General features: G+C 41.4%; 1 protein-coding gene across 4 annotated transcripts; it reads right to left on the minus strand.

Annotated features, from left to right (window-relative positions):
- Positions 1–5,806: 5,806 nt before the first annotated feature.
- UBE2H (ubiquitin conjugating enzyme E2 H) lies at positions 5,807–104,078 on the minus strand. 4 transcript variants are annotated; one of them, XM_060020877.1, is made up of 7 exons: positions 103,586–104,078; positions 48,993–49,069; positions 48,333–48,407; positions 31,324–31,363; positions 29,964–30,016; positions 14,968–15,096; positions 5,807–10,081 (listed from the first exon to the last, which is right to left on the minus strand). In XM_060020877.1, the coding sequence occupies exons 1-7, from the start codon at positions 103,636–103,638 to the stop codon at positions 9,957–9,959; spliced, it is 552 nt and encodes a 183-aa protein (XP_059876860.1). In that variant the 5' UTR covers positions 103,639–104,078; the 3' UTR covers positions 5,807–9,956. The 4 variants fall into 4 exon arrangements, with proteins under 4 accessions (XP_059876860.1, XP_059876862.1, XP_059876861.1 ...); XM_060020879.1 differs by lacking the exon at positions 103,586–104,078 and adding an exon at positions 79,909–81,891; XM_060020878.1 differs by lacking the exon at positions 103,586–104,078 and adding an exon at positions 58,212–61,980.
- Positions 104,079–144,179: the final 40,101 nt, after the last annotated feature.

Consider the following 144,179-nt stretch of genomic DNA (forward strand, 5'->3'; position numbering starts at 1 on the left):
AGTCATGTGGGTCTCTCCAAAGGGCAGCTCAAAACCCATCAGCTGACTCCCACCCTCTATAGCGAGAGGCCCAAGACAGAAAGAAGGAGCAAGACAGAGGGCGCTCAAGGTGGAGGCTGTGGTCTTCCACTGGGTCTCAGAAGCAATACCCCCTAAGCCTCTCTTATCCTTCCTGCCCCTTTCTCCTGCCCTTGTGCTCCAGACCCCCATTGCTCCTGCCCTGCTGCCCTGTCCCACCTGCCCCTGCAGCCTGTGCCATTGTCCCTCCTTGCCCAACCCTCTCACTGCTACAGAACACTTTGGGCCCCTGTCCACTACTGTCTCTCTCTCTCCTTTTCTGTATTTTTGTTTTGTGCCTCTGATGCCTGACTTGGCCCCAAGCCACCATTCAATCTCCTTTCCCTGCCTACCTCCAGGCCAGCTAGAACCCTGAGACTGCCCACCCCCTTCATCTTCCCCCCAGACCCACTCACACCTCCTTGCACATCCCTGGCCACTCCCTTACCTGGGCTGCCCTGTGCCTTTCTCTCTCTATACAACCCCTTCCCATCCAGCCAGGCCGTGATCAAACCCCTTCTTCCAGGAAGCCCCCTCGTTGTGGTTTGTGGTTCTTTTGAGAACTTTATTCCTCCCTGCCCAAAAGGTCAGTTGGGGAGGCCAGGTCAGGCGGGGTAAGTTGCCTCTCCCCTTCCGGGAGTAACAGAGGGTTTGTAGAGTGGCGGGCACAGTGGTAGTACGCACATCAACTTTGGTGCCTATATGCTGAATTCCCTTTCTGCTCTGGGGGCTCTTTCCCTAGAGGGAAACCTCACGTTGAAGAGGTCTACATCCCTCGCCTCCGGGTCCCCACCCACTAGCACAGCGTCCTGGCTTCTGCCGGGACTTTTCTGTCTTCAGCACTTGAAGCAGAGAGGAGGGATGGTTAGATTCAGTGGGTGGCCGGGCAGTCTGAGGGGTGGACTTGTTCTGGCCAGGTTGCTCCCGAGGCCGTTCTCCGAAGTTCCTCAGCTCCTTTCATTTTCCAAGTTTGGTCTTAGAGCCTTCCAGGAATTCTGGGGCCCCGCCTTGACCTTCCAACAAGCCGCTGCTTACTTAAGCACTCTCATCTGTCGCTGGCCACCAGGAGCCACGGCCAAGGGGGCACACAGGCTGGGAGGCTCTGGATCCTACTGAGACGGGCAAGGAGGGTCAAGGCCAGGGGAAGGGGGGGCGGGGGGCGGCCTCTGCGGCACTAATGGGGGACCCCGGGTGGGGCCCATGTCTCAGGCTTGTGTTTGCGTGACCTCGTTGGTTTTCCTTCTGGCAACTGCAGGGCACCTCGGCAGGTCCAAGTGGTGTCTCCCGCGTGCGAGACGCCCGGAGGCCTCCGGGTCCCAACCGGGTCGGCTGGGCGGGCGCAGGGGCTGAAGGGCGGGGCCTCCCGGGAGCCAGCGCCGCAGCGCGAGACCCGCGCGCCCCCTGGTGGCGGAGGGGGGGGGGGCGCGCTAAGATGGCCGGGGCTGGGCCGCGCCCCTCCGCGCCCGCCCCGGGCCCTTCGCCGCAGCCGGCTCGAGGAAGAGTCCCCAGACTCGTGGAGGAGCCACTTCCGTCCCCACAGGGGACACCTGCGAGCACCCCGGAGGGACTGTAGCGTGAGCTCGCGGGCTCTAGCCAGCAGCGCGCGGCGGGGCGCACGGTCGGGGCCGCCCTCGCGTCCTGGAAGCCACGCCCCCGGGCCGGGGGGGCTGCGGCGGCCGGACCCAGAGGGTGCCCCCCCCACCAACCCCGGCCCCGATTCGCCCGCGGCCTGTGGGCTCTGCACGACCCCAGAACATTCCCTGCGGAGGGTGAGGTTATGGGTTCTGCGCCAGATCCCCCATAGAAGTCGCTTTTGTGGTTTATTTGCGTGTCCTAAAAATTCCTGCTCTACCTGGAGGCTTCCAGGGCTGCACCGTCCAGTAGGTGGCCACGACGAGCCACTTGTGGCTCTTGACCCGTGCCAGGTGGTGACTGAGGGACTGAATTTTTCATCTTATTTAATTATAATTAACTTAAATTTTAAAACAAGCAGTGTACATTTTTCTGTAACCCAACTTTATTTTGGTAGGACTACGTGTTACCTTTAACGTTGAAAATGTAAGCGTCCAAATTGAGATGTGCTGTGTAAAATACACACTGGATTTCAAAGTTAGTACAAAATTGAGAATGCAAAATATCTCATTCATTTTTAAATAGTAATTACACACTGAAATAATATTTTGGATGGATTGAGTTAAACAAAACATTAATTTTGTTTTAAAAGAAACGTAGCTATTAGAAAGTTTAAATTATTTATGTAGATGGCATTCTATTTTTATATTTCTGCTCTAGGGTTCAGTCTGAGTTTTATTTTCTGACTCCACTGCAGGGCCCAGAGGGTGGGGTCACTGCTATCAGTGGAAATGGGGATGTGTGTAGGGAAAGGCCCTGACCCTCAAGGACCAAGCCCACAGGGCCTCTGGGCAGGTCAGCCAGGCTCACCCGGTCTACCAGGAGGCATCTCGTAGGAGCCCCAGGTGGCAGGATGAGGCTCACACAGACACAGGTGCCCACAGCCCCAGTCGAGCATGGAAAGAACACTCATCTGTGGCCTGAAGATGTGGGTCCAGCATTGGCTGTGCCACGAATTCTGTGTGCCCAGGTGTATTGGCACCTCACAAGGAGTTAATGTGAAGGGGCCAAGTCCTGGTCCACTTCCAGAGGGGCTCGCAGGGCCAGTGTGAGGATCACAAGGGGAAGGCCTCTCCGGCCACCGCTGATGCTGGTTGTCTGCGGAGGAGGGCACTGTGGAAGACTTGTGATCACAAGTTTCTGGAATGCTGATTTGTTACCAGCACATACGTTTTTGAAATCTGTAGAAGAGCACCTTTTTTTTTTTTTTTTTTTGCGGTATGCGGGCCTCTTCCGTTGCGGAGCACAGGCTCCGGACGCGCAGGCTCAGCGGCCATGGCTCACGGGCCCAGCCGCTCCGCGGCATGTGGGATCTTCCCGGACCGGGGCACGAACCCGTGTCCCCTGCATCGGCAGGCGGACTCTCAACCACTGCGCCACCAGGGAAGCCCGAAGAGCATCTTTTAAACGCTTTGTTCCACACTTTTACATGCACAGTTAGTAGACTGTGGCAGGCACCTGATCCACCGTTTATAGAGCTGGAGAGAACAGAACTTAGGCTGAAGCTTCTCAAAGGGAGCTGCTAGCTCTGTGCTGGCTGATTTAGGTGGTAGGAGCCAAGGGAAGGGGAGCTGAGAGAGACCTGAAGGCCAAACCCTACCGGCTGTCCAGCAGCCCCTTCCCAGGTTAATTGTTAATGATGGGGCAGCCAGAAGGGCCAAGTTTGTCTTTTAGGGAGCCCAGGTCTGTTCCTGCCACCCCCGTCATTTGACACCAGAAGCCAAGTTTGAGCCCCAAATAGCTCTGAGGAGCCCTGGCCCTTTTTCAAAATTAAACATCCTTCATTATAGACATATATGCGTCTACCCCGCCCCCCCCCCAACACACACACACACAAAGTGAGAGGGGAAACGCCCCTGTGTCTTTTACCTTCAAACATTAAATCCCTAGTAAGGGTAACTCTGCAGTTCTAAGAAGTTCTGGGTGCACAAACCCTACCATGTGAGGCACTGGAGAGCAGGGTTGGCCCGAGGCAGACTGTCCCAGGCTCACTCGGGCATCTGAGTCCCTGAGAAGCCTGTGGGCTCCGCATAAGCAAAGCTGCTCAGTCTGCCAGGTGGCCCCCAGGCCTCCGCAGGTCCAAGGATTGTGGGAGCCAAACAAATCCTCTTTGCCCTCGTTCTAGGTAGGGAGCAGAAAACACCAGGGCCCAGTGTCATAGAAATTTATTCCCTGGGGTAGAGAGCAGCCTTCAGAGATAAGAAGAGCTTAAAGTAAGTAAAAGTTCTGGGGCTCTGAGCCCATAACTTTCTGTTCCAGGACAATATGTTTCAGAAACCCTGCATTCTCCTTCTCAGGAAAGGGGCAGTGCCTCGGGCAGGCAGTGGAGAGCCACCTGCTGCTTGGGAAGCAGCTGGACTGAGGCTGAGAGGTAAGAGTGATGCTGGGAGAAATTACTGGTGGGGGAGGGACCCAAGCCCCACTGGATGCACTGAGATTCCTCATGGAATGTTTTTTTTTTTAAATGAATTTATTTATTTATTTATGGCTTTGTTGGGTGTTCGTTGCTGCGCGCAGGCTTTCTCCAGTTGCGGCGAGCAGGGGCTACTCTTCGTTGCGGTGCGCGGGCGTCTCATTGCTGTGGCTCCTCTTGTTGCAGAGCACGGACTCGAGGCGCACAGGCTTCAGTAGTTGTGGTGCTCAGGCTCAGTAGTTGTGGTGCACGGGCTTAGTTGCTCCGCAGCATGTGGGATCTTCTCGGAACAGGGCTCGAATCCGTGTCCTCTGCATTGGCAGGTGGATTCCCAACCACTGCGCCACCAGGGAAGTCCCCCTCATGGGGTTTTTAAAAGCAGCTGCCTGCGTGAGATCAATAGGATGACTGTTCATGTGACCCATAGATCTAATTCTTTCAGCTGGAAAATGGGTGCTCTAAATCCCCAAAGCTCTTTGGGTCCTAAAACTCTAACCTCTGGTCTTGAAACCTTGGTGTTTTTCAGGTTGATATAATATCCTCTCTCAGGATACTGAGTCCTATGGTATGGTTTCATTTCAGAGCCTGTATGGAGTTCTGAGTCACAAAGTGTCAGTCAGAACCTACTAGTTTAGGGACCACATGTTAGAGATGAACCTGAGGCCCACAGAGCTCAAGGCCGCACAGCTGGTTATCAGAAGAGATGGCACCAGGACTCACAGCACTGGTTCCGTCCTTTGGTCCACTGTGACCATGGCTGAGGAGTTAGTGAGGACCAACAGCAAAGCCTTCTGTTGACTGTTTCGTTTCTGAGCACTGGAGGCAGCCAGGGGCGCTTGAGATGTCTGTTGGCAGGGTTCCTGGGTGGCCTTATTACCCTCCTGCTCTCTGGTAGATACAAAGCTGTGCCTACAGTCAACTACATCGGGATGCAGTGAGGAAAAAAAGGGAGTGTGGGAGAAATGAATAAGGAGAAGAAAACAGTGGAAGAGAGTTGGGGGAATGAGGACATGTGACCCAAGGACAACTTTTCCCTTTGTCTAAAGGGTCTCTTCTAACTAAATCCAGCAAAAGTAAATAGACTAATGAGGCAACATCGCCACCTGGTGGCAGATGAGGACATATGCTTTTAGAAAGGAACTGAAATGTTGGGCTAATGCAGTGATCAGCTTCAGAAGCAACACCCACGGCTTTCCCCCTTCCTTGTTGAGGCAGACCAGCCCCAGCAGGAAGCTGTACTGTCTGTGAACTCCAGACCAAGTGGGTACCCTTTGCTCAGCATTAGTTAACAGGGTCTAGAGGTTTGGGCTGAACAGCAACACAGGAGCCATACCTGTTGATCCACATGGGGGTAGGCGGGGTCCTCCAGGCTACAGGACTTCACAGAACAGATGGCTTTTCAAGGCTCTGGTAGAGAAGCCTCAGAGCCAGCCCTGTTTATAGCCAGCAGTCACCTGCCACTCCAGGTATAGGGGTAGGGCTCTTGTAGGCAGGGCCTCTCAGTTACTACTGCCTACATATGACAATCCCTTCCCAAACTAACCCAGTCACCTGCCTCGTAGGAGAGTCTCAGTTAAAAAAAAAAAAAAAAAAAAGCAAGCCATCGTCTGCTGCTCAGAGGAGCCGGATGAGTAGGGAGGGTGTTCTAAAATATCAGGCTTAGTAATCATGGGGGCTATTATCTTATTGATCAAGGTCCAGCCATTTGCCAAGGTATATACACATTTTATTTAAAAAAGTTTACAGTTTTCATTATACACAACTATTAAGAGGTTATAGTCAGAGGAGGCATTTGTCCTGTTGACAGAAGTGCCCACTAGATCATCACAATGCAAGGTAAAAGGTGGAAGGGAGGAGAGGGGGCAAGGAAAAAATAAGTGATAAAAAGCTTAGATTTCAATTAAGGGCTGGTAAGTCCCTTTTATCTCTTCAAGTATCACACAATATGTACCAAATACAATCAGTAAATAATGGCCATTTCTTCCCAAGCCCACGGCCAAGATGAATATTTGCTGAATTAAGAGTCCTGGCCCTTCCTCAGGTGAGTGGAGAAACTGCATACCTGAGGGTTTACTCTCCCTTCCCCCCAAGGGGCCTCCACTCCATTCAGTCCCTAATGGAATCACCAAGGTGTTCAGTGGCCAGAGAAAATATGAACATGGATTCAGAAGTCCAAAGAAATGCAGGTCTTTGAGCTCAATCAGAAATGATTTCAGTCAACAAGGCTGTGAACCCAGTCAGGAAGTTGGTGAGATGAATAAAACTCTAACTTTTGTTAATGGCTTTCACTTTTCTAATTGAGTCCCTAGAACACAGAAGGGTCACATGCCATTTAAAGTCAAACACTAGTTCCCAGAAAGTTGGTATCTAACAACTTCACCACGGGGGCTAGCAGAGGATCTGTCTTTCATGATTCTCAGCCATCCCAATAGGAGGCCTAATAAAAAGCAAGTGTCAGGCCAAGGCCAACTAGGGCTTCAGGGAGCCTTGTGAGGGAAAAAATTCCTTCGAGGGGAGACACTCTTCTGGAGCTTAGATCAGCCAGTTGGCAATTAGAACAGCTTTTGGAGTGGAAGAAAAACGTTAGGTACTGGAGAGAGATATGGCAACTTCTGATAATTATCTCACTAGTATAAAACGCTGGTTGAAACTGCACAGCAACCTCAAGTAGCGCGATACAACTGAAGACAAAAGAGCAAATACGCCAGTGTCTAGGTTGGCTACCTTAAAACGCAACCCACGAGGCCCCGGTGCTGGGGTGGCTGGAGGGTAGCGGATTGCAGGCTGCTGTGGTGCAGCCATCTTGCTTGTTGGTGTTTGGCGAGAGCTGGAGCTCAGTCATTTGAACAGGGGCAAAGAATGGCTTGCGCTGGTAAACCACAAGGCAGGACTTCAAAAATGTTGGGTACTAAAGAAGGGAAGGGAAGGGAAGGGAAACTGCCAGAAGCAGCTCTGACCTACCACCACCACCTTTAAAAGCAATAATGTGCAGCCTTTCTGAGGGGCTCTGAATGCTTCTCTGAGTGTTATGATGGGACAACGTGGAAAAGCTTTTGGTGTCATACCACCCCCTGCTCCAGACTCACTCTACCATCTACTACTGGGGGCCCAGAGTCCTCAGAATCACAGCCAGGCCCTCTTCCAGCTTCCTCTCCTACTCCTACCTCTCGCAGGCACAGGGAAGGGACGAAAAGTTAGTGTAAGAAGGGATTCTGTTCAACATATCAAAAGTCAATTTCCAAGTGGAGAGGAAAAGCTCCACACAGAGCCAAAAACATGCATGGGATCAAGGTTAGTGCCCAAAAAGGATAGACTTGCACAGAATGAGAGGGTACAGTGTGATCTGAGCAGCAATTTCCAGGAGCTTCCAGTGCTAGCAGAGAAGCCTAGTTACACCTTTATCACACAGACTTGGATGGGCGCGCACACACGTGCATACACACTGTAGCCATACTCAGATCTGCTTCTTAACCCCTGCAACCTCCAACAAATCTTCATTTGGAAATTCTGCACCAACAGATTCCTAGTGCTGGAGTTCTCGATCACAGGCAAGCTGATGTCTTTTGGTTAGAGAAACATGGATTTAGTCAGGGAGCAGAGCTGTGGCACTGCTCACATACCATCCCTAAACTTGGTTCTACTAGTTTTTGTTTTTGTTTTTTGACAAGATTAAAAGCAATTATTATCTGGACATTATTTTCTTTGAAAGGTAATTAGAACACTATTGTTTATACAATATTGAAAAAATACAGTTTTTTATTGTTTGAACTCAAATCACCACCCAGCACTTTAAGCCTACCCTAAGTCGCACCTACAAATAACGGTTATAGCACAAGCAAACTGCTAATTCAGCAGGTAAGCAAGTTAGACAGTGCCAGCAGAGACCCTCCCTCCCCCAAAGTAATGAGAAGACAACGTGCTAGATAAGAGTTAAAGTACTCCATTACATGTTAAATAGTTAATACTACCCTTCCAACAAGCCACAAATGCTAGATAGATAACTCAGTACGGTTAACTAACCACAGCCCTACATAACTGCACTTTTAATTTTTTTTTTAAAAAAGAAAACCTTTTGCTTCATGCCCGTAATTAACATAAAATAAGTAAATTCTTTGTTTTTATTTAGGAAAATAATCATGCTAAAAACAAGTTGTACTTTATATAGATTTTCAAAGAAAAGATTGTGCTTTTTGAATAAAAAAGATAGGGTATCTTCAATCTCATTGACTCAAATTTTGCGGAATATAGCACTTATAAACTAAAAACACACAGAGAGAAGGATTAAATTATCCCAGTAGGACATTCAAAAATCATCTCGAGAAGATTTCAGGATTGGCTAATTTTGCTATTGTCCTACTGGTTGTGTCAACCACCCCCCCACCCCCCCCACCAGCTAATGTCTGAAGTTCTCCAAATTCAGCAGGCAACACTCAGATCTGAAAGAAACTCTGCCAGCAACCTGGACATATGGTTAGCTGAGTAAACATTTGATTAGCAGGCATTTAAACTGATTTCCTCTTAACACATACAGGAGAGAAAATTCTCTTCCTTCAAAACCTGTTCTACATCATATTTCTGAATCCTTTCCTCCTATTCAGTCTCACTCTGAAAAAAAAAAAGCTGTTTGTTTTTCCCATGTAGAGTCACTTTGGGTACAAGAACCTTTATTTGTTCCAATTATTACTCATTTTAAATTTAGAATGTGAGTTGGGTCTAAAATACCTATTTCCCACTCCCACGAGCAGACGATGATCAGGCTGCTGCCAAGAGCAGCAGCAGAAGGGAAAACAAAATCAAAACCTGAATGAGAGTACCCAGGAGTCACAGCCACCAGAAGGGTCTTCTTCCCAAGTCTAATGGTCCACTGAGTGGCTGTCCAAGGAGGAGGCCATCTCTTGGTAGGTGAAGATTAAATTTGCAACCTAAGCACAATGCACACACACCAAAAAGAAAAAAAAAAAAAAAACCAAACCCCACAACCATCCTCAAATATAAAGCTCTGAGTCCAGGGTAGCAGTCTCACAGTGGCCAACAATAGGATGAGGATGTGACTCTGCACGTGTTGGATGAGAGGAAACATCTTCCCAGTCACTTTTCTCTTCCTGTCCTGTCCTCTCAAAAAACAGGTCTGGATTACAAATTCTACCCCCAAGAAAAAGAATCAGATTCAGAAAACATTTCCAAAAGGTTCTCCAAAGCAAAACACTTGTGGCTGCAGGGCCTGGTAGCGAGAAGGGCAGGAATCTACATATAAAAATGTACTTAAAATCCAAGTCAAAAAAATTATTAGCTCCCTGTTTTATACTGTTACTCCACAGAAATGGGGCCACCTAGGATGCACAGGAAGAAGCAGCTCTGATTCTGACATGGCTGGCTCTAAATGCTCCCAAGCAGGGCTTTTCCTCCCCAATTTCTTCCTTTCCAGTTTGAAAAAGTACTATTCTATCTTCACATCCAAGAGCTGGTTGGTTTGGTTTGTTTCTTTGGAACCGTCAATAAAAGAAGCAACTTTTTCCTGTTATTTTTACTCATGTCTATCTATCAGAGCGGCTGTTTCTTTTGACAGTTCAGTAGCACACAGGCTGACTTGGCTAAATGGACTTATGAATGCATGCATTCGGACCGCATATTGCTACCAAAATGGAATGTGGGAATATGCTATGCACCTCAGGTTGAGAAATGACCAAGAAATCAAGATCTAAAGGGTGATATATAATATATATATATCAATGCTATTATTCATAAAAACCTTGTTTAGTAATAAAAAAAATTGCTTTGTTTAAATATGAATATTATAGTCTGCTTCTCATGGTTAGGAAATAATAGTCTTTCTGAAAAGCAGGTGCTTTTTTTACTACAACTCCATATCCTGGGCCTCATCTTCCGAAAAGTCAGACATAGAACTCTCCGATGAGCTGTCTCCGGTGCCCTCTTCCTGTTCTTTCAGTGCCTCCTCTGTTGCATATTTCTGGATGTACTCTGCACAGGGGGTTGGGATTAAAAAAACACAAGGATAGTGAGCAGGCAGGCATGTGCTTCAGCGACCCCAAAGCTGGCAAGTCCCAGGGAGGTTCAAGCTTTCCCTATTCGGTTTGGGAAGTAGGGAACAGACAATGACAAAGATGACAGTTATTATAGTCACTAAAGCTAAGGGGAAAATTGTGCAGGGAGGTGTCTTTGGAGTTTATGCATTTCACCCTCTTAGTAAGAGAGGCAAATTTGAACACTTGATTTGCAGGGGAACAGATACACTGCACCACCATGCTAGATCTTCTTTGGGCCATTACCTCCCACGTGGATGTGTAGAAGACAGCAGAGCACCCTGGGCCTCGCCTGCAAGGCTCAGGAAGGTCGGCAGACGTCCAGGACAGTGTCTGGGGTTAACCAGGCCCCAGTTTTCCAGCCAGGGCGCTCCCACTCTCTCCTTGTTGCCTACTGATATGGCTGCACTCCTCCAAACTTGATGGACGGGGGAAATGTAAACCTCACATTTTCTTTTACTTTCTATGTTAATAAAACTATTCACCCCCCAGATAGAACAGGACTAGTTATGATTCCATAGTAACTTATAAGGAAATCCCGCATCATTTTTAGATTTGCAGTTATATAATTACAGTCAGCCCAAATCTATTATTTTAGAAATAGATTTTAGTCTAAACAGATCCTGCCTGTCAGGTTTTTGAAGCAGCTGGTGAAGACAGTCTCTCAATCTGCTCAGGAATGAGCTGCTGCCTGGGGACACAGCTAGCCTGAGTGACTTTACCACCTATTAATTTATTTACCTGAAGATTTATGATGCTATAGCCTAGGCTGTATCTGCTAGCTGAAAAAAATGTTAAGAACTGCTGAATACACAATTAAACGTTTTCCTAGAACTCTAGGTGCAGATGGTTTTTCAAGTAAGTAGCCTACACACAATATGAAAAGACAGGACAGAATCCTATCCAGAAAAACACATCCTCACGTCTGAATGCTTTGTTTTTCCTCCTATGGAGTTGCAGGGACTAGAAGAGAAGGTATATGGGCCAAGTCTGAATGATGCAGTGCAGGGCCAGCTAAGATTATTTTCTATATTTTCAAAGGGCTGTTAAAAAGGAAGAAAGAAAGAAAGAATGAGTATGTGACAGAGACCATATGTGGCCAAATCTGGGCCTTTACAGAAAAAGTTTGCAGGCTTCTGACTTACACCCCTACAGATTCATTGGAGCAAAATTTTATGCTGAGATAATGAGATTTCAAAAGCCCCTGGCTAGGTAGGAACTTGCCTTCATTTTTTTGAGAGTGAGAGAAATGTTTACTGAAGTCTTAGAAATTGTATTTTTATTCTCTATTGGGTTGGCTACTTTTTCTTCCTTTGTAGAAAGAAGTTGCTGCACTTTGGCACTGCTCTTGGACACTGTAAGTCGACACTATCAGCCTTCTTCAGTATATTCAAGGAGACCAATGTGTATTAAGTGCTTACTGGGATAAGGCCTTTCAGGAGATAGAAAAATGAAGAGCAAGGTCACTAATGAGCAGGAAACACAGACAAAGATAAAAGCAGTTAGGGGGTTAAGTGCCATCAGTGGGAAGCAGGAGGAAGGGACTGTGGCTCCTGAGAGCCAGGAAGGCAGTATCTGCACTGACCCTTGAAGCAGCTCTGGCAGCTGCAGCATAGGAGACGCCACTCCAGGGGAAAGGCATAGACAGCCTCGCCGAAGCACAGGGGAGAAGGAAGTGGCTGGGATATTAAAACACATTAAGAGAGAACTATATTTGTTTTCTTTCTTTTAAAAAATCTGAAGCAAGTAAGGCAAAATGTACAGGTTTTGCTACAGTTGGATAGTGGGTACGTAGTTAAGTCACTCTGTTTTTCTGTATGGTTGAAAACTTTCCCTGAAGAACTAAGGAAGCAGATACAGTTGGGTATCTAAAATTCATCCAATTTGTGCGTTACATATTGATATATTTAGAGGAGTAAAGGCAAAGATGTAGATCACACACAGTAACAAGAGAGCCCTGAATGGCAGGCTAAGATGCCACTCAGGGAAGGTTTTTGAGAAGTGACATATCTTTAGACAGCTCCAACGGTGCCCCATCCTACAGACAGTCCAATATTTCTTTTTTCTTTTTTTTTTGCGGTACACGGGCCTCTCACTGTTGTGGCCTCTCCCATTGCGGAGCATAGGATCCGGACACGCAGGCTCAGCGGCCATGGCTCACGGGCCCAGCCACTCCGCGGCATGTGGGATCTTCCCAGACCAGGGCACGAACCCGTGTCCCCTGCATCGGCAGGCGGACTCTCAACCACTGTGCCACCAGGGAAGCCCAATAATTTACAAGATAAAATAGCACCAACTAAATATGAATCATGTTCACGGTAAGAAAGGTTACATACACTGACCTCAGATGTCAGGTGTGGAAACTGACTACCTGGAGGGGATTATCTAAAGCGGTAAGGGGTGAATTAGCTCCCTAACGGGTGGAGGAAGGAGAGAGGGGCCGAAGGACCCAAATCTTATGAGAATGATCACGTTTAGGAATGGAACGAGAAAAGTTTTCAGAAAGGTAAGGGGTAAAATACCAAAGCTGCAGAGAGGAAAATGGGTCATGAGAAAAATCCAAATGATTAAGAAGACAGGAGGACTTTCCTGGTGGTGCAGTCGTTAAGAATCCTCCTGCCAATGCAGGGGACACAGGTTCGAGCCCTGGTCCGGGAAGATCCCACATGCTGCGGAGCAACTAAGCCCCTGCGCCACAACTACTGAGCCTGTGCTCTAGAGCCTGTGAGCCACAACTACTGAGCCCGCACGCCTAGAGCCCGTGGTCCACAACAGGAGAAGCCCCTGATCGCCGCAACTAGAGAAAGCCTGCATATAGCAGTGAGACCCAATGCAGCCACAAAAAAAAAAAAAAAAAAAAGAGGAGAGAGGAGGGGAAACAAACAGCAGGACTCCTAAAGGAGTCCACAGAAACAGATAAAGGCTTCCGACATGGGGATACCTTTGAGTATGGGGGTGGTGGGTAACCAGGAAGAGAAGGAAGACCAACAGTGCTAGGAGGAAGGATAAATGGAGAACAAGATCATGTTGGTGGGGGGACTGGGTCCGAGAAATAAGATCTCTTATTTCCTGTAGGAAGAAACAAAGAAAAGATTGGCGGGGGCGGGGGGGGGCCCCGATATATATAAAGGTAGGAAGCTGGGGTGAGCTCAGGTCTGATAGTCATGATCTTCTCAGATTACTAAGGAAGTGATAGCCAACACTAATGTTTCAGAAATCTAGAGCCCCCTAAGCTAGAGCTTGCTGTTCAAAGATAAAAACGTAGGTTAGGTTCCTTTTGTAACTGGGACTATAACAGATATGTACTAAAACAGGAATAGTGTTAAATAGAGGCATAATGAATACAAGAACTATAGAAATATGCTCTGCACAGAGATATCTGTGGGTTGCAGACACTGTTAAGTGATTCTTATGTCAAAGTAAGACAGTCTCATAACAGAATTTTATCTGCTTAAAAATGAAATACATGTTTTCTTGAATTATGTTTCTTTGGCTATGTCTGGTTACATAAATTAGATATTAATTTGCAAAGCACCTGAGACCTAAGTAAGTTAATTAGAGTAGATTTATTTTTACTTTATCTCAACAAAAAGTACCAAACAATACCCTACGAGACCAGGGAAGAAGGAGAAGACGAAGAAAAGGAAAAACTACTGTTTAACAAATAGGCCCAGATGCTCACATCCTGTCTCATACTTTCATATTTAAGAGTGAAGACCTATGCATTCTGGGCTCTCATAAATTATTTCTACTGCCATCTCCTGCAAATGTACTCAGAGGGGCTATACACTTTGCAGAAGCTCATGTTCTGAGCTGCTGTGCAGATGAACGAGTCAAGCTAAAAATTGGGTAAATACCAATGCCTGCCATTTGTTAAGAAGAGTAGGCCTATTTTCATGGACTTTGAACTCCTCTCCTTTCTGGTGGAACTTTATGTATCTAGACTTTTCACTATGAAAGTTCTCAAACATACACAGAGGTAAAAGGACAACGTGGTGAATGCTGGTAACCCTGTGTGTAGCTTTAGCTGTTCTTTCACAACCACATTTTCATTTTAATGAAATTCCCATTAGCCTGTAAACTGAGAATGGGAAAACAGGATCCTAAATCTTAAAGGATGAGCTAACTAGTGCTACCACCATTTGCACATTTCTAAACTTTAATAGCACATTTTAAGTTTTAATAGAAAAATCCATAGCACCAGGGCACTGGGGCCAGGTATCTGCAGTAGAAATGTGCCTTCGATGTAAACTTCCCAAAATGTAAAAGCAAATCAGTATGGGACCAAGAAAAGAAGCCAGTTGGGTAATTTTTATTCAACAGGTAAAATGATATAATAAAACGAAGTCTAAAGATGAATTTGGTAATTATTTCCCAACTCCCAAAGTTAACTGCTGTCCTGAAGGGCCAGGATGATTCCATTTATAAACCAATGTGAGACTATGCCTTTCAATTAATACTTTACTCTCCAGTCCAATTTTCTAATTTTCTAAGACAAGAGGAAGCAAATGAAAGCAAAGGTTCTTTCATATAGGGGGTCACAGGGATTTCTGGCAGGGTTATGTCTACTTACCACCCAACTAATAAGTCACCCATTTCCTCATCTTTCCTTTTTTGCTTTCTCTCTCCTTTCTTGCTGAAACCTCCAGCTTTCTAAAGGTGTCTCTGACCCTTGAACCTACAGAGGCTAGTGAGCTCTGCTCTGGCCCACAGCTGTCTCTTTTTAGGCCTGAGAAAAATTACGAGTAACTAAGAAGGGCTTTTAATGATCAAAACCTAACAGACTTAAGTTCTTCTGTCTCAAGGCTAAGCTATTTGCCTTACCTTTAATTTTCTGCTTGTATTCTTCTGGTCGATGGAGGTACATAGCTGCAGCGTCACCATTGAGAGGATCTATGGGGTTGGGATAGGCCAACAACTGGGGCAGGAAGGACTCAAATATATTGGTAAGATCTGAAAAACAAGCAAGAAATATATCATGCATGGAACAAGCAAGTTCACCTAAAATTCACTTGAATTCAGTAGTCAACATATTTAACTACACTGATATTTTTTCATAAAATAGTGGTCCATTACATGTGACTTATATATTCCTTTCAATACCAATTTTTAATTTTAATTTGAAGAACCAGGTACACTTGGTATTCTCTTTGAAAGGCAACTGTCCCAATTCGAATTCACTCCACTCTGTAAACTGAGATTTTAGAAATACTACATGGTTTATTAAAACTTGTACCCCAATACTGTACAGCACTCTACATTCTTACAAAGCAAGCAGTTAATTTCTTAACATTGCCATTTTCTACAGCTTTGAAAATCCCCACTCTGAAAGTATTCAAGCACCAGATCTTAAAAGAACTGAATACAATTATATAAGCCTTGACATTTAATTCAATTCTCCTAACTTCTAATGGAGGTAAATATAACCAGTTTTTCAATTATTCTAGGTAATGAGGGTAGGAACCTATATGAATCACTTAAAATCATAATCATAAGACAGATAAGTACCAATTTACTGCTTTTATTAATAATCATTTTAATAAACATTAACAACTCCCTTCTTACTAGATTCAGCACAAGGTGCTGGGTGCACATCTACATACACAGCAAAAACAACAAAAACCCTGCAGTTACCTAGTGTTTTATAAAGGAAGTAGGGCTTGAAAACCTGTAAAATAAACCACATATCCACATAACTTCAGAGATGCTCTAACTTCCATTCTATTCGCTGCTCAGTTAGCAGACAGTGAACTGTGGAACCTTAGCGCTTCCATCTCTCTGCCCACTCTAGTTACTCATCATGTTTTATAAAAAACATTTCTGTTTCAAGAGGGAATGCTAAAGTATAGTAGCATAGAAACTACTCTTCAATTTATTCTGCTTTTCTAATGGATTTTGTTTTAGAGTGAGTGCTCTCATGCAGTATTGTAAGTGAATGTTTTGTCAAGCCATGTCACTTTAGATTAATGATTCTCAGCCAGGGGTGATGTTGCTTCCCAGCGGCCACTTGGCAATGTGTAGAGAAATTTCTGGTTGTCACAACCGGGTGGGGGAAGGTGCAGGGGTGCCACTAGCGTCTACTGGACAGAGGCCAGGGATGCTGCTAAACATCCTACAACACAATGCACAGGATAGCCCTTCACAACAAATAATTATCTGGGACCAAAATGTCAATAGTGCTGAGGTTGAGAAACCCTGGTCTAGATAAAAGGGGTCAGCAAACTTTTTCGTAAAGGGCCAGAGTAAATACTAATTTAGGCTTGGTGGGCCACATTTGGTCTGTCACAGCTACTCAACATTCAGCCCTGCCACTAGCACAGAAGCAGCCATAGATAATAGATAAACAGATGGGTGTGGCTGTGTTCCAATAAAACTATATACAAAATCAGGCAGCCAACGTTTGCTGACCTCTGCTCTAGAAAATCCTATGAGAAGCAGATCATCCTTGTCACTATAAGGTAAAAAAACTGAGCAGTCAAAAAAAACCTAGAGCTGCACTATTCAATAGAACTTTCTGCAATGATGATAATGATCTGCATCTGCTACCAATATGGTAGCCATGTGGCTACTGAGCACATGAAATATAGCTGGTTTGACTGTGAGGACTAAATCTTTCATCTTTAATTCTAATTAATTTAAATTTAAATAACTACATGTGGCTAGTAGATCCCATATTGGACCACTCAGGTCTACAGAGTGATATATGGACTGTGCTAGCTGTACTTCATGACAGCCAGCACAGTCCTATCCTCATGCACCAGATACTAACACAGAGCAGGTTTACCTTCAACCCCAACTTAGGGACTTGGTATTACTGATAAGGCCAACTTTCCAAAGAACCACATTAAAGTAAAATTCCCACGTACCAGGAAACAAATGCAGAGATCCTTAATCAAAAAAGCAAAACAAAAATGATCTTCCAACATAACCCCAACCATCCGTGGCAGGATTTTCACTGCTGTTTTACATATATATATTTTAAAGGAAGCAACATATTTAACAAACCAATAACTATTCATGGTACAAAATCATTGAAACTATTTGTAAATGCTAAGGGACAGAGAAAAATGCTTATGTTCTAATGCTGAATAGAGAAAGTCTGTAAAATATTATGTTCTCTAGAATTACAATGATGTACACAGTATGATGCATAAAAATATTTTAAAAGTTATGCATAAGAATATTTTAAAAGTTATGTTGGACTTCCCTGGTGCTCCAGTGGTAAAGAATCTGCCTTCCAATGCAGGGAACACAGGTTCAATCCCTGGTCAGGGAACTAAGATCCCACATGCCGTGGGGCAACTAAGCCCGTGCACTGCAACTATCGAGCTTGAATGTCTCAACGAGAGAGCCCGTGTGCTGCAAACTACAAAGCCCATGCGCTCTGGAGCCCGCAGGCCACAACTAGAGAGAAGCTCGAGTGCCACAACGAAGAGACCACGCACTGTAATGAAGGATCTCACAGGCCTCAATGAAGATCCTGTGTGCCCCAGCTAAGACCTGACATAGCCAAAAAAAAAAAAAGGAAAAATTAAAAGTAAATAAAAATTTTAAAAAAGTTATGTCAAAGCAAAAGGCTTGTATTTTCACACTTCAAATGACACTTTACTTTTTTTGCCTTTAAAAATAGTATTTGCATATAAATGTGTCCTTTCTACTTTTGCATATGTTTGAAACATTTAATAAAACATGGAAAGTCTGAAAAAAATTTTCCTCTCTTTACCCTTAAGTGGGTGGGTTATCAAGACAATGGTAGAAAATGCTAAAAGGTAAGCAAATTAAGAAGAAAAGGGGTGTGAACCCCAAGTTTTACAAACTGAACATGATCCCAAAGCAGAGTTACAGTAACACTAATAATAGTAACAGTAATAGTAATGGCAGCAAGAGTTTACACTTACACAGCCCTTACTACAAGCCAGGCCCTGTAAACACTTTACATATACACTCCTTTTTTTTTTTTTTCCGGTACGCGGGCCTCTCCCGTTGCGGAGCACAGGCTCCAGACGCGCAGGCCCAGCGGCCATGGCTCACGGGCCCAGCCGCTCTGCAGCACATGGGATCCTCCTGGACCAGGGCACGAACCCGCGCCCCCTGCATCGGCAGGCGGACTCCCAACCACTGCGCCACCAGGGAAGCCCCTATATACACTCTTAATTTCACTACAGCCAATGAGGTAGGTACCATTACTATCTCCATTTTGCATATGGGGAAAATGAGGCACAGAGAGGTTAGGTAACTTGTCCAAGGGGCTGGGTTTCAAACCTGGGCTTATGCACTACACTGCTTCTGTTAGTGGATGAAAGGAACACTGTCTCAACCATGATGGCAAAAGCTCCCCACATCTCTGCATCAAACTGTATACCCTCAGAAATGGCCACCCTCCTCCCCAAAGTTTCTCTTTCTCACATGTTCAAGGCCAACAGGATGGTCTCTAAGCAGAGAATGTTCAGGAGTAAACTGGGGGCCTCTCCTGCCACATCAGCATTATTGGTGCTGCCCCCAAAAGATTAACAGCTGAATGTTCCTATCAAACAACAAAAAACTTGAAAAAAAATAAAGTGCAGGTTTTAAGTTCAGAAGCACTTCAGGACTTGAGAAATACTGCAGACAACATGTCTCATAACTAGGTGTTTCATGTGTTCCAGGAAAAGATTTTATACCCCTCACCATTACTTTTAAGTTTTTCAAGCTACCAATAAGTGGCTTTGCCTATGTATTTGTTCCAAACAAATAAAAGAACCCTCAATTAAAAAAAAAAAAAAGAACCTTCAATTATTGGTTTCTCCTTTCCTGTGTCTACTGTCTTCCGACATCAACATACTTTTGATCCACTTTACAGATGTGCTGAGTCACACCTCTAAAACAGAAGAGCAGGAAAGGAAAAGTACGCAGCCCAGTTTTGGGTAAAGATGACAGCTTTTGAAGGCCAGGATGTTGTTGCCATGGCCATTTTATTTATTTATTTATTTATTTTTTTTTTTTATTAACATCTTTATTGGGGTATAATTACTTTACAATGGTGTGTTAGTTTCTGCTTTATAACAAAGTGAATCAGTTATACATATACATATGTTCCCATATCTCTTCCCTCTTGCGTCTCCCTCCCTCCCACCCTCCCTATCCCACCCCTCCAGGCTGTCACAGAGCACCGAGCCAATATCCCCGTGCCATGCGGCTGCTTCCCTCTAGCTATCTACCTTACTACGTTTGTTAGTGTGTATATGTCCATGACTCTCTCTCGCCCCGCCATGGCCATTTTAAAGCAGTAAAGTATTCCTGAAAGTGGCTAACAGAATGACTACCATTGAGAGGTTCCTCCCCAAAGAAACATCTCTCAAACATGCAGATGTGCACAAAATCTTCTTTCAAGATAAATATTCTAGCAGAAGAGACATAAACCATAAGCCAAGAATGAAATAAAGATACTCATCTTTGGAAAAATCCATCATAATAAAAATTTTTCCCCCTAGAATTGTTAATAATATAAAACATCTATCAGTTCCAAAGTCTTTTAAAAAACACTGACCTTCCACTTTTTGGAAGGGAGAGAACCAGACATGGATCGCACAATCTACAGATTACAGTCAGTGCCCCCATTACTGGATACCTTAATTTTTTTTTTTTTTGCGGTACGCGGGCCTCTCACTGTGGTGGCCTCTCCCATTGCAGAGCACAGGCTCCGGACGCGCAGGCTCAGCGGCCATGGCTCACGGGCCCAGCCGCTCCGCGGCATGTGGGATCTTCCCGGACCGGGGCACGAACCCGTGGTCCCCTGCACTGGCAGGCGGACTCTCAACCACTGCACCACCAGGGAAGCCCTGGATACCTTAATTTTTAAAGAAAGTCCCAAGAACCCTGATAAGTATGGTCTACCATGAGCAAACAGCTCTTACTTTTGCCTTGGACTAAATCAGCACTTACCAAAATGCAGTTCATTAGGACTGATTCTTCAACCTGATCTTACAGTATTAATGTTAACAATATTACAACACTCATAGTTCAGCTTAGGCACATAAACTAATGATTTATATCCATATTTAATTTTTAAAAACACTCAAATTATACTTATCTCTCATCAAAAGCAGCATTTACCCCACTCAGTCTACAGCAATGGTTCTTGGGCAAGTCTAGGTCCTGGTTGTTCGTCCATTAAAATTACCCACAGGGTTTTTCAAAATATGCATACCTACCCCAGGGCTTCTGATTTAGGATTGGTTAGCATCTGCATGTTTGTGATACGTGTGCAGAAATGCACTGCCTACTCTACACACTCCTAACCCCAGAGATCAAATGGGAAGAGCTATGTGCTTGTGGGTTCTCTAGCTCAAGAAAATGTTTAGGTCTTGACAGCTAAGCTGCTGAAGAGGCTCTAATTTAGTAGCCCTCCCTGACCCTTTCATTGTCCTTTTTCTGCACACTGCTGTCACCATCATTCACTCCAGGTGGAGGTATTCCAAACTATAGGTAGGAAAGCAGGTCTCTTCCTCTCTGCATCTCAATTTCTTCATCTGCAAAAAGAGAATACTGCAGCTCCTTACAAGAAGAAATACACATTTCTAAAAATGACTATAAAATAGGCTTCAAACTACATCAAAGGACTAAAATATTAATACAAATATGCCATCTTCTCAGAAGAAATTACAGCTACCTGTATCCCTCAAGGAATACTTATTAATAATTAAAATGAGTCACTCACACAAAAATGCACCAATTCTTTTTTTTTTTGTCTGTGTCGGGTCATCGTTGCTGTGTGCGGGCTTTCTCTAGTTGTGGCAAGCGGGGGGCTACTCTTCATTGCAGTGCGCGGGCTTCTCATTGCAGTGGCTTCTCTCATTGTGGAGCATGGGCTCTAGGCACGTGGGCTTCAGTAGTTGCGGCACTCGGGCTCAGTAGTTGTGGCTCGTGGGCTCTAGAACGCAGGCTCAGTAGCTGTGGCGCACGGGCTTAGTTGCTCCGTGGCATGTGGGATCTTCCCGGACCAGGGGTCGAACCCGTGTCCCCTGCATTGGCAGGCGGATTCTCAACCACTGTGCCATCAAGGACACCCTGCACCAATTCCTAAAGTAAAGCCACCCTACTCCAGGTGACTCACAAAAAGATGGGTACATGGCTTAAAAGAGAAGACACTCAGGAGGGGATGAATCACATATCTCATGTTTTATTCTTGGCTGTTTATGAACCAGTGACCATAAGTTATTTCTTCTTCCTCTATTTCCTTTGAACATTAAAATGGAAACCTTTGTAAAGCATACTGCTATCTTCAGGTTAAAACCCTGTGGATGCCAAAGCTTGATTTGGTCAGCCCCATCAGGAACCACAATTACCAAGCCAGCAGTCCTCTCAGAGACTTGAACTTGCATTATCTTTGTTTGTTTTTCAGATTTAACACCCCAAATGCTGTGACTCAGGAAACACCACCATGGTACAGCACAGTCACGGCCAGGTACCACCAGCCATCATAGCCCTTCTCCCTTCTCCAATGCCACCTATCCTTCCCCCCTTTTCTCACCCCACTCCTTGTTCCCCAGATGTCCGAGGCCCTGGGTTCCTTCTTTTTAAAGCCAAACAAACAAAAAACATACAAAAAAACTTGTTTGGAAAGACATCAGCCACTTGCTCAGCAATGTGAATTCTGTGGTCTTTGTAATACAGAGTGTATTTTATACTCTTACTCCAGGAAGCTCATCATCTCACAATTTTAAAGAAATAAGTCTATGCTGATAACTAGCAAATCCTTCTAATTGGTCCTTTACATTTCTGGTCTTAAACATGCCTAAAATTATTTCCCTGAACACCTATTCCTTTCTCCTAAAACCTAGATCGACGGCTCCAAACCTCCGGAAGGACCTTGGTTAGGCCTTCCTCCTTTATTCCATGTACTCAGTCAATTTCCCAGACTCACTATTAATCCTAGTGAAATGCCTCTAGTTCCTCTTCTGTTTCCACTGGCATGTAACTACATCAAGCCCAATGTATCTTTCTAGACCTGGATTAGGACAACCATCTCTGGATGGCCTTCCAGCCTCCAAACTCTTACCTTTGGAAGCAGAGAACACTTCCTTAAAACACTCAGGTCATTGCCCATCAAGAGCAAGTTCCTTTTCTTTTCCTACAAAACTTCGTACTCCAGAAGCATGCTATCCAAACAAACTTACATTTTTCTGACCTTCTCCCTCCTGGAGGACTCCTGGCTTCCAAAGCTCAGAATCACTGAGTTAGCCATGACTCCTTAAGGTATTTAACTGTTTTGTAATTCAATAGGGAGCAGGGCTAAAAGGAGAGGAAGAAAGGAAAAGTCCTGCTCACAATCAGAGAGGTAAAAAGCTGGGTAAAAACCCACAAGAAGTAGATTCTAGTGAACCAGAACCAATGACTGCGACCTCCTCTTTCCATGGCTTTTGGCCATTATAGTTGAAGCTGATGGCTAAATAAGTTGAGATCACCTGGGAATTAAAACCATGTTATCCGGGGCTTCCCTGGTGGCACAGTGGTTGAGAATCCGCCTGCCAATGCAGGGGACACAGGTTCGATCCCTGGTCCAGGAAGATCCCACATGCCGCGGAGCAACTCAGCTTGTGCGCCACAACTACTGAGCCTGTGCTCTAGAGCCCGTGAACCACAACTACTGAGCCCACGTGACACAACTACTGAAGCCTGTGCACCTAGAGCCCGTGCTCCATAACAAGAGAAGCCACCGCAATGAGAAGCCCGCGCACCGCAACAAAGAGTAGCCCCTGCTCTCCGCAACTAGAGAAAGCCCGCGCGCAGCAACCAAGACTCAACTCAGCCAAAAATACAATAATTTTAAAAAACCAAACAAACCCATGCTATCCTTGATTTGCTAGAGAAAATCATCAGCTGACCTTTCAAAATCCCATTGATTGACTTTGCTCATCTTATAAAGAACTGTAATTAATTCATCATATTGCTAAGCAAGCCATGAATTTATAGTTACATGTTCAAAATAAAAACAATCATAGAATTCCATTTCATTTGCTCAAGGTTTTTTTTTTTTTGTCCTTTTTTTTGGGGGGGGTGGTATCTAACAATATGTATGAAAATACACTGACATATATGTGGTCAAAGTTTACAAGACTGAAAGAGGACAAATAAAATTTCCAGATTTCTTCAGGTTATCTAAGAATTTTGGGTTAATTAATAGATCTTTACTTTTCTACTCTTGTCAGCTCTTAAGAAGTTGCACTATTAATGATGAATTTGAGTCTTTTACTTTAATTTTCTTCTGCTTGTAGTCTGTGAATACTAAAAACAGTGAAATTCTACCCCCTAAAAGGAGGAGGAGCCAGAAACCTATACCTCTCTTCAGCTGGAGGATCAGCATTGCATATAGTCAAGCAGTTGTTATGTATGAAAGACTGAGTAAGCAGTGGGCCCTAAAAGGTGACAGACATCCCCTAGAGGAAAACCTCAATAAAGCCAATTAGGAGGAATGCCTTCAGATAGGCAGGTAGATTTGAAAAAAGAAATGGCCTTGAGATTAAATATTCTCTTACTAGCTGTTTGAGGGCACACATGTGGCAAGCTGAAGCAGACCACCACAAAGACTTGTGTGGTGCTGTGACACAGAACCAGCTGGCCACTGAATGCTAACATGCTTTAATGGAATAATACATACAGCAAACCAGTATCCCAGGTGATATATTCAAGAATGTGTCCAATCACTTAACTGAGAGGGTCTTCTGTGTGGATAAAATATACAAAGGGTGTGAAACTCATTAGATGTACACGTGATCTCGTGTTAGTCCATGCGGATCTTTTAAAGATAGAATAAAGTCTCATGAAGAGGGTCATGCATGCAAAAAACAAAACTCTTCTCTCCTCACACCTCTTAAAAAAGAGAGAGAGCAATCAGCAGGAATTAATAAGAATCAGCAAACACTTGAAGAATTTTTGCAATATTCCTGAGAGATATACTTAATCTCACTACACTACCATTACACTTTTTTAAGTATTCCAAGCTAAAAATAGGTATTCCTGTTATATGTGGGAAAGAGCAATGTCAAAGACATAGGGTACTAATTAAAACTTGGTGGAATACCAGATATATCCTAACTGCCAGATCACCAGGTCACCAACCAGAGGTGTGTAGTTTTATAACACGGAACGTTTTAAAGCATTCCACTGTCTTAGAAAATCATCTTCCATCCATTGCCTAATTGCAACTCCCTCTCCACAATGTATTTAAACCGTAGAGATCTGCAGAAGGAAATGAATGCTACTACATAGATCAGAATGAAGAAAACAGACTTTTGTTCACCAAAAAACATTCCCCTTGTTGCCATGTCGATCTCAAAACACTTCCCACCTTACTTAGGTGTTCTTGAGAGGTCAATTCATCCTCGTTTAAACCTGGTATGACCCTGCTTACCTTAAAAGATTGCAAGCTAAAACACGGTAGTAGGATTTGTTATTACCCTTCTAGAAATGAGGGCAGTTAATGTATAATTAGCTAGTTGGGTATTCTTACAGTCATACTAAAATTCATTATTAAAGTTTTAAATTACTAGGCAATAATTTAGTTTGTCTTTAATGTCAGAAAAGAACAAGATAACTTCATGCAATTATAAGATAAATGACCATGCATGGGGAAAGACTTTACCTAGACACAGTGATCACAAGCAAATGAAGACAAAACAAATCCATAAAATCACAATGGAGCCCTGAAGCTACAGCCCCAAAGAAAGAAAAACATGGCTGTGGCTGTCTTTCAGGACCATAGCCTGGCTCATATCCCACGATCCACAAAGCCTGGACCACTCCATGGTTCTAATGCTGACTGTCAGTGAATGTGGTGTTTTTAACGAATTTCTGCTAGGTTGTTCAACCCAAGAAAGCCCCATTTTTCTATGTATAGCTAATTAAACTCCTGGGGCACATGCCAACACCAAATCTAAATATTTACAAGCAGACAAAGGAGGTGGATCATGGAGCTAGCATTGTGGAAACCATCAAATCCCAAACTCAGCATATTTCTTCTTTATCTACTACAGCTGACCTTTCTCCATAGTACTAGAAAGAAACTGCTCTACCTGGGTCTGTCTAGGAGACTCATAATGACATCCAGCTGTTCCAAAAGCAGGATGATGTTTGTGATTCCAGCATGGATGGATCAATACTGAGTTCTCAAGCCTGTTGAAACAGTGGTTGCTGGCCACTCAATCATCCATGCAGATAGATAAATGTATCTCTTATCTCTGCAACTATACTAAAATGTCTAGAAACATAGCTAGCAAACACTCATGCAGCATAAAGCATTATTTTAAGATAAAGTTACCCTCAGCCAAAATTTGAGTTGTTTGGAAAGATTCACAGGCTACCTGACTGAAAAGAGGTATGTAATAACAATGTACTTCCAACATGAAAAGGCTTAAATTCATTTAGCCGCTTAAAATCATTAGGTTACAGCATAGTACTATTAAGTAAATTTATGATTTAAAATTTTTCTAAATGCCTAGTAAAAAGAAGCACTGTTTCTCCTAATTCTAATCCCAAAGTTCCTGAAGCATTCCTTTTGTTGTAGTCAAACTCATTTGTCTGTTACTGACTGCCCCCCCAAATGACTCTAGGGGAAATAATTTCCCAAATGTTGATTTTTCTCACCAGCAAAATAAGAGGACTATCCAGTCCATTGGCTAGCAACCCTAAAGGTGAGAATAAAATTATAAACTGCCCAATTTTATATGAAAATTGTCTTCTACATTACTTGTCCACAACTTAGTCCACAAATAAGTAATTTACCAAGTCAGTCGAGAAATGAGTAAAACGAAAGTCGGAGAGAGAAACACAATTTACGAGGGTCAAGTATGCATGGCTCAGAATGGCGGGAGGGAAACTGAAGCTGTACTGCAGTGAAGGTACCTGAGCTTCCAGGAGTGTGGGGTGAAAACACAACTATGGATAAAATATATTTGAGTAAAAAGGAAAACAGAAAACAAGCTACCTATGGCTTAATGAACTTTCCTTTCATCAGTCTTTAAAATTAGTTGTTTTTGAAATTGAAATCCAGATCCCCTTGGCTGAATTTTAAGTTTTCCAGAGCTTTTATCATTCCTGTCTGGAAGAGCACGAAGGGATGTAAAAAAAAAAAAAAAAAAAGATGCCATCATACAGGAAGCCAAAATGAATCAATTCTGTGATGGCATCTGCTACTTTCCTTTTAATGTCACAAAGAGTAACAATAGTAACTTCAAACTCAATAGATAGCTTCATATTGATGACAAGCTTCTTTACAAAATTAACCACTATAATATGCTCTCTTTCAAGATTAAATATAAAATTTTAAATTACTGGGTGATTAAACTACAATTATACCAATTTTGAGCTTCTGAATGAACAAACTGCACGTACACTTGGCAAAGGAAAACAGGAGGAGAACAGAGGCAAGGAGTCAAATGGGCTGCCAGAAATCAATTTTCTTTTGTGGAGTTGGTGAGGGGTGGTGGAGGAATAAACATAAACATTGTTTATTATCAGGTTATGATGAGTATAAATCTGAATTTCATCTGGGAATTGCTGTTATAATAAAAATATGTATATCTATTGCACAGTACATGCATGCCCTGGGGCAAAGGTAATTGCAGGAAATTTCACAAGTAACTCCCTGCTCCTTACCATATTATATAGTAGAGTTGAAACAAGTTTTGGTTACCAAGCTAAGCCTTTTGCTTTTCAGTTGAATATCTGTGTTAACTTGCCAACTTTCTCCTATTAGTTGTTTCGTATTAAGTTAGATTTGTTTTTGTCCTTTGAACTAAAATTCAAGAATCACAGCAGGAAATTGAGTGATTCAAAATTCACCAATGACGAAACTAACCTTCAATGCCGGAGGGTTTAGCAGCTTGTAATAAAAATTCAGTTTAGATCTCAAGATCAGATAAGTCTAAAAGAAACTTCAAGGTCATCTAAACCAACCCTTTCTACCAGTACTTTCATATAGATTGTATTTACCTGCTCCTAAATCTTTCCATGAAAGAAATGTTGAATTTTCTTGAGGAATAGTTTGGACTTGAGAAAAATGTCAAAACAGTTTTCCCATGCTGAGTATAATTTTGACTATACTATAAAAATATTTTCTTCCTGCTTTCCTACACTTACCTGTTAGTGTGTTCATGTTCTTGTATTATGGAACACTTAGTGGTAACTTGTACACATGTAATACAGAAATCAAAATTCACTTTCATCAATGTGGTTTAATTCTTGTTACTTACTAAATGCTTTGCAAGGTAATACAAGAACATATTCTAACATTTTATAGATGTGATGAAACCTTAGTCACGTTGGCCTGTTGCTTGAAAGTCTATTCTGAACCTCATACACCTGCTGGCAGGAATGTTAACATGGTACAACCTGGGAAAATAGTTCCTCAAATGGTTAAACAAAGTCACCATATCTCCGAGCAATTCTACCCCCAGGTACATACCCAAGAGAAATGAAAACATATGTCCACAGAGAAACCTGTGCACAAATATTTATAGAGGCATTATTCATAATAGCTAAAAGGTGTAAACAACCCAAATGTCTATCATCTGACAAATAAAAATGGTATCTGTAGACCAGAGTATTATTTGGCCATAAAAAGGAATGAAGTACTGATACATGCTACAACATAGATGAATCTTGAAAACATTATATGAAGTAAAAAAGTTAGTTACAAAACACCACATATCGTATAATTCCATTTACAAGAAATGTCCAGAATAGGCAAATCTATACAAACAACAAGAAGGTTGGTTATTGCCTAGGGCTGGGGGATGGGGCTGGGAAATGAGGGGATGATAGCTAAAGGGTACAGGGTTTCCTTTTGAGGTGATAAAAATATTCTATGATAAAAATGTGGGAATGGTTGTAAATAACTGTGAATATACTAAAAACTATCATCAAATTACACTCTTTAAATGGGTGTATTTTATGTATGTGAGTTATAATTCAATAAAACTGTTATTTAAAAAAAATCTGTTCTGAGATGTGAGGTACTTGACAATCAGCAAACCTCTTCCACAAAGCTCTTCTGGTCAGTAGTAAAAGAATTAGTTAAACTAAAGTCCAATTTACTTTATTGTCATTGGAACCAGCTTGCAGCATTTAGTTATGTATATTTCTACAATGTGAATGCAGTTTAAGAAAATACATTATTACATCAGATATTCCAGGCAACCTGCCACAAGACATTTTTACCGAAAAACCATCTTAAAAGGAATCCCTTTAACCAACCTCAGTGTATATGTCCTTTCTTGTTGCCTCATCTCCTTATAAGCTGCTGTTTCCCTAAAACGCTCATGTTAAACAGTACTGGGCATGATTAATTCACTTATTAATTCAACAAATATGTGAACCCTCATTGTACATGGGCTACTGCTTTAGGCACTTGTACATATGTACACGCACACATGCACGCATGCGCACACATGAGACAAAGTCCCTGATCTTGTGGAGCTTACAATCTGACAGGACAAGATAAACAATAAATAAATTTTAAGGTTTTTAAAGAGGGTGCTGTGCTATGGAGGGGCGTTATTTCAGATCAAGTGGTCAGGAAATGAGGCTTCTCTAAGGAAGCATGTTTGAGATGATAAAAGAAGGTGCCAGCTACACAAAGATCAGGGAGGATAACTCCAGGCAGAGGAAATAACTCTTGAAGGAATTAGGAGGAGGAAAAAAAAAAAAAAGGATTAACTGTGTGCTGCTGGTGACCAACCTCTGTGATTCTTATCACCATCCTAGTACAAACAAGGTGACTTGCAGATGGTGGCTGGAATAAGGGGTCTTATGTACCTTAAGACCGCTAAAAGGTCTCACAACTCTCCAACAAGGGGAGGCCGTCTCTAGGTAACCCCAGCCTGAAGTGATCTTTCCCGCTCTGCACCTCTCAGCAAGTGTTTGTTGTCTGTACCACTCATTCTTACAAACACATTGGTGCGAGGCACCGTGCTAGGAGTGCCAGGACTTAAACACAAATCAGACCAGCACCCTGACAGCCCTTAGGGCAGGAAATAATCCAGTAGCACAGAAAATGTAGGCACAGACAACAAACACAAGGTAGAAAGTAAAAGCAGGCCACAAAAAAAGAGCTATAAAATTTAGGCATGTCCAGAGATTACTTCCAGCTGGAGCATCAGGGGAAGCTTCACGAGGTGGGTGCACGAGAAGAGGGAGAGTCTGTGAAGCCTGAGAACTTGGACATGTGGGGAGAACAGATTGATTTGTTGTATCCCTAATAAACTTTAAATATATTTAAAAATACTTTTAGCTCCCCAAGCAAGTTACAAGGCCTGATAAGGCTTCTCTCTCTCTGTGATCTCAATTTACATGCTGATTCACTGTAAGAGATCATATGTCAATTTCAGCACTGAAGGTAAGGCTAAATTATTCTTTGCTTCATAACAAAGTTTTCACCTTTGAAACAGATGATGATCCCCCAAACCTCTTAATATACCATCTCATTTCAAAGGGACATTCCTAAGAGTTTTTCCAAAACTAAAAGGCATTACAGATAAACATGTATACAATGTGCTTCAGAATAACACATATATAAAATGTCCGCGTATGTATTTGTGTGTCTGCATATGTGTAACACTGTACATTAATTTCAGAATCTTACAAGATAATTTCAAACTTCCACTGCTAAACCAAAGTCTGTACTCATGAGAAAACGTTTTTTTCACTGATTAAACTTTCCCACCGGCTTTCAAAATCCTTTCCCATTCCCAACAAAACATTTTAAACCAGAGAAGAAAATCCAAACAACATTTTTTTAGGCAGTGTCTCAACATCTCTAAAAAATATTCCATGGCCAAACTCACCATACAGAGCTGTCCAAGTTTGATTAATTACATCTAGACACACAGTTCCTGACCTGAAACAGATGGAAAGAATGGCATTTTTAAAAAAATTACAAAGTTAGCTGCATGTATTTGGCAACTAGTTTAATCATCAGGAAAAATATTTTTAATAGATTAAAAAAAAAAACCAAAGAATCCCAATTGGGGAAAACATGATGAGGAGCAGAATATACACAAAGTCTTGTGTCTACTTACAGATTGAAAGGGAAAACCAGTAACTATACAATGGAGAAACCAGACAACACCTTAACCATGTGATGAGAATTACCATTGGTTATCAGGGCAGACAAACTTGTGTGCCTCCAAAAAGGATACCCTGAGGAGGACACAATCTCACTTTTTGGTTTTCTGGCCTTAAGAGCATACTCTGAACCTAATTATAAGGAAAAATCAGACAAACCCAAACTAAGGGACAGTATGAAATAACTGGTCTTTATTCCTTAAAAATGTCAATTTTATAAAAAGCTGAGGAATGGTTTCAGATTGAAGTAGTTTAAAGAAACATGACAACTAAATGCAGTAGATGATACTGGACTGGATCCTTTAATGAATGAAAAAAAAAAGTGCTAAAAAGTCCATTACCAGAATATGGCAGTAGATGAAAAAGTACTGCATTAATATGTAATTCCTGAATCTGACAACTATACTGCAGTTACATAAGAGAACATCCTTGTTAAGATGACTGATACATGAAAGTATTAAAGGACCATGGGGCATGATGTATATATGTACATACAACCTCTCAGAGTTCAGAATACTTCATATGTATGCACGTGTGTGCGTGTGTGTAATATCAAAATTTAGTGCCATGACAAGGAAAAACTGCAGGACAAATAGTATTCTAAATAGCACTGGAAGTATAAAATAGGAGGCACTGATATCACATTTTAAAATATCACTAATAAAATATTATAAGGAAAGAAAGGGATAATTAAGATTCATTAACTGTTTGCTTTACTCTCAAGGACTGAGAAATACTTTAAGGGCTGAAAATAATATAATCTGTACACTGAAGACAGATCTCTGGACAGTGTCTATACAAAGAGAACAGAGATATGGAATATTACAAATGTTAGCTGGATATCAAGGGAAATGAAAGACCCATTCATGACAGTGGAAAAAACCAAGCAGTCCAATAGTGGATCCTGAACTAAGGTGGAATATCGTAGTCCTGGATTCTATAATGGAAGTGACCATTCTTACAGTCCTATCTGTTGTTAAAATCCCAAAAGATAATTGAGGTTTTTTTAATAACAGAGAGATGAACTCTAACCAAGAGCAGCTGCTGCTAAGATTTAAACATTTTTAAACAGTTACTTACGCTTCATCAATGTTGGGATGGAAAATTTTATTCATGAATCCTGTAAAAAGAGATGTTAATTAGCAGCAAAAAGTATCCAGAGAACAATTAGTTTAAAAGTATTTCAGTACGGAAACAATTTCAGTATTAGGATAACTCGTTACTTTCAATCTTAGATCTTTGGTTACCGGTAAGACTATATTCTCCTGAATGTGCCAATTACTTAAAATACATCAGAATTCTACTAATCAAATGAGCAAACTCTGAGAGCAATGCAGCTTCTAATACAAAATAATCATTACAAGAAATTATTTTCTGAGCTATGAAGGTACTTGCCAAGAAAATTTATAGTACTAAATGGTTTATAACTAGTGCCATGATAAAAGTTAAGAAAGCTACTCTGACTTTCCTCCCCAAAGTTTTATTGTTCAATCACTAAATGTGGAGGTTCTGCATTTGAACTTCTCCTTCCGAAGCTCAGTTACTCGTATCATTGTGCTACACCGTGTGCGGAACATGAATGAAGCTGCTGAAATGCTAAAGGAGTACTGCTTCCAAACCGCAAAGGATTTCATAAGAACAGTGACCAAAGTATTTCCTTTAACTTTAGTCTACTCATTCCAGGAAACCCAGTTTTGATTAAAATTGGGGCAACCAAGAAATTAGGCAAGGTGTTTAAAAAAATTCTGTAAGATGGCTGTTATCTGTCAGGGATTCAAATTTTTTGATTTATTCCTAGAAAAACAAGTATGTATAGACTTTTAAACAAATATATTGATATTTAAATTCCAAAAAGAAATTATTTTCTAACTCAAAACCAGTGAGTTAATCAGTTTGTATACAAGCAAATGACAGTATTCTAAAGCAGAGATCCACTGTCAAAGCCCTCATTTTGTCATCCTTATCGCCTTACTTCCTTTTTTAAATTTAATTTTATTTATTTATTTTTTGGCCGTGCCACACGGCATGTGGGATCTTAGTTCCCTGACTAGGGACTGAACCCGTGCCCCCTGTGATGCAAGCACGGAGTCTTAAGCACTGGACCGCCAGGGAAGTCCCCTTACTTCCTTTTTAGACTTCCTTATTCCGTACCCTCCTTTCAATAAATTGAAGTTCCTTATTAAGTGGCTATCACCACGTCCCAATCCCACCCTCCCTCACCCCACCCCCACCTTACATGTTCTCTTTCATTCATTCAAAATATATCTGGTCAACATCTATGTGTCAGGCACTGTGCTTATTTAGGGTACAAAACCAAATAAAGACAGTACTCTATTCTCGAGGAGGTCACTGGAGCAATGGACAAGACACACAAAGAAATAATGCAGTGTGCAAAAAGAGGCAACAGGGGGCTTCCCTGGTGGCGCAGTGGTTGAGAATCTGCCTGCTAATGCAGGGGACAAGGGTTTGAGCCCTGGTCTGGGAAGATCCCACATGCTGCGGAGCAACTAGGCCCGTGAGCCACAACTACTGAGCCTGCGCGTCTGGAACGTCTGCTCCACAAGAAGAGAGGCCGCAATAGTGAGAGGTCTGCGCATCACGATGAAGAGTGGCCACCGCTTGCCACAACGAGAGAAAGCCCTCGCACAGAAATGAAGACCCAACACAGCCAAAAAAAAAAAAAAAAAAAAAAAAGCCAAGCATTTGAAGCCCTTTAAAAAAAAAAGAGGTGACAGGGGAAGCATGTATGAGGAGAGGAAGATGTCAGGAAAGATGCAGACAAGTGGCATCAAAGGAAGATCCTCAAGGATGAGGTGTGACAGAGGTCATCTCCAAAAAGCTAAGAAACTTCTCTAGACTTAGAAAACGTGATGAGACTATATGAAATCCCAGACATTCCAATCCTCACGTGCTCTAGCCACTCCAAGTACTAATCATGCTTCCAATTTTTGTTTTTTAATCTTTTGTGTTGAAATAGCTTAATGTTTTATTTACTACTATCAAGAGAGCCCATGCAATGTTTAAATGACTCTGATGCAAAAAGATTTGTGTCCAATTACCATTTCACATTCATTTTTCATTCAAGATGTTTCAAAGTCTAGATGTACAAGGTATGTGTTTATGAGGCGATTATACTAAGCCAATTGAAATGTTCATGCCTTAATGTTGAGAAAAAAAAGAAGAATAAAAATTCTATCGAACCTCAGAAAAACACTAACACATGTGTCCAAGAAGGCCTACGAGGATATCTGTTGCAGCAGTGTTTATAAAAGCCAAGAACCAAGTTCAACCCCATCAACAAGGGATGGGAGAGACTGTAGTACATCCTTATACTGGGAGTCCTATACAGCCAAGGTAGTGAACTAGGTCAGTATGTATAGAGCCAAAGCTGAGGGGAAACAAAAAAGTTGCAGGATGATATATTTACAGCATGATACCATTTACATAAACTAAAACAAAGCAACACTACATATTCTCTATGGTAACGAGTACAGAAAACTGTATTGGACCAACATATACCAAATTTATAAGAGTATTTTAGTGAGGGTGCAGGGTCAAGGTCATGGTGGGAATAGGTAACAGAATGAGGAATGGTGATTAAAGATGAATTTATCTGTAAAACTATATTCCTTTAAAAAAGAGCTAGCTCTTGCTTCGGCAGCTCACATACTAAAAAGATATATGTGCTTGTATATTATTTGCCCTGGTATTTTAAAAAGTGTGCACATAGATAAAAAACTGGTAACAAATATGTACAAATATCAACAGTGCTTAGTTCTTAGTGGTGGGGATATTTTCTCCGTTATCCTTTTTAAACCAGCCCCACCCCATACCAGAAGTAGGATCGCAGCAATGGAAATGGGTTAGAAGGAATGAAGCTTCAGAAAACTAAAAAGAGAATCATCATATGATCCAGCAATCCCACTCCTGAGCATACACCCAGACAAAACTATAATTCAAAAAGATACATGCACCCTTATGTTCACAGCAGCACTATTCACAAGACATGGCAACAACCTAAATGTCCACCGACAGATGAATGAATAAAGATGTAGTACATATATACAATAGACTACTACTCAGCCATAAAAAAGAACAAAATAATGCCATTTGCATCAATGTGAATGCAACTAGAGATTATCATACTAAGTGAAGTAAGTCTGAAAGAAAGAATACAATACAAATGAACCCATCTACGAAGCAGAAACAGAATCATGGATGTAGAGAACAAGCTGGTGGCTGCCGAGGGGGTTGGGGGAGGGATGGAGTGGGAGGTTGGGGTGAGCAGATGTAAGCTATTACATACAGGATGGATAAACAACAAGGTCCTACTGTATAGCACAGGGAACTATAGTCAATATCCTATGATAAACCATAATGGAAAAGAATATGAAAAAAGAATGTATATACGTATAACTCAATCACTTTGCTGTAGAGCAGAAATTAACACAACACTGTAAATCAACTATACTTCAACAAAAAATTAAAAAAATAAAAGAATGAAGCTTCAATAATTTGATGTCACAGGGAACCTCAAAGGTATAAGTCAAGGAAATAGCTATGGTGAAAAAAGCTTTAAATGTTTATCAAAACTGTCTCTGAAAGATTAAGGTTCCTGCCTCCCTCCTTGTACAAGGTCTGGAGATTACATTTGGAATCAATATAGTTTCCACACTGTTTTCAATTTAATCTAGATTTTGGCTTGGTTGAGTCCAAGACTATATAAGAAAGAGGGCCAAAAAGGGCTTAGTAAACATATTCTTTAGTAATAAATGGGTTGGAGCCCAGTCCCCAGTGCCCCTGATAAATATAAAACCCCATCTGAGCTCTGAGGTGGAGAGCAGAATCGGACTGGAAAGAGAAAAGTACTAATAGGGATTTGGCTTCTAGTCCCAACTCTGCTATTAACTGCAGGCCTTGATCAGGTCACTATACTTCTGTGGGTCTGCTTCTTTACCTGCAAAGAGAAACAGCTGGGCTACATGACCTCCAAAACCTCCACTCTTATTCTGTCTGTAAAAGGACCATCAGCTCTAAAATCTGGGATTTAATAACAATGGCCAGACCTCTGAGAACAGAGGACTTAAGGGGAAATGGCCAATGGTTAAGTCCATAAAGGAAATTAATTCTGTGAGGCACATTTTTAGGTACATAAGTATTCTGGAGAATATAATACAAAGTTACTAACATGCTAAAATACCACAAAGAGACACAAAATCCACTGACTATTCCAAAGTAGGCAGAAATGGAGTTTATAAACTTGCCATTGAGCAACAAGCACAACCAGACCATTTCTACTAAAAAACAATTTCCACACTACAATCATCTCTTCCTATACCAGGCTTTTTCTATTGTTAGAAAAATACCCAACGCAAATAAATGGAAAGGGGTAGATTTATCTATATCTGTGTGTGTGTGTGTGTGTATATATATATATATATATATATATATATATATATATCTATCTCCTTTAAATTTGTCCTTGGACAAGCTGTGGGCAGCATTTCTGGCAAAGCTATTTACATTCTGGATAATGATGGCAACAATGGAACTTCTGCACAAGGAGGGGAGGAGAGAAAGAACAGGCTAGGAATTCAGGGAAGGAACATTCTCAGGACTGAGTGTGTTTGCCCTGGCATGTTTTCCTTCCTTTTGGCAATGCTATCACCACATTAATGAATTTGTCTGCAACAAGAGAATTTTCCCAACACTTGTTTCCATTTGACCAGGAACTATTTTGAAGATATTTTAAGAGAACATATTTTGAAAACTGCTTTTATGGAAACATGATAAGTGGAAGCAGCAAGTCACATTTAATCCATATGATTTAAGATTTTATTCACTACCAGACATTTTCTAATGATAACATTTCAGTGATTTGATCAGATAAAATTCAGAACTCCTTTGTTTAAATTTTTTGGACAATTATTCTCTGGCATGGATCAAGCATTTATAAAAAAGGGGGACAACAGGTACAAAGGTTTAGCTAAAAATCTTACCACCTCTGTCCTCTGTCTTATCAGAAGGGAATCAGGAGATTTATAATTCTGGAGGAGGAATCCAAACCATGCTTAGTTGATGAAAAACTACATATCTTAGAAAACAAAAGCACAGATTATTAAAATAGAAAAATATGCCATGCTTTTGCTTGTTCCACTCCAATACTCAATTGCTCTAGAATAACAAATCTCTTGACCCATAGGCTAATAAAGAGAGAAAGTAAATAACGCTGTGCCGAGTCATGCTGAAAACTGTTTTTTATTTCAGACTGTTTCTGTGTCCAATCCCAGGAGGGGATCTATACAAAGTTGTACACTTTCGAATAACTGATATTGGGGTCAATATGTACATGAAAGAGGCAAAAAATAATTATACTTCTGTCTTTGTTCCATTTACAAGTGGGGATATTTTTAGTGATCAAATTTGTGGATACAATGAAATACCTAAGGGCCAGTCATCTATCCAGAAATTTCATCCAGAATAATCTTGAAGAAATGAGGTCAAACAAGGTGACACATGAAACAAGGTAAATCCACCCTAAGGTAATAGGGTGAAAAGCACAAAAGGCAAAAATGAAAACTTTATCCCAGAGATAAAATGAACCTGGACTGCAGATGGTTGAGGCAGCTGTGGCTGATATGATTTAATTATAAGCTTATGAATTCCTGTGAGAAAACAGTAAATAAATATATTTAATTACTCTGATATTCTATCTTCAGGACAAATACCCACATAAAGTAGACCATTCAGAATGAAACTGATTAATTCTCTATTTTTAAAGTAGATATAATTATTTAAAATATATTTATTAAAGATTAAATCCTATCTCTCCTAGAAGTATCTCAGACTATAAATTTTTTAAGGGCAATAACTTGGATCTCGATTCCAAGCATGCAGGAGGTGATCAGAGTTAGGGTGTTCCAGATAAAAAAGGGGTGGGGATGCTGCCAGCTTCACTGGTGACAGCTATACTGCCAGCTTTGTGCATTAGTGCACTCTCAGATAGATTTTCATCTTACCTCAGACAGCCAGGCCCAGCCCGTGGCAGCCTGCACCCAGGCAGAAGTCTCTTCCGAGAGCTGAGCCTTTCCTACTCAGGAGAGATGGACCTGGGCCGGTCTCTTCTTGGGTGAGGAACCAAGCAAGGAGCTCACTCTCATTGCCCTGTGTCATGGGAACTTCTGAACTGATCCTGTGTGTGTTCAGGAGATCTAAACTCAACAAGGGGTCCTCTTTTCTGTTTCTTCCTTTCTCTCTGATAATATGGAGTCTGAGGAATGGGCTGGATGGATAAGAAAAGTTCATTTATTCATTTATAACTAAGAAAAGGTGAAGTGTTATCCTTCAACAGTGTAACTCTTCTACCAACCTAGCAGATTACCAAAGCCTGCAGCCTTAAATCTACTCTCCTGCACATCCAATTTTGGAAGACTGTAATCTCTCTCCTATCTCCATAGTTTATCTTTCTCTCTCCTGGTCATTCATATAACCACACTGTCTGAATCAGGCAGGATTTATTTTCATGGTCAGAGGCAGCAGAGTATGGACAGAACACACTGGACTTGAAATTTCGAGACCTAATTTCAAGTCTCTGCCACTGTTACTACACAAAGTCGTGGTTAAAAGATCAGGCTCCAGTCAGACTGCCTAAGTTCCACTTAGACCTACTGTATCTCTTTGCCTTTCTGTCTCCTTATTCATAAAGCTGGGTTAAATAATGGTATCCACATATCACAGGACTGTCACCAAGATTTAAGGAATATATATGCACAGCATGTGACCAGTAACTCATGAGCTCAGGCAAGTAATTTCATCTCACTTTTCTCATCCTAAAAATGAAAATATCTGCCCCTACATATCCATCTCTTAATCCTTTAGCAATTGTCAAGAGCATTAGAAGGTATTTTGATTATGGGATATTAGTTTTTTTTTTAATAACCCTATCACACTGGAAATGGCAAATACAGTTACTCTAATATTTACTATTAAAAAGATTGTTCTGATTGTATTTGGCATATGGAAAAAACACTGGACTGGAAGCTAGAAGGCAGACTCTGCAACTAATTAGTAATAATATATCTCCGCCTTCCTGAGTCTCATTTTTACAATCCTTCAAATAACGGAACAGGATGATATAATCTCCAAAGTTCCTTCTAGCAATATGGTTTTCACCAACACCAAGAATATGAACAAATCTTGAACTGTGTGAACAAGCTTTTCCAAGGGAACTAAGATATTACTCTTATTTGTTTTTAAAAGAATTTCAGTTTAACTAAAGAAAAATGAAGCTAAGAATATGTTTTCATTATAACACCAATCCTAAAGGGAAAATGAATTTTATGCCCAGAAGATGTCAGAATAACCAACCAGCTCAAAAGCTAGAGGAACTAAAGTTCAAGTAGGAACTAACCTAAACAGCAAGTTAGGTGGAACTTTTATACAGCAAATGGGAAGATTATATAATAATGAATTGCCAAAGGCAGAATTAAAACTGACATAAGCCAGCTTCAAGAAGGAAATGCACAAACCTTCTCACAGAAGCAAGCATGTGCAAAAGCGAGGTTACCCCTTAGAGGTGGCCTGGGGAAGGGAAATCAAAGCCGACTATTATTTTTACTCTGGCTATACAGCAAGATGAAGCTGAATAAATTTAGATATTACAAACTGCTAACAACAGGTTTTTCATTGACAGGGCCAATGTGACTACTGACTTCTTCCATCATTGAGAACTTCAGCACCTAAGCCAAGTCTCTCCCCCACCAACTCCTGTCATTTTTAGTGACATTATTACCTACATAGACCACCCTCCTCACACCCTGGGGCCTCTCAGTTCTCTAAGCTTCTTCTTAATGATCTTTCCTCAGTTCTATCTCATTCACACTCCCAGGACATGCCTTGAAGTCTGGCATCCCTACAAATAGCTTCACTTCCAAAATCACAAATTCAGACATACCCTCTCCCACTACAGTCTCCTATCCTTGTCAAAGAGCTTCCCACCCCATGAACAATTCTTTCACCTGTGAACTCTAATCCACTCACCCTCCCTCTTTATTCCTACCTACCACCCTCTTATTTTCATGTCTTCCCCTAACTAGGTTTAAGAGTTATCACCATCATCACTCTCTGGCAATTCTCTGCAAATCCCCTGCCCTCTCCCCTCCAAAATACCCATCTACAACTGGAGAAAACCAATCATTCACAATTCTTGGACTTGAGGATGTCTCTAAATAGGCATTCACTCATTATTCACTAACTCACTCAACAGATATTCTTCTGCAGAACAGGCAATGTATAAAGCCTGGAGGTGGGGAGACGGATTTTTAGTAAAACAGACCCAGGAACTGCCTTCATGGAGTTTATATCTATTGGGTTGGCAGGGAGGAGAGATGTAAGTAAACAAATGTATCAATTTTAAAAAGTATGCTCTATAACAACTTTTGTGGATTCAACATCCCCTATAATTTTCCTCTCTTCTTTCTCTAGTAGCTTGCTCCCCCATTCTCCAATGACTTGGACATTTTACCATTATTCTGCAAATCTCCCATTCCCTTTGCCCCTCCATTTCTCACTTTGACTTAATAGCCCTGCCCATTTTTTTTGGAAAATGGGTGCCAATTGGCAGGATCCCTCATCATCCCCAACAAAATCCAGCTGCCCACATGCTAATTTTTCCTGCCTCAACAGCTTGCTCAAATGTTCATGTTCATGGTCTTCTCAAGCACCAGTCTTCTATTTGTGTTCTGATCTTGTCCCTTGCTACAGTGTCAAAGGCATTGCTCCTTTAATTCTCCTCCTGACGTCCAACATCACCAAGCTTTCCCTCTCTTCTAGACAACTCCCTGCAAGGAGCAAAATCTCCTATTCAAGAAATAAAAAGTAAAGCCTTCCTTTTATCTTCCTCTAGGTAACAGCCTCATTTGTATGCTTTCCTCTATATAGATAGGTTTCTTCAAGTAATGTGTATCTATTGGGTTGGCCAAAAAGTTCATTCGGTTAGTGAATAATTGTTCAATAAAAGTATTGGTGAAAATAAAAAATGTGTCTTTTATTTTTACTTAAAACCGAACAAATTTTTTGGCCAACCCAATACACCAGAGTTTTCAACCTTGGCACCTTGATCCAAACCACCAGTATCTCTACTCTTTCCCCACAACAGCAGAGTGATCACTGAACCTGTTTAAAACGTTGCAATGATTTTTTTTCCATTACATTAAGAATATAACTCAACCATTTAACCTGGCCAGCGAAGCTCTTCAGGACCTCGCCCTGCCTACCACCTGGACCGCTTCTCATATCTCACACTCTCGACCCAGCCTCCCAGCCTCATCTCTCTTCCCTGAGCATGCAAAGCTCCTGCCTCGGGGTCTTTGTCTTCACAATTTCTTCTGCCTAAAATGCTCTCAATCCCTGACCTTGGAGGATCAGGGCTGGCTTTTTTCCCCTTTTCATTTAAACCTCAGCTTAAATTTACTTTGTCAGAGAAGCCCTTCCTGAATACCTAATCTAAGATAGCTATCATGTCAATTCTATCACATCAGTTCTCTGCATAAAGCTATCAGACATTTAAAATTTTGTTTTATCTCCCCCTCCCATCATCACAAAAGGATTTAAGGGTGAAGGGAGCAATTTGTTCACTTTTGTATCCCTAGCACCTAGAATAATGCCCTGCACACAGCTGGTATCTGATAAATTTGTGGAGCTGATTAGAAGACATGATGCAAGATGTATCCATTTTATGAGAAAGCAGGTTGTGCCTCAGCTGCTAGACATAATCTTTTCAAAAATCTATCCTGAAAAATCTCGTTTTCAGAACTCCAGTAAAAGGAGAGCTTTTAACAATGGCTTACATTCTCATAGCATTATCTAAAAAAATTTTTTTAGGAAACTTTTCTACTAGAATGTAACTGAAACAGGAACTAAATTCAAACCCAAGGTTGCAAAAGTAGAGAAGTATATAGGTGATCTTAATGGAATTTGCTTCCTCAGTCTAAGAATTCATTCTATTTGTGGAAATATAGTGGTTCAAGTAGTCTTTGTTAAATGACTGACCCCAAACCTCTCATGCATGACACACTCCTCTCTACTCCCAATCCTGGTCTACTCCTGACTAAGCAGGGCTCAGTTAAGTTACTCACAATAGTTCCTGAGGGAGTAATTGTACAATGTTTCCAGCTAGGAAGACACAAAGTAAATGGTAAATATTCTAAACTCTACAGTTAGTCATACCATATGTTATAAAACTCCATTCCAAAAATACTGTGAGGTAATTTCTGGCCACAGTGAAATAAAAAATGTATTATGCCAGAAGAGTCTGTGAATCTGCCAATGAAAAAGGTGAAAACATTTCCTTTAATCACTGGCACAAGTAAAAAGAATATGGTGCACTGAATATCAGAATATCTTTTAATTAAAAACTGGTGGCAGATTGGGAAATTTAGAAGGAACTCAGACAGGTTATCTAGTCTAGTTTCCTTTGGAAAAGAATGACCTAAAACCATTCTATTTAGATGACAGTCTGACCTAATTGTAAAGGCCACTGGTATAGCTCAAAATACCATTCTAATTTTTGTTATTGTCCATGACTCTTTCATTTTGTTTCTATTTACTCAAATGGACTTGGCTAGCTCTTGCCATATGCTATTGACATCAATTACACTGAAGAATGAGCTTGGGTTTTTCCCTGGCCATTCTATCAACATTCGGCAAACACATTAAGTGGTCTCTCCAGAATCTTGTTCTCAACCATTCCTCTTACACAGTCAGCTTTGGTATCATCAAATTACAGTCCAGACACACATAGCATATAGCCTGCTCCTGAGAGGGTCCTCCTCACTGTTAATATGGAGATACACACAGGCAGTATTTCAAAAGTGAGTTTCTAGACTTGTTAGCTGGCTCTTACAAAAGAGTTTTCTATTTTAAAAAAGTATAAATGGTGACAGAGTTCCCAGGCTGGTCTTAAGGCTATCTACAAAAGATTCTAAAATACTCTATAGTTCTATCTGAAATTAGTAGAATACATGTCTATTAATATACTAGTCAGTAGACATTTAAAAATAAGATTAAATGACAACTTTAAAATTTTCTGTTGAATGCTAGTGTTTAAGTAAAATAAGTAGATCTGATGGAGACTACTGTAGATCTTGAAGGGAACTTTTCAAGGTACTTTCAAGACCTTTAGAGCAGGGGTCCCCAACACCCCCGCCATGGACTGCTAGCGGCCTGTTAGGAACTGGGCCATACAGCAAGAGGTGAGCGGCGGGCGGGTGAGCGGAGCTTCAGCTGCCACTCCCCATCGCCTGCGTTACCGCCTGAACCACCCAAGCCCCCACGCCCCCCGCGGAAAAATTGTCTTCCACAGATCCAGTCCCTGGTGCCAAAAAGGTTGGGGACCGCTGCTTTAGAGGCTGAAAAGCTTAAATTTAATATTGTATGTTGTATTTTATCAGAAGACATAATTTTGCCCTCTTGGGTGAGGTTTTTCCAAAGTATTACTGTTACTGGATTTCCCTGGTGGCGCAGTGGTTAAGGATCCACCTGCCAATGCAGGGGACACAGGTTCGATCCCTGGTCCGGGAAGATCCCACATGCCACGGAGCAACTAAGCCTGTGCGCCACAACTACTGAGCCTGCGCTCTAGAGCCCGCGAGCCACAACTACTGGAGCCCACGAGCCACAATTACTGAAGCCCGTGTGCCTAGAGCCCGTGCTCCGCAACAAGAGAAGCCACTGCAATGAGAAGCTCACGCAACGCAACGAAGAGTAGTCCCTGAGTGACTCAATGAAGACGCAACGCAGCCAAAAAATAAATAAAATTTAAAAAATAAAAATAAATAAAAATAAAAATTCTGCCTGTTGAAAATAAGAGAACAGATTCTCCCCTCCCCTTCTGTTAAAAAAAAAAAGTATTACTGTTATTATTAGCTGTAAACGGGAGCCTTCTTGGTTCATATGAAGAGAAAAATGGAACAAAGGGAAACACAAGTGGAGGAGTCAGACTGAAAAAAGAAGCAGATAAGAATTGCTCAAGTAACAAGGGAAGGGAAAAGGGAAAGGAAGAAAAGGAGTGTAGAATAGCTATACTTAAAGGTTTATTCCAAGATGGAGTAAACTAAACTGTAAGCAGAGAAACAAAGGAAATAGTAGGTACACTTACACGCACAAATAATTAAAACTGAAGGTAAAAAAGAAAGGAGGGTGGTGGGAAACATGGGGGCCAACAGGCCCTTAGCAAGCTACCAGGTAAGAATTCTGGCCAAGGATTGCTTGGTGGCTTTCTAGAACAAAACACAGGAAAAGCATAGACTCAGACAAAGATGTAGACAGGACACTCAAAAGACATGCACTTGCCATATGTTTTTAAATATTTACTTTTATAATAAAAGGGAACTTACTGCAGAATATTTGGGAATTACAGAAAAATGGTTTTAATTCCCTTAACAGCCATGGATAACTATAGCCAGTATTTGGCATTCATACTTGGAATTTGCGTGGAAAAAATTATTGTTACACTATATAATGTTATACATTTTCCTGTGTGTTCCATTATTTATTTATTTATTCATTCATTTATTTTTTGGCCACACTGCACGTGTGACTTACAAAATCTTAGTTCCCTGACCAGGGATTGAACCCAGGTCCCTGGAAGTGACAGTGCCAAGTCCTAACCACTGGTTGGCCAGGGAATTCCCTCCTATGTGTTCCTTTAAAGATGGTGTTAAAATATGAGTAATGGTTGTGAAACATTTTGTCCATTAAAATGTACCACAATTTAACTACTTTATTATCAACTGGGTGATTTAGGTTGCTTCCAACTTTTAAGTTTTAAAAATAACACTGCAATTTACATACTCTTGTATATAAATCTTAGTGTACACCTCTGGGTATTTCCTTATTTTAAGTAAAATCACTCAAAGGATACAAAATTTTATCAATATATACTGTTAGGTTGGCTACATCATAATAACTTTGCCAACAATGTTTAACCTGCCAATTTGATAAGTCATATATTCTCTTATTTTTTTAATCTGCATTCTTTGGATTAGACACAAAACCATTTGTATCCTATGCTTATCGATTATTTTTAATTTTTATAAAAAATTGCTCCATGTGACCTCTGTATATATGAGATCACTCATTTTTATTTCCCCACACAGCAACTGCAAGTCTTATCTTTGACGGATAAAAGCTCTTCCTTAGTAGATGAGCACACGCGTAACGACTGAAAACTGTGAATCTGGAGAAGTATGGAATATGGCAGTCTCTGTAGAAACTCCTCTGCATATAACATAATCTTCATGGGCTGGGCATTACTTCGGTTTTGAAAGAGTATTTGTAAAGTCCTTACGTTCACCTTCACATCTCTGAAGCTTTGTAAAGACTATTCTCAATATGTGAAATACAATTCTTGTAAAAGCCTATCTCCTCCATATACTCTTTCTTCCTCAACTGAGCTGCTAATTCACACTTCTCCTAAAAAGCAAGGAAATGCTGTCACTAAAGCAAATGCAGTATTTTGTATGTGTTGACTTTTTCCTCCCAACTAGTGAAAGCCTTACACAGCCTTCCTAACTATTGGGTAGAATGCCATATATCATGTATTCTGAGTATTTAATACATTGGTCAATATCAAACATACAGAGTTCATTTAATTCCATTATCTCATTTTCTAGAAGAGGAAACAACAGTTCTGATAAGTATCATTCTCACAGTCAAGGAGAATCAGGGCCAGAACCATTCTTTCCCACTCTTTCCTGAACCAGTCCACTGACCAATCACATTCGCCTAACTACACAGTGACACACCCAGCAGCACTGCTAGCATTCTAGGAATGTTTCTGAATGAAAAAGATAAAAGTCTGTACTTTCAAATAAATCAGAACTTAAAGATTCAAATATAATTTACATCAAAGCAGTCTCTCTGGAAAACAATGCAAATATTTCAATGACATTACAATTGATTAAAGGAGTTTTATAATTTCCTTTTGACAGAGCCCATAGGGCCAGTTTAAAAGAAAACATAATCCTTAAACTTAAGTCACTTTCACAACCATATTTCATTTTAGATTTCAACTGATGTTACTTTGTTTTCAATTCATCTTATTCTCTAGAATTAAATGACCTTTAGCCATTTCAAAAATTTATATCCAGCTTCAAAGCATCAAGATTTGCCATCACTCATGATATTCAAAGAGAACGTAAAATTCCAAAAGATGAGCTTAAGATGTTTGGAACAATGATGGCATTGTAAGAGTAAGCTCATAACTTCCCCAGGAGTCTGTTTATATTCCTTCTCTTTCCACAGAGGAGTTGAGGGAGTTTATTGCTATTTGGGGGTAAAAACTTACTTAAAGACGTAAACTGTTTCTGAAAGGACTTTTGTAGTTATACCTCATGCAATCATGTAACTACTGAAAACTCTCTAAAACTGTATTTGGAGTATATACCAAAGATGAGCCTGTCAAATTACATTGCATATACACTTATATATGCATAGAAAAATGTTTTAAAGTACATTTTTATGCACTTTATGCAAATAATGATATCTATTGAGGGATAGGACTATAAGACATTTTAATTTTTCTTTACTTTTGCTCACCTGGACCTTCTCACATTCCTACTGTGGATATGGAGCATTTATACAATTTAAAAAATACGTAGTAATATTAAACAAAAAAGTATATACATATACATTTTAAAATTCCAAGAGCTAAACATTAAAATACTTAATCTAAATTTGCACATCTCAAAATTTGGCTCAGAAAGAAGGGTATGCCTGCCTAGATACTATAGAGGCAGGGTTTAAAAAGAGCAGTGAAGTTGGATTTATCTTATCTCCTTGCCCTTCTGTATAATTCTGCAACTATCTATACAATTCAAAAAGGAATCTTTGCCTATTCTACATGAGCCACCACCTCTCAAAATGTTTAACGCACATTCTAACAGTAATTACATTGTTGACGACCTGAAAATGGGTCACCCCACACAACTGATTAAAACTCTCTTATGCAATCTTCCTTTGGAGGAAACAAGGACAGCTTGTACAAATATTTCAACTAGATCTACTTCCCTAAGAGAATATGGTACACATTTGCAGGTATTACCAAGTTCTAAAAGCACACAGAAAGGCAAAGGAAAAATTATAAAGAAGTTAAATTTGCCTAGTCATTTGTCCTAACCAATTTCATGTTACATCATTAATTTAAGAAAGTACAGAGGCTTCTGTTGTGTCATTAGTTAATAAACAATGTCTGAAGTTTAGATATTTACACTTTGAAAGTTATGATGAAATAATTATATTACCTGGAAATATATGTTAAGACAAGACTTGAGAAAAAACTACATTTCTACAGGATATGTAATTGCATTTCTATAGGTTCATTGTTAGTTTCAACAAGCTATACTGTTTCCTTTCTGACTAGGAATCTAGGGTAACAAAACTAGATTTACCAAGCCAATTTTTAGTCTTTAAGTAAATAGGTATGTATGAAATATATTTGAATGAATTTACATGGTTTGGACATTCTGTTTGTAAAGGTTTAAAGATCATACCACTCAACTACATAAAAGTTTTAAATGCCTATATAGAAAGAAACACCCTAAAGTTAAAAGACAAATGGGGGATAGGGAACCAATGTGACACAAAAGCCCTCCCGAACTGAGTGAAACCTACATTCCACCACACTGGAATGGAACTGAGAAAGGGCTGGTGTCCCAAGTATGCTAAGGTATTAAGTCAGATACATTCAGGGATTGTCTCAAAGATTCAGCACCTCACAGCACTCTTCCTACATCACCAGCTGATAACTCTAAAACTTGGAGGCCCTTATAGTAATTCAATTATCCATAAAGTATCTTCTCAATTACTGAGTTTAAAAACTCAACTTTAGGGCCCTTAAGAGGAAATCACCAGTTTATTCTTAAAATGAGCACTAAGAATCCCAGTCTAAGAAGCGATTATAGATACTCTGTAGTATTTTTATAGCATGAAATTCTAAAACATATAAAGTAGCTAGATGTCAGGGGGCTAGGCCGTTGCATCTGACTGGGAATTAGCCTGTGACTATTCTAACGTTCCTGCATTATTTATCCGAGACAGAAATGTGGGGGCCTAGAATCAAAACATATAGCTCAGAATGTCTTTGGTCCACCTCTTTTAAAAAACCCTTTTGGGGTGGTGGGGCAGTCTAAATTCCAAGAGTTCTGGCATTAGCTCTGAAGACAAGCCCACAGCAGTAGCAAGATATCTGAAACTAACAATTCTGAACATGCGGTTCAGTGTGACAGAGAATGCTCTAATATATTCCAATTTTATCTTCTTCTTCCTTCTTAAAATTGGTCAATATTTTATAGCATTTTAAAATCATCTACAGAATGAAATTTTTAAAAGTGGGCTTAAGTTAGCTAAGTTACTACCATTCTACAGTCTCAAATTATTTAAAGGTTATCAATCTTCAATCAAATATACCTCTATAGCATCTGATGCTAAAATACCTAAATTGTCACTAAATGCCTTAATAGGGGTAATAGGTTAATATCAACAATTAGGGCAGAAGATGAAGGTGAGGAAAAAAATACCCTTTATACAACCCCACTGAGGTTTCTTCTCTACTTTCTTTAGCTGTTTAGAGGGCTAAAAAGATTAGGAATGCAGAGAATGGCAAAGGGTACCCAGAGTTGGAGTGAACAAAAGTAAAGTAGGATATACACAGGATTTTTAAATGGCAGAATTAGAATAGGCACTGTAAAATATTAATTCCAACAATCTGACATTTAAAATGAGATTTAAGATGTTTATTATTTTACTGCTAATAGCCTGAATGGACAGTGGGTCTTAAAATTGTTTAATCTGACCCTGACAGAAAAATCTAGAGTTATAGTCATTACAAGCATGCAAAGGGTATATTTAAACATTTTCTATCACACTATGGAAGTACCCTCCCCACCAAATTACTAATTAACCTAAGCCAAAAAAGGAAAAAATTCAGTTAAGTTAATATTTCTGGAATTAATGATCTCCCATAAAACGTAGGATTTTTTTTTTTTTCCATTTCAAAACTCTCTAAGGAGAGAAACTGGGTAGTTACATACCTATAGATGGAGATTTGAAAGGGTATTTATCAGGAAGATCCACTCTAACTTTCCATACTCCACCTTCATATGGTGCTGAAATAAAAGCAAAAAAGTTAAACATTAGGATTGTGCCTCCAAATCAGAAGATAAATCTGAACGTAAGTTAAACATTAAATCCTAACCTGTTTTGAGAACCTTGCAAATTAATTCCTTCAAGAGTCAGGGAACTCTTATAACTAACTAACTACTATAACTAGTAGGTACTCTATGTTCAATTATAATACTTTTCTTTAAAAAATCTAGAGTTAGCAAAGGTTCATTTTCTCCCCCAAATTTACCTGATTCTTTAAAGTATCAAACACTGTTCAGTTATTTGGTAAGTAATAGCCTACTGTCTCAATCTATACCATGCTCACCTCACCCCCAAAAAACAACAAAAAACATTTCCACAAAACCCAGAATTCACAATTCATGTTTAATACTGTCACACAGAGATAAAAGAGAAAAGCATATAAAGTAATTATGATAAGAGCAAGATTTCCTCACTGCTTCTAGAATTAAATTAAATTTACTTTTCAAAAACTACACATATCACCATCTCCCTTGATATTCTCACTGTCTATTAAGGAATAGAGTAAAAGATTGTAATAAAAAACACATACCAACACATATACTTACTTCCTTGTGGTCCATAAAACTTCACTACAAATTCATTGAGTCCTCCTAGGATCGTAACCTCATGCTTACTCTCGATGCTAAGGTGGAAGGTAAAGGAAATTACACAGGCTTTATATTACCCAGAAGAACTAAAGATGGCTTCCTCAAGATATGCCATTTAAAGTGTTACCAACATTTTATAATGAAAGCAATAAAATATAAAACATGAATAATAATTCTTGTAATTTAAAAGGCAATATACGCTCTTGTGAAAAGAATATGAATGAGCTTTAGATTCAGAGAAGCTCGGGTTCAAATCCTAGAACTGCCATATACTGAATTTGAGCCTAGACAAAATAATGTAAACTCACTCCCTGAGCCTTTTGTTCTCCTTTGCAAATCAGGAAAACACCACTTTACAGACCTCTGTGAAGATTAAATGGGTTAAGTATGTAAAATGTGTAAGACCACATTGTATATATAAGTATGAAAAATAGGCACTTAATTTTAGTTTTTCTCCCCTCTGTACTGTCCCCACCCCATCCTATCCCCAATGACCCTTTAACATAAATCCAGCATTCCCTTTAGTCAAATTCAAGCACTCAGCAAAACACCGATTCTCCTGAACTGGAAATGCTGTGCTCCTAAAATTACACATTTACTCAGGAAGTCCCCATAATTTTCTCCCTGGCTTAGAGAATAATCAAAATAACTAGTGATATAACCTTGCTATAAGTAGCATTGCCAAATGCAAAAGACAAGCAAAAAAAAAAATTTTTTTTTTTAAATCTTATCTGTAGTATTTATTTTCACCTACTCTTTTCCTCCCTCTTTTCCATCCCCTTGAGACTGGCCTCTAGGTTCTTATGTGCTCGGGGTTGGAATCACAGAGCACTAACACTTCTGTGTGCCCTTCCTCAAAAATTTACTTGTCCCGAGACCCACCCCTTTAAGGTACTAAGATTTGATTATAGAAACCAAACCAACCCACATCAGCAGAAGAGAGGGCTACTGGCTTAATATCTGTTTTGTCTCTGCTTTGTAGTCTAACCCAATAATGACTCTACTAGAAAAATTTTAGATGGTGGGGGCTTTCGGGAGCTCTCAAATCCCACTGTAACCTTAAAAAAAACCACCAACAACAACCAGATATGACAGACTGGTCTCATCTTTCTCAACCACCAGTGCAAATTACATTTTAATTATGTGTACTATTATACAAAAGAAAAAAAGCCAAAGGAATTTTAAGTGATCTCTTAAATAGAGAAAAATGTTAGTTTTAAAGGCTTGAAATTAAGTATTTGGCTCTCCAATCCTTTGTCCTGTAGGCCACAGAACAGAGGCCAGGTGTATTTTTGGCAAAGTCCTTGCTCAAGAGCAATGAACAGTATCCACTAGAGATATTAAATAATAAGATAATTCAGCCTATTTGATCTCATTCTTTTTGAAAACTATTTTAATAACATGCACACTGAAAGGATTCAAATAGTATCCACATTGGAAAATTGGCTTCATTTCTCATGGTCAAACGAAACATGCATGCATGCTTTGGTGTACTAAATTCTTCCTGGCACCTCCTTACAAAATATTCCAAAGCTAATGCTAATGTAATAAATTAAAGTACATGTTTAAATTGTTTTAAAACAAAAACAACCAAAAAAGCTCCCTTGTGTTAGTAAAAGTCAAATCTAGTTACAATAAACAAAGTTAATTACAAATAACTAAGTTCTCAAAAAAAACAAACAAAAAAAACCTTGGGGATAAAAGGCTTTCTTAAGAATGACACCAAAGCCAGAAACCACAGAGGGAAAAATCAGCAGATGCAAGCACAGACACACATTTAAAACTTCTATATTATAAAAAATAAAGTCAGGACAAAGGACAAACTAAAAAGAAAAGACCAGAAGAGCCAAGTTGAGAAAATTGAAATTAAGCCATAAAAAGTCCAACTCATTAGTTTAAAAATGAGATATTTTCCACTATTAATTCATAAAGATGAAAGAGCTAGATAAAACCCAGTGTTCAGTGGAGTATAAATTGGTATTCCTGAGGACAAATTTAGCACTATACTACTTAAAATGAATTTACTCTTTTACTCAAATTTCACTTCTTTCAAGTTATTTTTAAAAAAACAAAAAACAGACACTGCTGGTGGGAGTGTGATACGGTTTCAACCACTTTGGAAAACTGTTGGCACGGTAAAGCTGCACACATGCATGTCCCACACTCATCAGCACTATTCCCAGTAGACAGGAATAGCTATGTTCACCAAAACACGTTTAAGAATGTTCGTATAGCACTACTTGTAATATCCAAAAATTAGGTTACAACCCAAAAGTTCATCAACAGTAAAAAGGATAAATTATGGTACAGTCACCCAACAGAATATTACACAGCAATAAAAAATTAACTGTACATGTAAATGGATGAGTCTCAAAGATATTACAGTAAGTGAAACAAAGCAGATACCAAAGAGCACATACAATATGATTCCATCTACACACATTTCAAACAGGCTAAATGAATCAAGGTGTTAGAAATTAGGATAGTGGTCACCCTCTAGTGGGGCCTGGTCATTGGAAAGGGGTTTGAGAGGGACTTCTAGAGTGCCGATTACACTTTTATTTACAGTTCCATTTATCAATGAGCTACAAAAATGATTTGTGCACTTTTTATACATATGTTACTATTTAATAAAAGAAGTTTACTAAATATAAGACTATCTGATACATGTACAGATATTTTTTATTTAAATTTTTAAAATGAAAATAATTTAAGTATTTATCAATAGGAAAAAGAATTATAAGCCATTTATGCAACAGGCTGCTACTAGTGTCTATTACTGTTTACTAGTGTCTTCTCCCCAACCAGAGCTCCTCTAATGTATGTTTCTGTTTAACTTGGGGTATCCAGAAGTAGTCAAAATGAATACACTGTAGTACCGCATATAAAGATATCTCAGACATTAAACTAAATAAATTTGCAAGGATAATAATGAAGTAAGGTAGAGGATTAAATGAGTTTAACAAAAGAAGTCAAACTAATTTTACAATATAAGAATCTGTAAAAGCAGCATTCCCTATCAATCAGACCTAACTTGCTATGAATGACACTAATCTACAGCAATTACTCTTAATTAATCATTTAAAATTATAAGTTATCCACATGAATGTCCCCTCTTGAAAACTGAAGATATCTTTTCTATCTTTTACGTAGATGCAGTTAAGTCTGGGTTTCTTCCATTTTGTGATCCGTTTGGGATTTAGTCCATGCTGTTACCTACTTTTCAAAGAAGATTCTCCTTTTGAAAAGGTCATGTGAAAATGAGATTAGAAATTAATGCTCCAAACCTCCTCTTTCCCATGATCCCTGGTATAACCCACATTCCAGATACACTGGGTCTGTCTTAAATTACACATTATACTGTAAATTAAAGTGTTATTATAGTCCATTTCACATGAAAAGCTAAAAGTAAACTGAATGAAACCTTTAAAAACTTCTACCAAGTTGGTAAAATGAAGAAGCTGTACTAAATTTATGCTGCCTTGGAGTGGTACAGACACTAAATCAGATGGAAAAAAAGAATTTAAGTTTAGTTGAAAGAAAAACACTGCATTAAAAATAAGCCATTCCATCACCATGAATGAATGACTTACCCACAAAAAATATAAAATTACTTGACTACTGTTACCATGTATATTTATGGTAGAGGCCACGAGTTTCTTTCTGCTCCCTGCTGCAAAGTCAAGGGCAAGGAAGGCAAATGAGAAGGCAGGTTACAATGACAGGTTACAATGATCTATTTCTGAGATGTGCTGGTCAGGCTAGTAGCCTGGTGGGAACTCACTAGAAGGTTCCTTCATTACTTTCTCACTTTCAAAGCTTGAAAATATAAAATATCCTTCAGATACTGTTCTGGTAAAAATATGTTAAATAAACCCATAAAAATCACATTTTACTCACGTCTAAGTTATTTGTAAAATACTGCTTTTTACTTACTTAGCATTTCACTATTAAGAAATGTCAGCATTTTCAGTAGAATAATGATTAACATTCCCAGGAACCCAAGTTCATTTCACTTTTAAAATGCCAGCCACCCACCAACTTATTTTCCCTGAATGGCATTATGATTACACAATGTAATATTTAAAGGTTAATGCCAAGCCGTCAAGAGATAACTGACATTCTTGGCAAAACGTGTCTGTCGGGATTTTAGAAATGATTTTTATATACTTCTGGGATTTTCCAGAAAGGGAGCCAAGGGCTAAGCCTGTTAACAGGTCAAGGATTCAGACAGCATTGCTTCCTAAATTTGCTGATAGTGAGTCTGTAAGATAAAGGAAGGTGGCCTCCCTGAGCTGTGCCCATGGCAGTAAGGGACTAGGATAAAGAACGGGTTGCTTCTGTGCAGAAGGTAAAAGCAATTTGCGTGGGCTTTCTATCCACATGTTCAGACCAGTCTGCTTAAACTCTCCTTGAGATTAATCACATCACGAAAGTTGAAGAAACTGGGCAACCTTCACTACCTAGTTTTCTTGATAAAAATATGGTATGTCTACTAATCCACTAACGAACAAAATATCACAAAAATAATACTGTGAGGGTTATGTTTATAAAGAAACCTTCTCCTTTAGAGATATAAATTGAAATATTTACTAATTAAAATGTAGGTCCAGGATTTGCTTCAAAATAATCCAGTGTGGGAAGAGTTAGGAGAGAGAGGTACAGAAGATAGGACATTGGTCCTGAGTCAACAATTACTGAATCTGAGTGATGGGTACATGGGGTTTTCATTATATTTTTCTCTCTAGTTTGAATTTTTTCGTTATAAAAGTTCTGAAAAATTAATGTAGTCAGTTATCAGAACTTTAGCATTTAACAAGCATGACAATTTAGAAGAACTTAGCTACGGCAGCTCTCTTAAGAGCTTATGAGGGACCTTCTCTGGTGGCACAGTGGTTAAGAATCCACCTGCCAATGTAGGGCACACAGGTTTCAGCCCTGGTCCGGGAAGATCCCACATGCAGCATGCAACTAAGCCCATGCACCACAACTACTGAGCCTGTGTTCTAGAGCCGGCGAGCCACAACTACTGAAGCCCGCGCGCCAATAGGATTGTCTATTTTGTTCACTGCCATTTCCTAGCGCCTAGAAGAGTACCTGGCACACAGTAGGTACCCAATCAGTATGTATAAAATGAACACATGAATGAAGCTGTAAGGCAGGCATAGACTGAGGCTGCCAGTCTGAGATCTAAGGATAGATTTAGGTTTGTCAGAGAGATGAGGTGATACTATTAAGGGCAAAGTGGAACAAAGATGCTAAGTTCAGTTCTGAACATGCTAAATCTGAAGTATAAATGGACGAACCAAGAGGCAATATACTGTAAGCAGCTTGGGAAACTTGCGATTTAAAAGGAGTTACCTTGTAAACTGCTTAACTTGGAGTTTGTTTCTTAATCTCTAAAAAAAAAGGGGGGGGGGCTTTACTTTGGGGAGGGGTTACTACCTCACAAACAGAATTGTTGAAGATGAAATGATCTATCTACAAAGGTATCTACCTGGCTCAGCGTCAGACAGAACCAGGAATTCAATTTTTTTAACATAAAATAAATACACAAGCTGACTAATTTCCATGTGACTAAAATTTACTTAAGCAACACTTTTTTTTTTTTTTTACAATATCTAAAAAAATTAAGTTTCCTTCTATATCCTTAAGCCTTTCTTTTTTTTTTTTTTTTTGTGGTACACGGGCCTCTCACTGCTGTAGCCTCTCCCGTTGAGGAGCACAGGCTCCGGATGCGCAGGCTCAGCGGCCATGGCTCATGGGCCCAGCCACTCCGCGGCATGTGGGATCTTCCCGGACCAGGGCACGAACCCGTGTCCCCTGCATCGGCAGGCGGACTCTCAACCACTGCGCCACCAGGGAAGCCCCTTAAGCCTTTCTTCATGTTAAGTCATCATTATGAATAATAGTTGCTATACAGTACTACAAAATACAATGATGCCCTTAGGAACCGTAAGGGATATACTTATTTCCTGAAGTAGAAATTTCCCATACTCTTAGGCTGAAGGGATTGGCAGGTTCTTTTCCTAGTTTCTCTTCCTTCTTTAGCTGCGTTTGAGAGCCGTCACTGGGCTACCATTCCTTCAAATGTATCTATGGTAGGATGCAAAAATCAGATAACCAAAGTTCACGGAATTTTTTTTTTTTAAAAGGGTAAATAATTCTAAGCAAGACATTCTCCAGTAAATAAAATACATAATTTTTAGCTGTATGTTTTCAGGTTTACAACTAAACTAAACAACTTCAGAGTGAGGAAGTTATCACTTATTTAAAAATAGCCTCTTCAAAATAAATATGTATTGTCCAGAAGTAAGTAAAGCAAACAATTTGACAACTTACTATGATATACTGAACACTTAAGACTCACTAAGGGGTAAAAAGTAGCATGCATGTATTTCTTAAATTTTACAAAGATAGTGCAAAAATTAAGTTAAACAGCAAGCATGTTCATTACCACCCAGCAGACTGTAAATCATACTAGCCTTTGGAGTTTTGGGGCTTTTTTTTTTTTCTCTTCTCAAGTTTATGCTTTCATTTAAAGCTTCCATGTCAGAAACCAAAGTAAACACTGGCATGATATAAGTAAATGTTAAATGGGAAAATCATTATAACTTAGCTCTTCCCTAGATGCATTATTCTGCTACCAGATTCCCAAATAATAAAGTAAAAAACTCAAAAGAAAAATTAAGAGTCATAAGTTATGGAAAATAATTTTTTCAAATAGGTTTTAGAAAAAAGAAGTGTATCAGAGAGATACATAAGAAATCTAAGCGCCATTCGACCCCAACAAAATGTTTTATACAGCAGATTTACAAAGTCAGATAGTCAGAAATGACCCAGTTGCAGAAGAAGTGAGAGAGAGAAAAGCAAAGGGAAATATGGAAAAACAATGAGGCCATCTTGAGACCAAGAAAATACTCAAAACAGAAATAAGATTTACATTTTCTAAAAAGTTCAAATTCCTATTAAACACCTCAAAATATTTAGAAGGCTATTGATAAAATAGAAACAGCTCTTTAACATACAAACTTTTCTTTTTTTTTGATCTTTATTTCAAGTTGGACAACTGCAGCCCAGGACTTTCTTTTTTCATTTTAGTTATTTATTTTTGGCTGCATTGGGTCTTTTTTGCTGCATGTGGGCTTTCTCTAGTTGCAGCAAGAGAAGGCTACTCTTTGTTGCGGTGCGCGGGCTTCTTACTGCAGTGGCTTCTCTTGTTGCGGAGCACGGGCTCTAGACGCGCGGGCTTCAGTAGTTGTGGCTCACGGGCTCTAGAGCACAGGCTCAGTAGTTGTGGTGCACGGGCTTAGTTGCTCCGCAGCATGTGGGATTTTCCCGGACCAGGGCTCGAACCCGTGTCCCCTGCATTGGCAGGCGATTCCTAACCACTGCGCCACCAGGGATGTCCCTAATATACTTTGATGCTTTGCTATTTTATGGCAACAAAGCATTGCTTATTTTTAACTAAAAATATACAAATCCATGTACATAAATTAACAGTGTATTACTTAAATAGTATTATTACTCTTAAATAACTCATAAAAGGTTAATGAAAAGGTTACTTTTCAGAATTTGGTTTGTTACAGCTTGATTCACAGTACGTTAAAAATAAATCACCTTCCCCCAAAACTGCTTATTTTCTTAAGTGTGATAATGTCATTATGCTTATTTAAGAAAACGTTCACATTTTTAAGAGGGGCCTACTGATATATGTAGGTGTTAAATGACAACAATGTCTGGGATTTACCCTAAAATATTTCATAAAGAAGAGAAACAGATGTGAGAGAAAATACTGATAACTGTAAAATTTTAATTTGGATAATGGGGATTCATTAATTTTTTTTTTTTTTTGCGGTACACGGGCCTCTCACTGTTGTGTCCTCTCCCGTTGCGGAGCACAGGCTCCGGACACGCAGACTCAACGGCCATGGCTCACGGGCCTAGCCGCTCCGCGGCATGTGGGATCTTCCCGGACCGGGGCACGAACCCGTGTCCCCTGCATTGGCAGGTGGACTCTCAACCACTGCGCCACCAGGGAAGCCCTAAAGTAATCTTTAATCTTGTGTACACTTGAAAATTTTAATGACATTATTTCTTTTTATTTAATTTCCAATACTTATCATTTCTTTTTTTTAAAATCAGAAGACTGTATATATTTAACTACACTCTACTTATGTAGATAGGGGACACTCACTGCTAAAGAACTATCAGCTGGTCAAACACCCAGTTTAAATGTGTAAACTTGGAATACAACTTTGAACTGCTGAGAAAAAATAAAGACTTGCAAAATTCTCAAGATGCAGGATACCCCAGAGACATCAAGTTGACAATGAAAATCCAAACCAATGATCTAGAAAATCTGTTAAAAATTTTTTTAGAAGATAGGACATATTAAAAGAAAGAACGCTGTCATTCCAAAGGCAGACTACCTAATCACAGAAGGCTGGAGAAGAAAAACACATGAATCACAACCTTATAGATGACAATAGCACCTGAAAATTTCAAAGTCCCAGGCAACGTATAATTTCCCCAGAGATGAATTCCCCACAGTCAGGTGGCCATCTGCAAAATCCTAACGGAAACGTCTATTTAAAACACATTCTACCTCCCCTTCTGGGCCACTTCACCAAGCCATCCACAGTGCAGAGCAAAGTGCATCATGAAGCAGCTTCTCAGTAAGAAGCTAATACTGCTTTATGGAATATCTATGCAGTGTATTTGTAATCATGTTTCCAGTGTTCTTCTCTTCTCAGAAAATCCTTGAGAATTTTACTTCTTTTATTCATTTTAAATATAGCAGACCAGGTTTTACCCTAACACCTGACATGCAGACTACAATGCCACTCAATGAAAATAGAATTAAGCTAAGTGTTTGATAATCCCTATCCACAGATATTCTAATCAAGGCATATGTGAGTCTTTCACAGTAAGCAGTGACATTTTAAAGGAAATATTTTCTTTGCCAGTCTCCAAGTTAAATACAGTACATTACAAATGCAAGGTGATGTATGAAAATTAATAAATACCATGAAAATTAACAAATACCAAGCAGTGGTACCCATTTAGTAGATGAAGATTATGGAAGAGTGAAAAACAGTGGATCACAGAAATGAGAAGGAGATCTTAGATATATGGTCATAGTCTTAAAAAAAAAAAAAAGAACAATCAACACACCTTGAAGTCATGGAACTACTGATGGAAAGACCCAGGTCCGCGACCCAGGCCATGGCTCTTCTTCCTTTCCTTCTCTGCACTGGCTAATTACGAGTTTGTGTCTCTAGAGACCAATGATTCCTCATCCTAATTTTATGACTTCAATAATCTCAAGGAAAATTTCTTACAGCAAGCTCTTTAAAATTCAAATATAAATGCCTGTAAACCCAGAACAAAGGGGGAAAGATAACAATTGGCTTGCCCTTATAAATCACTGCTCTGTAAGCCCTGGTCTCAGTGCCTCCTCACTCCCTAGTTCTTTCCCAGAACATGAATGACCAATGCCTGCCATTCCCTTTACTACTCCATGTTCATTAGGCAGAGTAGATGTCAAATGTTAATAACAACCCTGATTTCATAAAAAGTATAAGGGGGAAGTGAGCAGCACAGACTCAGGCTTTTTTAAAGCAATACATGTACAAAGGAATAAGTGGCAGGTTCAAGATCACTGTCAAGATTTTATACTGAAAAAAGCACAACTACAGATGAATACACTGGATAGGATGCTAAATTAAAGCACAATCCACCATGTAGAGAACTCTGCATTCCACAACAAACGAATATGCTTTTATTCAATTGGGCCCAGTTTCTATTACCCATTTGGAAGACTTATGAGAGGTAACATAGCAAGTATCTGTTGGAAATTTAATAAAGGCTTGGCTAAACAGTATAAAAAAGGATTAAAAAGTAATCTACAGTGATACAGAAAATAGCAGTGTCTTCTTGATTGAAATTCTGCTTAAAAACTATATCCAAGGGTAGTTGGTAGGCAAATACTCTATCTGATATGTTCAAGTAGCCATTATAAGCTGCCTTCATTTATTACCTTTATAAATAATTAGGATAAAAAAATGGGATAAAAAATTACCAGAAACTTTAAATGTTGCTTTAAAAAAAAAAAGTCCATAAGGAAAATAAGCGAAAGAAATAATATTTTAAAATAGAAAAAAAAAGTTTCTTTTAAAGAAACATCCTACCCTAAGAAAAAGAATCCCAATGTGACTGAGTTAAGTAGAAAACCCTGGAAAGTCAAGAGATGTGGGGTGAAAGTGGACTGTAAACTAGGTGTGCAATGTGATACAACAAGGGAGGTTGCAGCTATTTTAAGCATCATACAAGTAACAGGTGACAGAGCTGAGAAAGGAAGCTTTCTTCCTATGTTAGTAAACTTGCTAGCTCAAGACCAACAGAAATGATTAATACATACTAAGAAATGGGTTGTCAGGTACAATTAAGAGACATGGGAGTGATAAATATGTGATAAGCTAGCCTAATAATTTAAAGTAAACAGAAGTTTGAGATTTAAATATACACACACAATAAAGTGAATAAAGGCTGTATTGTTATGAGTTATGGTTAAGAAGTTAAAAAATCAAGGTTCTCACTAGGAGTGTTTCCTGAATAATTAAACAATGAGGGGGAAAAAATTGGTTATTTAGCAAAACAAGAGAATATAAACCTAGACATACACAACAGTGGGTATATATATAGTAAGAAAATTTGGCATTGAAAAGGTGACAAAACTATTAGGTTTCCCTCTCCCATGTCTGTACCATGGGGAGAAGTAGGATTGATAGGCTCAGGTGCCACTAAGTGAGACAAACAGTTTGCTGACGGCACAGTCACAGGGCAAGAGTGCAGTTCTGAGAACGCTTTACAGTACAGCTAAATAACCTCATCTGGTGAAGCACTGAGTTCTAGGTTTTTAAAAAATTGTCTTTTAAAATGTGTGTGGGGCATAAAGCAGCCTCCCCATTCCCTTAACGCTCTAATCCCACTGCCCAGATATTATTATTGTCTATATTAATGTTTATATATACACACATTAACATCATCATGTACACCCAGACAGACAGGTGTAAACTCTTCTGTAAACACCTTTCTTCAGGTTATATATGGAGGACCTCTTTATTAGTACACATAGATCTAAGCTCCCGTAAAAAAAATGCCTGTGCAATGTCCATGTACCATAAGTTAAATAACTAAGCATCCATTAGTGAGCAGGTAGGTTGCTGTTAGTGTTTTGCTATTACACGGTTACAATGAACATCTCAGTATGCGTATCTTGCTGTACTTTTTTTTTTTTTTTTTTTGCGCGGTACGCGGGCCTCTCACTGTTGTGGCCTCTCCCGTTGCGGAGCACAGGCTCCGGACGCACAGGCTCAGCGGCCATGGCTCACGGGCCCAGCCGCTCCGCGGCATGTGGGATCCTCCCAGACCGGGGCACGAACCCGTGTCCCCTGCATTGGCAGGCGGACTCTCTACCACTGCGCCACCAGGGAAGCCCCTTGCTGTACTTTTGATAGTGCCTAAATGTCTTTCAAAAAGGGTGCATACAGTCACTTTCTAACCACTGTCATATGAGCCAACCTGTTTTCCTCATACTCTCAACAATATTGGCATTAAAGCTTTTCCCACTCTGCTGACCTTCCTTCTTGCCTCTCCAACACAACACCTGATTGTGAAGGTGGCCCTCCAAGATTCATGAACAAAAACACACTAGGATATGAAGCCCTTTTCACTAACTATCTCAAAGACAAAGCTAGCCAATTAAATCTCACTTAACTCATCGAATAGGTTAACTCCAGAACCTGGACAGAAAAAGCTGAAAACAAGGAAAGTTTAGTCTGACATGGCATCACTCAATTAAATGACAGGAGTAGTATCTTACCTACTTCTCTAAATGCTTAAATCTTTTATACGTCTAAACTTATGCCCCAACTAGGATGTGAAGTTAATTTCTTATTTCTTGGGTGAATCTGATATTTTAAATAGTTCTCTTTAGACCAAACCTGGGTTTCAGGCCCAGCTCCACCACTTTCTAGGTAAGTAGCCTAGGGTCTAACTACTCAAGGTGGCAAACTTGTTAGAAATGCAGAAACTGGGTCCCATTCCAGACTAACTGAACCGGTATCTGCACTTTAAAAATATTTGCCATTAATTTGTGTGCACATAAAATTTTGAGAAGCACCAGCCTAGAGCAAGTGAATGTTCTCTAAGGCTTGCTTTTCCCGCCTGTACAAAAGTGGAGATAATCATATTTATGCACAGGGTAGTTGAAGGTTAATAGGTGCCAAATACTTACCAAGCCTCTACAAAGAGATGTTAGTGTCATACATATATTACTTCATTTAATCCTCTCAATGCCTATCATGCAGGTACTTCTTCCACTATAAAGATGAAGGTATGTCCAGTCTGTGACGCCTTCCAAGGTAAGTGGTAGAGCTGCTACTCATTGTCTACCTACTCAGGATTCTGCTCCCCATTAAGCCCAATAGTGCTTAAGCAACCTGGGCAGAGAAAGGCACAAAATGGATGAGAAGGGAAGGAAAGTAGTCTTGCACCTACCAAAAATCCAAACAATAGTTTTTAAAAATATATAGTTTTTAAAAATATAGATTTATTTATTTGTTTATGGCTGCACTGGGTCTTTGTTGCTGTGTGTGGGCTTTCTCTAGCTGCAGCGAGCCGGGGCTACTCTTCGTCACGGTGCGCAGGCTTCTCATTGTGGTGGCTTCTCTTGTTGCAGAGCATGGGCTCTAGACATGCGGGCTTCAGTAGTTGTGGCACGTGGGCTCAGTAGTTGTGGCACGTGGGCTCAGGAGCGCAGGCTCAGCAGTTGTGACGCACGGGCTTAGTTCTTCCGTGGCATGTGGGATCTTCCCGGACCAGGGCTCAAACCCATGTCCCCTGCATTGGCAGGCAGATTCTTAACCACTGCGCCACCAGGGAAGCCCCCAAAATATAGTTTCTTTGTTTGTTTTTTAATTAATTAATTTATTTATTTTATTTTTGGCTGTGTTGGGTCTTCGTTTCTGTGCGAGGGCTTTCCCTAGTTGCGGCGAGCGGGGGCCACTCTTCATCGCGGTGCGCTGGCCTCTCACTGTCGCGGCCTCTCTTGTTGCAGAGCACAGGCTCCAGACGTGCAGGCTCAGTAGTTGTGGCTCATGGGCCCAGTTGCTCCGCGGCATGTGGGATCTTCCCAGACCAGGGCTTGAACCCGTGTCCCCTGCATTGGCAGGCAGATTCTCAACCACTGTGCCACCAGGGAAGCCCCAAAATATAGTTTTTTAAATAGTATTTTAAAGTTACCTCAATCATTATAATTCAAAATTCATGAGTACAAAACAAAATGTACTCATACAAGTTTAAATCAGCTATGCTTATCCTGAATTGGTTTTCAGATGAGGATATCATATTAAATTAATAATATTTATCTCAAGAGTTGTGCTGAAATAGTAGATCAACCAGCAGAAAATAATGACAGTCAGTAAGACTAAGTGAAAATGCTCAGTATGATATAGAAGGCTTATCTGGCTGTACTATAGGCTCCCTAGGGATAGAAACTTAGGCATAAAAAGGAACTTCCTATGAGTGTTTGGCCAATTGTAGGCTATGTTTCACAGAAGACTGAAATTCTCAGTTCTCTTTCAATCATTATTTGTGAAAATTCACTTTCCAGAAAGGAATATGCAAAAAGAAAACTTAGAATCACAAGTTCTAACAAATAACCAAGTTCTAGTTCCAAACAAATCTTAACCTATGTGAATCACTGTATCAACAGTTGTCTTATTTCACTCATCCGAGCCCATAATATGACCGACACAGTACATTCATGGCCCATTCTTCCTTTGTTTCTAGCTACACTGGTCTTTCATTTCCTGAAACACAAGCTCTTGCCCTCCTCAGGGCCTTTGCAATGGCTACTTCTGGCTAGCCCTGACTTCTTTACTTCTACAGATAGCTTGCTTCTTCTTATCCTTTATGGTGTGTCTTAAATGCCACTTCCTCAGCAATCTTTCTTATCACCTGAAGTACATACCCCAACAGACCCCCAACTATTCTCTACTTCAGCCCACTGTCTGTTTCCTTGTATGTCTTACCACAGTACTATTTTGTCTGTTTACATCCTCCCTCACCTCCAGAAAATCTAAGTTCCAAGATGGCAGGGAACCTTATCTCACTTATTCTTTGTCTGGCTTATGGTCGGTGCTCAACAAACACTGGTTAAAGTGAATTATGTAAATGGGTGCCAGGCACCATGCTAGACAGTGGGATCAGCCCTCAGCTCAAGTTCTTATGGGGAAACAGACAGGCAACCAACTACCAAACGGTGAAATAAATGAGTGTTATGATAAGGGTTACCCAGAGGTGCGAAGGAGGTATACAGAGGATGCTCCAAACCCAGGAGGGTGGGGAAGGGAGAGGGTGTTTTCAGGAGGTAACGTTGCCAGCTGAACCCAAGGGGAGATTAGCCTTTTGCTCTCAGCAGCTACAATGAAGTTTTCTCCAAACACAAGAAATAAGAAGGCCCTCAAACTTCAACTCAAGATCAACACATAATGACTAGTAAGAGAGGGGTGCAAGCCATCTAAAAGAGAAAGCCTGGTTTGCCACAAAACAAGATTCAAGCAGAGCCAGAAAGAATGCATTCATACATGTAAAGAAACAAGGTATTCAACAGCAATGGTCTCCCCTGCAAGCACTGAAGAAGAATTAAAAAAGAGAAAGGCTGGCAGGGGCCAGTGAAGCAACTAGGCAGGAGAGGAGGAGCCTTTGCTCATAGATGAGTTTTTTGGTCACAAGGGATCTCCCTGTTATGAGACAGTGGTATCGTATCATCTGATCGTGACAAGCCATTATACATTTGATTTAGCTTTTGTTCTGATTCCTTCTCAGATAACCTTCTCTAATTATGGTATGGGCTCCTGGCTATGCCTAGGAGAGAACACACTGAAAATTATATACTAGCTTTCCAATTTCAGACTCATGAGCTCGGTTAATCTGAAGCCAGGGAAGTGGATCTGCTCTTAGTTCACCAATTAAAGACTTGGGGGGTGGGGAAGTCACCCTCCCAACAAAGCATGAGGTTAGCCTGACTTCAAACAGAGTTAAGGAAAAGGATTTAAGGGAAATGTTTGAGGTGAATCTGACTGATATGGAAGGTGAGGGAAGAGGGACATGCCAAGGATGATTCCAAGGTTTTAGGCTTCAGTTATTTGGGGATGGTGATACCATTCAGCAAGACAGCATCAGCAGTAAGAGAGGGCATTAGACTTGTAGAAGATGTCCCATTTAGGACATGTTGAATCTGTGGTCTCTGAAGGCCAGGTAATTGGAGATATCCAGTAAGCATTTGCCTATCCAAGACTGGAACTCAAGAGATATGGAATTTTTAAAATTTGGAGACACTTGTATTTGGGCACCAATAGATGAAATCACCCAAGAAAGGCATGGCAGCTACCAAAAGATGAGGAACCTGAGTAAATGCATTATTTAAAGGATGGAAGAAAAGAAACCGGCAAGGTAGGCTGTGAAATAGAGAAAGGCACCTATAATTGTCCTAAATATTTGTTAGGTTATCTTTCAACGTCAGATTTCTACAAAGCATATCTGCACAGAGAAAGTAAAAGAAAAAGAAAAACAATCTTACAGTAAAGTTACTGAGAAAGACACAAAAGTTCTTTCAGAATACCATAATATGGCTTCCTGGAACAGGAAGGAAATCAATGAGATACACCCTACTGACTTCTTACTAGGACTCCAAAAAGTGAAATAAAGCTGGTTGAAAGGAACAAAGAATTTTCTTTTGGGACCTACTTTAAATGTTTAAATCTTGCCAAAAGTTCAAAGTCCATGATGCTAACCACCTTTGGATGAATGTTCAAGGCAGATATAAAAGCTCCACTGTGCATTTTAATGACTAACACTGGTTTTGAGAGACTTTACTGGCCATTTATAAATTTATACTCCGTGACAAACCAAACTTTCATCCCCTAAGAGATCTATGATATAGCACAGTACTATTCTCCCCAACAGTGTCACTGAGTTGGTAGCTGATTTGGAAGAGCCACTGAAAAGGTTACGGTCATCAAGAACCATTTATTGGGCTTCCCTGGCGGCACAGTGGTTAAGAATCCACCCTGCCAAAGCAGGGAACGCAGGTTCGAGCCCTGGTCCGGGAAGATCCCACATGCTGCGGAGCAACTAAGCCCGTGCACCACAACTACTGGGCCTGCACTCTAGAGCCCGCGTGCCACAACAATTGAAGCCGGCGCGCCTAGAGCCCATGCTCTGCAACAAAGAGAAGCCACCACAATGAGAAGCCTGCACACCACAACACAGCCACAACTAGAGAAAGCCTGCATGCAGTAACGAAGACCCAACACAGCCAAAACTAAATAAATTAAAAAAAAAAGAAGAACCGCTTAAGTCTTTTTTTTTTTTAAACAAAGCCACGTGCTAAAAATTGAGCTGTACGACATTTTCTACCCTATCATAGTTTACAACTTTGCTAGGGAAGACCAAATTACTCCATAAAAAATCTGGAACTTCAATATAAGTTGCAAACTTAAGTGCCGAACAGTGGTACAATAGGTCAGATGAGGGAGTAATCACTAAAGACTTGATTGTATAAGAAGAAAATGGGATGTGAGCCAGATTTGCGGAAAGGCAGGACAGTCAAGAGAAGAGCAATGTGAGGTTACAGTAGTGTTGCAAGCAGGGTACAGACACGAGCAGAGGGACAGATACAGGAACTGTGTTAGAAACCAGCTGAACAGTTTTTGTTTTGTTTTTTAATAAGAGATTCACGTAGCCAAGCCATAGTAAACAAGGCCAGAGAAGCCAACAAGAGGCAAGATGGTTGAGCGCCAGGCTACGGAATTCTGCACGTTATCGTATGAACAGTATATGGCACAGGTGAGCAGTGGATGCAAAGCAAGATCTGGGGAAATCCATCTGGCGACTGCACGCAGAAGAGGCAATAGGTGTCAAGACTGTGGCGGGGCACACATTCGTCAAAACTCATCAAGCTGTACATCTGAAACTGCTACATTTTGTTGTGCGTAAGTTATACATCCATAAGGCTAGTTTTTAGAAAATAAAGGACAAAAGTACAGTCAAGAATGAGACAAGTATTAAAAGTACCGGCTGTAAGATTTTAAACATTTAGTGGCTGAGGTGAATTTGGCAGTGTGCTGAAGCCAACTGATTATATGCATCTCTTCCCAACTTCAAGTTCAGTGACCTCACCATCTGTAGTCTGAAATCAGGCATGGTGGAGTATATTTATACCTCAAAAATCAGTAAATGCTACAAATCAGGGCTTTATCCCCCCATAGGTGGTTGTTCAGCATTCACCAGCACACCACTGTGTCATTTCTACACAAGGTCTCGTATGAATATGGCACTAAATGAAGTGACAACATTTTCTTCTAATTCAAAATAATGACATAGTTCTGAAGCACCAATTCTTAATCTTAACCATCGACAGATGGTTACTAAAAAAGTATAAGATTTAAGAGCCTAACATTTATTTAGTTTCAAGAACTAAAGCACGCCTATGAATAAGAAACCTTTGTCTGCATCTCTCAATCAAGGTTTTCTAGCTATTATGCGGTTCCCCTGGGACTAACATCAATTGATGATAATAATACACAAAAAAATTCCAGCATCCACTCCATTATAGTAAAGGCTAATTGCATGGGCCTATTATTGGAATATGCTTTCCTAGTTCAAACTAGCTGCATTTCAATAGAGTAAAGAGGGTTTTCTGGAGAAACCCTACTGTGAAAAGATGAACTTTGTCTTAACAACTTTAGTTTCAAAAACTATTCACTTATAGATGCCTATTTCACATCTCTGAAGCAAAATGGCTCATTTGTTATGTAGATTACTAAGCAGTCATTTAAGAATAAAGAGCTTTCTTCTTTAGAGGCTCCAGCTAACTATCTGCATAAACTCAATCTCAAAACCAGCCAAGTGTACTCTAAATATGACAGCAAATAATTGTTTGAACCTTTCTGATTTGACTGCAGAGAAATACAAATGTGCACCTCCTCCCCATTTTCCAACCCACCTTCCAGAGGGGCCAACTTGGAGTTCCTCCCAAGAAATGGTGCCTTTATAGAACTTTTAGGTCACTATCTGCAAAGCTAAGAAATCGGGGTACTAAAGGAGGGGGGGGTACAGCAAAGGGTACAGCATGATGGTAACTTCACCACAGCAGGTAAGCCCTTAACTAACAGACTTAAGTTTTGTTTCAAAATTTCTTAAAACTCAGAATGTAATTTCTCACAAATAAAAGCCAATTTAACTCATATCTGAAGTACACTATTTTATTTGGATTGTTAATCCTCATCTATATCAATATTTCTATTAGAAAGTACCAATGCATCCAGAGTTGTACACTGAGATGCTAACATCATCATCATTTGAACTTCGCTGCATCTAGAGCCCCTCTCTCAGAAGAAGGGAAATAAGACATTAGAAGAATCATCATGAAGAACTCTGAAATGGAAGGAACAGGGAGAAAATGTCAGGTGGGAGAAATGACTGGAAATGCAAAGAAGAAATATACATGTAGAAGAATCAACAGGACATGAACATCCGCTGCCCCTACTGCTAACTGGGTGGGGATAGTGGGCAGTAGGTATTCATCAGACATGCATACATTCTTTGAAGCACCACTGCTCTAGGGAGTGAGCTGCCAGGCCATGAAGAACATGTAAGGGGACAGTTCTAAGCCCCAGGCCTGTCCACTGTGCATTCTTCGTACCACAGACCCTAGCCCAAGGATCTTTTCCTTTTGCCACTTTCCTTAGGCTTTTAATTCCCCTGGAAGAGCAGAAATAAGAACCCCCCCACTCAAAGGAAAGAAAAATGTACATGTGTCCCCACCTCTTTATTAATGAATATTTACCACTCTTCAAAATGTCCAAACCCAGATGTACAAGAAGCTAGGGGCAAAGGTATAAAAGATTCAGGATATATCCTCCAAGGGGCAGCTTGAAAGAGGTGGGAGTTGGAGCCACAAGCACAGCTGATAATAAAGTGGTAACGGCTCATCTGAGGGGAAAATAAAGGGTGCTATTAAAATAGGTAGAAGGCAGGAAAAGCATCTAAGGCAAATATGGAGATGGGGTGTTTGAGAAAGATGCAAAGCCTAAGGTGAAAACTAAAGAATAAACCAAAGTTAGCCAGAAGAAGAGAAAGGAACTATGTAGAACAGTTAGGAACTGTCTTCTGAGAAGGCTGGCGTACTGCAGGGTGGGTGCAGCACCACATCTCAGACTGTCAAGTAAGGAGGCAATACCTCTCTATTGAATTGACTTTTATACTAAGGTTAGGCTTTAAACCACAGAGACTAAAGAACAACTGAGGGGTTTTAAGCAGGAAGTGGCATGATCAAATGTACTAAAAACAGGATCACTCTAGCAGCAAAACGAGAGGCAGACTGGAAGGAGACAGAGGCTAGACATAGGGAGCTCTGAAGTTGAGAGATGATTTGCAACAGTCCACGTATATGATGAGTGCCTGAATAAAGAAGTGGTGGTAGGGATGGAGAGAAGGGGAGAGAGTAGAGATTTCAAAGGGGCAGAATAAAGAGGATGAGGGAGGAGTTAAGGGAATATCTATGTTTCCCACTTGGGTAACAGATGAGTGAACACATAAAAAGACTACAGTCTGATTTTGAAGGCTACAGTACTAAAATCAGTATCAGACATGTTAAGGGGCTTGTTGGGATATTCTTGGAGAGAAGTTGGAAGGCAGGCAGCTACACTAATTTAGAGATTGGGAAACAATTCAACTGAAGATGTGTATATATGAATCATTTTATGGTAAAGGAAGTGTTATGTGAAAAGAAGAATGAGGATAAAGCCCATGGGAAAACCAACCTTTAATAAATCTACATTAGCCTATAGAGAGAGATGTAGGACCAAGGTAGGGCTTTACAATGAGATAGAACTGAATATGTTTCTTTAGTCCAGGGGTGCACAAACTATGGCCCATCGTCTGTTATTATAAATACAATTTTATTGTACCAGGCCAAGCCCATCCATTTGTGAATTGTTGATGGTGGCTTCTGTGCTGCAATAGCAGAGGTGAGCAGAGCTGCAAAAAAGACTGTGTGGCCCACAAAGCCTAAAATATTTACTTTTTGGCCCTTGGACAAAAGTCCATCCCTACTTCCTACCTCAGTTTCTCCACTTGAAAAACAAAAAGTCCATTATATTTATATTTAAATGCAACAAAAACTTAAAAGGCTCATGAAAGTTGTTAGTATCAAAGCCTTTCATCAACCAATGTATTTCCAATTAAAATCAAGGTTTTAAAGTATACAAAAATTTACAACATATAATTTGAGAATACTGTAGTATTTAAATTCCGAGGCAATTTACTGATTTACATGACTACAAAATAAAGGGAATCCCAAACTTTACCTTATACCCAATTCAGAATGTTACACCACAGTCTACTCCAGAAAATATTCACCACTACAAAAACCTTTGGTAACAGAAGAGATGGCCCACGAAGGAGAATAAATCATCACCGTCTCCATCACCACTGCCATCATTTCCAGAACACCTTCCATGTCCAGATACTATGCTGAGCACCTAATGCTTTGTCTCATTCTAACCCTACAATGACAGTACCCTTCCATTTTACAGATGAGGAAACTCAGCCTTAGAAAGGTTAAGGCTCATCTCAGGTCACCTAGTAGAGAGTGGGTGGGAGAACCAGTAACTAGTGCAGTCACAATCAGAACCAGGTCTGACCTCAGAGGCTCCACACTTATCCTCAACCCCATACTTTATAGTTTGTTACCTACACCAAGGGAGATAACATCTGTAAAGGGACAAACGGAACCTGGAAACAACTAGGAACACATATCTGCTTCTCTTACTCCCTTGGAACTCAAAGCAGGTCTTAGAACCCAGGTTGGTATCACAGCGTAAAGAAGGTGAAGCATATCGATTGTCCCAAGGGGCTCTGGCCTTGGAACCATAACCAGGTACAACACTTGTTGCCAGCAGACAATGTATTCTGAGTTCCAAACCACCACCTCACAAATGAACTTTTTAAACAACTCCCTCTCTAAACTGAGGGCAGCCAACACAAGAAATAAAAAGATCTTAGTAAATCAGATATTACAGTAATGTACTCTAAGAGGTAATACAATACACTTAGTGGAAAGAACACGGGTGTTCACTTCAAACCGACCCAGGTTTGAATTCTGGTTTCAACACCAGCCTTATGACAGTAAATTACGTATCTTCTCTGAGTCCACTCCCTCCAGGAAATAAGACCACCCCCTCCTTGCCACGTGGTCTGGGGAAATACCAGTACTACAGTGTGAGTTTAGTGGCTCAGAGTCAGAGAGCCTGAGTTTATCACCCAGCTCTGCAACTTAGTTGGCATGAGACTGGAGCCTAAACCTCAGGTTTCTCATCTGTGAAACAGGAAAAATGACAATAGGATCTACTTATTGGGGTTTTTTGAGGATTAAGCAAGATATCCAAAGTGCTAAAGCACAAGGCCTGGCACACAGTAAACACTCAAAAAACCTTTTTATCAGTTTAAGTTACAGACCAAATGACAAGTCAACTTCCAACCCTCCTAGAACAGATCTTTAAGGGAAGCAACATCTTTCCCTGAGGATATGAAATTAACTTTTACAGCTTTATAGGAGTAGTAGTAGAAAAACATTCCCTCCACCCGAAAAAAAAAAAAACGGTGGCTTGGCTCCATTTTGTTAATGTCGGGAAGTTTTCTTCATCTCTTGCCTCAAACCTTAAAATAAATATTAAATAATACTATTGGTGCTTTCAGGCAGGCAACGCCCTTAACCTTTAAACAGAACAAGACTCTTTCCCCCCACATATGGTTTTCAGAAAGCCAGGAAGAAACACTGGAAAGGCATCTGTTTAGAAGCAGAACTTTAACTCTTTGTAAAACAGCCTGCCTGCACCTGTGGCCAAAGCAGAAGCAAACAGGCTAAGTGGCCCACGACCCCAGTCTGCCTGTCTTTCAAAAGGACTCCCCCTGTCCCCAACACGCAGTCACCTTTAAGTCCCACCCCCAACTCAAAAGCCATAATAGTACTGAGTTCCACAGATTTTTCTTTCAATCATTAGCTCAAGATACAGAAATAGATCACAGGCAATGCAAAGACATTCTATAATAAAAAAAATTCCTTGTCCTTTACAAGCCTTGTAAGTCCATGCAACTAAAATGTGTCTTTCACACCAAGTTCAATTATTAATGACAAGAAATCCATAAAACACTCTGACTCTCAGAAAGCTTTCTCAAATGCACTTTACATTTTCAAATGGCTTATATTCCTGCACCTGTTCATTTTTCTTCAAATGACTTTAGCGATTTTTTTATAGGCAGATAATCACATTTATTTAGTCCAGAACTCTCATACTCTAAACACAAAGTTTCGATGGGCACTATAACTGGCTTAACGTAGAAATCCTCTGCCATTAAATATATCCAGTTCCAAAGGGATCTAAAAAAAATAGGAAAACAGTCTTCAGATATGACACTGGCTTTATCTACTACAGAAATCAACATGCTTAGCTTGGGCTTCCCTGGTGGCGCAGTGGTTGAGAATCCACCTGCCAATGCAGGGGACACGGGTTCGAGCCCTGGTCCGGGAAGATCCCATATGCCGCAGAGCAACTAAGCCCACGCGCCACAACTACTGAGCCTCTGCTCTAGAGCTCGCAAGCCACAACTACTGAGCCTGCATGCCACAACTACTGAGTCTGCATGCCACAACTACTGAAGCCTGCGTGCCTAGAGCCTGCGCACCGCAACAAGAGAAGCCACTGCAACGAGAAGTCCGCGCACCACAACAAAGAGTAGCCCCCGCTCACCGCAACTAGAGAAAGCCCGTGTGCAGCAATGAAGACCAAATGCAGCCATAAATAAATAAATAAATAAATTTATTAAAAAAAGAAAATGCTCAGCTTATACAGACCTCAACAGATTTGGTTAAATTTCTCAGCCATTTGCTATAGAATATGCACAGTGATCAATGTCCTGGGCTTTCCTCTCATTTTTTCAAAACCATTTATCTATGTTCAACTTCTAACAGAATTTTTTAAAAAGGGAAATCCTCACCAAAAATCAAACCCGGGAACAGAGCCATCCTCTCCAGCACTATGCAACAGTCTAGTTCAGATTATAAACTTCACTTTTGTTTTGAAAGCTAAGAAGTAGCTTTTCTGTTTTAGATTTCATTCCTGGGGAAATGGAAATAGAGGCAAGTCTTCAAGGTTATACAGTACACACAGAGAACATCCTATCCACTTGCCTAACATACTCCTAGCATGCTCACAGTTAATGGCCAAACCACCTGCAAAAGTCTCATTTGCTCAGTCTCACATGTTGCCCACGAATTCAAGATTATGCTGTTTCATTTTGTTTATTTTAGAACAGTCACCTTGTATCCAAATGACCCAGCCTACTTCTGCTGCCAAGATGTTAACATGTATTACATTTGCTAGAGGCGGTAAGTAAATACAACAGACCTAGCTCCTACCCCGAGGACAGACCCTCATATCCCTACTCCTTCCCCACCTGTAACTGTGTGTGTATGTGTGTTGGAGGCTGGGTGGGTGATTAAGAGATGATGAGGCTGAGAGAATCAACACTGTGGGAGGTTCTGAGAGGAAAGGACACAGGCAGGATGACTGGGCAACACAAACTTCTAGTTCTTTTAATCCCAGGCATGGTCCTCTCCATTAGAGCTCTCCCTGGATTAAGTCCTATACTAATAAAAAGCCCTTTTAGAGATCTCATGGAGGGAACCGGGTATTTTTAGGGTATCAAGCAGCTAGGAAAGACAACTAAGACTTTGAACTGTAAGGTTTAGAAAAGTTCGTTTAAGAATCTACTTGCAAATGATTTTCCTAAATTAAAAATAATATCTATGCAGTACTCAGTGTTGCCCCAGCAACTCAATGAACATACCTCTGAACACTCTCCTTAAAACTAACACAAGTGTGAGATCTGTTACAAGTGCTGACTGTTCTGTGCTAGATGTTTAACATTCATTCTTTTAAGGCAGGGAGTTTTTCAAAATACTGTAACTCTCTCCAACCTGGTCTCTAAAATCGCTTCCATTTAAATTAGGTGCTGGGAGGCCTCAACTTCCATGCCTTAAAGCAAGACAAATACTCCCATGAAAAAGAACTGGCAGCCGAGGAATGCCAAAAGTGACAAGGACCCCCAAAAGACCTCTCAGATCACCTATACACACACACATACACACAGAGCTGGCTGACAAAAAGCACTCAAGCTTCCTAAAGAAGTTCTTTCAACTATACAATATTTGCTATGATGTAGCGAAAGACATGAAGACTGAAAATTCCTTACAAAAGGCATTGTCCAAAACCACAAATTCTTAAAATTACCATCTCTGTGCAAACCTATACCTATTTGATAACAGAAATAAAATACTGTGAAGACCATCTGCTGTCCCACTTAAAACCAAGGAGCATGGATGAGAGCAAATGCATCATGTGCTACGCTATAATTATTTCTATTTTGGAAAGCAAGTGACCAACTCCAGTTCGAAGGAAAAAATATCAATTTCTATCATCTTTCTGTTTCAAATGGGCAATAATAAATAAGAGACAAGCTAGAGCATGAGGGGGTGGAGCCTCAGGCACTCCAGGATCATGACGAGTTGCAGCAGGGACAGGGGAGGATGGGGGCGTCAGCTGCTTCTTCTAGACACTAGGGAATGCAGCTGGACCTGGATCCAAAGCAGGCTCTCCATTATCGACTAGGGCTGGAGGACAACACCTGGCTGGAAGACCGAGCAGAGTGCAGAAGGCTGGCCACCCTGTGTCGTTGGATTGGAGAATTTAACCCATTTACACGTAAGCCGTGTGGCTGACAGGGTCTTGGTGCTCCAGTCGGGTGTGAGGCCTGAGCCTCTGAGGTGGGAGAGCCAAGTTAAGGACACTGGACCACCAGAGACCTCCTGGCCCCATGTAATATCAAGCGATGGGAACTCTCCCAGAGATCTCTGTCTCAATGCTAAGACCCAGTGCCACTCAATGACCAGCAAGTCCACTGCTGGACACCTCATGACAAACAACTAGCAAGACCGGAACACAACCGCACCCATTAGCAGAGAGGCTGCCCCAAATCATAATAAGTTCACAGACACCCCAAAACACACCACCAGATGCAGTCCTGCCCACCAGAAAGATCCAGGCTCATCCACCAGAACACAGGCACCAGTTCCCTCCACCAGGAAGCCTACACAACCCGGTGAAGCAACCTTACCCACTGGGGGCGGACACCAAAAACAACAGAACTACAAACCTGCAGCCTGCAAAAAGGAGACCCCAAACACAGTAAGTTAAGCAAAGTGAGAAGACAGAGAAATACACAGCAGATGAAGCAGCAAGGTAAAAACCCACCAGACCAAACAAATGAAGAGGAAATAGGCAGTCTACCTGAAAACGAATTCAGAGTAATGATAGTAAAGATGATCCAAAATCTTGGAAATAGAATGGAGAAAATACAAGAAACGTTTAACAAGGACCTAGAAGAACTCAGGAGCAAACAAACAATGATGAACAACACAATAAATGAAATTAAAAATTCTCTAGAAGCAGTCAACAGCAGAATAACTAAGGCAGAAGAATGGATAAATGATCTGGAAGATAAAATATGTAAATAACTACCACAGAGCAGAATAAAGAAAAAAGAATGAAAAGAAATGAGGACAGTCCCAGAGACCTCTGGGACAACATTAAACGCACCAACATTCCAATTACAGAGGTCCCAGAAGAAGAGAAAAAGAAAGGGACTGAGAAAATATTTGAAGAGATTATACTTGAAAACTTCCCTAATACAGGAAAGGAAATAGTCAAGTCCAGGAAGCACAGAGAGCCCCATACAGGATAAATCCAAGGAGAAACACACCAAGACACATATTAATCAAATTATCAAAAATTAAATACAAAGAAAAAATATTAAAAGCAGCAAGGGAAAAGCAACAAATAACATACAAGGGAGTCCCCATAAGGTTAACAGCTGATCTTTCAGCAGAAACTCTGCAAGCCAGAAGGGAGTGGCAGGACATATTTAAAGTGATGAAAGGGAAAAACCTACAATCAAGATTACTCTACCCAGCAAGGATCTCATTCAGATTCGATGGAGAAATTAAAACCTTTAGAGACAAGCAAAAGCTAAGAGAATCCAGCACCACCAAACCAGCTTTACAACAAAGATTAAAGGAACTTCTCGAGGCAGGAAACACAAGAGAACGAAAAGACCTCCAATAACGAACCCAAAACAATTAAGAAAATGGTAATAGGAACATACATATCGATAATTACCTTAAATGTAAATGGATTAAATGCTCCAACCAAAAGACACAGACTGGCTGAATGGATACAAAAACAAAACCTGTGTATATGCTGTCTACAAGAGATCCACTTCAGACCTAGGGACACATAAAGACTCAAAGTGAGCGGATGGAAAAAGATATTCCATGAAAATGGAAATCAAAAGAAAGCTGGAGTAGCAATTCTCATATCAAACACAACAGACTTTAAAATAAAGACTATTACAAGAGACAAAGAAGAACACTACATAATGATCAATCCAAGAAGAAGATATAACAATTGGAAATATTTATGCGCCAACATAGGAGCACCTCAATACATAAGGCAAATGCTAACAACCATAAAAGGGGAAATCAACAGTAACACAATAGTAGGGGACTTTAACACCCCACTTTCACCAATGGACAGATCATCCAAAATGAAAATAAATAAGGAAACACAAGCTTTAAATGACACATTAAACAACATGGACTTGACTGATATTTATAGGACATTCCATCCAAAAACAACAGAGTACACTTTCTTCTCAAGTGCTCATGGGAACATTCCCCAGGATAGATCATATCTTGGGTCACAAATCAAGCCTCGGTAAATTTAAGAAAACTGAAATCATATCAAGCATCTTTTCCAACCACAACACTATGAGACTAGAAATCAATTACAGGAAAAAAACTGTAAAAAATACAAACACATGGAGGCTAAACAATACGCTACTAAATAACCAGGAGATCACTGAAGAAATCAAAGAGGAAATCAAAATATACCTAGAAACAAATGACAACAAAAACACAACACAAAACCTATGGGATGCAGCAAAAGCAGTTCTAAGTGGGAAGTTTATAGCAATACAATCCTACCTCAAGAAACAAGAAAAATCTCAAATAAACAACCTAAACTTACACCTAAAGCAATTAGAGAAAGATGAACCAAAAAACCCCAAAGTTAGCAGAAGGAAAGAAATCATAAAGATCAGATCAGAAATAAATGAAAAAGAAATGAAGGAAACAATAGCAAAGATCAAGAAAACTAAAAGCTGGTTCTTTGAGAAGATAAACAAAATTGATAAACCATTAGCCAGACTCACCAAGAAAAAAAGGGAGAAGACTCAAATCAACAGAATTAGAAATGAAAAAGGAGAAGTAACAAATGACACTGCAGAAATACAAAGGATCATGAGATTACTACAAGCAACTATATGCCAATAAAATGGACAACCTGGAAGAAATGGACAAATTCTTAGAAAAGCACAACCTTCCAAGACTGAACCAGGAAGAAATAGAAAATATAAACAGACCAATCACAAGCACTGAAATTGAAACTGTGATTAAAAATCTTCCAACAAACAAAAGCCTCAGACCAGATGGCTTCACAGGCGAACTCTATCAAACATTTAGAGAAGAGCTAACACCTATCCTTCTCAAACTCTTCCAAAATACAGCAGAGGGAGGAACACTCCCAAACTCATTCTACGAGGCCACCATCACCCTGATATCAAAACCAGACCAAGATGCCACAAAAAAAGAAAACTACAGGCCAATATCACTGATGAACACAGATGCAAAAATCCTCAACAAAATACTAGCAAACAGAATCCAACAGCACATTAAAAGGATCATACACCATGATTAAGTGGGGTTTATCCCAGGAATGCAAGGATTCTTCAACATATACAAATCAATCAACGTAATACACCACATTAACAAACTGAAGGAGAAAAACCATATGATCATCTCAACAGATGCAGAAAAATCTTTTGACAAAATTCAACACCCATTTATGATTAAAAAACCCTCCAGAAAGTAGGCATAGAGGGAACTTTCCTCAACATAATAAAGGCCACATATGACAAACCCACAGCTAACATCGTTCTCAATGGTGAAAAACTGAAACCATTTCCACTAAGATCAGGAACAAGACAAGGCTGCCCACTCTCACCACTCTTATTCAACATAGTTTTAGAAGTTTTAGCCACAGCAATCAAAGAAGAAAAAGAAATAAAAGGAATACAAATCGGAAACAAGTAGAACTGTCACTGTTTGCAGATGACATAATACTATACATAGAGAATCTTAAAGATGCTACCAGAAAACTACTAGAGCTAATCAATGAATCTGGTAAAGTAGCAGGATACAAAATTAATGCACAGAAATCTCTTGCAATCCTATACACTAATGATGAAAAATCTCAAAGAGAAACTAAGGAAACACTCCCATTTACCATTGGAACAAAAAGAATAAAATACCTAGGAATAAACCTACCTAAGGAGACAAAAGACCTGTATGCAGAAAACTATAAGACACTGATGAAAGAAATCAAAGATGATACAAACAGATGGAGAGATATACCATGTTCTTGGATTGGAAGAATCAACACTGTGAAAATGACTCTACTACCCAAAGCAATCTACAGATTCAATGCAATCCCTATCAAACTACCAATGGCATTTTTCACAGAACTAGAGCAAAAAATTCCACAATTTGTATGTAAACACAAAGACCCCAAATAGCCAAAGCAATCCTGAGAAAGAAAAATGGAGCTGGAGGAATCAGGCTCCCTGACTTCACACTATACTACAAAGCTACAGTAATCAAGACAGTATGGTACTGGCACAAAAACAGAAATATAGATCAATGGAACAGGAGAGAAAGCCCAGAGATAAACCCACACACATATGGTCACCTTATCTTTGAGAAAGGAGGCAAGAATATACAATGAAGAAAAGATAGCCTCTTCAGTAAGTGATGCTGCGAAAAGTGGAAAGCTACATGTAAAAGAAATGAAATTAGAACACTCCCTAACACCATACACAAAAATAAACTCAAAATGGATTAAAGACCTAAATGTAAGGCCAGACACTTTCAAACTCTTAGAGGAAAACATAGGCAGAACACCCCATGACATAAATCACAGCAAGATCCTTTCTGACCCACCTCCTAGAGAAATGGAAATAAAAACAAAAGCAAACAAATGGGACCTAATGAAACTAAAAGCTTTTGCACAGCAAAGGAAACCATAAACAAGACAAAAAGACAACCTTCAGAATGGGAGAAAATATTTGCAAACGAAGCAACTGACAAAGGATTAATATCCAAAATATACAAGCAGCTCATGCAGCTCAGTATCAAAAAAAAAAAAAAACAAAACCCAATCCAAAAACAGGTAGAAGACCTAAACAGACATTTCTCCACAGAAGACATACAGATTGCCAACAAACACATGAAAGGATGCTCAACATCACTCATCATTAGAGAAATGCAAATCAAAACTACAATGAGGTATCACCTCACACCGGTCAGAATGGCCATCATCAAAAAAATCTACAAACAATAAATGCTGGCGAGGGTGTGGAGAAAAGGAAACCCTCTTGCACTGTGGGTGGGAATGTAAATTGATACAGCCACTATGGAGAACAGCATGCAGGTTCCTTAAAAAACTAAAAATAGAACTACCATATGACCCAGCAATCCCACTACTGGGCATATACCCTGAGAAAACCATAATTCAAAAGGAGTCATGTACCACAATGTTCATTGCAGCACTATTTACAATAGCCAGGACATGGAAGCAACCTAAGTGTCCATTGACACATGAATGGATAAAGAAGGTGGGGCACAAATATCTACAATGGAACTTTACTCAGCCATAAAAAGAAACGAAATTGAGTTATCTGTAGTGAGATGGATGGATCTAGAGTCTGTCATACAGAATGAAGTAAGTCAGAAAGAGAAAAACAAATACCATATGCTAACACATATATATGGAATCTAAAAAAAAAAAAAAAAAAATGTGGTTCTGGAGAACCTAAGGGCAGGACAGGAATAAAGGCGCAGACATAGAGAATGGACTCGAGGACACGGGGAGGGGGAAGGGTAAGCTGGGAAGAAGTGAGAGAGTGGCATAGACATATATACACCACCAAATGTAAAATAGATAGCTGGTGGGAAGCAGCCACATAGCACAGGGAGATCAGCTCCGTGCTTTGTGACCACCTAGAGGGGTAGGATAAGGAGGGTGGGAGGGAGACGCAAGAGGGAGGAGTTATCGGGATATATGTATACATATAGCTGATTCACTTTGTTATACAGCAGAAACTAACACAACATTGTAAAGCAATTATACTCCAATAAAGATCTTAAAAAAAAAAAGAGACAAGCTAATGAGTTTGAAACTGAAATTAAAACAAAAACTAGATTAACTTTTAAAATACACAAATTCATTTCTAGACTTAAAAAAATCTCCTGCTAATACCCTGCGCTTAAAACTTTCACCAGTGACTATGGATGCCTGCAGTACTTAACTCCTTCAGCCTGCCCATACGTCTGCAGATTCTCCTCTGCCTCTCCCTTGGCCTCCCAATGCTGGGACTCTACGCACAGTCATTAACACTAAGTTCTTTGAATGATGTGGTTTTACAGCTCTATTCCTTTGCCTAGTTCCCTCCTCTCCACGTGTAATGTCCTTCAACTGTTATGTGCTGTCTGAAAATGCCTACTCACCTTTCAAGACCAAGGTCAAGCTTCATCCCTCGCAACAAAAATACCCAAGTGGGCTGCAAATTGCCCCTTCCTCTGTGTCCCTCTGCTACTCATAGATCGACAAAGTTCACCTCTCTCTCCTAGAACAGAGAAGCCATGTCTCACTTGTCTTGGTAGCATCTTTCCTGCTTTGCAGAAGGTCTGACAGAGAAAAGGCACTCAAAATATTTGATTAGAAACAGGCTGAGAAAACATTAGGATACCATATCACATTCATTAGACTGGCAAACATTAGAAAGCTAGACAAGTGCTGGTGTGGATATGAGTAAACAGAAAGTCTCACATGCTGCTGAAACGTAAAGCCTGGTACGACCACTTCGAAGAGTAATGTTTTCATCTCTAGCAAAGCTGAAGATGTGCACCATTAAGAACAGCAATTCTACTTCAGGTTAAATACACTGGGCCATTATTTGTCAAAAGTAGAGCATGATTAGCATTTTTTCAGAGAGATATCTCAAGGGTGTATGCCTAAACTTTTTTTCAGAGTAAATATTATTATAAAAGTAAAATTTCTGTGTGTGTGTGTGTGTGTGCGTGTGTGTGTATATATATATATATATATGGTATGTGTGTATATATATATATATATATGCTGTGTCTCACTGTAAAGTATATTTCTTATTGTGTCCAATGAACAAAAAAGTCTAAAAACACTGTCGTAGAGAAACACATATGCGCTCAAAAAGACATTCATAAATGTTCTTTACAGCACTATATATAATGGTGAAAATCAGGAAATAACCTAAATGAAAATTAACAAAATGGATAAGTAAAATATGGTATATGCATGTAACTTTTACAAACGAATTAAAAATGAGTTACAAATGGAGACCACCAGAGATGCATGGCTCCCCCTGACCATCACGACAGCAATAAGAGTACCAACAAGAATGATGATTAGTAATAAACGGTATAATGGAAAAAAAAAATGAGTTACAAATGAAGTAGATCTACTTTTATCAACATCAAATCTCAAAAGTAATACTGAACTAAAATGTATGCTATCATTTATTTAACCATGCAAGACAATGCTACATATTTATGGATATGTACATATATAAGAAAGTCTTTTAAAATGATTGGAAAGATAACTCAACATAGTAGCTACCTCTATTTCATAAGCGAGGGAAGGAAGTAGAATCTGGGAGTATTTCACAGGGGGATTCAATGTAACTTCAGGTCTTACTTCTTTTTAAAAATGAATTCTCTGAAGCAAATAAGGCAATATGTTAAGACCTGACAAAACCTCTTTTACTATCATTATCTTACTCCTCATATTTGTTGTGGTGCTCAAAATAATTCGTCATTTTAAAAACATTCTAAATGAGTAAATAACTAGAATAAATCAAAAGAAAAAAAAAGTAATCTTGCAAATGTCCTGGTGTCTATAGCTCCAAATCAATACATACACATTTTTCTTTAAAGCTAACATTTGAAATGCTTACATATCAGACACTGTGTTAAGCTCTAGGTACACAGTCTCACTTAATTGATTCAACAGCCTCTGTGGCAGCCACTATCATTTTTCTATTAGGATGACTATATCACTGCCTCTGGTCTTTAATCTTGAGGGTCCAATTGTATTTACCATTCCACATTTTCTGAGGGCAGAAAAATGGATTAATCTATTTTTAAAAGATTTTAATATAGATTCAAATCAAAAGGGTTTCTTCTGCTCAATTTTCAGTTAATCCAAAGAATCTATTCCAAAATCACATCCAGCTGAAATTTTACTAAAATGTATCCTACCTTTGCAGTTTGTGTAAAAAAAAAATACATATACAATGAATGCTAATCTAGGCTCCATTTGGTCACCTTGCTTTAAAAAATCAATTCAATGAATATGGGGGTACACTTCAAGTTAATTCTATGTAAACTGCTAAATTTTTTAAAAAATTTATTTATTTCATTTATTTTACTTTTGGCTGTGTTGGGTCTTCATTGCTGCACGCGGGCTTTCTCTAGTTGCGGCGAGCGGGGGCTACTCTTTGCTGAGGTGCGCGGGCTTCTCATTGCAGTGGCTTCTCTTGTTGCAGAGCCTGGGCTCTAGGCATGTAGGCTTCAGTAGTTGTGGCTCGTGGGCTCTAGAGCACAGGCTCAGTAGTTGTGGCGCACGGGCTTAGCTGCTCTGCAGCATGTGGGATCTTCCCGGACCAGGGCTCGAACTCGCGTCCCCTGCATTGGCAGATGGATTCTTAACCACTGCGCCACCAGGGAAGCCCTAAGTGCTGAATTTTTAAAAGATGTGCAGCTGTAACAGCTAATTTAAACTCTAATTTAAAAGCTGAGCTTAGGGGCTTCTCTGGTGGCGCAGTGGTTGAGAGTCCGCCTGCCGATGCAGGGGACACGAGTTCGTGCCTCGATCTGGGAAGATCCCACATGCCGCGGAGAGGCTAGGCCCGTGAGCCATGGCCGCTGAGCCTACGCTTCCAGAGCCTGTGCTCCACAACGGGAGAGGCCACAACAGTGAGAGGCCTGCGTATCACGAAAAGAAAAAAAAAAAGTATATGCATTTCAAAATACTATCTTTTTTTTTTTTTTGTAATTAATTTATTTATTTATTTTTGGCTGTGTTGGGTCTTCGTTTCTGTGCGAGGGCTTTCTCTAGTTGCGGCAAGCAGGGGCCACTCTTCATCGCGGTGCGCGGGCCTCTCACTATCGCGGCCTCTCGTTTCGGAGCACAGGCTCCAGACGCGCAGGCTCAGTAGTTGTGGCTCATGGGCCCAGTTACTCTGCGGCATGTGGGATCTTCCCAGACCAGGGTTCGAACCCATGTCCCCTGCATTGGCAGGCAGATTCTCAACCACTGCACCATCAGGGAAGCCCCTCAAAATACTATCTTAATCATTCTTATATAACTTGCCATAAAATCCATGTATTCCCTTCTACTAACACCATTAAAATCCTGCCAATCCATGACCAGATTTCAACAACCTATGTGAGTAAATTCTTTACCAAGAGTCCTTCTTTGGTTGACTAAAGATGAGAGATCATACCTCCAGCAAATAACAGGTGTGGCCCTACTGGTTCCAGAGTGTCCATTAGATGATAAAAAGCAACAAGACTCTACTGGTTCCAGAGTGTCCATTAGATGATAAAAAGCAACAAGACTCAGCCTGTTCACCTTACAGCAACCCACGTAATCATGGTCACACACACTGCACTCTAGTACATACATACTTACAGTGACAAATAATTTACAACCTCTGATCCTTTCATCAGTCTAAGCCACCAACCACCTGCCATCCCCACAGGTACCTTTTTGCTTACTTACCTCCTGTCTCTATGAAATTCAGCTTCCTCCAGAAGCCTTCTTGAATAGACTCAACTCCTTACTTTTCCAAGCTCCTACCCTCTTTTTAAACTTTTTTTTTTTTAATTAATTTATTTTTGGCTGCATTGGGTCTTCGTTGCTACGTGCAGGCCTTCTCTAGTTGCAGTGAGTGAGGGCTGCTCTTCGTTGTGGTGCGTGGGCTTCTCATTGTGGTGGCTTCTTTTGTTGAGGAGCATGGGCTCTAGGCACGTAGGTTTCAGTAGCTGTGGCAGGCGGGCTCAGTAGTTGTGGCTTGCGGGCTCTAGAGCGCAGGCTCAGTAGTTGTGGTGCATGGGCTTAGTTGCTCCGTGGCACGTGGGATCTTCCCGGACCAGGGTTCGAACCCGTGTCCCCTGCACTGGCAGGCGGATTCTTAACCACTGCACCACCAGGGAAGCCTTAAACTTATTTTTAAGGATGCCTTTGTTATTTATTTGTACAGTATCTTTTAATCTTCGTATTATGGTCTTATTCTTTTTTTTATAGAATTAAACAGAGGCACAAGGTTAATAATAGAACCCAGTAACTTATCATTTACTAGACCTATTCAAGAGAACAGAAAAAGCTCTAAAGATGAAGAAATGAGCATCTGTACCTCCCAGGTCCTGATAAAACCATGCAGAATAAATATTAACAGCGTTCAGATTCAGAATAACAGACGCCAAAAGTGAACTTGTGAATTCCTCAAGCTTCAGTAAAGTATTAATAGATTTAAAATTTTTTTAATCAAAAGAATTTAAAAAAATTTATTTCTGCTACTCTTCTTCATTCATTTTCTAAGAGCCACACAGTAAAACCTTCCAAAGCCTGCTTTACAACAGAAATGGGAATAACTCAATACTCACCATTATGGTCCATCAACAATATGATTAAATAGAAAAACAAAAAACATTACATATAAAAAAACCCCAAATTTATATCATATTCTACGTTTTATCTTAAAAGCCTGAATTCCAGCATTAGAGTCTAGTCTTCCAGCTTGGAATAAAGATAACTGCTTTATGAATGGAATATTCTGACAATGGGCCCACTGTCAACTGCCCATAGTCAACTCAGTGCCTGACAAAAACATTTAATGCAGCATATACTGTAGCCCAAGAAGTAAACTGCTATCCAATGTGTTTCCTCCTCATCTCCACACAACAAGCACTACCTTATTTCATCACATCTACGACACACCAAGAAAGAAAACAGCTGACAATCAAACCAACTCACGACCAATTCTAAGACTTCTCAGTTTCAAAGACGTTAAGGGAAAAAATGTCTTAGAATCTGTGAAATATGATGTAAACCTGACATTCTTTACTATCATAAAATCACTTGCCATCTTCACACATCAATTTTCCTTCTTGGCTAAATATGTATTTACATGGTTTACTGTACAATTCAATCTGATTCAAATATGTTATTAGAGAACCTACTATTTTGCCAACACTATGCTATATACAAATAAAGTGCATCCTAGACTTCATAACAACATGACAACCTCTCAACTGACACACATTTGTTAGAGTAGCAGTTCTCGAACTTTTTGGTCTTAGCACCCTTTTCACTTATAAAATTGATGACCCCAAAGAGCTTCTTTATGTGAAAATATCTATTGATATTTACCACGTAAAAAATTTAAAACATTAATTCACTTAAAAGTACTAATAAGGGACTTCCCTGGTGGTCCAGCGGTTAAGAATCTGCGCTCCCAATGCAGGGGGCCCAGGTTTGACCCCTGGTCAGGGAACTAGATCCCGCATGCCGTGACTAAAAGATCCTGTGCGGGCTTCCCTGGTGGTGCAGTGGTTGAGAGTCTGCCTGCCGATGCAGGGGACGCGGGTTCGTGCCCCGGTCCGGGAAGATCCCACATGCCGCGGAGCGGCTGGGCCCGTGAGCCATGGCCGCTGAGCCTGTGCGTCCGGAGCCTGCGCTCCGCAACAGGAGAGGCCACAACAGTGAGAGGCCCACGTACCACAAAAAAAAAAAAAAAAAAAAAAAAAGATCCTGTGCGCCGCAGCGAAGATCCTTCCTGCCACAACTACGAATCGGCGGAGCCAAATAAGTAAATAAAGAAATAAATATTTTTACAAAGTACTAATAAATCTTACACGTTAACATATCATCTTTATGAAAAAAATAACTAATTTCCAAAAGAAAAAACAATTTCACAAATCTCTTTGATGTCTGGCTTAATAGAAGTGAGCTGGATTCTCAAATTTGCTTCTGCATTCAATCTGGTACAATATGTTTTGAATGTAGTTAGGAAAGAGAAGAATACTTCAACAGACTTTTCAGAAAATTCTGGACGTTCTTCACTGATATTACACCAAAACTTGACAAGTGGTAGATTCCTAAAAGCTAACTGCAATGTGGCATCTGAAATAGTACCAATGAAATTTTCATATTGTTACATTAAAATCCACTAGTCCACCTTGTATTTTAAACAGATCTTTTATCCAAGCATGATTTTTCTATCATGCATTAGCTGTTCAGAAAATACTGGTTCACTGACTTATACAGATCTTCCAAACACTGGCACATTTCATCACACAATATCAAAAAATTATGTTAATATCACCACTGATCTCATCAGAAATGTCTAAGTATTAGACAACTGTCAAGCATGTGGTGGCAGATACAAGTTTTCCCAAATTCTGATTTTCACTTTAAAGTTTGTATATTATCATCAGCAACACACACTATCAGTTTTCCTTAAAGTGATGGGCTCACTTTGTTCCCTTCTGAGAAAATGTCTGACAAACATCCAACTCTGAATAATCATAGTTTGTCAGTCAGTCATACTTTCAAGTTCAAATGGCATTCAATTAAAAACAAACAAACAGCTGGTTGCCCTAAGTGCTTTTTCTGGAAACCACCACCATACTTTCAGTATGCAGGAAAGGTGCTCCCCATTTCAACACACAGAAGAGTAAAGAGACGTACCTGAGGGTCAAAAGTTACTGTCATTACTCCTTATCAAGAGCATGTTCAACTGAAACTGTCTTTTTAAAAAACTCTACATGTATTGTGATGAAGAATGACTATTAATAAGGTTTTGATGCGCTAAGGCTTTGAGAGTTTTGTGTGTGTGTGTGTGGTTTTTTTTTTTCTGACCACGAGGCATGCAGGATCTTAGTTCCTTGCCCCCTGCAGTGGAAGTGTGGAGTCTTAACCACTGGACCGCCAGAGAACTCCCAAAGCTTTGATAGTTTTATCCATTGTTGGTTTTGGCCTTTGCACCATCAGTACAAATGTCACTACAGAATAAACAAAAAAGGCAAAAAAATTAATTAATGTAACTATGAAACAAGTTTTGACCTTACCGTCTCCCTGAAAGTATCCTGGGGATCCCCAGTGGTCTGCAGGCAACTTTGGAACCTCCAACCTTTGTTAGAGGGTTCAAATGACTGAAGAACTTACCAAAAACCTAAGGAGCAAAAATTTGTTCTTTCCTAAGAGCCTGTGCACGCACACAGAAAGAAAAAAAATATACTCATGTGTCTATACAGTTTAAATATATCACTAAACCTCAAGTTTTGCATCTGTAAAATGAGATTTTAAATATCTCACTGTTACAAAGACATGGAAGCAACCTAAATGTCCAATGACAGATGAATGGATAAAGAGGATGTGGTACATATATACAATAGAATACTACTCAGCCATTAAAAAGAATGAAATAATGCCATCTGCAACAACATGGATGGACCTAGAGATTATACTAAGTGAAGTAAGTCAGAAAGACAAATACATGATATCACTTATATGTGGGATCTAAAATGTGACACAAATGAATTTATTTACAAAACAGAAACAGACTCACAGACATAGAAAACAAGGTTACCAAAGGGGAAAGGGGGTGGGGGAGGGATAAATTAGGAGTTGGGGATTAGCTATTATATATAAAATGCATAAACAACAAGGTCCTGTATAGCAACTGTATAGCACAGGGAACTGTATTCAATATCCTGTAACAAACCATAATGGAAAAGAATCTGGAAAAGAATATACATATATACACACACACTCATATATATGTGTGTGTGTGTATATATACGTAACTGAATCACTTTGCTGTATACCAGAAACTAACACAACATTGTAAATCAACTAATACTTCGATTAAAAAAATTATTTTTAATTATCTGGCTATTACATTTCCCCCATTATTCTGAGTAACTAAAAATAGACGGCATATAATTTTTATAGCAGGTGTGAGCTGTTAAAGCATTTCTTAAATCTCCTTTCTTCACAGAGTATGGGTGAAAGGTAAAAATAAACACAAAATAAAGTAAGGTCCTCAATAAAATCCTATACAAACCAAGAAGTTCATAGTATCAAATATTAAGCTAGTAAAAGTCACCTTCAGAACCACTAATTTGTAAGGGGGGACTTGAGACACTTTACAAAGTACAAAATAGAGTACTAGTAAGCTAAATGATTTGATGAGTTTAAGGTATTCTATTTTACAAGTGAAGTAACAAAAGTTTCAGCTGTTTCTTTCCCCAATCCCCAATCTTAATAATTTCCTTTGATCTTAAATAAAACCAGCAATCAAGGAATCTTTAAAAAGAACTCCTCTGAAAATGGCATTTGATAAACTAAAGTACTAGCATTTAGGACAATTTCAGAACACAAATACACGTCACGTGTGGAAAAATGAACAGTGTATATGAAATGGCAAATGGCATCTGCACATAAAAGAACTGAAGTTCTTATCATATAAGGAAGATCTGCCTCTCTCCTGTGAGGTTTCCATATTGTTTCTATACAGAAACAAAGTTCAGTCTAAAACTGATCCAAGGACTTGGTGGAAACCTGTGGTATATTATTTATCAAAATTCATTTAACAGGTGTTTCCTGAACACCTACTTCATATGCAAAGATAAATATGTGCTAGAAGGGACAAAAGCATGAGAAACTCTCATAGGCTCCAGACCCATCACAAGGAGGACTTAACTCTGTGATCTCAGCACTTTCAACCAATCTCTGTAACTCAGGTTTCTTATTTACATAAAGTGAGTCGTAATATCTCAAAGCAAGGATTGTACCAGAATAAATGTGAAATATATTAGAATGAGAAGTAGCACATTACAGAACAAGTATAATGGGATAAGAAAGGTAGAATTGACGATAGAATGGGGCAGCAGTATAAAATTCAGCTACTTGCTACTAAGAGATTTTTTTTTTTTAAGTACAAAGGCTAATCTGGAAAAATGAGAAACCACTAAAAGAGTTATTAGCTCTGTTCACAAAAAAATGGCTCACCAAGGTGAATGGACAAACTGTGGTACATCCAGACAATGGAGTATTATTCACCTCTAAAAAGAAATGAGCCAAAAAAAAAGACAGGAAGGAAATTTAAATGCAAATTACTAAGTGAAAGAAGCCAATCTGAAAAGGTCACAAACTGTATGATTCTGAAAAGGTAAAACTATGGAGACAGTAAAAAGATCAGTACTTGCCAGGGGGTGGGGTAAGGAGGAATGAATAGGTAGAGCACAGAGAATTTTTAGGGCAGTGAAAATACTCTGTATGATACCATGATGGATACATGTCATTACACATATGTCCAAACCCACAGATGTACAACACTAAGAGTGCACCCTAATGTGAACTGTGGACTCTGGGTGATAATGATGTGTCAGTGTAGGTTCATCATCTGTAACAAACACCCTACTCTGGTGGGGGATACTGATAATGGGGGAGGCTGTTCATGAGTGGGGCAAGGGGATATAGGAAATCTTTGTACCTTTCCTTCAATTTTGCTGTGAACCTAAAACTGCTCTAAAGAAACAGTCTTAATTTAAAAAAAGCCATCCAGGGCACTCAAACTTAAGAAAGTGAGCAAAGGAAACAGGGATACAAAAGAACCAGCTGAACATCTGCCCAGAGTCATAACGCCAGTAAGATGGCACTAAGTGCCACACTATTGACTCTTAGCACTGACATGACATCCAGGTGCTCGCATTATTTAAGGTCAAAGGTCTAAAAATGCACCACCAGGGTCACTAAACCAGTAAACAGCTGGTTACAAACACTTGACTCACATACCACACAAAAACCCAGGTGTCCCCATGAGTTGATAAATACTGAACTATTCATAAATTCTGAACTATTCTCTACAGTCTTAAAGAATATATTACTACTAGCAAGATACTAATTCTTGCTACCTTGCTACCACAATTTCCTCACTATTTTCAAGGACTCCCCTGAGACATAAATAATTTGGCTTAAGTTTTTAGCCTAGAAACCAAATGGGTTTGGCCAAATTTTAACCTCTAATACTTCTTCAGAGGTCACTTACCCAATAACCTCAACTATAAATATACTCTGCTCAAGAAAACAATGTTTTATATATACTTTAAGACTTTCATCATATGAAAATCAGTTAGTGTTATCCCAGGGAGAAAGGAGGAAAAAATCAGCCAAAATAAAAACACACCAAAAACTGTCAAAGTAAACAAGTTTTCTCATTTAAAGGAGTAAGCTTCAATTGCTTAGAAAATTCTGAAGAAAAAGTGAAGTTCTACACAGTTAATCTTCCCATAATAACTGAATTTCTGGTTAATATTGCCAACTACAATTATGTCAAGGTTTTCACTGAAACTACAAATAGAACTGCAAAAAACAAAGAAAAAACAACCAGATAGCAAAATGGTGAAAAATATGCTCCTTTAAGATAGAATAAAACGTGTCTATGGGCCAAAATAATGACCCTTTGCTAGAATTCACAGCTAATAACATATTCTTCTAAGTTAACTATATAACTAGTTAAGAAGGTATACAGAATGTAATGGCATTTTATCACTACCCCATTCCCAAATTCTTTCTGATCTAAAACTCTTCAAGATGATAGAATTCCTTGAGTTATAAGGCTTTTAACTAATATTTTTGCAACTCATCTTAAGTTTATCTTCATTTTCACATGTTATTATAGATCTAAAATCAGCCAAATGCTGGAAGTTAAATTTGCATGCAAACTGCTAAATAAACAAACCCATCAAATCTGTGTGCTCCTAGACCACATCCTCATATTTTTACATCCCATTTTATTTCAAAAAAGGCAGTACCAATTTACACTTCATTCAAAATCAAGTGTAAGTTCTGTACAAAATCCACTAATAACTAAGATTAATGCACTATTACGTTATGATCAAAAGTCAAAAACAGGGCTTCCCTGGTGGCGCAGTGGTTGAGAGTCCGCCTGCCGATGCAGGGGACACGGGTTCGTGCCCCGGTCCGGGAAGATCCCACATGCCGCAGAGCCTGTGCGTCCGGAGCCTGTGCTCCACAACGGGAGAGGCCACAACAGTGAGAGGCCCGCGTACAGCAAAAAAAAAAAAGTCAAAAACAATTACTCCCTCCAGGAGGTGGAGCCTAACTCCTCTGGCCCCCTTGAGTGTCAGGTACACTTAGTGACTAGCTTCCAAAGAATAGAATACAGAAGGGAAAAATAGTAACTTTACAGTGGAGAAACTTGGCAAGTGCCACCTAAACCAAGTGGATCAAAGTTAACATCACCAGTAACGTCATGAGGACACAGGTAACCCCCACACACACACCCGACTTGTGATAAGAAGAGCGCTTCACCTCTGCAGTACTCTTTCCAAAACCCACAATGAGTTTGGCTAAATTTTTTTTTGGCTGTGTTGGGTCTTCGTTGCTGCGCGCAGGCTTTTCTCTAGTTGCAGCAAGCAGGGGCTACTGTTCGTTGCGGTGCGCGGGCTTTTCACTGCGGTGGCTTCTCTTGTTGAGGAGCACAGGCTCTAGGTGCACAGGCTTCAGCAGCTGTGGCACGCAGGCTCAGTAGTTGTGGCTCACAGGCTCTAGAGCACAGGCTCAGTAGTTGTGGCGCACGGGCTTAGTTGCTCCGTGGCATGTGGGATCTTCCCGGACCAGGGCTCGAACCTGTGTGTCCTGCAGGCAGATTCGTAACCACTGCACTACCAGGGAAGTCCCTTGGCTAAATTTTAATACCTCACTATTATGAGGTCTAATCATGAGGGGAAAAAAATCAGATAAACTGAAACTGAACACTCCAAAAAATACCCGACCAGTACTCCAAAACTGTCAATGTCATGCAAAACAAGGAAAGAGTGAGACACTGACACAGACTAGAGAAAGCTAAGGAGACATGACCACTAACTAATGTGTTATCCTACATGGAAGCCTGGAACAGAAAAAAAACACATTCATGGAAAAACTGGTGAAACCTGAACAAAGCCTGGAGTTTAGTTTATAGTAACATACCAATGTTGGTTTCTTAGTTTTGAAACACGTCTCAGTAATATAAATAACAGGGGTGACCAGAACTGGGTGGGGTACAAGAACTCTATCGTCTTTGCAATGTCTCTGTAAATCTAAAATTAAAAGTTTACCTAAAAAAAGTAAAAAGTTATCAAAATATTAAGGCAAAAACAGTAGAAAAAAGGCAGGGCAGCTTATATCCCAAGCTTTCTGTTATAAAAATCATCCCAACTTTTAAGAAACTAAGCATCTAAAGTACATGTTTGGCTGTCTTGAGACTAATAATTAAAATTACCATAACACAAAGCAAAACTGATCCACTAGAGACACTCAGTTTAAATATCAATAAAAATGTAGGCAACTAAATTTTCTTCAAAAGATATATTTTAAATATCTGGAGAGTATTAGAAGATATAAGGTATCTATAAGCACTATTATTTCCACTTCATGACTTTGCAGAATGCAAGATATTTTAGTAATGCATTTGTGGCATTATAACAGAAATATCTCTATGTCAAAATTTAAAATATGATCTAGGGGGGAAAAAAGGACAAAGGTAAAAAATATTTAGATGCTTAAGTACCAAACTGTTTCAAACTCCGATAGGATCCTTCACTGGTTCTGGGCATATTCTTTTACTCAATTATACTCACATTCCCTAACTTTACCTTTTAAAAACCAAAATATAATTTAGGTAATTAAATACATAAAATTTTGAAAGAACAGCATGCTGCCATTCTATCCTGATAAAAGCTTTCATAAATCAGGCACTTTTACAAGGCTTACTTTATTTAAAAATTATTGACAGGGCATATATAATTCAGACATCTCAAGAATACCAAATGCAATGCCATCTAATCTACTGTTGTAAAGAGATAACATAACATTTATATTAAAACCTATTAAAGTCATTTTTATTTTTTCTTTATGACACATTCATAAATAGAATTAACTAAGGCATTAGGCTATATACTGCTTTTATTCTATTTTTCACATAACAAATGTGATTACTAAGAAGTAAAACTGATTTTATAAGTCACAGATGAAAAGCAGACTCCTTATTTCAACTTTGGCTTCTATTTTTTCTATCAATAATGAAAACAAAGTTACCAGAGTTTACTCTCCTAATCTGAAGCAGTACAGCCAAGCATTAGTATTTCTCAAACTGTTACTTGAGGCCACAAACGATATTGCCTAAAAAGAATACAATTATTAATTTCAACTCAAGGAGCCCTTATATTCAGAAAGCAACCATTGCTTTATAATACTATTATCTGCATTCCAGGTTTTCTCCAAGTAGAAAAACATGCTAAAAATCTATGAAAGTGTAATACCTACTAAAATTTAACTTCAAATAATAAAATGTCATCAGAACTTCAACAGAGCTGGCAAAACACTATAGGAATGACATTTAAGAAATAAACCAGCCAGAACTGACAGACTAAAGCCATTACGCTTTACCCAATTCTTTCAAATGAGTAATAAGCCCTGATTTAAAAGCATAAATCATACACTAACTTTTGATTCTATAAAAAATAGGATTTCTAACTCTATTTTTCACTAAGCAAATAGAAAGATAAGACATGTATCTCTGTCAATTAAGATAATCTAGTTCAAAGGCTTGAGCATATATACCGGATCACCCCGCAAAATGGAGAGTAAGCACAAGCAGATGTGGTATTTCGTTAGTCATTCTCTGAATTACAAGATGCAAAGGAGGGGACTCCCTGGCGGTCCAGTGGTTGGGACTCCACGTTTCCACCGCAGAGGGCACGGGCTTGATTCCTGTTTGGGCAAATAAGGTCCTGCATGCCATGCAGCGCGGCCAAAAGAAAAGAAAAAGAGGCAAAGGGGCTAAAACTTAATCCCAGGAATAAGCTCCCATGGGGCAGGGGACTGCTCCTATCTACCTTGCCTGAAGAGCACAGGAGAATGCTGAGTGAGAGAGACCTCTAGATTTCCCACCTTGAAGACTTAAATACAGTCAGTTAGCAGCTCCTGAATCTCAGAAACACTGGCTAGACTGTATAAATTCAGCTTAGAAAAACATAATTCTTCGGAGGCAATGAGAGACAAGGGCCTTTAAAGTGTAAGAATGCAAGATTCAGGTGCCAAGGGCCATCATGTCTCACTTCACTGAACAGAGAGTTAAGACAAATCTAAGGCATAGCCTATTTTTACATTCAGAGAATGGATACCAAAGTTGTAAGCTACTATACATTTTTAGCATAAGTAAGTTCAAGTTTGATATATAATTGCCAAATTGCACAAAGTGAAATAGGCCAAGTATAGTCTGATTTTCAAACTTCTAGGAAAAAGAACCAGACCTCACTACTACTTTTAATTAAGGAAACACTTTCTCTCCAAAGGTTTATTTGTGTACTTTCCTGCCAGTAATTTTAACTCTCTTGTTTGATTTCTAGAAATTAGTCAAAGTATAAGCTAGGCACACTAATAGAAAAAAGACATACAGACTGAAGTATATGAAAAGAAATTAGTCTTTATGAGCCACCAATATAGTCTTCCTGATATATAACTGTTAACATGTTACAAAACTCTTAGCTAAGTCTCAAAGGAAAAGCCACATTAATTACTCAAAGACAGATAGAATCTGGTACCTAATAACTATTCTAACCCAAGAGCCTGTAGAAAGAGAAAAGCAAGTTAAGTATTCACAAAAAGGTGAATGACTCAATATAGGTATACTCAAATATATGTCATTTGATAATCAAAGCCAGCATTCAAGAGCAGCAATCCAGATAATGAGACTAAAGAACACACACACTACCAAATGTAAAACAGATAGCTAGTGGGAAGCAGCTGCATAGCACAGGGAGATCAGTGGGTGCTTTGAGACCACCTGGAGGGGTGGGATAGGGAGGGTGGGAGGAAGGCACAAGAGGGAGGGGATATGGGGATATACGTATACGTATAGCTGATTCACTTTGTTATATAGCACTGTAAAGCAATTATACTCCAATAAAGTTGTTAAAAAAAAAGAACACACTCAAAGGTGTACTTCCTCTCCTTCTTCCACTCATAAAACAAACCTGATTTAAAAGTACCTTGTTTTTTTTTTAGTCTCTAAGGATACAAATGAATAGAAAGGCAAAATGCAGGGTTTTTTGGTTTTTTTTTTTTCTTATTATCATCAAGATGGCAGCTCTGGTGAATTGAATGAATTAGTTGGCAAAATCAACAGATGCTAATAATGTCAAAATTGTGTTGCCAAGATCAGTAATTCTGTGATCAAATATACATTATGTTCTATATTTTAATATACTTACTTAAATATACTCTAAAGCAACATTGAGATCAGCGACCAAATTAAGTTAAACAGTTAAAACTCCTCTTGTCAGAAAACGCCACAAGCATTTAAAATGCATTTCCCTCCTGTGTTCATCCATTTCAATGTAAATATAATTTGTAATAAAGATCCAAAATGCCCAAGAAATCATCATGGGATGATTTCATTGTAGGAGCCTTAGTGTGGATTAGTGAACTGACCAAGTACCAATTCCCAGCTGTGAGACTCTTAAGGTGACCATTTGTTAATGAAAAAAAGCCAATCCAGTTTCTTTCCTTTGGAGTGAAACAAAAAGTGTGATCTAGTTTCAAGCTTTGTTGCCAAGGAGACTTACTAATTTATTTACAGATTTAGATAAATAGATTAGCCAAAGGGTACTAAACATTCAGTAGTCTATAAGACCATAAAACAATATATCTAACTATATCACGCCTGGTGATCTCTTATGAACACAAGTCTAACCGACTCAACGTTCTACAGATAAACACTACAATGGAAATGTTTACCCGAATTTTTGAATTAATCAACTGTCTACACAGTAGAAAGTCAACTGATTAAAAAGCACTATTCAGATAACCAAAGTTATACTGGACCATTTGAACAAAACAACTAAATCTATATTCACTAAGCTGAGTAGTAACCCAATTGCTTATGAAGTAACAAGAACCAGGCACACACTGTATCTAATTTTCTATTTATATTACATCAACTAAGATTTCATAATCCAAGAAACCTTGAAAAGTGTGCATGATAAAAACATAATACATGAAAAAAGAAATACTTTGCCTAAGACTAAAAAGAAAATGCATAATTTACAACATTAATAACAATTTCACATGTAGGGAATATCTCTTACTTTGATACATAATGCCTCCACGAATCTGAACATAAAGACATAAAGATTCCATTCCCTGATCCCTAAATATGGTCCCTCCAAGTGCTACAGCCCAGGTACCTTTTGTGAACCCAAAGACAGACCCACCAGCCATGCCTGTCCTGATAATGACAAAGTCCAGTCAAGCCTCTCCACTTCACATGGGTTTCCTACTCCTCCCTCACTTCACTGCAGGGCCAGGTCAAAAGATCAGTAGCACCTATTCAAACCACCTACCCAATGCCCTAGACACCTAAAATGCACCGGAAGGCGGAAAGGATCCTTCATCCCTCATGTGCACAGAACTGCCCTGTGGGGCTTTCCACAGGCTCTTGAGGATTTGGGTTCTGCCAGGCTTGGGCAGGTGCCCCCACAAGCACCAGTCTGCAAACAACCAGCCACCTTTCCCAAGCATCTGATGAGGTACAAGAAGAAACCTTAATAACCTTAGCACTCCCATAAAAGTATAACAATTCCTCTCATACCCCACCTGAGAATCACTAAAGTAACAACAGCCTCTCAAAAGTACACAGTGACTTCTCTGTGTTTTCAAAGATTTCTACATTGCACTTGAATTACACTTCAGCAATCTGGAAATAATACACTCTAATATATATATGCTCAGAGCACCATCCTCGTGTTTGAGGACTGAACCAAAGTCTACCCACCGAATAAACTGTCACTGACTCCAACATTAAACAGGTTGTCTTTCTTCTTGTTAACCAAGCTAAAAATTCCAGTTGTCAGTAATAAGATGTTAACTTTTTAAGCAACATGCATGTAAACTCCTAACTGTTTAAGCAACATGCATGTAAACTATATCTAAATTCAAATGTTTGTAATTTATAAGAATGTGACAGTAACAAGTTTTACAAAGCAATGTCTAATTTTTCATTATGGCGATGTCTAATAATTAACTTATAAAATAATTTACATAGGATGCCAAAAAGTAAAAAAGCAAAACAAAAAGCCCCACCATTTTGTTAAATATTAACTTTAAAAAAGATTCCAGGAATACATATTAAGGGATGCCCTCTTAGAATCTGTTTCCAGTTCTGCCACTGAGTTGCTGTGGGTTCCTTTTACCCGAGTTTAGTCCATATGAAAATTGAAGATACTATTCAGACCTTAACAGAGTCCTATGTAAATATTTTTAAACTGCTGTAAATGTAACTGGAGGTGCTAAGTAAAACTAATGTTAAAAAATTCTTATCAATACTCTACAAAAAGCAAGAAAAGGGTACCATCAACAAAAAGTGTGCTTACCTTTCCAAGAAAGTATAGTCTTACTAGCAAATGCAAAAATAAAAGTTATTTGTGACCATAATTCTTGAAGTACCACTTCAAAGGGCCACAAAACAAAAATATTTCACAATGAAAATTTAATTCAGTAATTTTGAATGGGGGAAATGGAAGAGCATCCACAAAACTAGCTTTGACAGTTAGGTTAGAAATCAGTGCTTAGGATCATGCTATTTAATGGGATTCCTTTAAAACACACAATTGAAACAGGAATTCAATGTCACAACATAATTGTGTTTGAAATAGAGACCATCATCAGTAAAAGTTAAATTCAAGCTACCTGTTAAAAAGTTAAACCTACACCTATCACATGATCCAGCTATTCCACTCCTATATATTTACCCCAAAGAAAAGAAAGCATATATCCACAGCAGCTTTATTTGTAATAGCCCCAAACAGAAAATAACCCAAATGTCCACAGAAGTGAATGTATAAACAAATCGTGGTACAGCCATACAATGAAATACTACTCAGCAGTAAAAAAGGAAAGAACTACATGGTAACAACGTGGGTGGATCTAAAAAATTCACACAAAGGAAAGAATTCACACAAAAAGAGTATATACTGTATGATTCCATTTATATAAAATTCTAGAAAATGCAAAATAATCTACAGTGACAAAAATCAGATCACTGATCTGATGGGGGCGGGTGTAGGGAAAGACTACCTAGGGGCAAGAGAAACTTCGGGAAAATGAATATGTTCACTATCTTGATTGTGGTGATAGGCTTCATGGGTGCTACTTATGTCAAAACTTACCAAATTATACTTCAATAAAAGACAAAAGCAAAAAAAAAAAAAAAAAATCAAGTCACCAAAACTAATTCTACAGCTCTTGCCAGTCAGATCTATCTGCTTATGAATGTATTATGTCTAACCTACCAACTCACAGTAGGCACTCTGAGAAGTACAAAAGTATCCCTAATTCAAAAATCACTATTATCACAAAAAAACGTGAAAATAAATAGATATCAGAACTCATCTTTCATCACCACGCCAGGCTGACTGCTTCAGTGTTGAAATGACCAACTAAAACACAACAAAGTGAGAGCCCACTGAGTGTGGGGCCCCAAGATTTTTAATTAAATATTTTAATTCAAAAGCTTACCTTCTTTGATCTAGAATCCCATTTCTGGGAAATAGAAATAATCCAAAATGGCAAGAAAAGCCTTATGCACAAGATGTTAATTTCAATCTTATTTATCACAGAAAAATGGCAAAGAATTAAATCAATGGCACAGGCATGGAATGGCATATTACATGAGCTATTTATTAAATCTGATATTTTTAAATGGGAAAAATAGTTGCAAAAATATTAAGCAAAAACAGGGCACATACAGTATGATCAACAGGTTGACAATAATACATCCTGGGGGGAACCTATATTTGTAACTTATATTTTCCTCAATTATCTTACTACTTGTATAATCCAATTAAGTTTTTCATTAAAGTACTTTACTAAAATGTACACTGTAGGTCTACAGTTAAAAAGCTATTACACCGTAAGCACTTTTGCAGGTCTGAATTGCATGCCTAAAACTCCCATGATTCTTGAAAACATCAAATCTGGTAAGACTGAGATAAGATACCAAATTATATATATAATTATATACACATTTAATATATAGATATAACATGCAGGTCAAGGTGCTGGGGAAACTGCACAATACTAGAAAATCAACAAATCCAGGTTCTTCTAAAACACACACACACACACACACACAGGGTAAGGGATTTTTATGGGTCACATCTGCAAAGATTGTTTTCCCCTAAAAGCTGAATTTTTAGGCTTGTGTGTAGTTTACTAGAACTGTACTGCAGGAATCAGATGTTCTGAACCTGTGAACGCTTACTCATGTAGGTTCCTGCTTAACCAAAATAAGTACCAGTATGTTATATTTGTCACCAAAATCTAGGCAGAGAAGACAAATTCAGAACACTGGGAGTTGACAAAGCTTTAACTTTTAGCTTGAAGACCATAAAACTGTTCTACCTTCCATCTCATCATCTCAGTAAAACAGAGACCACAGGAAATAAAAGGCAAACCACAGGTTCCCAATTGACACTGGAGCTAGTTAAAAGATAACAGAACAGTCTACACTTTGAGCACAAATTAAAGAGCAACAAAGACTACTAATTTAGGGATAGTTACTAAACTACTGATTAACAGCAAAATACCAAAGCTGAAGTCAAAGACAAATGGCTACACTTTTTAATGTTTGTTTTTGTTTCAGTTTTTAACATCAATCTTTTAAAGAACAGAAATATAGATCCCCATACATCCCATCAACATAAAAGTCACTTTAAACTTTCTATTTCTTGAAGTCAATTCTGAAAGTTAATACAAGTTATTCAAAAGGCAAGGTGATACATACAGTGCTCACCTGCTATAAACACAGTCTGTACTCTGATTTTTTCAAAAATTGTTTAACTAGTTACATAAGCACACACCAAATTTTTCACTACTAAACCCCCAGCATCTAGCCCCAAGCCTGGCACAAAGAGGGCACGGAAACGTCTGAGGGGATGAACTTACTACTGAAAGCTTCTGAAACCCTAAGGCAGACAACCAGCATTCTGTAAGATTCACTAACGCTGTTAATGAATTTAGTATAAGACACTGCCCTTTCCTGACCATTATTACTCTTAAAGCTTTTGTAGGGGAAGCTTACATTTCTACCATACTTTTGAATTCCTGCAGGAGTCAGTTAAATAAATTTAAATTGGTAGCCATCCAGGTTTAAGTTACCACACTCCCTCTAAAAAAGGGACTCTTTGAAAACTCTTGGTATTATAAAAATAAGTTCCAATATCTCACACCAATAACAAATACAGTGTATGCCAAGTCCCCATTACTATCAGATCCACTTTTCTGATTTAACCTTGAACATTTCTTGTACTCTAACAGGTCAGGTTTTCCTCTCCTCTTTTTACCCCTTGAAAACACACTTGATCCTGTAACACCACTCACAAGGCCTCCCCAGCCCCTGCTTCTTTTGTATATAAACACACTCTGGTCACACACTCCATCAGCTGTTTGGTAGCTCCGCCCCTCCTCCTTTTCCGGGTAGTAACAGAGCAGCCAATGAGCTGTGAGGAGCTGTGCCTGCGGCCTTTTGCCTGCATACGCTTTTCCAAAACAAGCAGCTCCAGCCTTCAGCAGGGGCCACTGGTTCACAGATAAAAGGATCACCAGGCTGTGCAACAGGGTGAGACGAGTAACCCCCACCAACAAGGAAACCCGTGTAATCTGAGCTGTTTGTTCCTCCACCCAGGAGAACTTAAACCGATATTCCTTTAGGGCAAATCACGCTTTAAGGTCACCAGAGTCCCAGTTCTCAGACAATCTAAATAATCAGCCGGGTTCTAGATGGAAACCCCAAAGCTTGCCAGGGTGGGAACAGCACAGTTATCACCAATCTACCTCACTCTGCAAACAATTGGCAACACTATTCAACCACCATTCCACAGGATTTGGGCTCACTGCAAGTTTCTTGATTGGGACACATTCCTACAGGGCCCAAGTCATGTACCTCAGTTTGAGGTTTGCACAACCCTCAGCAAAGGATCAGAAGAGAAACAATGAATGAGTCAGAGTTTCAGAACATATTCGCCCAGCAGATTATTAAGTGCATCGGTGCAAAACACTCACTCCCTCCATAACTTGGAAGTCAGCTCTCCTCCTACCAACCCGTCACAAAAGAAATATCACCGACTCCAAACAACAACCAGAGACCAAAAGAACCTAACGAGGTGGTGGAAGGCGGTGGCCAATTAGTTACACATCCTCTTTTCTCCCTACCCCCCACACCACTACCTTCCTACTATACAGGTTCCCTGCCAGGCTGTAAATCGTGGTGGCATAATTACACTCAGGAGACATCCAAAAATGGGCTGAAACAGGAGACTGCAAGGAAACCAGCTATCAGCCTCCACACCAAAGAAATCAAGGGGCACTGAGGGGCAAAAAGCAAGTACATTCCTTCAGACCTTTTCTACTTCCTCTACACCTTCCTTCATTTTCAACCCTCAGCCCTTTCACACCATTGTATTCATTTTAGTAGTGTGTTGCTTAAATTCTGTGGTAAGTGTACCTTGCTCAAAAATTGTTGTCTCCATTTGGGCCTACTAATGTGAATTCAACAGAGAAAGGAGGCCAGAAAATCTCTCACACCCACAACACACATGCACACACAAAAGGAAATACAAAAAATTGAACTTAGACAAGAAAATAACAAACACGAAACAAAGATAACCCCTGGCTTTTAAATCCCGAGACTGTTGCCCTCCTACCTCAGACATCTATGGTTTTAAAGCGCCTCTGCTTTCTTTTGTCAGAAAGGAGGAAGGTGGGGAAAGCACAGAAGGCCAATGCATCTATGCCTTTCTTCATCTTCTACTAAAAATAAGCTATGAAATAAGCCACTTAGGGAAAGAAAAAAAAGAGAGACACCCTGCTGTTCTTTGTCTGTTTTCCTCTCCCTCTCCACCCCCCCCACCCCACTCCTAAATACGGTAATCATTCTAGATGCCTCAACTACTAAATGAACAAAAGGCACTGTATGGAAAAGGCATCAGGTCAAGTTAGGCCTCACCCTTTATCCTCAGTCTTCTAAAAAATATATAGGTCTACAATTTGAGAACCTGACATTGATCAAAGACAGCTGGAATTCTCTCTCCCAGCCCCATCCCAATTAAACATTAGGTAGAAATTTGCATTAGGTGTGACAGCAAGTCTCAATTCAAGATAAAAATAACTCAGATTCTGCCACCATGTCATTTCCTAGTTTCTAAACAAAAATAAAACCCGATATTGCTTTGTGTAAACTGTACACACAGCCATAGTTACAAGTTATCCTGCCACCTTATGAAAAGCCAATGTTACTGGTATCATTCACACATTGACAAAACTCAATCACAGCCACAAACAGCTCATAAAGAGTCAATTTCACTTGTGCCTAGACATATATTTGGTACATAATATATACTTTATTACTTGCTCTTCTCTCTAATCCCCACTCCCACCTCCCCAAAATTCTCAACTTCAAACCCTAAAACTTAGAAGTTCATCTACTGTTCCTAATTTCTAATCAAGTTTTGCTGAGTGAGGAGAAAAACACCTTATTCCTGAAAAGATTATGGTGGGGGGAAAAAAAAAATCACTTGCCCAGGCAACTTCCCTCCCATCCCCCACTTCCAAACCAAATGCAAAATCTACTTTTTAAAAACTTCAGCGAATTCCATAACTGAGTATCTAACAATAATCACTGATTTCTACAAACAGGTAAAACATCCAATCAAAAACAGCAACAATAAAAGGAATAAAGAAGGAATTCACCTGAAGAATCTAGCCAAACAACTTGAGTTATATAAACAAAACCCTGCAACAGGGGGAAATGGTGGGGGGATGGGGGTGAGGGAGAGACAGAAGCAGGAGACAGGACTTTTTAACTGCGTTTCACACACTATCACTCCCCACCCCCGGGTCCCCCTCTCCCCAGGGATTAGTTGTTCAGAACACTGGGCTCATTTCCTCTCTCCCCCCACTCTCTAAATTACCCCTCCAAAAATGTCTCGATTTGTCACAGGAACCTTCGCGAATTTCTCAAGCTAGTCATGAAATAATCAGCCTGGACTCCAACCAAAACCACTGCCTGAAGGACTCTTATCAGTTATAGCTTTCCCACTGCTACCTTCAAAGTACATAAAGTTGGGGAGGGGGGGCGGGGGAGGAGTAGAAAAATAGAGGGTGTCACTTGGCAAGATCAGGGCAATTATTCCCCAAGAACCTTATTCTCATATGGAGAGTTTGCTTAAGTGGCTAGTACAGGGGCTATTTGGTCAAGGAGATCCTCTTTCTCTCCTTCCCCCTCAGCTGTCATAGCCACAATATGGAGGGTGGCTTGCTGGAGGGACTGGGGGTCCTCACCATATACAACTATGGGTGGGATAGGCTTTGTCGGTAGGAAGAAAAACAGTGGGGTTCTTCTAAGAACCAGAAAGCTTAATAGGGGTCTCTGGTTTAAAACACTCAGAGCTCTTTATTACAAGAGGGGGCACTGAGCAGACTACTCTCTTCCTAATATAGAAAGGAATTAGGGATAAAGGAGGTCACTTGAGTTACCCCAGTTCAAGAAGCATTGTGAGTGGAGGGAGTGGAGGCATCTCAAGAAAAGGAGAAAGGGAATTCTTCGCTCTCGGGAATTTCTACCTCGAGTCCCTAAATGCAGAGCGAGCAAACAGGAAAAAGAAGGTGGGCTCGGTGGTGAAGAGAGGCGGCTGGTCCTGGGGGGTGGGGGGGGGGAAAGGCCTACTTGGGAGTCCAAACGTCGTGAAGAAAAGTCACGGGCAATGGGGGTGAGGAAAGAGCGTGGAACAACGCACATTTCGGGGTGCTGCAGATAAAGGGGGAGCTGAGAAGGCTCTCGGCTCCTGGGAGGTGCCAAGGAGCCTCCGTAGGCACTAGGGGGAGGGAGATGGGGGAGGGAGCCTCGGACAGTGGCCTGGAGTGCCCCTGGGCCCCTGCTTAGGTTTCAGGGGGTGCCCTGGGCATCCCCAAACCGCCCCCCACGTACAGCCCGAATTCCCAGTCCACGAAGGATACAGCTTGACCACGTCCGTGTCCATCCGCCTCTTTCCCGGACTAGGGGATGACATGGTGTCGCCGCTGCCTCCCCGTCGCCTGCGCCGCCGCCGCCTCTCTCCCTTCCTCGGCCCGTCTGTCACGGGCCCCGGGCCCCGGCTCTGAGGAGCCCGCGGCCGCGCCGGCTCCTCGGTGGAGGTGGCAACACCCCCGCGGTCCTGACCGGTCCCGTCAGCCGCCGCCGCCGCCCCCCGCACGGGGGAACACCGGGCACCGTCCGGCCGAGTGGGGGTGGGGACCCCGCGGCGCCCGGCTCGGGCTGCCCCTCTTTGGCTGTGAGTCTCCGCTGCCCGGCCCCGGCGCTCCTCTGCGCCGCGCGACTCTCCCTCCTGCCTGCGCTAGCTCACTCGCCTGCTCGCCCGCTCACCCTCTCGCCGGCTCCCTAGCAGCCCCCACGACAAGCGGACGACTCCAGCTCAGTCGGCCTCTCTACCCCAGCCTCGCTCTGGGCGCCGTGACGTCACCTCTGTGACGTCATCGGAGGGGGCGGGCCCAGCTGTCGAAAGGGGTGGGCCGCCGCGGCCGTAGCGTGGGCTTTCTCGAGGGATTCTGGGAGTTGTAGTTCCTCTTTCTCCTGCCCTCCCAGCTCTCTGCCCCCTCCCCCAACTCCCCCACTCATTTAATAGCTCAACTGCCAGTGTTGTTATCATCATCATAAACGATAATGGTTAAAGAATGGAAGTATTATTATATTCATGTGTTTTAGGGTAGCAGATTCTGATTCAGAAGGTCTGGGGTGGGCCTTGGACATCCAAGTCTTTAACAAGCTCCCCAGATGATTCTGATGCAGGCCAAAGTTTGAGAACCACTGCTGGAAGATTCCAGTAGGCATCAGCACTTTCAAAACACCTGCCTGACCGCTCCAGGTGGGTCCTGTGCTTCCATAATGTCCTATGAAAATAAGGACGTTTCCTCCCCACCTGAGACCAAGGTAGCAGACTTAAAGGATCTGAAGCTATTTTTTCCAGAAGAGAAAGAGCTGGTCAAGGATGGGACAGTTGAGAAAGAAGGGCATAGGGTGGATATAGAGATTTTCCCATGATGCTTTAATCTTCACAGATGTTATGATGCTGTGGTCTAAGTACTAAGCAAAAATCATCAGAGGAGTGTTTAGTTAGAGAGACTTGTTCTGGACCACACTGGGGAAGGTGAGGCTGCTCTATTTAAGAATGCCATGGTGATTTAGCCTCTGAGCAGTCATTGAAAAGGAATCACCCTTCCTAGTAAGTATCTTAGCCCTGGGTTACTTAGGACAAACCTGCCCCTCCCCAGCTCTTAATTATGCCTCAGTTAATTGCTTATATCCTCCCAAGCCTCAGTTTTCTCATCTGTAAAATGTGGCTTATAATGCCCTACCCACTCGAGTGGGTTGATGGAATAAATGGAAAAGATGAATGTGAAAGCCCCTTGTAAACTATAAATTGCTTTTTATGAAGACAACGTGAAGTGTTGATTACAAGGTGTGATGATATTACTGATGGTATTATTAATATTAATCCCCCATTTGCCCCACCCCTTATACACTTGTATGTCATTTAAGAAGAAGAGCATTCACTTTTGGGGGGGAGGGTATTTTTAATTTAATTTTTTTTTTTTTGGCTGCGCCACACGACATGCAGGATCTCAGTTCCCCCAACCAGTGATCGAACCTGTGCCCCCTGCAGTGGAAGAGCAGAGTCCTAACCACTGGACCACCAGGGAATTCCCATTTTTGGTATTTTTTTAAAGACGTCACAGTGTCGATCTTTGTGGTGAAGGTATGTTCACATTTTTACCAGACACTTTTCTCTCTGGGCATTTCGACGTCTGCTCCTTCATAAATCCACCTCCCTTATTCTGACTTCCTCCCCCTTTCCTCCTCTTTCCAGAGCTTCAGAGGACTCCTGAGCCTGCCCTTGACCAGGTAGGTTCAAAAAGTGGCGCCAAATGACAGTCTTGGTTTGACTTATTTTTTGCTTATGGACCTGGAACTTCCCTTGAGCGGAGTCAGTTTGTGCTCACCTTTCCCCCCAGTGTCTCAGCCACTCAGAATGTCAATAATTTGCTCTAAAACAACACCGGGACCTGGGAGTGTCTGTTTATATGTGTGCACACAAGGCAGTACCCTGGAATGAGCCATGTTCTTCCTTATCGGGGACAACCAGGGGCGCTGTGAGGGAACAGCTGTCAAGCCTTGCCTGACGCGTCAGTGTTGCAATCTGGGAAATGTATTCAGGCCTGTTTATCTCTCCCCAGGGCAGGGCCAAGCTTGACCAATGGAGCCTCTGATCTCAGGAGCAGCTTCTCAAAGGCAAGAAAACAAGTTTGCAGAGAATATATTGCTTTGAGCAAGACACTAAGAGGGAGTAAGATGAAACCCATCATTCGGTGGAGTGAGTCGAAGAGCCCAGCCCAGAAGCTGCTCTATCTCTGAAAGGTCCCTATTAACCCAATGGCTCTAAAACTAAAGTGAATTTATCAGTATCCCCGCCAAATGTGAAAGTCCCCCAAATAAGGCTTCCTGATTCCATTTGACCATTTCTGTTGAGAAATAGGTTCATTTTAAATCCGGAGCTCTTGGTATCTGAGATCACAGGTCCAGACCCCTCAAGAGGGCAATAATATCAGCAGTTTCCTTGCTGCCAAGAAATAAAAGCTTAAAACTCATTTCAAGTCATCTCCATGTAACCCTGTTATAATTTTTCCCCATAGAAGCAGTCAGTGGGGTGCAAGAACAGCCAGCAGCAGAAAGGATGGAAAGATTGTACAGAAAGGATGGAAAGATTGTATCTCCTTCACTGCTATCATTCCCATGGGATTCTTTGCTTGCTCCCTCTGGCAGCTGGCCCCCTGGGGAAGCACCAACCTCCCCCAAACAAGTGTGATTCAATGAGAGTGTGGAACTTGGAGACAGATGCCCCCTCATAGTCCCAGATCTGCTGCTACTTGTTATTGTTGTAACTTGGGCAAGTAACCTAACCTTTGTGTCCCAGTTTACTCATCTGTAAAATGGGATGATAGCACCTACATTACCCTTGCTTAGATCAAATAGGAGAAGAGATGTTGCAATTTCTAAAGATCTAGTCATGGATAAGATATTATCATGTCCCCCTTACACAGGTGCACGCGCACACACACACACACACACACACACACACACACATACTCTAATGCCAAGGTTCAAGGAGAGAGCAAGGCTGGGGAAATTTTTCACACCTACATTATTCTTCGGGGCCAGCACCCCTGTTTGGAACCCTTGTTTTGCCAGTCGTGGCTTCCTGCTTCCTCATTTCCGTGATCTGGAAATGCTAAAGGCTCCAGGCTTGGTCTCCAGGCCTCTGTTCTTCTTTATCTACATTTAATTCCTAAGTGATCTCATCCAGTCTCAGAGCTTTAACTGCCCTCTATGCTCTGACTCCCTAATATACATTGCTGACTGGGGCCTTGCTCCTGAACTCCAGACATGTATATACAGCTGACTATTCAACATCTTCTCATGACCAAAAATAAACTTCTGATAATCTCCCCACCTCTTCCTCGCATAGTTTTCCCCTTCTCAGTAAATGGCCACTATTAAGTTAGAATATATGAAATAACCTTTTTTTTTTTTTAAGGTCAAGAACAGTCAAGTATCAGCAACATCATTTGGTTCAACCAAATACCTCCTTCCAGCTGCTCAGGCCAAAGGCCTTAGACTTTACAATCCTTGACCCCTCTCTCTAATTCTGTACCTTGAATCTATCAGGAAATCCTGTTGGCTCTGCTATCAAATATATCCACAATCTTTTCCCCACCACCTCTACTAAGCCATTATCACTACTATATACACTCACTTTCCAACAGGCCTCCTCTCTTTAATCCCTGAATTCACTCAGATAGAAACCAGTGATCCTTTTAAACCATAAATCAGATCCCCACTATTCAAAACTCTCCAAGGACTTCCCATTTCACTCTATGTTAAAGCCAAAGCCATTGCGGGCTTCCCAGGCCCTATAGGAGCTGCCCCTACCCTCTTCCCTGACTCACAGCTTTCTAGCCACACTGGCCTTCTAGCTGTTCCTCAGATATACCAAGTATGCTCCTGCCCCAGGGCCTTTGTACTTGCCACTCAGTCTGAAACATTCTTCACTTAGATTAAAAACATGGCTTCCTCCCTTCTCTCCTTTAGGTCTTTGCAGAGATGTCACCTTCTCTGTAGAGCCTTCTCTGGGCACCCGATTTAAAATTGAAATCCCAGGGACTTCCCTGGTGGTCCAGTGGGTAAGACTCCGCACTCCCAATGCACGGGGACTGGGTTCGATCCCTGGTCGGGGAGCTAGAGCCCACATGCATGCCACAACTAAGAGTCCACATGCCGCGACTAAAAGATCCCGCATGCCGTAACGAAGACCCAGCGCAGCCAAAATAAATAATAAATAAATAAATATTTTTTAAAAATTGCAGTCCCGGCTCCACCACAGTGCCTCCTCTTCCCCTCCCCTGTTTTGCTTTTCTCCCTAAGACTTATCACCATCTCATATATTACATGCTGTATATTACTTAGCTATGTTTGTCTTCTCCCTCCACCAGAATGTAAACTCTATGAAGGCAGAGGTTTTGTCTGTTTCATTCACTGCAATACATCCAATGCCTAGAACTGCACGTGGTACACAGTAAATGCTCAAATACCACACGACTAAAAGGAAGAAAGGACGACTCTAGCTGAAAAGGCAACAAAAGATAAACAGCTTAAAGCAGTACTTTGAGTGCTCAGAAAGTTAGTTCTTCCTAATGGTCTCTATAGAGTAGCAGGAAACCTTATATGTTGAGCACCTACTCTGTGCCAGGCGTTGTGCCAAGGTGTGTTACAACCTAACAACCTGGCAGGACAGTTGTTATTTTGCCTATTTTATGGATGAGGAACCTCAGGTTCAAAGAAATTAAGTAATTTGTTCAGGGTCACATAGCCAGTAAATGGCAGCATCGGGATTCAAACCTGCTGTGCCACCCTGTTTGTTAACCCACATGAAAACCTTAATGTGTTGACATTGATGAACTTATTTTGAAGGCCCAACCCCAATTCCAGCTCCTCCATGACGACAAAGACTTCCAGGCCATTCTAAACCAAAGTAATGTTCCTCTGGAAAGGAAAAGCCTGTGCCTCCCCTCCAGAGTTCCCTGTCTCAGCAAATGGCGCCACCATTTGGCCAGATGCTCAGACTGTCCTTGGAGTCTCCTTTGACTGTTTTTTCCCCTCATTCCCACACCCAGTCCATCAACAAACTCCGTGAGAACTCCCCTTCTGGGACATATTTGCCAAAACTAAGCCCTTCTCCCTGTGCCATCACCTAATCTGTGACGCCACGCTCATCTGCAACAAATCCTGTTTATCAGCCTCTCTGTTTCCACTCTTGTCCACTATGACCCCCACCCTCACCTCACAGCCTATTCTCCACCCAGGAACCAGAGAGATGTTTTAAAATATAATTTGACCCAAGTAACTCTCCACTCATGGTCCTTTAGTAGGTCATCCTTAAACTAAAATCTTAATTCTATGATGCTGTGTAATCTGGATTTAGGTTACCTTTTCAACCTCATCTCCTGCCTCCCTCACATCCCCTCAGCCTCTCTCAGTGCTTGTGTCCAGGGATACACCAAGCCCGTTTCCACTTCAGGGCCCCTGAGATGGCTGTTCCCTCTTCCTGGAATGCCCTTCCCCTGGGTCCTCATGGCCAACTCCCTCCTTCCTGCATTTATTCAAATGTCCTGCCTTCAGAGGCCTTCCCCGACTACCTTGTTTTAAAAGATACGCCACTTACTTTTATGTCCTTACCTTGCTTTCAGTTTTTTTTGCTTTGTAATTTTTTTAGATTTTTATTTTGGAAATGTTCAAATACGCTGAAAATTTGAGAAAATAGTACAATGACCACCCAAATACCCACCATCCAGATATAACAACTGGTAACATTTTGCCATATTTGTTTTACTTGCATGTAGTCAAGTGTGTACCTTTTTTTTTTTTTTTTTTTGCTAAATTTTTGAAAATAACCTTCAGACACCATGACACTTCAACCCTACATACTTCTTCAGCATGCATACCCTGCAAATCAGGACATTCTCCTTTATAACCATATCATTAGCACACATATGAAAATGAGCAATGATTCCCTAATGTCATCTAATTTCCAGTCCACAATCAGATGTTTTTAACTGTCCCCTCTACGGCTTTTTTTTTTGAGCCAGAATCCACTGAAGGTTCACCTAATGTATTTTGATTTTATATCTCTTTAGTCAGAGGACAGTTGGGGAATTATATTTATAGTTCTTTGGGTCTCGGCCCTCCTACATCCTTTCCCTCACCCCTACACCTATCACTGTGCTATATACACAAGAGGCAGTTAATAAATAATTGATAAGGACTAACTGGAAAGTCCTACTCCTCCATATAAAAACTTGTACACGAACGTTTATAAGCACCATTATTCATGATGCCAAGTGGAAACAACCCAAATGTCCATCAACTGATGAATGGATAAATAAAATGTGGTGTAACCGTACAGTGAGATATTATTTAGCAGTGAAGAGAAATGAAATATTGATTCACCCTGGATGAACCTTGAAAATATTATGCAAAGAGAAATAAGCCAGTCACAAAAGACCACATTGTATCATTTCTTTTATGTCAAATGTGCAGAATAGAACTATGTATAGAGACAGAAAGTAAATCGGTATTTGTCTAGGGCTGGGGGAATAGGCAGAGTGGGGGGCGGGGTTACCACTAAGGGGCACAGGTGTCTTTTCAAGGTGATGAAAATGTTCTAAAATTCTGGTGATGGTTGCACAACTCTGTGAATATACTAAAAAACATTGAATTGTGCACTTAGAGTGGATTTTATGGTATATGAATTATAGCTCAATAAAGGTATTATTAAAAAAAAAGTCCTACTCTTCCTTGTTGCTCCGAGTCACAGCAGGAACAACTGTTGACCAAACATCCTCTTCCCTCCTCTCCCATCTTTTCGCACCCTCTGTTCTCTCCTCTCCTTGAAGAGCCACAACTTTTCTTTTCACTAAATGTCTTACTTTACCCTCTCTGGGGCAGACACCCCATTTTGCCCCAACAAATGTGGGGCTAGCCCTTTCCTCCAGCTTGTGGGGCTGCAGCACGTCCAGGTCCCCTTCAAGGGCAGACACAGCTGCCCATCTGAGGCCACCTGCTGGAGTCACAGGCAGGCTTGCCAGGGCCCATGTGTACCCAGCACTTCTATTTCATGTGTGTCACGTGGTTGGAGTGGCTACTTGTTTCTGGTGCAGCTTCCCTACCGCCCTGTGGGTAGGAGCTGTCTTATTCCTCTTTGTATTTTCTGTGCCTAAAACAGACATTTGCTCTTAAAAAAGGCAGAATGTGTGGAGTCAAGGCTTCCACACGCAGCGCCCCGATCTGGCTCTCTGGGAAGGGAGGGAGAGGCTCTGGCCCTAAGGCAGATGGCCTCAAAATCTGGGGTTCTGAATTCTAATCCCAGCTCTCATGGGGCACCTGGGGAACTCATCAGCTCGCCCCCAATAGACTGTGGGGAAAACTGCCTAATACCAGGAAGGTTACACATGGGATACTTTACATTGAGTCAGGACCTTAAAAAATTTTTGGTTAAGTCTGAAAAGACTTAGCCATTTTTTTCTTATTCCTCTCAATGCCTGCCAAGTCTCTTTTGCTATGCAGGGGGAGAAATGAAGAAGTTGCATTAGGGGAAAGTGAGGTGTATGAATTTGCTTAGTTGGGCAAAGAAAAAGAAAAAAGTGAGCAAATGGGGCTCCTGTTCCCTTTTCCTTTCTAAATATCCCTCCTCTGACTTTCTCCCAATGTCTCAGGAAGCAGTTTGGTTTTCCCTAGGGCGCTCTGGCTGCCTTGGCCTTACTCCAGTGGTCAAATGGCAAAGGGTCCAGGAAATGTGCCCTCAGCTGACTGGCCCACAATGGCAGAAGGTGGGGAGGGATGTTACCAAACTCTACCATGATAGCTTTGATTTAATCACATTCTTCTTGGTTAAAATGAACATTTCAAAATATATACATATATCAAATCACTATGTTGTACATCTGAAGTGAATATAATGCTATGTCAATTATAACTCAGTTTTAAACAGTACACATTGATATATACATACATAAAGTAATAAAAAGATATGCATCAACATATGTTTTTTGATTTAAAAGTTTTGTACTTCAAAGGACATATCAAGAAAGCGAAAGGACAACCCAGAGAGTGGAGAAAGTATTTGCAAACGTATCTGACATAAACACTATCCAGAATATATAAAGAATTCTTACAATTCAACAATACATAGACAAATAACCCAATTTAAGAATGGGAAAATGATTTTTTTTAACTTTTTGTTTTATACTGGAGTATAGTTGATTGACAATGTTGTGTTAGTTTCAGGTGTACAGCAAAAAATGGGAAAATGATTTGAACAGAAATTTCTCCATGGCCACTAAGCACGTGAAGAGATGTTCGACATTATTTGTCATTAGGAAAATGCAAATCAAAACCACAGTGCAGTATCACTTCTCACATGCTTGGGTGGCTATCATCAAAAAGACAGGCAAGGGCTTCCCTGGTGGCACAGTGGTTGAGAGTCCGCCTGCCGATGCAGGGGACACGGGTTCGTGCCCCGGTCCGGGAAGATCCCACATGCCGCGGAGCAGCTAGGCCCGTGAGTCATGGCCGCTGAGGCTGCGCGTCCGGAGCCTGTGCTCCGCAACGGGAGAGGCCACAACAGTGAGAGGCCCACGTATTGCAAAAAAAAAAAAAAAAAAAAAAGACAACCAATAAGTATTGGTGAGGATATGCAGAAATTAGAAGCCTCAGAGATTGCCAGTTGGAAAGTAAAATGGTACAACCACTTGGAAAACAGTCTGGCATTTCCTCAAAAAGTTCAACATGTAGTTAATGTATGACCCAGCAATTCCATTTTTAGGTATGTACCCATGAGAAATTAAAACACAAAAAGCTTGTATATGCATGTTCATAGCAGCATTACTCATAAGAGCCAAAAAGTGTAAACAACCTAAAGGTCCATTAATTGATGAGCAGAAAAATAAATGTGACATATCCATACAGTGGACTATTAATCAGCCATCAAAAAGGACTGAAGTTCTGATACATGCCACAACGTGGATGAACCTTGAAAACAGGCTGAACAAAAGAGGCCAGTCACAACAGGCCACATATTGTATGATCCCACTCATATGAAACATACAGAATAGGCAAATTCACAGAGAAAGAAAGTCAGTTAGTGATTTCCTGGGGGAAATGGGAAATGGGAAATGGAAAGTGACTGCTAATGGGTATGGGATTTCTTTTGGGGTTAATGGTAATGTTCTAAAATTAATCGTGCTGCTCGTTGCAAAATCTTGTGAATGATCTAAAACCACTGAACTGTATATTTTAAAAGAATTAATTTTAGGGGCTTCCCTGGTGGCGCAATGGTTAAGAATCTGTCTGCCAATGCAGGGGACATGGGTTCGAGCCCTGGTCCGGGAAGATCCCACATGCTGTGGAGCAACTCAGCCTATACGCCACAACTACTGAGCCCGTGTGCCACAACTACTGAGCCCATGTGCCACAACTACTGAAGCCCACACATCTAGAGTCCGTGCTCTGCAACAAGAGAAGCCACTGCAATGAGAAGCCTGCGCACTGCAACCAAGAGTAGCCCCTGCTCGCTGCAACTAGAGAAAACCCGCGTGCAGCAACAAAGAACCAACGCAGCCAAAAAATAAACAAATAAATAAACAAACAAACAAAAAGTCTCCCAACATCATTAAAAAAAAGAATTAATTTTAAAGTACGTGAATTATATCTAAAAATATAATAAAACCATATATAGCTTGAGATAAATAAGTTAAAATTGATGCTGCTCCATCCCACATGCCGCGGAGCAACTAAGCCTGTGCACCACACAACTACTGAAGCCCGCATGCCTAGAGCCCGTGCTCTGCAGCAAGAGAAGCCACCGCAGTGAGAAGCCTGTGCACCGCAGCGAAGAGTAGCCCCGCTCACCGCAGCTAGAGAAAGCCCACGCGCAGCAACGAAGACACAACACACATAAAAAAATAAAACTGATGCTGTTCCAATGCCATGTTTTTGGCTGTCGGGTCAGCGATTAGAACAATGGTCCAGGCTTCTCTGGGGTTGCAGGCCCAGCTCAAATTTGCAAGGCCTCTGGGCCCTTGCAGACAGTTGCATCATTTCATCATGAGGAGAGAGCACATCCTTTTTTTCAACCAGCGCTTACCAGAGTTGCAGTCAAAAGACATCTGACTGCCCAGAGCATCAAGGGCCTGAGCAATTTCAGAATCAAAGACAGTTTTTTCCTGAGTTACTGTCTGGACCCAGTTTATATACCTTCCTAGATTGGCTAAGTCCCACCTTTTCTTCAGTCTCATCTTGCCTCGTCTTGCCCTGCCTCCCAGCTAGAGAGGTGCTGGCTTCTTTCTGCAGCCCTGCAGTCACAGCTGCTGTCCTTGTGCTGTCCTGTCAGGTGTGACCTCAACTGCCCCAAGGGAGCCAGGGCACAGCATCCAAGTCCAACCCAGCTGGCCTCCAGGAACCTCTGGCTTCCCAGCAGCTGCTTAGAGGGGCTCACACCGCCCAGACATGGGGAGTTAACCCCCAGGGGGTAAACTTTGACCAAAAAGGGAGATGAGACTGGGAGGGACTGGCAGTTGCTCACTCTGCTTCTTTCTCTCCAACTGACTCTTCCAATCCCTGGAGACATCCCAAGTGAGTGAGTGAGCAACTTTGTGTATTTTCTTGTGGGCCCGTAGCCAGTTTGATAATGCACAACCTTGTGTTTGCTTCCCCTCCTTCCCGGCCTCACCTCTTTTCCTCACTCTTGCTGCTCTGGGCTTGCAACCTCTCCACAGAAACATTAACCCTTAGGCTTTGTCCCAAGCTCTGTTTTCCAGGAAGCCTAGTCAAACTCTGCATTTACTTGAGGGTAAAGTGTTTATAAACCCTCAAAGGCTCTTTGGGCTGTTTTCATCAGCCTGCATTCCTACCTTGCCCCATTAAATAGAAACTTCTGCTGGCTTCTCTGGGAGGGAATGGTACTGGAAAAATAACTTGAATTCTCAAGACCTCCCGCACTCCATGGGGTAAGCAGCCAGTCTTGGCAGGAAGGATGGGGGTGTTTGCCCTGCAGTAATCCAGCTGCTTTGCTGAAGACTGTGTGGGTAAGTTTAAATCTGGGTAGAAAAAATAGGAAGCCCGTTTGGATGTAGGTACCAGCCACATTTTCCAATCCAGCTTTATCAGAAATAAAGCTATGTTTTCATCTCAATTTTTCTCATTCCTCAGCCTTGTTCTCATTTGGTTCAGAACCTGTCGTGGTTGGAAAGGATATTCCTGTGAATATTACAGTAATGATAATGAGCCCTCATACTCCCCCCCATGTTAGAGTAGACATCTAGAGACCACCCGGGCTCTCTCCAGGGACTTCAACATCATATTACAATGTCCTTGGGACTTCCCTGGTAGTCCAGTGGGTAAGACTCTGCGTTTCCAACGCAGGGGGCACGGGTTTGATCCCTGGTCTGGGAACTAGATCCCACACGCATGCCACAGCTAAGAGTCCCCATGCCGCAGCTAAACACGCTGCAACAAAGATCCCATGCGCCGCAATGAAGACCCAGCGCAGCCAAAATAAATACATAAATAAATATTTTTTAAATAAAGTGTCCTTGTTTTGCTTTGGACATAAATTTAAAATGTGCTCACAATACTTAAGACACATAGTTTAGGTCTTTGCTGTGTCGCTGACAGACATGACTTCCATTTATTAATTCTAGGCGTTTTTGTTTTTTAGTGGCTGGGCTCCAAGTGTCAGATTGGGGGTTCCCAATAGTGTGCCAACATGTGGGTTACAGGTGTGTGGAGGAGATGAACCTTCACAGCCCTGGAGCAGCTGGCGCCTGGTGACAGCGTCCAGCCTCACACAGTTTATCCTTCATGTCACATAAATATTACAGTTTACCGTGATGTGTGCCATGATGTGAAAAAGTCTGGCAAGCACTGAGATACATCACGCTTTAATAAGGGCTGTTTTGCCTTTCCTGAAGTGGCCTGCTAATTGGAAATGTTTGGGAATTATTGATGGAAGAAGCAGGTCAGAGAAATATGTGTTGAATGAATCTGAGAGTCAGTGACACAACATGAAGACAACTTATTTCTTCTCATGGCCCCTTCTGGGGAAATAAACCCAATTTACTTGCACGGGGAGATCATTTGGCAAAGGGCAACAAGGGAGAATGAGAGCACATGCTAGAGGAAGGACAGCAGGGTGTCCAGAGTTTCCCCCTCAGGCCTTTCCACTCCAGCCCCTAAGAGATCTTTCTTCCTTCCCTTCATTATTTGCATCTCCTTGACGTATAAGTAACTCTGTCTCCCTTGAAGTTAGTGGTAGACTTTCTGGTCCCCTGAGGCCAGTTTCCTTTTCTTCCCACCTCTAAATAGAATATCCCAGTTTCCCCAGGAGGCCCCAGTCCTCACCTTCCTCCTCCTGCCCTCAGTTGTTGTCTGTGCCTTTGTTTGCAGCCCTGTTCATCCCTGGGCTACTTGAATTTTGAACTCCTGAAAAGGAAACTTTCTGATATTCACAGGCACTGATTAAAGACAGGAAACACTCTTGTACTGTGGAAGGATCCTAGTATGTGCTACATTGTCTAAACTGTCTCCTGGCCCAGGATTTTTGACCAGTACTAAAACAGGGGTTAAACCTCCTACATCCCTTACCCAGGAGCTTCTGAAACACACTAAAGGTCTCAGAACCACAGGCCTGGCCTCTTCCTAACAATGAGGCTGGTTACCAGTTACCAATGATTACCAGATGGGTACAACACTTCACCCAGCCCAGACTCAGCCAGGGTTTATCTATCATCCTTGATATTTCCCTTGTTCCATTCCTGATTTCTAGGTTACCCCAAATTAGCAAATACTCCTTCCCTACCTTGAAAGGGAGGAAAAGGAGCACAGTCAGTAGTTGGTGGGAATGCCTGTCTTTAGCACAGGGAAGCTGCCAGGCAAAGTCCCCAGAGCCACCTCTGCTTCTCCCACCCCAGAGACTTCATTGCCCTGCCTCAGCTAACCTCCCTCTCCCCCTCCCCTTCCCTCTCCCCCTCCCCTTTCCTCTCCCCCTCCCCTTCCCTGTCCCTCTTCCCCTTTCCTCTCCCCCTCCCCTTCCCTCTCCCCGTCCCCTTCCTTCTCCCCCTCCCCTTCCCTCTCCCCTCCCCTTCCCTCTCCCCCTTCCCCTTCCCTCTCCGCCTCCCCTTCCCTCTCCCCCTCCCCTTCCCTCTCCCCGTCCCCTTCCCTCTCCCCTCCCCTTTCCTTTCCCCATCCCCTTCCCTGTCCCTCTTCCCCTTTCCTCTCCCCCTCCCCTTCCCCTACCCATCCCCTTCCTTCTCCCCCTCCCCTTCCCTCTCCCCTCCCCTTCCCTCTCCCCCTTCCCCTTCCCTCTCCGCCTCCCCTTCCCTCTCCCCATCCCCTTCCCTCTCCCCTCCCCTTCCCTCTCCCCCTTCCCCTTCCCTCTCCGCCTCCCCTTCCCTCTCCCCCTCCCCTTCCCTCTCCCCCTCCCCTTCCCTCTCCCCTCCCCTTTCCTCTCCCCCTCCCCTTCCCTGTCCCTCTTCCCCTTTCCTCTCCCCCTCCCCTTCCCTCTCCCCGTCCCCTTCCCTCTCCTCCTCCCCTTCCCTCTCCCCCTTCCCCTGCTAGTCACAGAACTATTTGCCCCACCCCTGTGGTGTATGGAGTCACCTGCTCTCCTCCCTGGGAGGGCAGCCAAGACCTGGGGATTGCTATTTTCAAGGAGTGCCAGGAGGCCCCTCAAAACTTACTGAACCAAATGCTCACCCGCACCTTGCCAGCCCTTAGTTCCTTAAATGGAAACAAAGGGAAGAGGGAGGAAGCAGGAAAATGGAAGAAAAACTTAGAATTCAAAACTCAGCCTCAGCTGCTTACAGGCCTGAAATTATTGTTTTTCGTTTGTAATAACCCTTTTCTGATTTTAAAAGTGATTTCTTCCCAGTGGGAAAAGCTTAGAACGTGTGAAAAAAAGTAACAGTCATCCTAATCTGGTTTCCCAGAGCAAGCTGCCTTAATATTTGGCATATTTTTGTTTTTATGTTCACATATTTTTACACAGTTGAAGTATCTTGTATATATGAGTTTGTATCAACTTTTTTTCACTTACTACATCATGAGTACCTGCTCCTATTGTTTTTAGCTGTTGCAAACCATTCCATCATAAGGATGTGTTTAACTGTTGATAGGTTCATGGATACTCATATCCCTTTTTCTTGTCGTTGTTATAATTAACACTGCATGCTTGTGCAACTAATTTTTAAGAATTTCTTACGTTATATTTCAAATAAAGTGGAACTCCTGGGCAAAACTCTGTAAGATTCTTGATTTTCAGAAAGGTTGGACAGCCAACTGCCAGAATATTTAAATAAATAATGACACCCCCTTCCATCCCAAATGAGCTTAATTTTGTTCATTAACAGTTTGCCTCTGTAGGACGTTGAGGTAAGAAAGATATCCTCTGAGATCTACAGGATGTTGTGTTCGAGCTGAATATGTCTTTGGCCGTAGCTGGAGAATACAGCTGGTGTGACAAAGGCAAGGCCCTGGTCAGTACCAGGAGACTAGAATATTTGTGGAATGCCAAAGTTCATGACTGTCGTCGTGGAATTAATTGACTGATGTCCATCTCTCTCACAGTACTAGAAGCTCCGTGAGGGTGAAAACCAGATCTCTCTTACAATATATTCCTGGCGCCCAGCAGAGTCACTGGCATATATAATCAGGTGTTCAATAATGATTTGGTTTTTTTTAAATATCTTTTATTTTATTTTTTTCTATTTGTATTTATTTATTTTTTAAACATCTTTATTGGAGTATAATTGCTTACAATGGTGTGTTAGTTTCTGCTTTATAACAAAGTGAATCAGTTATACATATACATATGTTCCCATATCTCTTCCCTCTTGCGTCTCCCTCCCACACTCCCTATCCCACCCCTCTAGGTGGTCACAAAGCACCTAGCTGATCTCCCTGTGCTATGCGGCTGCTTCCCACTAGCTATCTATTTTACGTTTGGTAGTGTATATATGTCCATGCCACTCTCTCACTTTGTCACAGCTTACCCTTCTCCCTCCCCATGTCCTCAAGTCCATTCTCTAGTAGGTCTGTCTTTATTCCCATCTTGCCCCTAGGTACTTCAAGACCTTTTTTTTTTTTAAGATTCCATATATATGTGTTAGCATACAGTATTTGTTTTTCTCTTTCTGACTTACTTCACTCTGTATGACAGACTATAGGTCCATCTCCCTCACCACAAATAACTCAGTTTTGTTTCTTTATATGGCTGAGTAATATTCCGTTGTATATACGTGCCACATCTTCTTTATCCATTCATCTGTTGATGGACATTTAGGTTGCTTCCATGTCCTGGCTATTGTAAATAGAGCTGCAATGAACATTTTGGTACATGACTCTTTTTGAATTATGGTTTTCTCAGGGTATATGCCCAGTAGTGGGATTGCTGGGTCGTATGGTAGTTCTATTTGTAGTTTTTTTTTTTTTTGCGGTATGCGGGCCTCTCACTGTTGCGGCCTCTCCCGTTGCGGAGCACAGGCTCCGGACGCGCAGGCTCAGCGGCCATGGCTCACAGGCCTAGCTGCTCCGTGGCATGTGGGATCTTCCTGGACCGGGGCACGAACCCGCGTCCCTTGCATCGGCAGGCGGACTCTCAACCACTGCGCCACCAGGGAAGCTCTATTTGTAGTTTTTTAAGGAACCTCCATACTGTTCTCCACAGTGGCTGTATCAATTTACATTCCCCTCAACAGTGCAAGAGGGTTCCCTTTTCTCCACACCCTCTCCAGCATTTATTGTTTGTAGATTTTTTGATGATGGCCATTCTGACCGGTGTGAGATGATATCTCATGGTAGTTTTGATGTGCATTTCTCTAATGATTATGATGTTGAGTATTCTTTCATGTGTTTGTTGGCATTCTGTATATCTTCTTTGGAGAAATGTCTATTTAGGTCTTCTGCCCATTTTTGGATTGGGTTGTTTGTTATTTTGATATTGAGCTGCATGAGTTGCTTGTATGCTTTGGAGATTAAGCCTTTGTCAGTTGCTTCATTGGCAAATATTTTCTCCCATTCCGAGGGTTGTCTTTTTGTCTTGTTTATGGTTTCCTTTGCCGTGAAAAAACTTTTAAGTTTCATTAGGTCCCATTTGTTTATTTTTGTTTTTCTTTTCATTTCTCTAGGAGGTGGGTCAAAAAGGATCTTGCTGTGATTTATGTCATAGAGTGTTCTGCCTATGTTTTCCTCTAAGAGTTTGATGGTGTCTGGCCTTACATTTAGGTCTTTAATCATTTTGAGTTTATTTTTGTGTATGGTGTTAAGGAGTGTTCTAATTTCATTCTTGTACATGTAGCTGTCCAGTTTTCCCAGCACCACTTATTGAAGAGGCTGTCTTTTCCCAACTGTATATTCTTGCCTCCTTTATCAAAGATAAGGTGACCATATGTGCGTGGGTTTATCTCTGGGCTTTCTCTCCTGTTCCATTGATCTATATTTCTGTTTTTGTGCCAGTACCATACTGTCTTGATTACTGTAGCTTTGTAGTATAGTCTGAAGTCAGGGAGCCTGATTCCTCCAGCTCCGTTTTTCGTTCTCAAGATTGCTTTGGCTATTCGGGGTCTTTTGTGTTTCCATACAAATTGTGAAATTTTTTGCTCTAGTTCTGTGAAAAATGCCATTGGTAGTTTCATAGGGATTGCATTGAATCTGTAGATTGCTTTGGGGAGTAGAGTCATTTTCACAATGTTGATTCTTCCAATCCAAGAACATGGTATATCTCTCCATCTATTTGTATCATCTTTAATTTCTTTCATCAGTGTCTTATAATTTTCTGCATACAGGTCTTTTGTCTCCTTAGGTAGATTTATTCCTAGATATTTTATTCTTTTTGTTGCAGTGGCAAATGGGAGTGTTTCTTAATTTCACTTTCAGATTTTTCATCATTAGTGTATAGGAATGCTAGAGATTTCTGTGCATTAATTTTGTATCCTGCTACTTTACCAAATTCATTGATTAGCTCTAGTAGTTTCCTGGTAGTATCTTTAGGATTTTCTATGTATAGTATCATGTCATCTGCAAACAGTGACAGCTTTACTTCTTCTTTTCTGATTTGGATTCTTTTTATTTCTTTTTGCTCTTTGATTGCTGTGGTTAAAAATTCCAAAACTATGTTGAATAAGAGTGGTGAGAGTGGGCAACCTTGTCTTGTTCCTGATCTTTGTGGAAATGGTTTCAGTTTTTTACCATTGAGGACGATGCTGGCTGTGGGTTTGTCATATATGGCCTTTATTATGTTGAGGAAAGTTCCCTCTATGCCTACTTTCTGGAGGGTTTTTATCATAAATGTGTGTTGAATTTTGTCAAAAGCTTTCTCTGCATCTATTGAGATGATCATATGGTTTTTCTCCTTCAATTTGTTAATATGGTGTATCACATTGATTGATTTGCATATATTGAAGAATCCTTGCATTCCTGGGATAAACCCCACTTGATCATGGTGTATGATCCTTTTAATGTGCTGTTGGATTCTGTTTGCTAGTATTTTGTGGAGGATTTTTGCATCTATGTTCATCAGTGATATTGGCCTGTAGCTTTCTTTTTTTGTGACATCTTGGTCTGGTTTTGGTATCAGGGTGATGGTGCCTCGTAGAATGAGTTTGGGAGTGTTCCTCCCTCTGCTGTATTTTGGAAGAGTTTGAGAAGGATAGGTGTTAGCTCTTCTCTAAATGTTTGATAGAGTTCGCCTGTGAAGCCATCTGGTCCTAGGCTTTTGTTTGTTGGAAGATTTTTAATCACAGTTTCAATTTCAGTGCTTGTGGTTGGTATTTTTTAAAAACATTTATTTATTCATTTAATTTATTTTGGCTGCACCAGGTCTTAGTTGTGGCACGTGGGATCTTTAGTTGCAGCATGCAGACTCCTAGTTGCGGCATTTGAACTCTTAGTTGTGGCATGCATGTGGGATCTAGTTCCTGGACCAGGGTTCAAACCCAGGGCCCCTGCATTGGGGGTGCGGAGTCTACCCACTGGACCACCAGGCAAGTCCCAAGTGCTCAATAGTGATTTGTTTATCGTTGCTTAGATGGAGTCCTTTACCTCCTTTTTTTTATTTCACCAGGCCCCTTTCTCCAGTTCCATCTCAGGTGGCCATTGCCCAGGTTTATGTGGTGAATTTTTCTCCCGGACTTCCTTGCCTTCTAAGGAAGCCCTTGGGGTTTCCTGTGGCAGAGCGGCCTTCAATCCTCCAATATTCCCATCCTCTTTCCATTTCCCCATTCTGCTCTGTGCCCTCCTCATTGGATTCTGTGTGTGGCAGATACATAGTGTGCTGGTTTCCCCTGTTGCCCCTCCTGTGGGGAGGCCTCCATTTGCCCCTACTGGTGCTCATCCTTCCCCTGCCCAAGTCACTCTGGCAGGACAGCCTCACGTCTGACCTGAGTGTGGCTGCTTTAGCATCGAGGGGAGTATTTTCGATTATAGTCAGAGGGCTTGCTTCCCACTGCATTCCAGCTGTACACCAGATCAGTAATTAAGTCGGGGAAAAAAAGAAAAGCATCTATAAATGTGTTTGGTATGATTTGCTTTGGAGAAATAAGTGTTTGTTAGTTATTAGATACCTTACTCTCAAACCCTGCTGTGTTTTGATTGGTATCCCTTGAGCTCCCACACACAGATCTCTGGAATTAAATTCCTCTCACTGAGGGATAACAATCTGTCTGTTACTGAGATAACTAAGTGCCTTTCCGAGCCCTTCTCTGTTTCTAGGGGAAGGGAAGGAGATCTTGAGTCACAAGTACCAAGAAGAATGTGCCAAGGAGCCCTCCTTTGGCTGCATGCCTTCTGGGATGGAATAACCCTACTTGCCGTGGTCATTTGGGCTAATAATGTTCATTTTCAGCACAGGTGGAAACATTTCATCCCATGGCACCTCGGTTTCTGGGGCAGTGTGCTGATTCAGCTGTTTATTATTTGGTCAGTTTTACTAACACCCTGAAGCCAAGGTTTTGATGGAGCAAGCCCAAAACAAAACAAAGCACAATAAAAACAAGACAAGCCCCCCCCCCCCACACACACTAACACAAACAAATGAAGAAATAAAAGGCCTGCCCAACCACATGAATGGTCTTCCAATGTTTTCCTCAGGTGAAAATATTCTCGAGTCTGTATTTGCTAAATTATTAACACCTTGGCCCTTAACTGCCTGGAATCAGGAAGGTCAAGTCTATGGACTGACCATGGAACTGATGTTCACAAGTTGGCAAAGACTTGGCCACATATGATAGAAAATTCCAGTACAAACATTCTGCCTCATTCAAACATGTCCCCAGTCTAGAAGACAAGGTGCTATCACACTCTGAAAAGCAGGAGTTCTTTGTTAGTAAAAGGGACTGCCAAGCAGGCCTTGGTATTTAATCCTTGTAACATAGCTGGTAAGTACAATATTGTACTGAGTTCTGAATTCCACAGGCAATTCGTTTATTCATCCAACATTTATTAAGCACTCATCTTGGGAATACAAAGGTTTGTAATATGGGGTATCTCTCCTCAAGACTGGTCTAAGGCTGTTTATTAGGGAGACTGAAACACACATAATTACAGCACAGGTGAACGTTCTTTTTCTTTTTGGTTAGGGTGAGATATACATGTGCAACATGAAGCAGAGTAATAATCTATTAAGAATCAGCTTTTGCTGCCATGGATGCTGTAGGAGGGAATGGAAGGCATTTTTCCCCTTTCAGGATGGTGAGCAGGCCTCTATTCAGAGTCCTGAGAAATCTTTACATCCAGAAGGTGATAACAGGAGGGGGTGAGGGTCATTTGTGTAATCGCCTATCAGTGAAATTAGATTTTACTATCTAAGAAAGGGGTGGGAGGTTCAGGGGGTAGGAAAGGGGCAGCAGCCAGACCCCAGGAGAGTCTCAAGGACTAGGAAGAAGAACTGGGTTGGGAGAGCTTTTGGAGCCTAGGGGAGCGGGGGAGATGCTGTGGAGCCGGCCTCCATGGGGGAAATCCTTAAGCTCTGAGCAGGGAGCTGGACCAGGAGGCTGCAGGATCCATGGAACAACAATGACAAAGAGGCGGTCGCGAACGGGTCCTGAATCAGCACAGCCAACCAGGGCCTCTTCCGACTGGAGGATGGGGAGCCTGGGGGACCCCTTCTAAGCACTCCAGGGTTGACTGATGATCCAAGGGAGTGGAATCCATCTCTGGAACAACTGGTGTCGAACTTCTCTCCAATCTAGGTGGGTGGGCTTGAGGTGGTTCTAGTTAATGTCAAGAACATGTTTTAAGTAATATAATTGGTGTCCTCGTTGTTGTTGAACAGTTCATACCTGCTACATATGTGGGAGGCTTAGTCTGGACACCTACCCCAAAGTGAGGACTTAAGGGAGGGCTTCCTGGAGGAGGCGACCCTTTAGTAGAGACCTAAGAACAGATAAGTGAGCCAGGTTAAGGCATGATTTGGGGCATGGGAAGTGGTATTTGGGAAGAAGGAGAAGAAGAAGCACAATTAAAGTGCGGGGGGGGGAGGGATAAATTGGGAGATTGGGATTGACATATACTCACTACTATATATAAAACAGATAACTAATGGGGACCTACTGTATGACACAGGGAACTCTACTCAATACTCTGTAATGACCTATATGGGAAAAGAATCCAAAAAAGAGTGGATACATGTATATGTATAACTCATTCACTTTGCTGTACAGCAGAAACTAACACAACATTGTAAATCAACTACACTCCAATAAACATTAGTTTTAAAAATATATATACACATTAAAAAAGGTGGGGGTGCAGGAGGGAGACCTAAAAAGCACAGCATGTTAGATGAATTCCTGATAGTTTGATGCGGCTGGAGTACAGGGAAGGAGGAGAGAGGAGGTTCTGCATCCCATATTCCAGCGTCTGCATGTAGGTCAGGTGACCTCAGGACTGCTGCCATAAGAGTATCTCAAAGTTCACTATGAGCTCTCTCTGTGAACTCAGACCCAAACCCTGACAGTCATTCTTTGTTGAATGAAGAAGGGTAAGAAAGTCCTCTGGACTTTTCCACCCTGGAAAATCCCAGCCCTGAAGCCAGGTGAGGTCTGCCCATGTATCTCTGCTTCCGTCCCTCATTCTCCCTGTCTCTCTGTCCCTGTCTCTCTTAGGCTCCAGCCAAACAGTAGACAAGCTGGTATGGCTTTGGATCACTAGCAAGCTGAGAAAATAGGCAAACAGACACTCTGGATAGAGTCAGGAGCTAAGTCACACAGAGTAGCCATATAATCTTATCTATTTAGAACCCCTTTATCTATCTGTAGAACTCTTGCCTTTCCAGTGCCCCAGATAATAATCACAATATCTCACGTTGTATAGGATTTTTCACACTTTACAAAGGGTTTTTACAAGTGTTTCCATATTTAATTTTCACAGGAATCCTGTAAAAAAAATGCAGGACAGGTGTTATTTATTCTAATTTTTTAGAGGAGAGAAAGTGGATTGCCCACCACATACAGTGAGTGGGAGAGCTGATCTGAACCTCTATCTTCTCACTGTAGACCACCCCTGCTCAGCAAGGCAAGCAAGGCCATGACCCCAGATTTCCATCCACTTAGATGTTGAGATTCCCATAGAGAGATGACTGTGTACCAGGCTCTTGAAATGTATTTAATTTAGACATATTACCTGTGTTCAAGGAGTTTCCAATCTAGTGATGACCAATCAAAGGAAGGCGGGTCATTATACGGTTTTAGAAACATGTGCAGAGATAAAATTCTGAAGTAGAATGTGACAGGGTCAAAAATATTAGAGCACTGGTATTTGAAACCCTACTCTTCTCCCATGCTCAATCTAAGAGCCTGTGTACTAGGAGCTGAATGTTTGTGTTCACCCCAAATTCATGTTGAAAACCTAACCCCCAATGTGATGGTGTTTGGAGGTGGGACCATTGGGTGGTAACTAGGTTTAGATGAGGTCATGAGAGTAAAGCCCCCATGCTGGGATTAGTGCCCTTATAAGAAGATAAAGAGACCAGAGCCTTTTCTCCCCATCATGTGAGGACACAGCAAGAAGGGGACCAGGAAGAGGGCCCTCACCGACGCCTAATATGCCAGTGTCTTGATCTTGGACTTCCCAGCCTCTAAAACTGTGAGAAATGAATGTAGTTTAAACCACCTAGTCTATGTATCTTGTTATAGCAGCCTGAGCTGACTAAGACACCAACCTCTTCAGTTGTGTGGGATGGAGCTCTAGGGCCGGAAGAAGCTTAGAGAAGGCATGGAAAGAGGGGAGGATTAGGGAGGTGATGGGAGGAGGGGTGGTATCTGCCACAGGGAGGCACCAAAGGTAGAAGCAATAGAAGCAGAGACTTAATAGTTAGCGGGGGTGGGGTGGGGGGGTGAGAGCAATGCTTGTTTCCATCTCCCAAACTTGATGGGAGAACCTGATCTAAGTGCTGCTATAACCTCTTTCCAGGTCCTGTGTGTGTGTGTGTGTGTGTGTGTGTGTGTGTGTGTGAAATTCTTGGGGGCAGGGGAGGTGGTAGAGTAAAGCTTTCCAAGGTGGAACTTCTACCCAAGCATCAGACATCCCCACTATGGGCCTAAGGAGGGCAAGGGAATCCACATACAGGTTTCAAGACCAGCTAGAGGGAGAGTAAATTAAAGCCGCGGCCACTCCCACTGCTACCCTCTACACCTGCTCCTTCCTTTCCTTTCTCCAGAGGGCTGAGAGAAACTCACCCTCTGGGCTCTTCACCCAGGCTGCAGGACTGTTACTGAAGAAAAGGGTCACAGAAAGGAGAAGCACTCAGGTAACTTGGAAGGATAAGAGGAAGTGCTGTGAGTTGACTGAACAGAAAAAACTCAAATGTTGGGGTAGATTTTGAAGGATAAGATACAGAATCACAATCCCTCCTGGGCAGAGACCACAGTTCCAGATCCAGACATCAGCTTGAGTGAAGGATCTGAAGGACATCAAAACCAGCTGTGGTTATATTGATGGAGCACATAACTTTAACATGTTTACTGAACACGTAGAATAGATTGAAGTGGGGAGGGGGTGTGCAAAGGTGAAAACTTTTCTCTTGAACTCCAGGTCCACATTTTCAACTGCCTGTTAGAAATCTCTGGACAACATGCTCAAAACCTCATACAACCTCTTCCTCCCAAGCCTGCTCGTTCTCCAGGGTCCCCTGTGTGTGTTCTAGCACCCTTCTCTTCCCACTCAGCCAGGTTAGATGCCTCTTCTCTCTGCCTCACCCTCACCTCAGCAGTTATCAAGTGCCATGGGTCCCACCTGGAGAATGTCTCTCATGCCACACTCCCTCTCCTGCTAGCCTGGGTTAGGTCTTCCTTACCTATTGGTTGGATCTCGCCGATTAGAGCAGCTGCCTAACTGACCCCTCTTCCTCCAAGCTCCCCTCTAATCTAAGCCTTTACACTGCTACCGAGCTTACTGTCTTCTTAAATATGGGGTGCCCATCCCTTGGGTCAAAAACCCCATGAAACCCTTGGATATCTACTAGAACCCCATTCACAATTGGAGACATGTATAGATATTTCTGGTGGGTTTGGGAGTGGGGGGACAGAAGGCCCCCATCACAAAAGAAAGACCATTCCCCCATGGGATAAGGAGCCCAGTGCAGTAGCCTTGATGTTGTATCAGAGCCCAACCATGGCAGGAAGTGGTGATCCTATGAGCAACCTGCAACCTACTTCCAGAAAACAATGGATCATGTTACCTCCCTGCTTAATAAACATATACTGGCTCCCATTGTCTATGGGATAAAACCCCAACTCCCTAGCGCAGTGTACATACAAAGTCATTTGCAGTCTGATCCCACCTGTCTTCCCAGCTTCGCTCCCATTTTTGCCACCCACTCTCGCTCCAGTCTCCCTGCACTTGCCTCCGTGCTCTGAACAGGTCACGACCTTTGACAACAGCTTCCATTTGCCCATACATTCCTCCATCTGGAACGCCCTCCTTTCCATATTTCTCTGGCAAACCCCTGCTCCTCCTTCACGTGATCTTTTCCTCTGCAAAGCTTTCCCTGACTCTCAGGCCCGGGTTCACCTAGGCCTCAGCTCATTGTTTGGCACCAACTATAGTCTACTATAATTTATGTGTTTACTCGTTTACGTCTATACTTGGTATATTTGACGGACCCACCCTTCCATGTGGGTCTGGGAAGAAGCCTATTCTCATAGGCACTGAAGGAGCCATAATTCGTTCTTTTTTTTTAATTGAAGTATAGTTGATTTACAATGTTGTGTTAGTTTCTTGTGTACAACAAAGTGATTCAATTATATATATATATTCTTTTTCCTTATGGTTTATTACAGGATATTGAATATAGTTCCCTGTGCTTTACAGTAGGACCTTGTTGTTTATCCATTCTATATTTAATAGTTGGTATCTGCTAATTCCAAACTCTTTTTTTAAAAAATTATTTATTTTATTTATTTATCTTTGGCTACATTGGGTCTTTGTTGCTGTGTGCAGGCTTTCTCTAGCTGCGGCAAGTGGGGGCTAGTCTTCGTTTCAGTGCACGGGCTTCTCATTGCAGTGGCTTCTCTTGTTGTGGAGCATGGGCTCTAGGCACACAGGCTTCAGTAGTTGTGGCACGCAGACTCAGTAGTTGTGGCTCCTGGGCTTAGGTGCTCCACGGCATGTGGGATCTTCCCAGACCAGGGCTTGAACCCATGTCCCCTGCATTGGCAGGCAGATTCTTAACCACTGCACCACCAGGGAAACCCCTAATCCCAAACTCTTAATTTATCCCTCCCCCTACCCTTTTCCCCTTTGGTAACCATAAGTTTGTTTTGTATGTCTGTGAGCTGGTTTCTGTTTTGTAAATGAGTTCATTTGTATCATATTTTAGATTCCAGATGTAAGTGATATCATATGATATTTGTCTTTCTAACTTCACGTGGTATGATAATCTCTAGGTCCATCCATGTTGCTGCAAATGGCATTATTTGCATACATATATATGGTATATATATATATATATATATATATATATATATATACACATGTGCCACATGTTCTTTATCCATTCATCTGTCGATGGACATTTAGGTTGCTTCCATGTCTTAGCTATTGTAAATAGTGCTGCTGTGCCTCATGGCACAGGGATATCGGCTCGGTGCTTTGTGACCGCCTGGAGGGGTGGGATAAGGAGGGTGGGAGGGAGGGAGACGCAAGAGGGAAGAGATATGGGAACATATGTATATGTATAACTGATTCACTTTGTTATAAAGCAGAAATTAACACACCATTTAAAGCAATTATACCCCAATAAAGATGTTAAAAAAATAGTGCTGCTGTGAACATTGGGGTGCATGTATCTATTTGAATTAGAGTTTCTAAGAAGCCATATTTCGGACAGGACTCTGCTACCCGTGCCCACAATTAATTGGACTGGAGCTGCATACTGAACAATCCATAAGCTGCCCAGCAACTTGTCACTGGCAGCTGCCTCAAAAAGGTAAACTGAGCCACTCTGATTTCTTTGTTGGAAGTTGGAAAATTGAGAGACTGAGGCAGTTAGCGGCAGGGACAGAGATGAGACATGAAGATTGTGCCAAGAACTGCTGTCACGTAGAGCAGCTGTGGAGTGGGAGGGCCACTGAGGTCATGTTCAAGCTGGGACTGTGCAAAGGTGCAGGGCACTGGGCTGCGGGTGTGGCAAGAAAGAGCAGGCTGGCCGAGACACAGGGATGCCATGAGATCTAGGAGAAAAAAAGAGGGCTCCGTCAGTTTCTGGCCTGGTCCAGTTTCTCCTGGGTTCCTCTTTCAGCAACACCCCACCTTTCCTCTCTCTTGAAAGAATCTCTGTCTCTTGTAACCAAAAGAACCTGGAACATTCTCCTCCTGCAGACTGTGAGAGCATCAGTTTTTTCTGCAGCACTGCACTGGAGTAGCAGTTATCTGGCGAGTTTTCTGTCTTGCTGGGCTGTCCTTTTCCTGGTCTTTTGGATAGGGAGAGCACGGTGTGCTGGGGCTTTTTTTGTCTGTGCCCATTCACGATTCTGGTTGCTGGCTCCTTTACCTCCACCTCTGGGGTACAGGAGGCAACAGAAAATCCAGGGAGCACACGAGCGTGTCCTTCTTGGAGGTCTGATGTCCCCAACTGGCTGGGCTTCTTCCCTCCACCTTTCAAAGTCTTCTTATATTTCTCTTTATTTAATGTCCAGGCCTTTTAGTTATAGCGGTGGGAGGATAGGGAAAAGTTTGTCTACTCCATCTTTACAGAAGCAGAAGTTCCTTAAAGAACAATTTTACAAAATGACCACCAATGCACCTTCCATCCCACCTAATGAAGGGCACACCACCAATGTCTTTGTGCTCCTTTTCCTCCAACCAATGGGAACCTCTTCCCTCCACTTTCTTTAGTTTCCCATATATGTATGTATGCTTAAACATTACTTGATTTTTTTTTTTTTTTGCAGTACACGGGCCTCTCACTGTTGTGGCCTCTCCCGTTGCAGAGCACAGGCTCCAGACACGCAGGCTCAGCGGCCATGGCCCACGGGCCCAGCCGCTCCGCGGCACGTGGGATCTTCCCGTACCGGGGCATGAACCCGTGTCCCCTGCATCGGCAGGCGGACTCTCAACCACTGCGCCACCAGGGAAGCCCTACCTGATTGTTTTTAAACTTTATATAATTAGAACCATTGGAATCATGCTGTATTTTCGGACTAGTTTTATCACTCAATAGTGTTGTAAGTTTCACCCATGTTGATGAGTGCAGCTATCATTCATTCATTTTACTGAGGTATCGTAAACTTGGATATACCACCATTCACAGAGGTATTCTGTTTTGGATGGCCTTTGCATGGTTGCCGGTTTTGCACTCCTACCAACAATGCCACCACGAGCATCCTTGCACCCATCTTCTGGTGCAAGCACATGAGTTTCTCTGGGTATGTACCTAGGAGTGAGATTGCTGGGCCACGGGGTATGGGCCTGCCCAACTTGACGAGGTAAGGTTAATTCCAAAGTGGCTGTATCGATGTGCCAGTGGGACTTTACCTTTTTGACTCTATTTATGACTGCTTTCTGCTCACTGTTTAAGAATGAGAATACAAAAACATATTATTAAGTGAAAAAAGAAAAATAGTAGATGAAGCAGGCAGACAGATAATCCCGGACATCCCTTCCAGCCTGACATCCGGTGAGACCATACATTTTCCCTGATGCTGGATGCACACTCCTGAGTTCTGAGAGACTGGGATCTGCTCTCTACACTCTCCCCGCCTCTCCCTGCCCAGGCAGAAGTGATGTGAATGAGTTGGAGGGGGATGTGGACAGTTGGCATGTGAAATTTACTTTCTCGGAGGACCTGCACACACGTTTCTCAAAGTATATGTCTTTTTCTTCATCAAACTGCAAATTCTGCCCCTGAAGGAAAGCTCAAAGCTCCAGGTACTTGCTCACCAGGACCCTTGGACTGGCTTCCATTTGGAGTTTTCCCATCCTTCTTGGAAGAGAACACCTGCTTGTTTGTTCCAGGGCTTTCTGCTCTTGTGACATTGTTGTGGAAGCAGCCAGACTGGTGTCCACCCTGGTGATGACTCAGGCACATGGAGATGCCTGACAACCTTCACTAAACCCCCCTTTCAGGTAGGTAGACTGAGGCAGAGAGGGAGGAGAGGAGGGAAGGGAAGGTCTTGTTGGAGGTAGTATAGTTCTACTTCTTTCTGACGCTGGAATACAGCCAGCTTGTTTCTACCTCCAGGCCTTTACAGTTCCACTGCCTGGAATGTTTTGAGCCCCAGTTTTTGCTTGCTGGCTCCTTCCTGTCAATTGGGGATCAGCTGAAACATCATCTCAGAGAGGCCTTGCCCGACCTCCTGGTCTGACCCTGTCAACTTCACCCCGCCTCTATCGCTCTTTATCACATCAGCCTGCATTTATTTTCTGCAGAACACTTCATAGCAGACACAGTTAGCTGCCTCCCCAAAGCCTGTTTCCCCTTCTGCCTTGCCCACAGAACTCTAATTTTGTTCAGGTGATGTTTCCTACACCCCCATTCATCTCAGGAGTGAATCCTAATTCATCTAACGTGCTTCCAGTCCCATTGCCAGTGCTTGGTTTGGGACTTAACACAGGATGACATTCTGGCAAATGAAATATAAGGAGAATCTATTGGGGGCCTGCTGGAAAAGGCTTTATTTTTCTGCAGAGGAGATACATGGCATGGAACGGTGCCTCTTTCCTTCCAGGGAGAGTGTTGTCCTGTCTGAGTTTGATGCCTGGAACTTTACCAGACAACTTATAGCCAAGTGAGGAGCTGAGGGCCAGGCAGAGGATGGCAGAGCAGAAGGGTGGAAGGAATGAAAGGGATGAAGCCCCTGAGCCCCTGAATTTCTCAAGCCGGGAGCCGTCTGACCTCAGCAGGTGTATTAGTCTGTCAGGGCTGCCATTACAAAGTAGCACAGATTGGATGGCTTAAACAACAGAAATTTATTTGTTCACCCTTCTGGAGACTTGAAGCCTGAGATCAAAGTGTCAGGGTTGCTTCCTTCTTAGGCCTCTCTCCTTGACGTGCAGATGATGTCTTCTCCCTGTGTCCTCACATGGTCTTCCCCCTGCACTTGTCTGTGTCATAACCTCCTCTTCTGATAGGGACCCCAGTCACATTGGATCAGGGCCCACCCTGAAGACCTCACTTTAACTCAGTCACCTCTTTAAAGGCCCTGTCTCCAAATATAGTCATATTCTGAGGTACTGGGTGTTAGGACCTCAACATAAGGATTTGGGGCAGGGGCCAATTCAGTCCATAATGTAAGGTAAGAAATCACCCTTATCATTTAAGCCTGGTTAGTTGGGATCTTCTGTTGCTTGTGCTGGAGATCAACCTGATTCAACTGCAGCCTGACATTATCTTATTTACTTATTTGCTCATTTATTGACTGTCTCTCTCACTAGGATGTCAGCTTCATGAGGGTAGGGACCTGGTCTGGCCTGTTCAATGCTGGACCCCTAGTGCCTAGAACCATGTCTGTCTTACAATAACTGCTCAAGCAATACTTCTTGTATAAATGAACCAGATCAGGCCACCTCTCCTGACTCTGTTACTCTTGCTGATAACCCTAACGTTTTATATTTAAAAAGCAGAGTCTGATATTCAGAAAAAGCCAATCCTAGGCAGTTAGGAAGTTCTTCATGTTGGGGATCTGGTGTCTGCATAATTTCAACAGAAAACTTCACTTTTTAGAGAGGCAGAAATTACATGTGGCTCCAGTCCGAGCCTCAGGGGTTTCCAGTTTCAATCAAACAAGGAAGCAAGGATCAAAGAGAACCTGACTGATGAGGGCACTGACTCTGAGTCTGGTGTGAATCAGAATCACCTGGAACTTTGTTTAAGTAATTCAGACACCTGCCTCCACCACAGAGACTCTGATTTAATGGGTTTAACATGGGGCCCAGGCATCTGGATTGTTAACAAGCTGCCCAGGTGATTGATTTTAACAAGCCACCTGTGTTTTGAGAACGGTGTGACCAGGACCTGCAGGAGGAATCTGAATTGAGGAAGGCCGGGAAGGGCCAGACTCAGCTGCTCTGAGGCCTGGACCTGTGAGGGGCAGAGGCTTGGGAGACTGTGGCCACTTCTCTGTTTGGGTATAGCTGGGCCAGATCAAGCATGAAGAGCAAGCAGTCACCACAAGTCAAGACCTGTGCCCTCCAAGAGGCAGCTGGACATTTGACCTTCCACCCTGTACTGTGATCTTTATGTTTTTTGATTTCTGGTCATTTCTGGGGAAGAGACAGACATGGCCTGAGTTGCGGTAAGTTCTGCTGTGCCTTGGGAGTCTGTTCAGGACTGGAGATAATCCAACCTACTGTAAGTGTCTAAAAATAGAACCAAGCCAGTGAGAAGCCAGCTGGTTAGGGATCCGGAGGCCCACCGGGGTGATGGAGAGGCCTCTGAGCCATTGCAGCTCTCTGGGAGCCACAGCCTTCTTTCTAGCTCTGCCCCTGGCAGCTCCCACCGTGGCAGGTAGCTCTACCACCTGACCCCAAAACAAAGCCACTCTTCTTCGGAGCAGCTAGTCAGGCCGGCAGGATGCAGGGTTCCGCCTCACTGCCATGATGGGTCAGTTGGGCCCCAGTGGGCCTTGAGAGCCTGCCCTGGCCACCTGGAGGGCCCTATTTTAAATTGTGATGGGATGGTCCCCTTGGAACAGCTGAAGCAAGTGCTTAAAATAGAGGGCCCTGTTTCCTGCTCCCACCCCACCCCTGGCTCACCCTGCTTCCAGCCCCCCACTGCTGTCCACCTGCCAGGGAGCAGACAACTGACTGCACCTAGGCAGAAGGGGAGACATCAGAGGGAAAGTACCCAAGATGAAGGGAGCTTAAACAGATGTGTATGTCAGGACACGGAGCTCTTGGAAGTGTGTGTGTGTGTGTGTGTGCACTTTATCCCGGAATAAGTTTTTACTGAGCATGTACCATATTGATAGCTCCATGCTAGGAACAGTGAGACCCAAAGAGCATGCCTGGTCCCTGCTCCCAAAGAACTAACATTATTGGAAATCACTCATTCACTTACTGAGCCTGACCGTGTGCCAGGCACTGTTCTCAATGCCTTACAATGTCCTAACTCATTTCATTTTCACAACTATCTTATGCAATTGTTACAAGGCAGTCCCAAATTTTTTAAAAATTTTATTTATTTTTGGCTGTGCTGGGTCTTCGTTGCTGTGCATGGGCTTTCTCTAGTTGAGGTGAGCAGGGGCTACTCTTCGTTGCAGTGCACAGGCTTCTCACTGCGGTGGCTTCTCTTAGTGTGGAGCACGGGCTCTAGGGTGCGTGGGCTTCAGTAGTTGTGGCACGTGGGCTCAGTAGTTGTGGCTCGCAGGCTCTAGAGCGCCGGCTCAGTAGTTGTGACCCATGGGCTTTGTTGCTCCGTGACATGTGGGATCATCCCTGACCAGGGATTGAACCCGTGTCCCCTGCATTGGCAGGCAGATTCTTAACCACTGAGCCACCAGGGAAACCCGGTCCCAATTATTATTATTCCTATTCTAAAGATGACACTGGGGCAGAGAGAGGCTAAGCTATTTGCCTTAAGTCACAACTAGCAAGGGACCGAGCTGAGATTTGAATCTGGCACCTGAGGCTGGGCCATCACCCTGGCACTAAACTGTCCTCAATGTGCTTGGCACAGACTGGGGGCTGGGAAGATGCTGCTTAAGGCCCCTTCCTCCTCCTGGGAGTTCATAACAATAAAATAATGAGATTGTTTTTGATACAAAAATAGAGCCATAGGCACTCAACTTTAAAAAGAACTCAAAGGTTGTGGAGTGAACAACCCAGCCATTCTCTGGAACTTCACATACAAATAACTGTCGCCCTTTTCACCTTTGGAGGGCCGAACAGTGATGCCATTGTGGCTGCAAACATGCTTGGCTTTCCAGCTTTGGAGATGCTTCCAGAGGCAGTTTTTGAGCATGACAAGAATCAGTCACCAGAGAGTTACATTTAAAACAAATTTGTTTTCTACCCACAATGTTATTACCTACTTTATCACACAAATTATTTGCCAGACTTAACTCTTCATGCCTTTTAACTATTTCTGAAAGTCAGATCTGCTGTAAACCATTTAGGCCTTTGCCACCACTGAGGTTATTCAAAAGATACACCAGAGGCTCTAAAAGCTATTTCATGGGAAAAGCTAGACAAAACAAAACAAAACAAAACCAACCAACCCTTCTGAGCAGCGGTAGCTTTGTTAGAGGTGGGCGGGAGGGGGCTCATCTCCTGCTGGGGCAGTTGGAAGAGAGCTGATGTCTCAATTCTGCATGTTGGTTAGAAAGTCAATCTCACAGCCTATGGTCATCTTTTGTCCAGTAGGTTGTCTGCTCTGGAGGGCACATGTCTGTTTTGCCAACTATTGTATTTCCAGCACCTAGCACAGTGCCTGACGCATAGTAGATGCTCAATAAATGCTTGTTAAATGAGTGAATGAAATGATACACCAAGTAATAATAGGAGCTGTAACGAGTAAAGGAAGATTGTAGGCAGTGTATGTCTGTGGGGTATCCTCAGAATTTGGAGATGGTTACCTGCCCAGAGAAATGAAAATGAACACATTCCCCAGATGCAAAAGTATTTCCCTTCAAAATGGGTTGTGTTGCTGATGAAGACTTGGGAAACCCTCAAGGCCATTCAAAGGTGTCAGATCTAGAACTAAAAGGGCTTGTAAGTGAGTTAATGGTTTTGTAAACTTGGCTAAAGACAGACTGTCCTATCAGGGTATAGGTGTGGGGAAATCTACCTGCAGTTTGGAAAAAAGGAAGTTGAAGGGCAAAAACACTAGTTGTTGTGATCTCTAGTGACAGGTCCCAGGGAGAGGGTGCCCTGAGCAATATAACTGGCAGCAAAAGCCATCCCTGCAGAGGGTGATGGAACCCTAAGCGACCAGTCCCTAATGCCACCAGTGGTTAAATGCTCCTGACCCCTGATCTCTGATTCCACATGGTAAGGAATTTTTAGACAACAGATTGTTTTTCTAGGAGGCTTTCCTAGAATGTGCCTCTGAAGATCTAGTTGATCAGTTTCTAGGGAATTGACTTAACGAGTCAATTTTCCTGAGCCTGATCAACCCCAGATGGACTGACAATGTCATACTTTTGGATCTGTGTGGTCCAGCCTTGGACGACTGTGATCTCCAAACCACTCTCTTTGACATCTATTAAGCTTTAACAAAGGCAGTAATATGAGAGATGATAATAATAGCTTACAACTATTAAACATTTATATATGCCAAGTATTGTTCTAAGCACTTTGTGTGTGGGGGTTAAATTGTGGTAAAATATGCATAACATAAAATTTTCTGGGACTTCCCTGGTGGCGCAGTGGTTAAGAATCCATCTGCCAGTGCAGGGGGACGTGGGTTCGAGCCCTGGTCCGGGAAGATCCCACATGCCATGGAGCAACTAAGCCCGAGCACCACAACTACTGAGCCTGCGCTCTAGAGCCCCCAAGCCACAGCTACTGAAGCCCACGCACCTAGATCCCGTGCCCCTCAACAAGAGAAGCCACCGCGATGAGAAGCCCGCACACTGCAATGAAGAGTAGCCCCTGCTCGCCGCAACTAGAGAAAGCCCACGCGCAGCAACAAAGACCCAATGCAGCCAAAAATGAATAAATAAAATAAATTTATAAAAAGAAATAAATAAAGGACATCATTGAGACTACTGACAAAATTAGGATATGGACTGTAGCTTAAATAAAAGTATTGCATCAATGTAAACTTTTCTGAATTTGATAACTGGACCGTAGCTATGTAGGGGAATATCCTTGTTCTTAGGAAATACACTGAAGAAGTACAGGTCTAATGTATAAAGGGATACAAGACATGTAGTTCACTCTAGTATAGTTCAGAAAACAAGTGTGTGTGTACACTCACACACACAATATTAAAAATTGGTGACTCTGGGCTTCCCTGGTGGCGCAGTGGTTGAGAGTCCGCCTGCCGATGCAGGGGACATGGGTTCGTGCCCGGGTCCGGGAAGATCCCACATGCTGCGGAGCGGCTGGGCCCGTGAGCCATGGCCGCTGAGGCTGCGCGTCCGGAGCCTGTGCTCAGCAACGGGAGAGGCCACAACAGTGAGAGGCCCGCGTACCGCAAAAAAAAAAAAAAAAAAAAATTGGTGACTCTGGGGAAAGTATATGGGTGTTTTCTTTACTAATATTGCAACTTTTCTCTAAGTAATATTATCACAAAATAAAGTTAAAACAACAACCACCACCTGACTTGAGCCCGTTTAAACAATGAGGTCGTTTACCATCTCATGTGACAGCAGGTCCTGGGGCAGGGCAAGCTGCAGGTTAGTGGTCCAGGGACCCCTCCACATGAGAGCATTTCGGTTCTTTTTATCTCTCTGGTCTCCAGCCTTCAGCACAGACTTCATCCTCAGGCAGCCGCAAATGGTCCCAGCAGCTCTAGGGCTCACAAGCAGACCCGAGCTCCGTGAAGGAAGGAGAGAGCCGCTTGCCCCCTGCTGCTCTCTTTTGCTTGGACGCTGTTCCCTCCTTTCTACTCAAACACCTTGCTCCGGCACTTAACTCTCTCCCTTTTGTAGCAGCACTTTTCATTGTCAGTTTTTCCACCCCTACTGGATCATTCCTATCAGCATAAAGACATTCGGTAATGTCTTAATCTTGCAACAAAAAGCAAGCAGAGTCCTCTTCCGGCTACCGCTCCACTTCTCTTTACAGCAAAACCCCATCATGGTGTTACCTATACCTGTCTCCCTTTCTCACCTCCCCTCATTGGTCTTTCTAATACTTTCCAGTCAGGACTTTGTCCCCATCACTCCGCTTGCCTAGGCCATGGCCAATTCTCAGTCCTCATCTTATTCAAATGGTCAGGAGCATTCGATATTGTTGATCATTCCCTCCTTAAGACTCCTTCGTCACCTGTCTTTCAGGACACAGCCTCTTCATTTCTGTGTCCGTGCATCTCTTACCTTCTTGACTTTTAAATATCAGAGTTCCCAGGGCTTGATTCCTTAATTCTTCTAGGTGTCTTCCTGCAGGCCCATGATTAAATACTAAGTGTATTCAGATGACCTCCAACTTTACATCGTCTTGTAAGAAGTTTCCAGCTCTTCCTGGAGTTCCAGACTCATATGCTGAACTGTTTTCTTTTTTGTTGTTATGGAAAAATGCAAATATATAGAAAAGTAAGGAGAACAGAATGGTGAACCCCATGGTCCTAAGTGCTCTCATGCTGTCTTGCCATGGATTTCTAATGAGCATCTCAAAGTTATCTATGGTCAAATTAAAACTCTTGACTCCCCCTCAGATATGCTCGTTTCTCAGTCTTCTCCTCTCTGAGCTCAGACCCAAACTCTGATTGTCATTTTTGTTGAATGAAGGGTAAGCAAGGCCCAGACCATAAAGATCCTCAGAGACCCACCTTGCAAAATCCCAGCCCTGAAGCCAGCAAGGTCTGCACATTCAGCTCTGCCCACAGGGTAAGTACACACCCTTAAAAGACATGAGGCTGTAGAGCCCTTACCTTCCAATGCTGGGGGGTAGACACACAAGCCAACCCCTGGATCCAAGAAAAGCTGAGTCCTTTTAGGAAGGAAGAAAGGGAAATGTGTTCTAGGTGGATGATGACTAGTCCACTATCCTGGAATACTAAGGGGAAATATGCACATCCCCAGCACCCCCTCCCCCATAAAACAAAATAAGCTCAAAAGGCAAAAAACAGTTGTTTTTATATCTATCTATAGCTATAGATATATAGATATATGCATACATATACATACAGACTGGGACAAGTCTTTCCTCATCTGTAAAACAACATTCCTGTAGTATCTTAACTCATTTAAATCTCATAATACTGTGATAAAGGTAACAGCATAATTAATATCTAAGTTTTATAGATGTAGAAACTGAAGTTCAGTGAGGCAAAATGACCTGTTTACTGTTGCAAAGCTAATAGGGGAAGAATTGGAACTAAACCCCCAGAATCTGCGACTTCACATCCGTTACTACCTTCCCCCATATCCCAAAGATACACCATGTACTGCTGGGCAGGTTGTTCACCACACAAACAGCTCATACTCTGCTAGAAAGACTTCATATGGACCAGCAGTAGCCCTGATAATATGCTGTATTACAACTAAAAAAACATTTTGTGTATACATAAAGCTTTGTTTTACAAGGAGTTTTCAAAAAGATCTTTTTGTTTAATTGCCTTTCGTAAAGTTGTAATGCAATCAGTACAAAGTAAAATACATATAGTAGAAAGAGGACAGGGCTCTGAGTTGGATAGACCCTTTACTGACTCTGCAATTCTCACTTTTCTCATCTGTAAAAGGAAGGTGAGACTAATATATGTTTACCTAATTCTATGAAGTTTTTGTAGGGTCAGATGAGACAATTGTATGGGTTAGGGTTTTGTGAAAGGTAAAGTTCATTGCAAGGTTAGTTACCCTTATTTTAATTAAAACAAACAAACAAACAAAAACCCAAGCACTTCCACGTCAGTTCTCTCATTTACCTGTGCCATTTTGAACCTATTAAATGAGACGGTGAGGAGCTATAGAAGTGCACGTTGCGTCAAATTTTTCCTAATGTTATCAAAGTCAGGCTGCGTACTTGGTGGTGCACATGGTTCCCCTCTTCATTTCTCAGCCTAAACATAGCCCCGAATTTCCCCTTTCCAGCCCTTGGGTAATTTCCCCTCCCACTTCGTAGACCAGTCTGACTTCTTCTCATCAGGAGGAGGGCAAATCATGTCTTCCAGACCCCTTTCAAAGTAGCTTCTTCGAGGGACCAGAATGGGACCCCTCAACCCACACCAGGGTTGCAATACAAAGTTCTGCCTTCAAATACCTACACCAACTATAAACGTTCATTTATGCAAAAAATCCTTCCTGAGCACTTTCTCTGTGCCAATCACTGGGAAGATAGCACTGGGGAAGATCCACGTGGCAGAGGGTGGATGAAACAGCTGAGAATTTCTGAGAGATCAGCATGATCTTACACGTGGTTTCACATCTTTCAACACTCAATGCGTGCCTCGTCTTGTTTGTTCCTCCTACCATTATGTAATGTTGTGCCCTGCTGAAACTCAGTCCTGAGATTTTCAGAGCCCAGGGGAACAATCCAAACCAATTTCTCATTGGAAAGCTGTTCTTGTATACATTGAGGGCACCCAGTTTTTTGTTTCAGGAAAAAGCACTAAAATCAATCTTGTAGATACAGAAACATAAAGAACAGCTTCTTCTGAAATGGAGCTGTTTTTGTGTCCTGGCTCTAAGAAGCAACAACAGCCTTGGGGTGCCAGAGGAAGAGGGCAGAGGGAGGATCTCGGTGGAGAGAAGGAGGGCTGACCAGGTAGGTGTCCCCTCCCCATCAGACCCTTGGTCTCGGATTAGGCCCTCATGTTTGAGGGCTAAGAGCCAGAAGCTAACCAAACCGATAACAAAGGGCTTTGAGATTGGACCGTGCACTGCAGCTTTGGGGTGCACTGACAATGTTGGCGCTGAATTGGGGAGGGGGTTATCGTCCCCACAAAGACAGGGAACTCAACTTCTTGGGGTGCCCGAAGCATGGCAGCTTTGGCTCCCTCAAGTGGCTTAGGGGTCTGTGAGGTTGGCCAGTGGGAGCCGAAGCCAGATACAAAGATCTTGACGGAAGATGCCCCGTGACAGACTGGCTTGTGGACACGTGTGAAGCACCCCTTCGGGACTCCCCAAAAGATCTGAGGATCCTGGGTGGCACTAATTTCCGGCTTGGGCAGTCGAGGGGGCAAAAATCAGAATTTTCTCAAAGGCTTGTCTTACTTGCCTAGGATGGACCCAAAACCTGGGCTTTGTGAGCTGTTCCGCAGAGGTGGTGTCAGTTCTGGCATTCACGGCAGTCTGTTGGCCTCTGCTGCTTGCTTCTGGCTCAGCAGGCAGCAACTCTGAGGCCCGCACGGCCTGGGACCCCAAATATCTTGTTCCTCAGTTGGCAGGCGGGGCCCTGACTGCAGGCCTGCAGGCACCCCAGAAGGTGCAGGAAAGAATGTCTTCTGCCCAGGCCACCACCTCATTCACTTCTTTCTTTCAACCCATAGCCCCAGGGCTGCTCGGTCTCGTTTCTCAGGGCTTTCTCCCTGGTCCTTGACTTTCCACCACCATCTCTCACTTCTGCTCTTTTCCTGTTCTTGACACAGCTGTCCCCCAGCTGCTGTCCCCTACCCCCTCCCATGGTAGCACTTCCCATGCCCAAATTAAGTCCTTATTTTTTAACAAACTTGCAACTAGTAGATATAAAAATTCTGGAGATCTAATGCACAGTGTAATGATTATAGTCAACAATAATGTATTATATACTTCAAAATTGCTGAGAGACTAGATCTTAATTATTCTCACCACAAAAAAAGTGCAAAGTAATGATAATTAGATAATTATGTGAAGTGATCGAGGTGTTAGCAAACTCAAAGGTGGTAATTGTATTGCAATATATAAATGTATCAAATCAACACATTCTACTGCTTAAACTTACACAGTGTTATGTCAATTATATATCAATTTTAAAAGTACTTTGGTTTGGGGCTTCCCTGGTGGCGCAGTGGTTGAGAATCTGCCTGCTAATGCAGGGGACACGGGTTCGAACCCTGGTCTGGGAGGATCCCACATGCTGCGGAGCAACTAGGCCCCTGAGCCACAACTACTGAACCTGCGCGCCTGGAGCCTGTGCTCCGCAACAAGAGAGGCCGCAATAGTGAGAGGCCCGCGCACTGCGATGAAGAGTGGCCCCCGCTTGCCACAACTAGAGAAAGCCCTCGCATAGAAACGAAGACCCAACACAGCAAAAATAAATTAATTAATTAATAAACTCCTACCCTCAACATCTAAAAAAAAAAGAAAAAAAAAAGTACATTGGTTTTGATAAAGTTGATAATTATTGACTAAGAATTGGTGGAAATATATAGTATGAAGAAAAGAAAAAATATATAGATCAAATTTTTCTGAGGATTAAGAAATATTTCATAATTCTCTAATTCTTTCATTCTTAAGAATTCATGTGGCTTCCCTGGTGACTCAGCGGTTAAGAATCCGCCTGCCAATGCAGGGGACATGGGTTCGAGCCCTGGTCCGGGAAGATCCCACATGCTGCGGAGCAACTAAGCCCGTGCACCACAACTACTGAGCCTGCGCTCTAGAGTCCATGTGCCACAACTACTGAAGCCCACACTCCTAGAGCCCATGCTCCGCAGCAAGAGAAGCCACCGCAATGAGAAGCCCGCGCACCGCAACAAAGAGTAGCCCCCACTCGTCGCAACTAGGGAAAACCCGCGCACAGCAACAAAGACCCAATGCAGCCAAAAATAAATAAACAAAATAAATAAATTTATTTTAAAAAATTCATAATTCTTTAGAAGAGTCAATATAGATTAAAATTTTGGACATATCAGAGAGAAGAAATAGAAAAGTTATTTAACGAGATATCAGAGGAAATCAAGGATCTATGTGGAGGAGATAGTTTTGAACAACAAAATAACAATATTTGAACCTGAGTTGGACAAGAGAAGTGGGTTTCAGTGTAGGATACAAGTCTCAATTTGAAAAAGAAGTGGAATGTGCACACACACTGGAGACGCACCCACACATAGAATGGGGAGAGGAGGAGTTTAAGGTATATTCTACACAGCTCTTAGCATTTCAAATGTTTAATTACAGTTTTTAATTTTTATATAGTTTTAATTATCTAAAAAGCTATAATAAAAATAATATTACAAAAAATTTAAAATATCAAAAGACATGTCAATGTATATTCCCCAATTTAAATCTGCTGGAGATAATTGCTGCAGTACTATGTGCTACTGATTTAATTTTTTGGGGAGGACACCTTGGAATAAAATCTCTCTGCATACCTTTGTTAAATTGAAGTGTACTCTGAGATTGCAAGTTGAATTGTTAATTTAAAAAAATGGCTATCGTTTGAAGCTAAAAAAGAAAGAAAAAGAAGTGGAGGTTGGTGTTGGTTTGGTATTTATCTATCTCTCTCTCTATCTATATGTATATGTATATATTTATTTATGGGAAAGGGTACAATGACCTGATGATGCATCTGGGGCCCCATATATAGCTATAGCGACACTTCTTTTAACATGCACAAACATGTATGAACTTTTCTCAAGATTCGGGAAATATAACAGGATAACCACAACAGCACAGAGTACTAAATAAATTTAAGTCAATTGACAATGTAACCCATCCCCCAAAGACATGGAACTATGAAAGAAATGGTAAGAATGTCATATCATGGCTAGAAAATTCCTTTGTGTACATTATTCTGACCCAGATGTATTACCTTTCCCAACGTCCTGAGGCCAAAGTCTCTGGGAACAATTTTTATTTTTAGTTGTTGACTCAATTTTGTTTCCTTTGGACATAAACTGTTATTGGCTCCAACTCTAATTTTGAGTAGACAACTCCAGACCCAGTTTCTTAAATCATAGATGTCCTGTTTGGCATCTGATCTTTAAAAAGCTCGTGAGTGGACTTCCCTGGTGGCGCAGTGGTTGAGAGTCTGCCTGCCGACGCAGGGGACACGGGTTCGTGCCCCGGTCCGGAAAGATCCCACATGCCACGGAGCGGCTGGGCCCGTGAGCCATGGCCGCTGAGCCTGCGCGTCCGGAGCCTGTGCTTCGCAACGGGAGAGGCCACAACAGTGAGAGGCCCGTGTACTGCAAAAAAAAAAAAAAAAAAAAAAAAAAAGCTCGTGAGTGAGCCATGAGTTCAGTGCTTGTTTTATGGTGAGATATGTAGAATAAGAGACTCATCTGCTTTTTTTAAAAAAAAATTCTATTTGAAATAAAAAACAAAACAGAAACAGTTCACCTGTTTCTCCCATCCCCCAAGCCCCACCTCTGGCAACCACCAATCTGTTCTCTGTGTCTATGAACTTCGTTTTTTAAGTTTTATTTAT

The sequence above is a fragment of the Delphinus delphis genome, chromosome 9, assembly GCF_949987515.2.
Source record: "Delphinus delphis chromosome 9, mDelDel1.2, whole genome shotgun sequence".
NCBI lineage: Eukaryota > Metazoa > Chordata > Mammalia > Artiodactyla > Delphinidae > Delphinus > Delphinus delphis.

Excerpts from the sequence above, each read along its gene's own strand:
- UBE2H (XM_060020877.1), bottom strand. The coding sequence starts at position 103,638 with ATGTCATCCCCTAGTCCGGGAAAGAGGCGGATGGACACGGACGTGGTC. Across the intron at positions 49,070-103,585 it reads GACACGGACGTGGTCAAGCT|CATCGAGAGTAAGCATGAGG; the intron begins GTATCCTTCGTG and ends CTTCCACCTTAG. Across the intron at positions 48,408-48,992 it reads GTTTTATGGACCACAAGGAA|CACCATATGAAGGTGGAGTA; the intron begins GTAAGTATATGT and ends CTTTTATTTCAG.